Source organism: Seriola aureovittata, chromosome 4 (assembly GCF_021018895.1).
Source record: "Seriola aureovittata isolate HTS-2021-v1 ecotype China chromosome 4, ASM2101889v1, whole genome shotgun sequence".
NCBI lineage: Eukaryota > Metazoa > Chordata > Actinopteri > Carangiformes > Carangidae > Seriola > Seriola aureovittata.
The window spans coordinates 13,590,028-13,734,206 of NC_079367.1; the positions used below are offsets into that span (position 1 = coordinate 13,590,028).

Sequence of the window (144,179 nt, forward strand, 5' to 3'; positions counted from 1 at the left end):
TTCTCAGCTGATCCTAGATTGTTGGTTCCACCTCAGAACCACCACATGGCCTGAATTTTGATATTCCAGCTCCGAAGAACTGTCAGGATGGTGAGCCAAAAACATCTTTGCAGAAACCTGTAGGTGTCACTTCTTGTAAACTAAACTGTGCTGGTGTTTTTGGAGGCAAGTAACCTCCAGTCGTGCACTTAAAATTAAGAAAATACACATGAAAATGGCAGTAGTGTAAGTAAGCATGTATAATTTGCTATTCATGGGCTAAAACTGTTGCTATGGTCTGTAAATGTTAAAGGTGATTAAATGAAATCTTCCTCATCCTTCAGCAGACGCACTTAAAATATTTATTTCTTCATTAATCTCCACTATCAGCTAATTTATGGCTACTTTTTTTCTTAAACCGATGAGTAATAATCTCCAAGATCATTTTTCTCAGCTGTCTGACAATTTGTTTGACCCTAACTGTTTGTTTCAGAGATAACAACCAGCACATGTATGGTTACGCAATGGGAATGCTCAGTCCACAGTCCTGTTGAAATTTAGATTTGTCTATGTGTGTTTCTTGTTGCTTCCTTTGAGTCTGTTCATTGTTCTCAACATCTCTCTCTTAATACTAAATTAAACCTAAATTAATTCATGCTCATTCTTCCACTTACTGTAAACCCCTCCTCAGACAGACATCTGCCAAATTTCCAAATCCCATTTCTGCCTCTCACAATCACTTCTGTCTTCCTCTTACCTTCTCCCTAATGGCGTTAGAAGTTCCTGTTTTCCAGCTTTCAAATAAAGACAAAGGTGACCTTGAAAAACAGAAAGCCTCTCACTCTTTCACACACAGAAGCACATAGACTGTAGTGAAACGAGAACACACACAAACTTCCTCAGGCGTCAAAGCAGCTCCCAGGACACCACACAACCTGTCCGTTGCGTGCTGAGTTAATATTGGGTCAAGGTGACTGCGTCATCTCTCCATCCATAACTCTCACTTTACAGTAACTGGTTGTTTATCAGGTGTGTGAGGACACACATCCACATGGTCACATGTACTCTCTCTGTCTCTCTGTCTCTCTCACTCACTCACTCACTCACTCACTCACTCACTCACTCACTCACTCTCACACACACACACACACACACACACACACACACACACACACATACACACACACACACACACACAAAAACAGCAGTAATATAACAACAGTAATATCCTTCTCTTTCACTGACCCCAAACTATAACACAGTTCAGTGCAGAGGTGAACTTTGAAAACCCCTAAATCCCCTTCAATGCACAAAGACACACAACAGGTGGTGTGTCCCGTTTCTAATTAGCTGGATGATTGCAGTAATAATGGATTTCTCTCATAATTTATGCGGCATGATTACATTACAGCTCAATCTCATTGGTCTAAATGAGTATCTAATGAGAGCATGGTAATGAAGTTACAGGATGTTCCAGGAAGTAGGAGGTTACTGAGAGCGTACCCTTAAATCACACTCAAGAAAACACACACACACACACACACACGCACACACACACACACACACACACCACACAGAGAGAGAGAGAGAGAGTTATGTACAGTTTGTTTCATCAGCTGTGTGTCTGTGTCCAGCTAGATCCTTTGAACAGCTCTGGACTGTCTTCAAAGCTTTCTCTCTCTCTCTGTCTCTCTCTCTCTCTGTCTCTCTCTCTCTCTCACACACACACAATTAGATACAGTTAGTCTCCAGAGTGTAAGAGAGTTAGTTGAGGACAGTGTGTATTAGCCTATCTCCTGTTTCAGCTTTATCAAAACAGCATTTCTTGAAAGGTCAAGCATCCAGACTAACAAGCAGAAATGTACATTGTAAAGGAATAGTTCAATATGTTTGAGAAATAAGATTATTCACTTTGTAGCAGAGTATTAGATGAAAAGATTGATACCAGTCTCATGGCATCACTTTGCTAATGTGAAATTGGAGCCAAGAGCCAGTTAGCTTAGCGTAGTAGCTATAAAGACTGGGGACAGGGGGAAACAGCTAGCCTCGCTCTGTACAAAGGTATCAAAATCCACCCACTAGCTACTCAAAAGCTCAATGTTACATTTCCTTTGTGAAATCAATACAAAAAAAAAATTTGAGAACAATTTGATATGTATGGAGGCTGAGATATGCTAAAAAAAAAGAGGGGGTTTTCATTATTTTGCTGCCTACAAATTGGAAGTATCCCCACAATGTTCTGTTGAGTTCTAAAGACAGGAGGGGCGAGTCAAGACAGCGAGTGCACCTATTTGAAAAGCTGATGATGATGCTGACGTGCAATAGTTCTGGCCTTCAGGCTTCAAAAAGGCCAAGAGCAATACTACTCACTAGCTAATCTTTTTTTCTGCCAAGTGACAAAAACCAGAGAAAAGTCTGTTTGGATAACTCTACATTCATTTTTTAGGATATTAACCCTCTAATCTCTGAAGCAAATTGAGTAGAAAATGAGGCTAAAATTAGAATTAGAAGATAAAAATTATTAAATGAAAAAGATTAAATATAACATTTAAATGCTGATGCTGATATGTTAGAAGGCCCTGACGGTTCCCCTCTGCTGCTGAGTCAATCACAGAGAAGTGAAGTAAGTCATGAACTCCCACAGGAAAAGCTGGCTTGTGTTGTATCATTCAGTTACTAGAAAAACTAATGCAAACCTCTGACAAATTGTGTCTGATTTCAGTCTGTTAGGTCAGATTATTACAGACAATCCAGGCTTTCTAGGGCAGTGGACATTATGTTTGCTGCAATACTGATGCAAATGGTGTGTATTCTAGTAATCCTGTAGGTATAAATGCTCTCCCAGCAATATTATACACTGATCTCTGAGATTAACAGGGATTTCACATATGAGAGACTGCAGATACATCTAGGAAAAAATATAAATTAATGTTCTAGTCAACAAAAATATGCACCACTTTGCTTATCCCATGAAGATTAAAATGTCCACACAAATGCATAGAGCACAGTAAAAATGACGCACATGCAGGGAGTGAAAGTGCCGGGAGTGCAGGGAGGTTACAAGCTCTAACAGACAGGCTTGTAAATACACACACAAAAACACAAGCAGATTCACACAAAGGGCAGCCTACTCACACGGCCTTGTGAGGTTGCCTCTATGATCTTTTAATTTGCATGGATCAACACTAATCCCCAATCCTGTTCATCTCTTTTCCACTCTAGTGACCCTGGTGGAAAATATCAGAGCAAAGCAGGATGTGTGGATTATTGCATGTTTGGGATAAAGTCGTCTGAGGTTTCAGTCATCCCTATCTCCCACTGCCCAATGAAAACTGTTTAACAATACTGTGTATCTTTTAGGCTTGTTTATAAATATTCAAAATATATATAATTTCTTCATGTCATTTAATGTGCAAATGTACTTAGTCTTTTATGTTGTTTTATGTTGTAGAAAATATTTTAGACATTGTGTGCATCATTTTAAAAATATTTCTCCCAAAATTAAGTAGTTATGTGTGGTATGTTCAGAAACTTTATTAAAAATAATGTTCAGTTCTTTATATTTCAAACCCTGATCCAAGCCAAACATTAAAATAAAATCTGTTCTAGAACAGCATTGCTTAAACACAAGCTTTGAGGAAGAATATAAACAGATACTAATCAGTAAATGGGACGTTGTATGAATGTCTAATGGGCATTCAAATGAAGGGGTGAAAAACAATATGGAAAGATGGCAATAACAGAGAGATTTACAGGCCTGTTGATGAGGGAGGAACATGGCTTGGGAGGAAATGGAAGGACAGGGTGTTGTGGAAGAGAGACAGATAAGAGGGTAGCAGTGATTCATTATTGAGACCCACACCCCTTGGATGAACTGCAGCTACAAAATACAAACACAGATATAAACAAAGTTAAAGATACACACACTTGCTGCCTGGCAGGGTTTAGTGGGTGTGTGGATACGCCCCGTCAGCCAGAGTGTCTGACAGTATATTACCAAACAAATAGCACAGGGAAGATGAAGGTCAATCCTTTCTTCATATATCTTCATCTACTAGTTCACAGGCAGATGCAATTAATCTAATGAAGGTCGCAAGACTGAGACGTCATGCCTTCTGTCGGTGAACACATTTTTCTCTTTGCTCTTGAAAGAGTGTGACACATTTTTATTTGATTGGCTCTTTGCTGTGTTTACTCTGTGCTGCACCTCTCACGGATGTTATTTCTTGTTTAATTTATTTTTGCCCCTGTTATGTCCTCATTTGGGAAGGAGGGATGTAAATAGTCAACCTGTTTCCCACACTGATGAGATCCCTCACTGGCCTCCATGCTGTAAAAGTGGCCAAGTGTATTCACTTGAAAACATTGGCAAGCCATAGGTACTGCTACTGCAAATTATGAAGACAACTTAGAGCTTTTCATTGCTGATTAGTCTGCCCGTTATTTGCTTGCTTAATCAATTTGTTTATAAAATGTTATAAAATTGTAGGAGGAAAAATTACATCACATTAGACACTAGACATTAGAAACTCTGCAAATATTCACATTTGAGAAGCTGGAACTCATATTTTTTCCTGTCATTGAACTAATTGAATAATCACCTGATTGTTTCAGCTCTACTTTACTCCTGTGCTAACAGTGTCAACTGCCAAATGCTGTTGGGAGCAGGGTTTTGTTTGTTTATGATCTTAACAGCCCTGTACAGTAAATTTAAAGGAATAGTTTGACATTTTAGGATAAAGCTATACCAGAAAAACTCTCGGAAAGAGGGTGATTAAGGACATGTCCCAAAATGTTCACTATTTCTTTTAAGTTGCAAGAGAAACTCAGTAAAAAGAAATTAATATTGTTGAAATAGAACATCAAAATCCAGAAACATGAATAACATTCTCCTACAATAGCACAGGAAAACACAACCTTAACCACAACCCAACATGTTGGATTTGTGGTTAGTCGACCACAACCCAATTTTGTGTATCATTCTCACAGCAGAAATTCTCCTAGCAAGAGGTCAAACTAAAAGATGAACTTATATAACCTCACCCCGTGATCTTCAGTGTGGTTTACACACATCGAAATCAGAGATCATCTCCTCTACAGAAGCATCCATGAATAATGACTGCATAATTCATGTTCATGTGGAGTGGTCTGACACGCACAACCTAACCCCACAGCACCCTCATAACTTCCTATCGAACTGTTAATACTGTCAGTACCCCCCATAACTCAGCCCTGCTTCATTTGGCTAATATGGCAGGCACAGTGTGTAAATTACATGACCTTTGTTCATTCATTCATACCTAACACCTGTGTGTGTGTGTGTTTGTGTGTGATTTCCATTAGTGCATTAGTTGTGTGTGATGTTATGCCACAGCCCATATTCACCCGCTTGAGCAGTGAAAACAGCCCATGTGAAATATTCAAACCACCCAGAGCCAATTAGTGTAATGGAAGCCTATTTGCATATGGAGGGTGAGAGGGGGGGTAAAAGATAAAGGGAGGAAAGATGGATGGAGGGCTGGAGGGTGAGAGGAATGAGGAGAGAAGATAAAACTGAACAGAGAAGACGGGTGAACTATGAGAATACATGGGAGGGAAATTAATGACATCATTGAAATTGCCATTGAACATTTTGCAGGATTCTGTCTTAAGTGTTATTTAGTGGTTACAGGCAAAAAAAACCCTGCTTGTTACCATAGTTAACATGGCAACCAGATTTATTTTGTATCTTGCATGCAGGCTGGATATTATCAACACAGTTTGAAAGCATCCATGGACAGTCGGATTGGTTCACTGAAATTACCCAGTACCCACTTTATTAGTTGGCCTACATCTCTTTGACACAGACTGCGCATCAGTGGTTTTCTGTCCAAACTGGTTAAGTTATGTGTTTGACTAGTGAGTTAAAAGAGATTTCAACCACCAGTTTTAGTCGTCGTTAGTGAGAGGAAGAGCACTAAGCTGAAGCTGCACCTAAAAGCTGCAACATCGCAACAATTGGAGAAGCAGAAGTGGAAAGAAAAAGAAAGGTTTACAAATTAAGATCCTTTTGTTTTTACAACAGTCCAAGCCTTCAGCAGTGAAATGATCTCCACTGCATTATCTTTGGAAATGCAAAACTGACCCTAGAAACTGATTTCATTTCAGTTGTGAATGCTGGTTCACTGTCACGGCTTACTGGGACACAAAAAAAAACATGCTAATGCTTGATGTTATCAGTTACACCCCTGATAAGTCAAAATGTCTGTTATGATTAATTGTTTGGCTGGTAGTGCTCATTCGTCTTCACTGAAATAGTCACTGACAGAATCAATCTAAAATTCAATCTGCCTGTCTCAGAAGTCAAAATGAAAAAAAAATCGTCCTGATGCAACTCTTATTTCCAGGAGATAAATTTGTTGATAAAAGATTCAAGCGTTGAGCACCTCTAGAAATCCAGGAACAGTTCCAGTGTCTATGAGCAAACACGCCTCAACTATGAAGTTCAGAAGTGATCACTGATCACAGTGAAGACCTAAAAACCAGGACCATAAGGATGAAGCTAAAGTGAGAGAATGATTACCAATCATCAAAGATCACAAACGTGTAAAAAAAAACAAAAAAAACAAAACAAAACAAAAAAAAACAATTGCCTGGTCCAAAAAACCATGATCCTGTGAATCATCCTGCCAATTGATCAAGATCCATCTGGAACAGTCTGGCACTGTGTTATGTAATTCCATGCTACGCTGTTATGGAAAGTGTAGATACACTGATGACTGTCTCATGGAGAAGCAGCCCTTGTTTTGCAGTATCGATTTGATCTACACACACTTGGGAAACATATTGAATTCTAGGGCTAACACTGAGATAAAAATCAAAAAGGGAAATTAATGCTAATATGAACATCTATGAAGTGTAACGGTGATTTTTTTTCATGTCATATCACTCATAAATGCATGTATACACAATAACAGTCACAGTCTTTCTTCCTTATTAAAGATACTTGGTGTTTTTTATTTACATCATATAAGACAGAAGATGTGCCCTTAATGTCAGTCAGAAACCAACAGCTGTCATCAAGCCTCTTCCACATACACACCTGATTCCAACAGCAGGGTGAAACAGGGTTCATGTCCAGGGTCAGCTCTATGTTTTCAACATGACATCAAAGTACAAAACACTGACCAGATTTTTGACAAATGACATGATCAGCCAGCGTTTACCAAAGAGAGGTCTGAGGGAGAGATCCCAGTGAAATGATGATTTGTTAAAATGTCTCAAATATTCTATTTGTTTTAAACTAAGCTGATGAACAAATGTTATGGAAGCTACTATTCTCATGTGGATGAAGCTGTATAGATTGAAAATCAGTGGGAGTGAGTTATGTGCATCCATTCTGGGAGCTTTTTTTTATTTGTTTTTGAAAACCCTGGACACGGATGACAAGCATCAACCATATTTGTTTCTGCTGTTAAAACCAGGCTAATGTTAAACCAATAGGGACCAGTTCCCATCAGCTTAGACCCACTGTACTGTAAGCCAGTGGGGATGAAGTTGATCTTGGCAGCAAGACAGTTTATAACAATGTCCTGCAAAAAACATATGTTAAGTAACTTTATTTATTAAAAAAAAAAAAAAAAAAAAAAACTGACAGTGTCATGCTCATTCAGTTGAGGAAAATGTTTCATAAATACATTGTTAATGAAAATCATTCAAAATGTGATGTAGAATGAAAAAATTACAATAGTGTCAATGAAAAATCTATCATTTTTTTCCCCTTGATTATTGAAAAAAAGAAAAAAGGATTTTACTTGAGGGTATGAAGGTTTTGTGGGACACTGGCATGTTGGGAAAACCAGCCTGGCTTTAGATGGCACACATACTGACATAATGTATCTGGCTGAAATAGAAAAAGGACAATAAAGCAGTGGAAAATGTGAAAATGTCAAATCATTTTGTGAATTATTAAAAAAAAAAAATTTGCTTTAATTTTATTACAATTTCCATGTTTCAGTTTGAATATATTAAATATATCTAAATTGTACAGATTTGTTACAGGTACAGTGGGCCTTCATTAACAAATAATTACGTTTATACATTACCAAACTCAATACGTTCTCATATTGTTTGACACACACACACTGACAAACTCACACAGTTGCTGGAGTTATGGATGTATTTGGCTTTGTCTCACTGGACACTGGACCCGCCCACACTTAATCTCAGGCTCATGAGGCTCATTGTTTGACACAGCCCCTGCAGTACAGCTCAGTTGTATTGCCACTGTAACTGTGATGTTTGCCTCTGTGTGAGTAAGTCACCTACAGTACGCACTGCAGTGCAACGGTCCAAGACTGACGACGGCACCATAGAGAACCAGTACCTGCAGCACCTCCGCATCACAACAGCAAGACTTGCAAGATCTGACCAAATGTCTAATATTATTCCAGGAATTTACACAATTGGAGACATGAGCATTGGACACAAGTTGCGTGGGTGTAACGCTGGTGTAACGTCCTTTATTTAGCCTAGATGCAGAATTCAGGCACTACTGAAGTTGAGTGTAAACGACACCTGCACTACATTTATGCTACAATAGATTTATGAAGTACACATTAATGCATGTATGCAGTACAGAATAGTGCCAGGATGACAGGCAGAGAGCACTTGTATGTCTCTGTATGTGAAAGCCTTGGAAAAAAACCTACCCCAGGCTTAAGAGTGGTTCACCTGCCTTGCAAGGACCCAAAGGAAATTCAGTCATTTATGTACTGCTGGATTGAAAGTAGTGTTCTTGCACATTTCAGTGCAAGAACACCACTACAGTGGATTTGGCATGATTCGCACTTGCTTATTTAATTTTATAGTCAAATTTTGTAATCAAATAGGTTTGCAATGGCAGCTAAAATAGCAACCATGCATTGTCAACATAGTAGTCAGAATTGACCATCATTAATTAGCACTTCCTCATCAATCAGTTATCTGTATCTAATCTTGTCTATCGGTTCCTGGACTGGAGTTTATTGTGTATATTGAATCCTGCAGTAATGACATCAAACTGCTACTTGCCCCATGTTTCTGGTTTAACCCAGTATAACAAGCTTATGCACAGGGGACTACTTATGGGTACTTTTGTCCATATCAGATAAAACTAAAATAGAGCTGAATACACTGTGTGAAAACTGATGTTTTCATAAAATGGCCCATGTGGCCTCTCAAACATTTGTGAAATTGTACTTTTCTTTGTAATCAGCTGCAAGATTAAGACTAACCAGCACCCATTTTCCCAGGCCTTAGAGACATGGGAAACTTCCCTCAGGCTCTTGGAAAACCAGGTGAACCACTCTCTAGTGTACTTGGCAATTTATACTGAGCCAGAATTTAGTTTTGCTGGGCAGGCTTGTCGGTGTTACTAAAAACCAGACAAGTCAAAGTGCTACTCCTCTGAACCACTGATTTATACATATACAAGATGTAGGTTTCACTGATGTCCCAGGTGCGTGTTGCAGATTCTGGTTCTCCATAACGACACAAAAAATATGAATGTTGCAGACCTTTTGGTCTCATGAACTGTTTTGGCTTTGTGGACAACATAATGCTGCTTTCTAAGAGGTGTGGCAAGCCTCCACTAAAAATAATCTACTGACTTAAATTTTGAATGGCCATTTGCTGACCCACTGGAAAATGGCACCTAGTTCAGAGCTAATACACATACTTTCTTTGTGTTACAATTCCTGATATTTTTAGGCTAAAAACTAACCTCCCACATGTTCGACTGATTGGATTTATCTTCAGGTGTTATTATGTCTAGTCCATTGTTAGTTCTATACTGCATAGTATACTTTAAGCGACAGGAAACAATTAAAAATAGGATATAGTTATTTTTTTTGTTTACAGTGAATATGGATAAGAGTGTGGGGTATGTGGAAAAAATATTGTCAAAAATATATTTGCATTTTCTTTTTTAGCAAAATTGTCTATTTTCATTGCCATAAGGATCTTCACAGAACATGTTGGACATGTGCAAGTGTTTCTGATGCTACTGCTGTCAGAGAATCTAATGGCAATGATGGCAAAAATGAACAAGGACCAAAGTTTTGTGGTACTTCTAACCCATCTCTGGTTCGCTTTTCTACTTTCCCCTTCTGCCATCTTTTCCTCTAATATGGCACATTACTTTGTTGTGCTGGTGTCAATCTCTGCCCTTTAGTGGGTGAAATTTTCAGCCAGATGGGCATCATTTTTTGCGTCCTACATTATCCTTCTGATGTTTTCCTACGTGCTGTGTTTTAAACACACACTGTAGCATAGCCAGCACACGCTCCTGTTCCTGCCAAGGCCAGTGGTTTGACAAAGTGTTTGGCTATTGAAATGTTTCACCCTTTAACAAATGAATCTACACAATAGACAGAAGGAACCAATCCTTGCCTTTTTTTTTTTTTTTTTTTTTTTAAACACCTTGAAGGTAAACACCACCTTTGATTTAAACAACCTTGATTAACTGAAGAACAGTTTGTTTTTTTTTAGTCATCAACAATAAGTTTGAATTATTGTGATCTTGAAAAATCTCAGTGTACTTCTAATGACAATATAAACATTTCTATCACATGAAAAATTTAATATTTCAGGTAAAACAATGCCTCCTACAATATTTTTTTTTCTCTGTGGGCCTGTAACAGCCAGTTATTCACACTCTTGTATAAACCTGATATTTCATTTGTACTTCACTGATGAAGAACAATGGCAGCGATGTAATATAAGTTAGATTAAGTGAATACCCAAATGTGCCAAGTCTGTAAAATATTAAGACTATCCAGGTTCAACCCTTCACTTCTCACATTCTGATCACAGTTTATGAAGAAAACTCCTGACATTTACTTTGCCATGTCTGGGTTACTGAGCTACGCTGAAGTATTTGAAAGGCCTGAGATTTCCATTGAGTGAATCATCCTCTGTCTACCAACAAACTAGTAGACTTGAATTGAAATCCTGTTAGTTATGTTTTCGAGGGGCTAGTGTATCTTTTATATCCATGTGGTAAAAAACAACGCAATTAAAAAAGATTATATATGAAAATGTGAACCGTGTCAAGCGTGCATACTGTGACTATGTGTACAAGTTACTATAGTACTATATTATCAGTACTGTATTGTGTGAATTATTGGTTGATCTGGACAAAACAGATGTATTGAATTTCAAATATTTGAAGAGCACTTGATTTATTTTTTGCTAGCCACTTATGACTGTCTCAAAATGAAGTACACAACTAGTCGGTGCTGCGGGCAGCTCGCTGGGATAAGGTTCCCCTGACTTGCAGGATCCTGGGTTCAAATGTGGCTTATAAACTTTGGCACATGTCATTTCCTCATTCAAATCCTTCCCTCTCTAGTGTAGATAATGGCACAGAAATGTCTTCAAACAAGTGGAGACATAAGATAAATGAAGTGCTCCTTTTCTTTTTCTTTTTTTTTTTCAAATATTTAAAATGAATCCATCTTGTATTTGTCCTGATTTGAGCAGTAAAAAGGCACTGAGCTGGGAATAATTTTCAGTCCTAAACATATTACCTGCAATGAAATGGCTGGATTGTTGTTGGTTATAGTTTGCTGTGGGTTAGAAGCAGGAAAGGCTCTAAGATCAGCTTAGCATTTTTGGCATTTGTCCTAAAATGACCCCTTTTCAAACCTTATTTGTGCCTCTCATTTATCTCTCCCCATCCCAACTGGTCCTAGACTTGATGTATGAATGTAACAAGCATCAGATGTTTAGTAAAGCATGATGTGATTTTGGGACAGTTGGAAGGGGAGGAAGGGGGAGTTGTATTGTTCTTCAGTAGTGGTCTTCCGTGTACAAGAGGCCATGATGCACAGCAAACATTTGCGTCAATGTTGCCATCTTTCAAAAGTTCATACAACTTCATTCCTCAGCATCCACTTTGTTAATGGAAAGTGGAGTTGTTCTATTTGCGCAATTCCATTGCTAATGAGTGCAACACTGGTCGTGTAAATGGTCTCTCTCCAGGTTTGCTCCAAGCATTGTTGCCTCTAAACCCAGGTCAGGGTGCCATTTGGGAGAGAGGACCACTGGAGAGAGCTGGACACCAGGTACGGAGCTGAGGAATCCAGCTAGATATTAAGTTTTATATTAAGATTTCTCGACTAATTGCCCCAACAGTACACTTCCTTGGGGAAGGGTCCGTGTGAGCCTAGGACAGTTGCTGTTCCTCAGGTCTTTTGAACCATATCCTCCTTGCACAGGGGAGATGAGGGCATGTTGTTCTTTTACACCTGTGATGAAAGCATTTTTGTTTTTCAAATTTGATTGATACAGGCCATCCCACAGGCCTGAATCCAAGTTTTCACATAATGCATTTGCATATCCAAAGATCCGAGTGATCGTTTCCCTGCATGTTCCCCAGGTTCAAATCCAGCCTCTCACTTAATGAATATGTACCTGTGCATCCTAGTCTTTGTATGGGACCTACAAACTTGTTTCTCTTAGAAACATGGTCCCAATGCTGTAGGAGACTTTCCTCATAGAGGCCGGGGGAGCGGAGCGAGAGCTGGTCAGCGAGGCATGACTGTGAGACGTCCCTGCCTCCAGAAAGTAACATGTCCCTGGGATCTCTTTGGGAAAATTCTCAGGGAGCTCCAGTCGTGAACGAGGTACAAATGAAAAAGAACGGTCATCTTTCAGCAACCTGTTGAGAAGAGAAGAGAAGAGAAGAGAAGAGAAGAGAAGAGAAGAGAAGAGAAGAGAAGAGAAGAGAAGAGAAGAGAAGAGAAGAGAAGAGAAGAGAAGAGAAGAGAAGAGAAGAGAAGAGAAGAGAAGAGAAGAGAAGAGAAGAAATGTTATTAAAGAATAAGGTTGAAAAAATAAACAGAGAAAATTAGATAAAATGAGACAAGATCCATTACAGCAAACGTAAGTAGTCATGAGACGTGCAAACACACACACACACACACACACAGTTAGAGTGCTATGCAAAGCCAGGAGTGATCACAGAAATTTCTAATATCAAGTGATGTACACATAATTATAACATACTGTATGTCCCCAAGAGGATTGTATTACCCCAAAATGTACGGCTATATGGTTTAATGCAAGACCATATATATATGTGTGTGTACATGCATATCTGTATATTTGTATGCATACTGCAGTCACTTACTGGTAAGTTGTGGGACTAACATTGATACACCTCGGATGGCTCCCTGATTCAAACTTGCTGGCCAGTGTCACATTGTTCCCGAACAGGCAATAACGTGGCATTTTAACCCCGACCACTCCTGCCAGCACTGAGCCCGTGTGGATTCCTATCCTTAGCTAGGAGAGAAAGGGAGGAGGAGGAAGGTGGTGGGAGAAGATTGTGAAGAAAAAAAAGGAGTTAGAAGGGAGGAAGAGAGATTAGAGCAATAACATAATCAACAGGACTCAAAAAGGGCAAAGAGTCTAAATAGTGTTTCATGTATATTCCTTGAAAAGGCAAAGGCAACTGGCCTGACAATCGGAGCTGATGTTGTGCCTTTACTAAAATCTGTGTTTTTATTCATTTCTTTACAATGTCTGTTCATGCAGCTTGGCTGGTATGTAGCCATAGTAGTCAAAGTTTGACCTGGAGCTGAAAACATTAGCTGTGTTTTGTGCATGAGTTTAATCCATCCCGGCATGTAAGATGACTAACCTGTGCTACGACAACATACCCGACAATGTTGTGAATGTTATTGAATTAGATCTCCCTGCGGAACTAATGTCTATTCATTCACGTGCTGCCTATCCTGCGGCATTAAGGCCATCCTCTGCAGAACCAGAAGTGCATTGATCCACTAAGTGAAAAATGTACGGCAGCAATCATACTTATAAATTTGTGGAGCTGTTCTTATCTAATCTGATATCCTGTGGTAGCAGATTTTCAGTGATGAAAGTCCTAAAATAGCAAGGGTGAGAAAGGGAAATTGATCAAATAAATAATTGCTTTCATCTCCTCTTGGTAACAAATATAGGACAGCAACATGGTGCTCATATTATAGTCTGGCTGAAATATGAATCTATAAATGGCTGGAGGCAGAGTGAAAGCTATCTAGCCATCATTCCAGTTTGACCATCCCACTTCACTCGACCAACTATTGATTTCTTCCACTTGGATCATCACAAACACACACACACACACACACACACACACACACACACACACACACACACACACATACACATATAATACACACACACAAAAGCCAGTGGAACCCAATAGATTTCTAATGATCTACTTGAGCATCTCATCACCTTGGTAACCAACGCCACTATGTGCATTCCAGCACACTGCAAGGTAGTCATGGCAACAACAGGCGATGGGGTAGTGAGGTAGAAAGAGCACAGACAGACAGAAAGACAGAAAGGAAGACAATGGAGAAAGAGAGAGAGAAAGACAGACAGAGACAGAATGAGAGAGAGAGCGAGAGAAAGAGAAAGAGAGAGGCAAAAATAAATGTATAATTAGATGGCAAAATCTTGACACCACCGGAGGAGAGATAAAGAAAACGAGAGACAGAAAGCGAGAGCGAACGGGCTGATAGGTGCACTACTGTGACCTATTTTTCAGTTTTCCTTCTTACAGATGGCCATAGACTTGTCTGTCTGTCTGTCTCTACAACAGACAACCTCTCACAGACACACACAAACAAATCTGTATCCAGCGCCCACTCTCCTCTTTATTTCTTAGTCTCAAAACACAGACACAGTAACACTCATACACTCCTCCCTTCCTTTTTGCTGTGAGTCAGCATCCACAGCACATGGCCCTCAGCGAGCCAATGAGCAAGCGCCGTGGCAGCACAGACAACCAATCGCATTCTAGCCTCAGGCCAAGCTGACAAAGGTATACAGGGATGGAGATAGACTGAAACCAAGAGAGGAAGGAGTTGTTAAAGAGTCAGTGTCAGGTACCAGTTTATTAGGTATGCCGAGCTAAAACTAAGGTGGGCAATACAACAGTCTGTGTGATCATTTTGGAAGATGTAGTTGGTGCTACCGATGAACAGTATTACATTATGCAGAGAGATACAAACTCTCATCGAGCTAAATGAGGTGGACAAAACACCTGTCCATACAATGCAAACTGAATATAATAATAATAAAAATAATGATGATAATAATAATAATAATAACAACAATAATAATGATCATGATAATCATAATCATAATCATAATAACTTTATTATATAGGACTTTTCAAAACAGAGTTACACAGTGCTGTACATACAGAAAAACAAAACAAAGCAATAAAACACACAGAGAAGAGAGGCAAAGTGTCAAGTATTAAGGCAAGTATGACAGGGAGAATTATAAATATGTTATGTTAAAACAATAAAATCAATAAAACAGACAAAATAAAATAAAAACCAAAAGTAAAAATCAAAATAAAAACCAAAGATAAAAGCATTGAAATCAAGAATTAAAAGCTGCTTTATACAAGTATGTTTTGAGTAGTGATTTAAACGATTCAGCAGGCCTCAATAATATACCTTCATAACCTTCATCAAGGTAGGATTTATTGCAGTACTGTTGTATCAGACTGCATTAAGTTTGGCTAAATGTACTTAAGCTGTTGTAAACAAATTAAAACACACACAAAAGCACTGGTAGAATTTTGTCAAAGGGAAAAGTCGTTTTACGGTTTTCAATCCTGAAAAAAAAAATTGTCATAAATGCTGGTTCCCACCTCTCAAATACAAGACTCTGCAGCTAACACTGCATGCAGAGGGTCTAGAAAAGAGCATGTATACAGGATGCTATAGTTTCTACAATGGTTATTATGGTAAGTAAACCATAAAAATATTAGCACCATGTCCCTGATATCGACACCCACTCACCTACTCATACACCCACTCATACACACAAGCACACACAGATGCAAAGATCATGCTACAAGCCTCAAATTGAAGCAGTATTATAAAAATGAAAACTACTAACAGTTTTTGGTTTGTATATGTGTTTCTCTCTTGACATCTAACTCTTCTGTATATTTATCTCTGTGTCCCTGGATCACTCTGTTTCTCTCTCGCTAAACAGTTTCTCTCAGTTCTCTCTCACAGCTCTCATGCTAGTTTGCATAACAGTGCAACACTGGCTGGAGCTGAGTGCACTCACTGACCAGCATTTATCATGCTGAAGTGTTGAATCTCTATAACTCTCCTTTATACCAACATGAAGTGAAGAGAGATAAGAAAGAGGAGAGCATAACAGAGATCGCAATGTATATAAAAACAGTACAAGAATAAAGAGTGGGAGAAAAATCGAGTACGAAACTGCGGAGGAAATGAAAGGAGTGGGTTGGAGAGAGGCTGCAGAGGAAAGAGTGAGGGAGGAGAGGACAGGGGGAAGGGGGGATAGAGGGGTAGAGGAAAAAAAAAGAGAGAAAGTGGAAGAGCAAGAGAGCAGGCCAAAAACGCTTGGCAAGGCCTTTCTATTTTGAGACGAATGGACAATGTTGGGAGCACAGCAGTACACAGAACAGTGTCATGACTGTTATTCAGCAGCTATCTGTCTCAGCCTCTCGCTCACATTTTGTTCCAGTCTGTGTCATTCTCTATTCATATTTTTATACAAGTCAAAACCAAATGTGCTCAATAGCAAAAAACATAATTTGTCTCATTATCAACAAATTCCATGAAAAGACCAAAAGCAACGTCTTGAACAATGTCTTAACACTTTCTAAATCATCTTGTCTAAGACATTCAGCTCCAAGCCCATTTCATGCTTCTGTCAATATAAAAACAAGTAACAAATATACAGTTTCTTCTTCTTTCTTTAAAAAAAAATAATTTCCTTAAACAACAGACCATTGTAGTTTTTATGTAATGTTACTCAAACAGAAGTAATCAGAGAACTTACTAGAAGCTACTTCTATTTCACCAGAGTTTTCCACCGTAAGACAGAGCATGACAACAATGAAACCGTTCCAAATGTCTTTCATTGCTTCACCTGTGGGTTCTGTTTCATAAATGATCTGTGCCAAACCAGAACTAAAATGCAATTTCTTGTATGACTTTGATTCATATTTATATCATTGCAAGTAAGCACCCTGGCCTGCAAAGCTGCCAAGGTAACCTGAGAATCATGGGTGACCATGACAGAGACTGGACTGAGGATAGACATAAATAATTGATATCCTGTGTCCCCTTTTCATTTTACTGAATTAACAGGAGAGATTTAAATTCAGTTGAGTCTCTTGCCTTCTCTCCATACTTAATCATCTCTTCTCTGGCTCTCTCTCTGAAGTCATACACCATTCAGTTGGTTTTTTAACTAGATATCATATGTCATAACAACCATTACTCCATAAATACATAAATTATTGTTAAATGCAATTCCACAACTGACATTGATTTTGTGTTAATTTTGTGTCTACAATGATAGTACCTGCTGAAGGTGGACTCCACACTCACAGTACCAGCTACAATGCATGTGATGAAAAACAGACAGTTCTACTGTTAAAACTTAACATAACATAAGCGATTTAAGTGTTCCATTGCCAACACGCAAAAATAAACCATAATGGTAAAAATAAGATAAACCAAGAGGAGCTTGTTATATTGTATACTGTCCAGGTCCAGAGTAAAATACAGCAAATTTATGTGCAACACGAAACATAAACTACAGAAAAGAGTAAACCATTAGAAAATGTGTTTCCTGCAACAATGTCAAGCAACCATTGGGAGGTTGAGTAAGGTGAATACACTGTAAGCACAGCGAAACCATGTCATCATATCTCATCTTTATACAGCGCAAAATGGAGGAAGAGGAAGAAAATAAGGATAAAATTAAGAAAAAGAAATGAGTGACGCAGAGAGAGAGATGGAGAGAGAGTAGACTAGAGTAACAAAGCTTAGACAGTTGACAACCAACACACACACACACACACACACACACACACACACACACACACACACACACACACACACACACACACACACACACACACACACGCACACACACACAATCAGAAGCTTATGGTACATACAGTAAATAGCACACAACATCACATACATACACCCACTCAGCAATTATTGGCACATATAAGCATGTGTCCACTGTAAACACAAATGCATGTACATTAAGAAACATCCATGGACACAAACACGGCAGCATGCTGTGTGTAGACCTACTGTTGATTTTATAGTGTTTCTTGTTGAATGGCACATGCAGCTGGCTGGTAGAAAATGAGTATAACTCAAACACAGACACACACTATTAAGGTGCACCATGTCTCTTGCCTCATTTCATGAAAACACACTCCATGAACCATTAGCGCCCAAGACTAAAATAACTATTCTGTTACACAGCATCTCTTACTATTATATTCATCTATTCTCCTACCTTATCCCTTAACACTACAGGAAATGCAATTTACTTTATTAAAAATAAAATTAAAGATTGATTATAGTACTGAGAGTTTTTTCTGGGTTTTGTCATGCAAGTCCAAACACTGGGATGACAATTCGCAAGTCACATTTAAAGTGGAATTACATCATGTGGTTTTGTGTTGAATGCTCAGTAAAATGCGCACTGCATATAAATACCCCTGTTGTTGTTCCAAAAGGTTTTGAACATTTTAATCATTCTGTTAATAAGTTGTAATCCCTAAACACTAAGTCGCTGATGAAAAATTTGAATCACTAACTAAGCACTTAGAGAGTGCAGCTCAACACTTTTCTATTTTTATTAATATAAAACATTTCAATACTTTTTAATCTGGCTCTGAATCAGGTTTTCCCTGAGAAAACACAGAGTGGTGTTTAATAATGAGCTACACATGCCAGATATTTTTCATCAAAGAAACAGTAGGGAAACGCCGAATAATTGTTGACAATATTTGTAGGAGCATCTGAAACGGCCACCCCATAACACAAGTAAGTTTCCTACACATATAATCTAAATGTGTCACAGCAGTGTCATCATGGGATCAGGAGGGATTGGGTAAACATGTTAAATACAGGAAGGGAGAAATGCAGGAATATGAAATGGAATGTAAGCACAGATGAAGAACACTGCAAAAAAACAGGGAGACAGTATAAGCTAGTTTCTGTGTGCTGACAGCAGAGAGGTGTTACAAAAATAGCCATCAGGCTTTTTAGAGCAGATTCCCATGAAGGCTCCAAAATTGGCAGGTTCAGGGTGGCTCTAACGTCCCTGCATGTTTCTCTCAATGATCACAGCAGCTTTAAAGAATAAAGAGGAATCTCACAGACCTTTGTCACTACCCAGCCAGCCTTATGCCAGTTAGACCTGCTTCAGACACTGCATCGTGGGGAATGAATGAAAACTCACCTTGATAGGTTTTCCATCAGGTGTCAGCACTTCTTCGGAAAGTTCCATCATCTTCAAAGCCATGTGTGCAATTGGCCTCGCATGACTATCAACCTTCTTGTGAAGTCCCCCTGCCACACAGTAGGCATCACCTATTGTCTCGATCTGTATGAGAAATGGAGGAGGAGGGGTGGAAATTAAATTAATAAGTGTGGTTGTGAATATAATGCTGACGTGTGAAACTAAGTAGCAATTGAACAACTCATGCCATCTCCACTGAGTAACAGAAATTAAAAGCACTCCTTCACTCCTCTTGTAATATAAGAACTACAGTATCTGTCTGTTTCTCTCTCTTGGCCTACATCATTCACATTAGAGTTAGTGAGTGTATAGGACCTTGGTAAAGCCACTTCTGACGCCTTGTGCTGCTTCTGACCCAAGTCAAAAAAACCTAACCATAAAAAAATTACCAATTTGCAGAACATCCCCTACATCACCCATACCGAGGTTTACTGAAATGGCCCTTCACCTTTACCATATATTGTCACATATAAAATCACCAGTGAAATGCTTACACAATCTCCCAGTGGTTGCTCAGAGGGTACTGAAGTCTCAGGATATTTTAAGTGTTTAAATTATAGTATTAATCAGTCAAAATTCTTATTGGTGGTTAACAGTTTAGTGGGTCATTATGAAAAACACTAGTTCCCACCAAAAACTGTCTTTTTTGTATCTATTCCTTTCAAATATAATTGTGGAAATACAGCTGACAGCTGAGAAAAAATGTTGGAAAGTCTACCTTTGTGGTGAATAGCTGTGTTTCCATATTATTGATTGGCTACAACAGTAAGGGATGCTTTATTCTCAATACATATTCTTGTAATAACATGACAGTAAACAATAGCTGCATACATGAACTAAGATTTAAGACATGAATATAAGTCATTCTTAGTACTTGTTGGGCTTACTATCCCAGTAGGAAATCTGCCTTGTTTTAAGAAATTACTTCCCGAAGCCAAATTAGCAAATGTGAATGAAGCAAACAATGAGTACCACTTTCACTTCCAGGTGACAAGTGAGCTAGGTGACATGACAGTTGACACAGTCCTTATAAAGAAAAAAACAGAAGGCACAGGGGGAGAAAGGGAGGGAAAAAGAAAAACTAGGAGACAAACTGCTCTCATTTAGGCCTGCCTCCAGCTAAATCATTTCGACAGTAACCATGACAATGGTAACATATGGGTGCCTCAATCTTCTCGCCATGTCCTCCTGTTTCTGCTTTCTCATATACACACACACACACACACACACACACACACATATACACACACACATACATACACACACACACACACTCACTCACTCACTCACTCACTCTTCCACAGCTATACACATAAATCCTCTTACATACAGTCAATCTGTCTGCCTATCTGCATCTCTTCCTCCTTTTCTCCAGACATCTGATACATCCTTGAGAGAAAACACTGAGGAAAAGCATGTTTTTATGGGAAAGTGACAAGTATGTTGTCGTCACAGGGACTAAGGTAATGAGATAGAGAGGAAAGATGATGGCAAAGGTGACGACAGAGAGAAGCAAGTGCGGAAAGAGTGATGAGGAAAAGGTGATCTGATGGTAGAAGGTAAGGATGAAGAGGGGGAAAGACAGCAGACAACAGTGATGACTGTAACTAGGCCCAAAGCAACACTGTCAGATGGACAATATTGACACATCTTTGTTAAGCTCCCACAGACGGGCCATTAATCAGTTACTTTTTCCACAACACACACACACACACACACACACACACACACACACACACACACACACACACACACAATCTAACTGAAGTGCTAACACTTTAAAGACCCCAAGTAATGAGGGGTGGGACACTGTCACTTCCTGGAAATACAATTAATCTTTGAGGATGACCTCAGTCTGCACAGGTTTCCACATGAACCAATAAAGCCCTTACATTTTTTTGAGGCAATCCCAGCTTGTTTCACAGTCTAGAAAACCTCCCTGTGTCAACAGGTATTACTGCATCACATAAAGCAAATGTGTGCATCTTTCCGTCTACTGACCTTATAAACATCCAGAATGCCACACTGGTAGTCGAAGCGTGTGTAAAGCTCGTTCAGCATGGAGATAACCTGCATAGGTGTGCACTGGGCGCACACAGCAGTAAAGCCCACGATGTCTGAGAACAGCATGGTGACGTCATCGAATTTGCGAGCGGGCACCGGCTGACCCTGCCACAGTTTCTGTGCCACATCACCTGGAAATATGGAGTAAAGGAGATCCACGGTTCTTCTCTTTTCCTCTTCCAGTGCCTGGTGAGTCCGTTCTAATGTGGCCTGGGGGAGGAGAGAAGAGAAGGAGATTAAGAGGTTTTGTTCAGAGTGCTTTGCGTTGATGACAACGATGCTGAGATGTGGGAGTACTGCACCAAACTTAAACTGCTGGTGTGTGCAAAAGAATTTGTGTATTAGTTTGATTTTTTTTTTGATTGTGTCCATCTGCATATGCTTATTTGTGTCCGCGGGTGAGCTTCTTAATGCAAAGTCTGTCTGCTGTGGTGCTATACCATTGTTCAAGCAGGCATGTCGACTAAGATATCGCTATTTTTAACAGTGGCCTGGGGGAGTAGTTGCAGTGAGGGAGTGATGCAGCGAGCAGATGCACAGGACTGGGTCAAGACTCAGTGACTTGCTCAATGGTACTTTGAAAGACAATTATAAGACCAAGTCCCAGGAGTCACACTCTTCCAGCCAGAATGGATGGATTTACCATCGGTGAATGGTCTCGCACATGATGGAAAAATAATAAATAAATAATAATAATAATAAATAAACACCTGCAAAACATACTGACACACATTGTTGTGTATTTTCACTATTTTAGTGTCATGGTCACAGGTTCTCACCATAGATCTCAATGGACCATGACTGTTATCACTCATCCTCTAAGAATTTGGTTTGATTTCTGTCTGTGTCTGCTCTTAACCTATGAGCTGAACCACTGCAGAGCTCCAGGCATGATTGGCAACACAACAAGAGGATGCTGGTGAGCATTCGGTGTATGTTGTGGCCTGTTAGTAGCTGGTAAAGCTTAGTGGTAATAAAATCTTGTAGACCTTACAATTACACTGGTAAATAATTTTACCAGTACTACCTGTGCTGTGACACAAACTAGTGCCTATTTGTGTTGGTCAAATAGCCAGTTATTGACAAGCCTATTTTTTCACAATGAAAAACTGGTCCAATGAACTGAAATTTTCTTCTCTGTAAATATGGAAAGACACAGATTTAACAAACAACCATTCTACCTTAAGTTTGTCCATTCTCTTCTTCAGGCCATCCTGGGCCTTGGCCTGCTCCCCCACTAGGATAACATCCCGTGTAGCATCATGGATGGGGATATCTGACAGGTGGAGGCCCCTGCCCATCAGCTCCTCCAACTTATCAACACGTGGTGAGCCCAGAAACATCAGGGAGCAGGACTCGGGCACGTGGATCATCTGACCCTTCAGTTCCATGACCTGGCAGGGAGAGCGATCAAATGGGAAAGAAAAGGTAAATTAAAGGCCAGGTCTAATATATTATGCATGCTGACCTGTATGGACAGAGCCTGTAAAAACTGGGTAAACTGCTGACATAGATATTAGGGAGACAATCCATCCAAATCTCCTTGAACAAGTATTTGAGTGGGTATAAAACAAATGAAGAAGCAAACCTGTCAGCTGAAGTACAGCTATTTTTGTCAGAAGGCGTGCTATTTTTGAATGAACACCAACAAGCAGGTCAACAAACAATTGTAGCATTATTGCCAATAGTATCTGCAAAATATGAATAAGAATTTGTTTCACTAGCTTCTTGATATTTTGCTCACAAGCACTTACACATGATAACAAATATGTGCAGGGCCCGCTCAACACAGGTGTGAGAAGCACAAACAAAACAAGACTACCTCTTATTCCTGGCAGATATAGAAGAGAGAGATTGAAACAGGCATGGCTGGCATTTTACCCAAGGAGATGTTGAGGAAAGACATTACTGCCTGTTCGAATATGACTCTTGGCTGTTTCACAGTGCTAACTACCTCTGCTTGAGGCCCTGTGGATAAGCCACTGCTCTCCTTTTCCCTCAGCACAATTTCTCTCTCTCTCTCTCTCTCTTGCTAGGTCCTTGTCGCTGTTCCTTTCTTTTCTTTAGTTTCTCTTTTCCCTTCTCTCTCCATCTTCACCTGTCTTACATTCCTGCCCCTCTCTCTCTCCAAGCTCCTCTTCTTCCTGTCTCCCCATTCCTGCTCTCTCTCTTTTTCTCCATAGTGTCAGATAGATTATTCTGCCAGTGAGCACACTGCAGCCCTGTTTTATTTATAGCACAAGGCTCTCCTAGGTCTGCATAATGCATACAGTCTACATCTACACACACACACACACACACACACACACACACACACACACACACACACACACACACACACACACACAGACACACACACACACACACACACAATTTCCTTACACACAAAACACAGAATACATCCAGCAGGGAGACACACACACACTGCCTCTGACTGTCTGTTTCTCAGAAACACTGACATACATATATATAAACACACATGCAAACATATACACATATGCAGCCTACAATCCAGAGGGGTCCAAGTTCAAAACACACCCATCCCCTGAAACACAACTTGGTGTGATTTATTATATATACTGTGTATATATATAAATATATATATATTATATATATTATCTATACGGAAGAACGTGAGCTTACTATCAACCATCTCCATGGAGACTGTAAAAGGGAAGCCAGATGCAAAATGAATAAAAGACTCCAATGCTGCTTGTACAAATGTACTACTCTCTCTGTCGCCTCTACTCTGTTTCTCATGTCTATGAACTCAATAAACAAAATATTAGAAGTTTACTCTTTAAACAATAAGGTGGTTTCAGGTAAAGCTGAAATTACAAATTGATCTCCCACATTAAAGAAAAATTGCGATTTAATACAACCTTGATGTAATTTTTGTCATTTTGGCCATCATTTATGACAAAAGTGTACTCACAGTAATTACTAAGATCTGGAAACATGTAAATATGCTTCAAGTTAAGTCTGACTGTTCATCATAGGGCTATACTAGTTTCACTGTATGACTTTGTTTCACCATTTCCATCTCAGCTATTACCTTAGTGTATAATGATATTAATAATGGTAAGAATGATGAAAATAAGATCTGTAAAGTTGTTACAGGAGCGAGGGCCAAATAATCCTACATATGTCTGTCAGATCTAGGTTATTATCTGGATCTGCTCCACATTGTACAAAATCATAGATGTCAACACCATAAATATGTCTTTTTTTTTTACATCAAGATCCGTACATTATTTCCTAAGAAATAGACGGCAGAACTAAATTTTACGGGTTCTTCCTTGGATCATGTCCCTTCTATCCACCAAGTTTGGTTCAAATCGGTTCAGTACTTTCTGAACAAATAACAAACAGACATGGTTGAAAACACAACCTCCTTGGCAGAGGTAACAATGGAGAGTGGTTTGTTTTATTCTTCGAAAGTACTGATGCATAGATTGTAGAAAATGGGTTGCAGCTCGCTATCAGGAGGACTATCTCATTTGCACATTCAGCGTGTTTATCTGATGGCAACATAAATGTGACATGTTGTGGAATGAGATTGCTACAGTTACAGGTTAGGTACTTTTAATTATTTGTTACAAGTCATTTTTTTTACAGTAGTAGCAGTATGACCAATAATAAAGATTGTGCAGCTAGTGCAACTTGCAATTCTCATGAAAAATCACAACTGTAGGTGCACTCTTACTTAATATACACTTACTTATAATGCCTCATGAGGTCAAGCTTAAAGCAAAGGTCATTACACTATGAAGTCCAGACTTAGTCAGTGTCCTGTGTGAACTGTAATGCCTCCAATGTGGATTGCCCTGCATCGCAGCATCGGGAGACGGATCCTGCCAGAGGCCAGCGACTTCATTAAACCATCCTGTGTCTCCTCTTGAATGTTGTGCTGTTTTGTTTTCCTGTAAGTGTTTTACTGCTTTACTGCTACAAAATGAAGGTTTTGAATTTTCATCCAACAGCTGTTGTTGTGGCTTTTTTGATCATGTACAGTAGGTGTAATTATACCAGTGTCTCACTACCTTACTCTCTGTGTCTGTCTCTGTTTCTCTATCACTCACATTTTCTGTCTTTCTCTGCCACACACACACACACACACACACACACACACACAAACACACACACACACACACACACACACACGGATACAAACATGGGCACACACATTCGCACATCCCTGGAGGCAGTTGTGTTGGCCTAGTTGTGCGTCTCTGTTTAACTCAGCACTCTCCTCTCCTTCTGCCTGCATCTCTGTCATCACAGCGCTGAGAAGGAGGAGGTGAGTGAAGGAAGGGCAAAAGGATAGTGGCTAGGAAAAAGAAAGCTACACAGACAGACGGGAGACAGAGAAAGTGAGTTGAGGAAGGCTGGATGAAAGGAATAGAATTCTCTGGAAGAGAATGGGAAAAACTATTTAGAGATAGTAGCACTGTAGACGTGATGAAATCCCGATGAGATGGTAAAAACATGATAAAAACATTCAGAAAGAAACAAAAATACAACAAGCAGGTTTGACTGATCTTGGCCATAAAGAAGTCATGTACATTTTTTTTTATAAAACACAGCAAACTGTGAGAAGAGGCTAGTTGCTGTGTCCCAGTCCAGTATGTAGTGGTGATTATCATTGTTATAGCAGGTTATTACACATTTACACTGCACACTTGTTCAAGGTCACTGCATTGTCACCACAAGGAGATAACATGTTTTCAGGGCAGTTCTGCACCTGTAACTATGAGAAATCTTCACAGATAAGCTGCTTGTTAGAATGTTAATAATGCTACATATCAGGACATGAAAACATCTCTTATGGACAGCTTGTGCAGTAAAAAGAAAACCATTACATCCTTTATGTCCTTGGTAGCCTAGTTAAAAAAAAACAACAGTTTCATCAATATTTTTTCTGCACAAAACTACTAGATGCACATAGTATCGAGCATTTAAACCCTATATTGATACTGTTTGTAATGAAATTAACAAGTAAAAATTAAGATTAGAACTTTGTTCACACAAATACTGTATCCACTTAAACAACACCAAAAAAAAAAGGCATCTAATTCAGCATCAACTAGTTTTCCAAAGCTTGACAGGTCAGCAGGGAACTGACCTAACAGTTCTTTTCTTTCTTTCTTTATCAAATTACACTAGAGACTTATTATGATCAAACCTACTGTAAGTATTATTGATCGCTGTCCTGAAGCATTGTGAATTTCTTTTCTCCCATATGATTCCTAGTTTGTGTATTTTGTGTTTATGCATGCTTGAGGTTTGCGCTGTAATGCACAAGTCTGTGTAAATGTTTTTGTGCTTTGTAATCGTAAGAAGTGAGCAGCAGCACACACTGTGATGTGCACATTTCACAGATTACAGATTATCCAAATGTACAGATTCAGGTTACTGTCGCCACAGGCAACAGGGAGCTGAAGGTAGATGAAAGGGGGAGAGGAGGGAGGGGAAAGAGACGCACACAAGGAGAAGGAGACGCACTGGACTTGAAAAATAGAAGAAAGGTACGAGAGAGAGAGAGAGAGAAAGAGAGAGAGAGAGAGAGAGAGATGAGGATATCGAGAGGTGGAACAGACAGCTAATGGATTGTCTTTTGTGAGCAGACTCTGCATGTCAACAGACTCTCATTTGCATGAACAAGCACTGAGCAGCAAAGAGTCAATGAGTCAGCCTCTCTCATCCCTCTCTCTCTCTCACACTCACACACACACACACACACACACACACACACACACACACAAAATGCTGCAATGCTCTTATCTTGTCAAACCCTGGCTATATTGTGCAGTACAGTACTTGTTACAGTACATCCCACTCTCAAAATAAAACATATACGCAACCACAAACGCACAAACACACACAAAGCATGTAACCTAGATAAATACCATGAACAAAAAAAAAAAAAGGAAACACACACACACACACACACAAGGTGCAAGGTACAAGGACATGAGGTGTCTTTGGACTTTGCTGTTTCGGATGAAAAAGTCAGCAGAAGCTCAAAAATGCTGATTCCATATTACAAAGAAAATCACACCTGTATGGTAAACTCGCTTTTTACACTTGATTCAGAGGTTGATGTGAGTCTTCGTGAAATAAGCGCAGAAGTGTCAAATTATGACCTAAAGGTATCCTCCAGAAATGTATGATTTTGGCCTCTGTGTGGACCAAAAGCAAAGTCAAGCGGCTGGCATCTTAAATAAATGCTAAACACTGTAGCATGACCAAGGGGCTTTTTTCATGATCACTTTTTCTACCAACTGAAGTGGTATGCCTGAGAGAGTGAAGTAAAAAAGTAAAAGTATGAAGTCACCAAACATTGTCATGTTCATTACTTGTGGTTTCGTCTTTTTGCCTCATTTTTGTCCTCCCTTGTATTTTCATTTACCCTGTTTTATAAATTCATCAAGAGTAGACAGGGGCAGGGAGGGCAATGATTTTCAAAGCACCCTCCACTGAACAAACAAACCATCATGGCAGTGATTTATCTCGAAACAGATCAAAGGTGGTGCTAATGTCAAGATTCTCTTTGTTCTCAGACACGCAGGTGCACACATGCACACAAAAACAAACCTGATTCAGACACCCCTACAAATACAATACAATAGCATTTGTTAAATATCAAGTATGACATTGCATATTTGATGGTTTCTTAAGCAAGTACTTGTTGGCCTTCACAGACTTCCTTGTTGTCAATCTCCATTTTTAACTAGCCTGTTACATGGGTTATACAAACATCATAGAAAGGGGCAGGATTTGTATTTGAATACTCAAAGCATGTCAACAACCGCTCAAAATCAGCTGAAGCCACAGCAGCTGCAGGTTTAGGCTCCAGCTCCTGCTACATGTTTGCGCTAACATCTAACACTCCACACATACTGTTCACTTAGATTTAGACTTTCAGGACCATAATAATGCACTGACTCATCCTAACCAGAATTATGACTCTTTGACCCAAAGAGTCTGGGAACTTTTGGGTATTTACAGAAACAGCATCACTACTGTGGAGGCAGGTGTTGTGATTCATGGATTCTCTGACTTATTCACCCTTTTACTTTTAAGAGACAGAAAATATCAGCATCCAAGTAAATCTACATCCACACCTTGGCTCAAACACATGGTATCAACGTTTATGTTTTCCCTGTTATACATCGAGCGGGCTAAATTCTTCATACTTCATGTATTATGGCTGACAATCAATAAAACACAGAAAAGCTGAGTCAATGTTGATATCTGAACTCAGCTCTGTGCCATGCTTCAAACTCATAAGAAAATTATTAACTTGCACCACCAAGTAAGTGGGTGAAGATTGTAAATCACTGATTCTGGGTTTGTTCAAACAACTCAGCACTTGATCATGTGATGATGAACTACTTTTGCAGGCATTTACTCTTAAGTCCCATGTATCTTTTAAACTCTGATCTACTAAAACTTGACTACGGTATGCCAAAGCCAAGTCAGCAAGAGATATATAAAGATATCAGAAAGTGCAGTGCGAAGGAAACATGATGAATAAGAAGATGTGGTGGTTGGTGGAGAGTTTTTGACAGTGCACCCTGTGTACACTCCCCCATGTGCTGACCACAGCGCTCACACCAAGCAGAGACACAGAGAGAGAAGCGATTTGACCTTTTCAGTAGGTCTTTGGATGTCTCTTGCACAGCCCATGGCCCTGGGCGAAGTCAAACTGAAAATCCACTACAGGCCACTCAAACACACACACACACACACACAGTGCAGCACAGCGGAGAGTGGCCTCTTTACCTTGGCCTGTCGCCTTCTCTCGCTGCCCTTTCTAGTGAAAATGTCAGCCCGTCCTTCTCCTTCTCTCTTTCCTTTTTCTGCTTCTCTGCCCAGGTGACACAAAATTCATACAGCAAAAATGAAGAAAAACAATGTCCGCCCACCCTGCTCCACAAACACACACTGTACCACAAATGTTTCAAGCGTCTAGTTGATGGTGTTTGGAGCTTGCAGGCAGTGTCTAACTTAAACTTCAGCAGTACAAGGCATGATCACTGCTGATACACAAAATGGAATAAAAAAGGCAGCTACACTGACTCAGTGAAACCAGCATGAATGTGCTGAAGTACCTTTCTGACCAGTGGGCAGTAGATGAGACAGACATGATTATGAGACCACTGTACAGAACCAGAAAACAGATAACCCTCAGCAGAAACACACACACTAAGTTACACACATTGCCAATGCCACTCATCTGGCATCTACAAAGGCTAGAAATCAAATCTTATAAATGTTTTTAGTTTTTTTTAAACAGTGTTACAGCCACTAATGCATATTGTTTTCATTCACAAGTCCTTGCAAAACAAAAGTAAACTCTTCAAATAAAAAACCATTAGCTTCACTAATGCATTCATCTTCCTGAAATATGAAGGATTACACAAAATGTACAACAGCACTTCATCTGATCCTCAAAACACAGAACAGATATAATTGAAAACACTGTCATTTTAAAATAAGAGATACTGTTCCATCGTAACCTGAAAATGCTTAGCAACAGCTACAGTATATTTGTTAGTGATCTGATCTGTTGCAACTACCCCAAAATGTAACAAGGCGAAACAGAAAACAGACTAAAGTCTGTCTTATCATGGAACTCTAATAGAGAAGTGGAAACAGGAAAAAGGAGAAGACTCATTAAAGAGAAAGCATTTTTGAGCAGCTCTCATTGCTTTTCCATTTATTGAGCAGCTGTAAACTCTTTTAAAATTAATTTACAGCCTGAACACATAAGAGGGAGAAAATTAAAAACCAGGAAATATGTAAGAAGAGAAACAGGAAGGCTTTGTGAGGAAAGAAAAATTTAAATTGGTAAACAGCAGAGAGGTAGAGAGAATATAGGGAATTTATAAGAGACAGTGGCAGAGACAAGATGAAAGCTAGAGAGGAGGTATACTGTGGTGTTAGTCAAGGTCTGTGAAGAGGGGAATCCTACTGCTACTCCTGAGGGCATGTGGACCGTGGACATTGTGGGGTGTTATTATGTGCATCTGCATGCATGTAAGGAGGATCTGTGAAACTACTTTTTGTTGTCATCTATTCAGATAAATGCGCGAAACTCTGGGATTGATTTTTTGGCCAAAGCAAGACCTAAATTATCCAATTAGAGCTCTGTGTACACAAAGCTGAAACACACTATATTTCAAACATCTTTCATGAGAGGGGCCCATTGTGGTGTTCACTCAAACATACATTTTGTCATAGCTCCAAGTTAAAATGTTGTGTCACACTGACTACTACTCCTAATTATGATTACAAACAACCATGGGCAATGTATGTTGTACAATAAAATGTTTCTAAATTATAATCATAGCATAGCTGCAACATTGATTGATATTAAATCAATTAGTCATTGGACAGAAAGTAAATTGGCAACTATTTTATAGCTGAATCATAATGTCATTTTTCAAGCAAAAATAACCAAACATTTGTTTCTCAAATGTGAGAATAAGATGCTTTTCTTTGCTTTTCCATGCATGATAATACACTGAATATCTTTGGATTTAGGTGAAGACATTTAAATACATCATCTTAGGGTGTGAGAAATTTTAACAGATATTATTCATTAGTACTAATAATCGTTAGTTGCCATCCTAGAAAATAGATAAGGGCAGTAGTCCTTTACAGCACGTGCTCAAATATAATATACAAGATGTATTGACCCCTGTAATCCTTTGAACATAAAACAATCTCTACAGCGTTGACATGACATGAATTAAAATGGAGCCGCAGCACACGCCAATCTTCTTGCATCTTGCAGCAAACTGAAACAAATTACTTGACATAATCTGCAAATACTAACCGACCATGAGTGCAGTGTGAGGATGCTAGCTGTCTGCGGGTTCTATTTTCATGCCAGGGTAAAAGCTAGAGCAAACAGCACTATGACAAGGAAGCAGAAAAAATGTCTTTGTCTTTGACTCCAGATCTGCGGTGTAGTTTATTCACACTTTGCCGCTATGTATGAAAATAATAACATTTTCCTATTTAAAGAAGCCATCTCTATGTCGTTTTTGTCACGCTCCACTGTGAGTGGCATAGCTGTTTAAAGAGTATGAGACAAGTGAAATAACTTGCTTTACTAGCATACCCTGCAATTCTTATGCCATTTGTATTAACCCATCCCCACTTTTTGCTCATAGTTTGCCTGCATGAGCAAAAATAGCAGGTGTGCATAGAAACAGTCAAACAGTTCTCGTATGTAAGACCTAGCTCTGCACACTGTTCATTCTCATAGAACTCCTTATCTCATCTTGCTCACGCATAAAACTAGCCTCGAGCTAGACAAGGTACCTCTAAGACGATGCATGGTATAAGAACAGAAGAAATAAAGTCTTTGAATGCTTCAGTTGAGGAATTCTGTTAAACAATGGCTGAGAACTGCCTCAAAATCCGTGGCACGTACACTATACAAAATTGCAGATACTAAATATTATTGAGAAACCTACCTCATTTTTATTTGCTTGTTTCTTTTTTTTAGAGCAGTCACACAACTGGGGAGGGGGTATAGGAGTTGCTAGGGGCGGGGACATGGTCCCTCCAGCTTCCCACCCACCAACAGCATCACTACAGTCTTTGCAGAAGTAGAAAAATACCTTATCCCCTGTCAGTGTGCTTCCTCAATAACTCTATAGTTCAGGATTGTGTGTGCAAATTTGTAACCAAAACCAGAGACTCCTTTGTGATGGATAAAAGAGTACACATCTACTCTCATGGGGCCCCATTATGTGCCTACAAATACAACACTTTTTTTTTTTTTTAGTTCAAACATACTCCACACTATTTTTGAGTGAGACTTAAGCTCAAGACCTTGCTCACTCACACAAACACAAAGACACACAGCAGAGCACTGCGGCTGGGCTGATCAATCTCCTCTCTGTCAGTCCTGTTTAGCATCAGGATGTTTGGTGCTGTCACTGACAGCCTGCGGAGACCATCCAATCAATAAAGAACTGGATATAGCATACAACTCCAATTGATTAATTGTTTCTGGCAAATTTGAACCAATTTAACCTCACTCCTGCAAAAACATCACTGGCCTGCGGTCATGATGCAACAAGTATGACGTATACACAACTGTCAGACTTTTATTGAAGATGGTACAGTCAAACTTTACAAACAGGCAACAACACTGATACCCTCCCTACAAGACTGAGAGCTTCAGCAAATAACTGATATATTCAACTACAGCAAATTACGACACTACACTCTGTCTTGACATTCTTCATCCTGGGGATAACATTCTGGAAACCAGTACATTAGCATCCAGTAGCGATATTTGTTACAAACTGGAAATTGAATCAAACTGTGTCCTTCTAGTGCTCCAGTTATTTCAAATGAAACACTGCAGACTCTCATTTGGTAACGTAACAGCACACAGATGATGAGATGCTTCAGGTCGCTATTTTTATGTTTTTTTTCCAGCACAGAGCGTTCTGTGCTTGACTGTGACACAGTGAATAAATCCTACATGAAAAAAAGGGCAGTTATAATAAAAATTACCAATTAATTAAAGCTGCAATAAAATTGGTGTATTTCACCATTAATTTATCATATTTTACATTTATATTATCAATAATCCAATAAAATGACATAAACCAACAAAGAATTATCCTGCTTGTCAGGATCATGTATGTAGCCAAAGTCTGATACCGACCTAAACTAGCTAGCAAGTCTAGAACTTCATTGCTGTCCACAAACAATGAAAAACACACAGAGAAGCGCCATACCACATCATTGGGTGGTATATTTCTCTATTACAATAAACACAGAACAGTCCTTTCAACATTGATCTACTCTGCAGTTATCTAAAAAATTCTTTGGCCATGATCATTTTAATCATGATAAATGATCAGTGTGTCACCCACCGCAATAATTTTAATTTTTTGATTTTGTTTTACCAACCCGTTAAAGGGCCAGTACACAGTTGGATTGATTGGATTGCTTTGGAACCCCCCACCCCCCCACTGTTCTGATGTCAGGTGATGGGGGTGTGTGTCCAGCCATTTCTGTGACTTTTCAAAACCCACACTGCATCATTCACACTAACTTCACATAAATGAAACACTACAATCTAGTGCAGCACTATGAAAGCCTTCCTAGAGTGACTGTCTGAATATGTGCAACGTTATCACCATTTCTAAACAATATCATGACCACTCTCTACAAAAGCCGGCTTTTCACCCTGCATTTGAGTGTAGCCATTTGGATCAAGTATAAATACTTTTGATTTCCAAAGTGGTTGGACAACCCATCATACAAACCACCTCTCTTAGTATAACATGACCCTTACTATTCCTGCATAATTCCCTATAATATGTGGTAAAAAGTAGGGTCTGAATGACCTGTAATGCATGATATCGTTACCTTCTCCTTGGTGCCAGCCTGTGTGGTATCGGGCCTGGTACGAATGGTAAATGGGGATGCAAGCCTCAGCAGGATTCCCTGGAACGAAGGCTCCATCTTGGGTGAGACAATCTCAAAACAGTCCCTGAATGAGAGGCTCCGGTGAGGCTCAATGCGAGCCTGCCTCCTCAGTCCTTCTCCGAGCTGCAGTAGCTCCATGCGAGGCCCCAGGACAAGGTGGAATGGAAAGGCACGGCAAAACGTGGCCAGACCAATGCGCAGATCACTGGGGTTGGTGGAGAGTGAGGTGGGGGGCCGTTTGGTGCTCGCTGAGGCAGCATTTGGGAGGGAGGAGAGGGAAGGAGGGCACGTCTCCTGGATTTGGAAGGACAGGCAAACTGTGGGAACAGAGGTTGGAAAAGGAGAGGGAGGGGACGGGGACGAAGAAGGTGAGGCGGTGGGGGACGCAGTTGGAGTTGGGGTTGCAGAGTCACCATCTGTGTGTTCTGCATCTTCATTGGGCAATAAAGGAGTTAGAGGTGGCACCTCTTCCACCTCAACCTCTGAATGAAAGATACGCCTGGCAACAGCTCTGATCAAACCTGGCATGACCAATCCAACAACAGGAGCAGGGTTGAAACAATGAAGAAGCAACACTTTCCCTCTTCCACCTCGTTCTCCAATCTTGTCCAATTTTCTTCGCCCTTTCTCCTCCTCGTGGGGATCCTTGCACTGGAAGGAGGGGCTCTCAGATGATGCACGGCGCCCCGTGGAGGTGCGAATGTGTTCCAAAATGGCGTCAAAGCCATTGAAGAAGTCCTGGAGGTTCCCACCTACGGCCCGAAGCACTCGTTCATTTTCTTCAAAGCAGAGGCCAAAGAACTCCTCTCCGAAATGTTCTCGCAGCTCACAGAATGGTACTCCTGGGAGAGAAGGGATGCAAAACACCAATTCAGCAATGCAGAATTATACTCTACTGAGGATACACACAAATTATCAACATGACAGACAGAGATACACAACAAACCCAACAAAAACCAAGACTTGCATCTTGGTTCACTGTCTCTCAGTATATTTCTAAATGCAGAAATCTGCACTTGAACCCATAAGTATGTATAATAATGTCTTGTTGCAGTTGCCTTCTAAATTAAACCTAATGTTACCTCAGCTCCAAGATTTAAATTCAGCAAAAAAAATTGAGCATATCAACCACAGAAAATCAAAGTAATCAAAGATCAAAGCCTTGCTAAAATAATGAATATTGATAAGATAAAATAATCATGTCACATGCCTACTGACTGAATAATACATAAGAAAAAATGGGATTAAAGGATTACAGCAACATTTAAAATGACATTAAATATAAATAAAAATTCCAAAAATGTGCTTGAATATAAACAAAATTTGGGACGCGCTCATGTAGACATCACAGGACAGGACTACACAAACTGCCTGTTCCCTCGTCAAAACCGGAACTCATAAACTCATAAACACATAAACTAAAATGATTTTAACATGGCACACAGTATTTACAACAGCACATACATGGGCGATAGATGTATGATATTGACAGCCAGATCGTTGTGGCATTAGCAGTGACGTTGGGTAGTGACTGAAAAAAATGAAATCGCAAATACAAGGGGCCAAACAGTTTGTTTTTTTTACATGACGACTGACTTCAACTTTGGAGACAAATTGGAGAAGAACTGCTGCTTTTCGAATTGAAAGCAGCCAGCTGAGGAGGTAGGGGAGGGACAGATGCCTTCTTTGGCACTAAGATCTCCTGGACGCCTCCCGCTGGATGTATTTCAGGCATATCCAACTGGGAGGAGATCCCGGGGCAGATACAGAACATGCTGCAGGGACTGTATATCCCATCTGGCCAGGGAACACTTCGGGACCCTGAGAGCTGGAGGATGTGGCTGGGGAGAAAGATGTCTGCTACCACAACTTGAACCCAGATCAGCGGCATAAAATGGATGGATAAATGGATACAATGCACCAAGTCAGATCCGTTTTACTCATGGAAGGCTGTCCCAGTTGCTGATTGTGTAACAAGACACTATAATTATACATAGACTGCACGAACAAATTGAATGGACAGCATACCACAAATTTGCTCTACGCTTGTATTTATTTAAATGTAGCCTTTTTTTTATTTTTGTCACAACCCAGAGAGATTGAGAGGAGAAAAATTAGATTTAAAAGAACAAGGTAGAAAGAAATGGAGAGAGGAGAGGATGATCTGTAGGCAAAGGCAGATGGAGACTAAGAAAGGAGAGGAAAAGCATGGCAGAAAGCTGAGAAGGCAAGAGATGGAGATGGATAAGAAGTTGACTGAGGGACAGAGGAGTTAACAAATACTGTGGCAGCTTACAGTTAATGCAGTGGCGGTATCTCAGCACAACAAAAAGACATGACAGAGGAGGAGGACTGGGCAGATAGAGGCAGGAAGAGATCTTAGATGGTACAGAGGGAGGACGAAGCTGTACCGGGTGACTCACCGGGACAGTGTGTGTGTGAATTGTTTTTTCATATTAGGCCACGAAGACAGTAGAAGCCTCCAGAGTGAGTCATCCAATGTGTGTGTGTTTTTGCATGTCTAAATAGTTGTATAGTTGTGTCTATTTGCACACTACCTAGGCCATGATACTGTATCTCTATTCTTTTTGACTACAATGTGTTTTAGAACCCTGGGGGTTGTTTTGTGTGTGTGTGTGTGTGTGTGTGTGTGTGTGTGTGTGTACAATTGTCCACACACACATAAACAAACAATATTAATACTGAGGACATGCATAGGGGGAAAAAGAGAGAAGCATAGCTATTTGTGTCTTGGCATGCAATTAAAAAAAATCTGAGTACAGTACAATTGATCCGAAGCAATAACATAAAAACAATACAGCCTGAATCAATGGGATGGGAAGTATATACAAAATATATACATAAACACATACTCACCCAGTATGGTGGCCATGTATTGTAGGATTTGCAGGACATCTTCCTCTGAACCAGAATTTTCTAGAAATGGACACTTGTCCTCTCTCTTCTCTCGTCGCCTCTCCTCACTGCCAACTTCCTGACACCTGTGAAAAACACAAAGCCAACACATACATACATACATACATACACATACACACACAGGATACGCCATGAGATCAGCAAATAGGAAAAGCTAATAAGGTGTTCTTTAGATAATATGAACATGAACGTCCAATCTTATCACATCAAGATGTACGGGCTTTTTGGTTTTAGTTGTTTTATGCCAACAGCCATCAGGCTGTATCACCTCACTACAAACTGTACTGTCACTTATTAGATTTGTTGTGGTGGTGGCAAAAATCTCAAAGATACTATCTGTGTGGATAAATACCACTAAGGTTAAGTGAGAATTTGTACATTTTTTTGTGATCTGACACTTTGATTAGCCTGTGTAGGTTCATATTTGTTGGTCACTAAGCAGATCCAGCAATGCAGTGGGATGACAGAAAGACAGGGAAATGTGCTTAAATGTCATCTCAACAATGGTAATCAAGGAGGAGCAAGCAATGCTCTTTCACTTCCACCGACAGATTTATTAAACACACATTTGTCCAACAGAAGGAATATTATTTGTTTTCAGGTTTATAGAGATACTGTATCTCACAATAACATTGGCCACGATAATCATGCCATTAAATGTTTCTATTAGCTTAAAACACAAAGACCCATTATGAAGTATCACTTCATTCAATCACATCCCCAATAAGACAAACAGAAACCAGTGTAACAAAGTTATAATTCTGAAGGCCAGCTCAGACCAGTGTTTTTCAAACAAGGGCTCAGTTGCATTGTACATGAATCAAGCAGAGAAAAAAAATGAGTGACAGGAAAATCATCAAAGAAAAACAAAAAATCAGAAAGGTCCCGATCCAATGTTTATATTTGTATGCAGTATGTGCTTCACGGACAGTGTTACAACGTGTTGTGCCTGGTGGAGGGTTTTACTGTTTTGACAGGGAGGGATAGTAAAAAGAGAGAGCGAGAGACAAGAGGTGAAGGATTGTTGTCCATACAGTATGTCTGTCTGTCTCTCTGACTGGCTGAAAAAGACAGGGACACAGGGAGAACGAGGGGTAGCAGAGACAGTGACAGGCTCACGGAGCCTGAACAGGTGTGTGCATGTGCATGTGTGACAGACAGACTGACTGAGAAGTGAGAAAAATATTGGAAAAAGCGGAGAAAATGGGTGATGTGAGACACCAAGACAAGACAGCAGGTAGACAGCAAGACACAGAGAGAGAAGCTGAGTATGGAGAGTGATGAAAGAGGACAAGAGTCAGAGAGGCAGACGGCAAGCGAGGAAGACAGTCTTACCTGATCTCTTGTTGTCTGTAGAATTGTAGAGTTCGCTGTAGGGCTTCCTGAACAGTCTGTGTCTGTGGGAAGAAGTGAATACATTAGACAAGTATATGTGTATTTGAATGTATGTACATTTATAGCACTTCAAAGCTTCAATATTGCATATATTCAGCAAATCCCTACTAATAAAATTACACTGAAATTGGTTGCCTCCTTTATTTGTGTTGCGAATGGCTCCCATCACATCAGTGTTCATGAGGACACATTCTAAATCCATAACACAGTAAACACACGGTATTTATTTGGTTATGGATTCCATAATTATTGCAATTCAGACTTAGGCTTAAAATATCTACTGTGAAAAAAGCTTATCTGTAAGACCACAGACTTCTAATGAAAAGTAAACATGGAAAACATACAGTACATTATATATAAATATATTTTCTACTTTGCTTGAGTATAGGTTGGTTCCAGAGTGTAATTACTGGGAAAAAAAAACACTATTGCTCTTGTTAATTAATTTTTTTAAATTTTTGTATTTAATATTTACATCTTTCAAAGGTCTGGAAAAAGTTTTCAAAATTGCCAGTAATAATAATAATTTATAAATGACTAAAATAAATATACTCCTGGATTGTCTGTGCGTCTGTTTGCATCTGTGTGTGTGTGTGTGTGTGTGTGTGTATATGTGTGTGTGTGTGTGTGTATATGTGTGTGTCAGTAGGTGTGTGCAGCTGGCGTATTTTGTGTTACTGACAGTCTAAGCTTGAGAGGGCGGGTCCAATGTGATTATCTGTGATGCGGCTCGAATGCTGGGCTGTAGTGACAATACTAGAACACAGTGTGCCAGCTGGAGAGGTCATTCTAGGGCCTCCGCCCATTCCGGACAGATACAGGAGCGATTTGGTGTGTGTGTGTGTGTGTGTGTGTGTGAGAAGGGACAGCGAGGGAGTGAGACAGATTGTAGAGCAAAAACATGGGAGGAAAGAAAGACAGTATGTACAGTCAGGGAACAAATATTCATGTTTTAAAGGTTAATACAGTTCATAATACAGGTGTCATATTGTCGCTAACCAACTGGACAAATACAAATGTTTTTTCTTTATGCTGCATTTACTGTACATATGTTCAACAACATCTGAAACAACAACTGCTGATAGAAAAATATTGTCTCTACAGTGAGCCACATGTCAACTTAGCAACAACAGGGACAAGATGGGCATTTTATACAAGCAACTGTGTAGACCCATAAATACATAGAAGGCCATATCTTTACAGCCTCTTTATGAGAAAAAAACTTTTACTCCCTGTTAGCACTCTGTTCCCCAGTTACACATTTGTGTTAATGTCTACAGTATATGTGTGCGTGCATGTGTAACAATAGAAATGGTGTTTTCTCATGACTGTCCCCTCTAACTGCATCCTTGATTCAGCTACTCATTTACCACTGAACACGCACATTGTAGTGTGTGCACACAAGATTCTAAAACATGACCAAACACACTGGCACAAATTGTTATCAGCCACACACGAACACACACACACACGCGCACACACACACATGCACACGTACACATGTGCAAACATACTATACACATACATCATCATTAGTCTGCATTGTTACAATCACTGGCATGTTTACTGTACACACAACTCCATACCCCGTCACACATTAATCTCACTCAGTCGTGCACACAATCATGCTTAGATGGTAGGATATGGTTAGCAGCTAGTAGACCAATCAAGATCGCCCGGTCGTTGGGATAAGTTTTTCACACAATATCTATTCAGAAACAGAATCATGCTGATAAAGTGAATGTATCTGAACTGAATTAAAATCTTAAAAAGATAAATTATTGCAATGATGACAGTGTGTAGGCTGGTGAAAATTGTGTTCAGCAAATATTGGGGTATAAACTCTCAAAAGCTCCCTTCTTTCCCCTTATACTTTATGTTTATCCTTTCTTTCTCTAGTTCCCATCATCTTTATCCAAACCATTCTGTCTTTCTTGTTTACTCTGTTTCTTTACTTTGGGAGGGGAGCAGAACCTGACCGATGTTCTCCATTCCTCTTGCTCTGTTGCTCTGCATTGCTTTCTTTTCATGTGAGGCTCAGTTATACTTCTGTCGACTGTAGGTGAATCTGCCTTCCCTGTCTGTCTGTGTGACTGATTCCCTCCAGCACAAATACACAATCACACACACACGGTGCAGTGGACCAGCTCTTTGTTTCCTCCTCTTATTGTATCTTCCTCCTCCAAATTTCTATTAGCATGAACTGCCGTGGTCTATGGTCACAGAGCAGTAGATACTGGTGCTTCAGCACAGTTGGAAAGCTTCCACCAGTACTAAAGAAAATAGAAACTCATACACCAGATGAGACCTCGCAAGATAAATCCCAGCATGAGACGCATCAGGCCTCTCTGTCAGAGAGCAGGCAAGTAATAAAGCTGGTACAAAGAAAACAGTTGCTGTCGCAATCTGCTTTAAATGGTTAGAATGCAGCCAGTGCATCGGACATGGCAGTGGTAAATATTTTGCCCTGGCTGGGATAAATGATATGATATAATATCTGGCTGTTAGTCCCTGCAAAGGTTGAATGGACTTACTCTAAATTGCTTTGGACAAACAGGAATGTGAATGAATGTAAATTCTGACAAGTTGAAGAGACAATGATGTATTTTTAAAAATCAGTTTTTTTCAGTTGTTACTGAAATTTATACAGTGTACTGTGTCAGTTTTTCTGAAAGTATAGCATAGACCAACTGAATAATAAAGACTGAAAAAAAGGAGCACCGTCTTGTTCTTTTCTTCTAAGGTTTAGGGTCATTATCTTGCTGTAGGATAAAGCCCTGACCAAACAGTATGTCTTCCTTTGATAGTTGTCTTTTTGTCACCATTCTGACAGCAATATACAGTACTGCTTCCTGCAGTACAGTGTTGTCTTAATAATGCATCGTGAATGTCAAAAAACTTACATGATTCCAAAATCTGTACTGCTGTGTTGTTTTCATTATTATTATTGTGAATGAGAAATGGCCATTGGAGTTATGAATGGTTAGAGACCATCTCATGATGAGATCACACCAGCCGATCACAGCAACCAGTACTCATGGGTCAGACTACACCCATTTTCAAACTTGGCCTTCATTTTGACATCAACTACACATCTGTAAGGTTTCAAGACTGTATCTTACACGGTTGTGACGCCATCGTGTTGACAGACATGAAAAATACCTGCCAAAGTACTAAAAATCACCTCTGTGGTAGTTCCCTCTACAGTAGGTGTCTCCAGGACCACACATACACACAGACTCACAAGGTGAAAACAATACCAATCACATGCTGTTGCTGGGGGTAAATATCCTTTTCTGGTGGGAATCAAATCAGTGGAGGATGCGGAGATCAACATGTATTTTCCCCATTTTAAGAAACCAGCCCCATTTGTGGAAAGCATACAAAAAACAGAGACATGTAGATCCCACCAAACAGCCAACTTCATCTGGTAAACTCATACAATGTGGAGTAAAGACATTTCGGTGGAAACAGCCAACACGTGTACACACGATGCAATGACTTAACTCTATATCCATCTCCTTAATAAAACTGTTTCCTTATAGGGAAGATGAGACCACAAATTTACAATGTGGATTTACCAGAATACACACATCAGCACACTAACACACTTTTCATATTTGTGGCCAACACTCGGGCCCTTTTGATCAACGTCATGGGTGACTAAGCTAATGGCCACCTTCCATGTGTATACACAAAACTGAGAGAGGGAGAGAGAAAATTAATGTTTGCACATGTGTGTGTGTGTGTGTGTGTGCGCGTTGCTGCTTCTGGGTCAGTGTGGTCAGGGTGAAGACAACCACAGAGAGCATGCTCTGTTCTCTCTGTCATGGTCCATTGCAGTCAACAACAGACACTGCCACTGCACGCAGTCTGTGTGTGTGTGAGTGTGAGTGTGAAGAGAATCAAAAAGATAAGGAACTGTGAGTGAGTGAGTGAGTATATTTGTGTCTGTTGGCTACTTTGCTTCTGTATGTTCCTACTTACGGCAGCAGTTAAATGTTTTGATAGAACAGTCATTATTAATGTATTCAGACACTGTAAAAAGACCTAGGACATTTACCTTTTCCCTGTCCTTGTGACCAAAGCACATTAACATAACGGCCCTGACATATTTACATTTTAAAAAGGCTCTATTTATGCCCAGCTGATACCTGTAATTGCACTTACATGTAAACAAACAGATGTTTTCATGCAGACAGACACACACTCATACACATCCACAATTGCCCACATGTAAATGCTGGATATCATCACAACAGAGTGTGATACTAACGTGTCTTTAAGTGTTCCCTCAACCGTATTTTTTCACAGCTCTATTAAAGATCAGGGGCAGTAAGAGCTGCAGCTGAGAGCTGAAGTTGCCTCTCACTGGCAATCTCCAATATACACTAACTTCAGATTTTTAACTGTTTAATTTCATTATTCTGCAAGGTTGTGCCTGGGAAGCAAAAAGACTGACAATCACTGCTCTCTTATATTGATTTAATCTGCAACATGTATTTCTCCCCGGAAAGGGACCACAGGGTCATTTGCAGTTTGGAGAAACCTATTCCCACAACTTCCTGTAGTATAATGAAAACACAGCAGTAATCCTATTATCTGGGGAACCAACGTAAATAGACCTAGAACATATGAGAGATCACTCTTTGATCAGAAGCAAAGACTAGAGCACTAAATGTTTATTTATCCATCCATTTATCATCAATCCTTCAACCTATTCATAAACCCATCTCAAAATGTGGACTAGCCTATGTAAATTCGAACAAGATGTGACTGTGGGCTACTGGACTTTCCTCTGTGGAGTTGAGTAAGGGGCACAATCTATGCTTGGCTGCAAAAGGCTGAGAAACCTGTCAGTCAAGCAAGCAATACCCCAAAACATTCTTCTCTTTAATCCTTAATATCTCAACAATAGTGAAATCAAAACTAAAATATGCATTAGGTGTGAATCAGGCAATATTTTTATATCAACATTGAGTCGAATGGCTCACAGTAACGTATACTGATTGCTAGTACTGCGGTTACCACTGAGAATCAACACCATATTTTACACTTTCAGCTCTTGCTTTGGTTACCTGGACTGACAAAACTAAAACAGTGCCACCTCATATTGAACCGTGGCCAACTATTCACAGCTGACTCTGGTTTATAATGAGCCACATGCCCAGTATGAAATTGCAGACAGCACAAATTTACAACTGATTGGCGAAGAACATTAAGGAAGTCAGTGAGATAGATATTTTTCTCAGGGGTAAAAACCAAAACATGAAGCAGAACATCTGTAAATATTGCTCTTTAGATTCTTAGATTTAGATTTCTTTTTAGATTTACGTCCTATCTCAAATGGCAATTCTGTTTTGTCTACATCTTGAACATCTGTCTACTTCCCGGTATATTTTATTGTTGAGCACCTACATAGCTGGGGCCACATTACAGGAGATGCAATCAAATTTCAACTATGCAATAGCAAATGCCCTAATCACATGCCATCTATCACAATTGCGCTCAGTTTTAATAGCTACTTTATTACATTACAGCCTGTAATACAACTGAGACACAGATAGAACTGAGACACACAAACACAGAAACAGGCTCATTCGTCACACTCCTCACATCATTACATATACACAGACATGGCATGGGCATCTCTCTGTCTCTTTTCCTCACAACAACATACTTATTATATAATCTGCCAGATGATTCAGGCTATCAGAGGTGAAGGATGAAAAGGAGTTTTTTTTTTTTTTGCCTTTTCATAGAAGGCACAGCACACATCATATCATAATATGAGACATCGTCTGGGATTTTGAAGAATCATACTATGTGGGAATAGTTTGAATGTTGTCTTTTCCCATGGCATGGAATGCTGTGTTTCTCTGAACTCTGGAGACAGCTTTAGCCTCTGGCTGTTTGGTCATCACAGTGACTGTTTACTACTGTGTATCATCTGAAGACCAACAGTCACTGATTTGGTAATAATGCCCACTATTAACTGTACACAGCATGACAGACAAAATAGACTTTAACATTATCATTTTAACAGATTTAAGAAGAATGCTCCTCAACTTTTTGGGGAAAAAATTAATTTAGTTAGGTTATAAGGCATAGGATATTCCCATAAATGTCACTATTTAGAAGCCTAACAGCTGGCTAAGTCCCTACTACTGAAGTAGTTGAAGTAAGATGCCTAAATGAATACAGCACTACAACTTTCTATAGGAATATTTAATGACATTTCTTGAAGGCACAGTCAAGCTCTTCAAGACCTGAGCTGGAGGCCTACCGTGGGTGAGGTCAGTCGCCTCAGGCTCTCTCCCAGCGAGTCCAGGTTCACCCGTCTCCTTCTGGTGACCCTCTTGTGGGGTCCACCGGGTCCTTGCTGCTCCTCGCCCGCCGGGCACGCCGACCTCTCGGCGAGGCTGCGGCCGTTCCAGAGCACCGCTCTGTGGGAGGAGGGGAAGGAAGAGAAGGGGCAGCCTCGGCTCTCCTCCGCCGGCTCCAAACCGCCGTCCCCTCCATCTCCCCCGGGGCTTTCGAGCCCGCAGTCCGAGCCCACCGAGCTGCTGAACGACTCGGAGGAGATCTTGCGCGACGACGAGGACATGGTGATGGTGAGGAAGAGGAGGAGGAGGATGGTAATGATGGCAGTGGTAGTGTTGAGGACGCTGATGGTGATGGTGATGATGATGGTGATGATGATGATGATGCTACAGCCGGTTCCGTACCACGTCCACCTCTACGCCGGGGAGTCATCAGATTGTGAGGGGTGGTAAGAGGGTTGGTGGAGGGTTGGGTGGGTGAGGGGGGTAAGGTCCTTCTATATAATTATGTATGCATATGAGTTGTGTATATGTAAGTGCGCGTGAGATAATAGGTCTGTCTGTGTCTATGTGTGCATGAGATGCGTCTGTCTGCGTGTGAGACTCAGCAACCTATTCAGAGGGAGAAGGGGGGTCGACGAGAACTAGAGCACTAACGGCACGCAAACATTTATGTAAGGGGGAGGAGGTGGCGGGGGTATCGCCTCTTAAAAACCGTCCTCCTTTGCCCCTAAAACAAATCCAACCTGCTCCCTGGGAGGCCAAACACTGTCCAAGAGGATGCTTCAAATAAAAAAAAATATATAGGCTATCAAAACTATTTTGAAGCAGACGTTGTTTTAAGTGGCGAAATTGCAAAACAGAAAAATGACAAAGGTCGCCAAAATCGACAACATGTTGGTCCACCACGGTAATTCCGACACATGTTAATTATTCCTCTCGCACATTGTCAATGTTGGCATCCAACGAACGTGGCGTCTCCCCTTTTTCACTTCACTTGTGCCGGAGAGAAATCCCCAAAGTCACGGCAGATGTGTCAGTTTCTCTCTCTCCTCCGTCCCTTCTCCTCCTGCCTCTGTCCTCTGCGACAGCGGTTCTCCGGTCTGTCTGCCAACTAACGGTCCTCTCATCATTCGTCCATCTTTCACTTATATTCCCTCACCGCTGGCCCCTCGGCTTTTGACGTGTCGTCTCTTTTGGTAGTGGCGCGGTCGGAGCGTGCGTGCTGGGCGAAGAGGTGGCTCGAGATGGGGGAAGAGGGAAAGAAAGCGAGCGCGCGCGGTCAGCCAACAGCAGCACGCACCGCTGGTGTGAGGATGAGAACGGTCTGCCGAGCTCGCGCTGTTCCAGATAGATAGATAGATAGATAGATAGATAGATAGATAGATAGATAGATAGATAGATAGATAGATAGATAGATAGATAGATAGATAGATAGATAGATAGATAGATAGATAGATAATCCATTAAGGGGCCCCTTCGCGAAAACTATTGGGTAATACATTAAGTCCTGTGCAACCACAACTCCTGTATGAAGCAATTTACATATAATTGCTTTTGTAATGTAAATGAAGATTGTAACATAACTTCTTCCAGGAGATCCACTGCACTACATGGCCAACTGTGTGCATCACTAGCTAATGTTAGAGTTGGAGAGCTGGAGTCCGCTAACATCAACAAATTACACAATACAAACTCTTCAAACACAAATAAATGCACATGCAAGTTATATTTTCCTTTGATGGTCTAAATGCTGTTTAGTTCCTCTGCACTACTGAACCCCCCCACCCCACCGCTGGCCGCCCAAAGTCTCACATTCACTGCATGTCAGCCATGTCTTGGGGAAACATCAAGTTTGTTTCAAAAATTCGATTAAATTAAATTATAGCAGTTTGGTTATATACAGTACCAGACAGAAGTTTGGACACTTTAAAAGTGTAGGCAAGTGTAGGTTTGACATGTAGGCCTACTGGTATACAGCAGTAAATGACACTACATCCTACATATTCTCATTTAGTGACATCTTGGCAGGCAACATACAGGTGATTGTTCCTCAATTAACAAACTGGAAAAGCAACATCTGATAGTAATCAAATAACAGTCAGTTGTTGGCAATGTGCCAGATGTGTTCAACATGGGTATACAAGGACAAATATGGCTCCACAGGAAGATAATGGAGCTGGCAGCAGTGGTGCATGCTTGTTGCCTCCCATCAGAGAGCAGGATGATGCTCATGTCTGGCACTAATCACAGCCATGACCTTGACCTTGATTGGCAGAGCATGTCTGTTCATTAAGGCCCCCAAAGGGACAAGCAGAGAGACACTGAAACAGACTTGATGCATCATGCAAGTGCATGCATGTGCGCACACACACACCACAGTGCAATTTCCTGGAGGTGCCTACTAATTCATTTGACTTTCTGGAGCAGCATGACCCCAATACATTGCATAGAATTTTGTTCTCTCTCTCTCTCTCTAACACACACCCACACACTCTCTCATTCTCTCACACACAGCCTGCACTAACACACACTCTAACACAGTCTCCATCTCCCTTTCCTTATCTGGTCGCTTGCTCTTAACAATCACTCTGCCATCCATCAGTTATAATGTGGGCATTTAATAAAGCTAACCCTACAATGGAATAAATAATGTTCCAGAGAAGATAAGGCCACTAGCTGAGGGACTGCCCTGAGCTGGCAGCCTGCCAGCTATAGCTGAGTACAGACAGGGCAAAAGCTTAGCAACTGTGCTATCAGGGAATTTGAACAGATAGTGAGGGTATACCACTTGGTGTTATATTCAATACATATATCTAACATGGATGGCCTCAAATTTACATTATTATCTCAAATGAACATTATATTGGTGATGAAGTACACAATCCTACGCTTACCCTAAGCATCATGCTTTGACTGCTCTAAAACATCAATGTGAATGTACATATGCAATTACATGTGCTGAAGAGTTGAGGAATTTTCTCTTATTCTTGTTGGTTTTGAATATAGATTCACATACAGCCAACATAAGTAAGACATTGTACGACACTAGTTTACTTTAAGCCAGACACATTATTAATTTAGAATAAATTAATTAAGTATCAGGCAATGCAGTTTACAGTATTGCAGTAAATAGGCCCATAAAAAGTAAGAAAATGAGAAGAGAAAGGAGGGAATGACTAGCATATTTTCCAGACAGATTTACACTGTCATTTCAGCCTGGAACACACACAGAAACACACAGGTATTTCAAAGAGATGCATGAAAAAAAGAGGGGAAAAACCATATATAGACAAAAACATCCAGAAACTCACTCTTACACATACATATACACACACACACACACACACACACACACACACACACACACACACACACACACACACACACACACACACACACACACACACACACACACACACACACACACACACTAAGGAGAGTTTACTCTGTCAAAATCTGAAATACGTGTAGGTGTGGAATGCAGGAAGATAAGAGGTTCAGCCCCATGATACACCAGCGAGTCCAACAAAGGTGTCTTTCCCAAGATATAAGCAGACAGTTGTGCAGACACACTGAGACATAAAACACAAATCTACATTTATCCCTGTGTCTGTCACACCACACACACAGACACACAATAAGAGCATTTCCTTGCTTTGTGCACTAGTCACTAGAGTTTAGATCTTTTATTTCTCTTGTGTGTGTGTCAAGTGTTTTAGCAGGCGTGTCAGCTTCAATTTTGTCACACAGAAGACATTTTATTATTGCCTCATCTTTCTGTCAGATATATGACCCCTGCTTGCTAATCATGCAGAATGACTGTGTAAAGTGTAAAACTGGACGTGAAAGAATTAAAAAAGAGAGGAAATCAGAGAATCCGAGGCAGAGAGTGCGAATGAATGAATGAAACAAAGCTACAGAGGACGAAACAGCATGGTGTGTGTGTGTGTGTGCATGAGAAACAGAGACAGGGAAAGAGAAACGGCTGTCTCAGTCATAAATCTGCCCCCAGCCAATCTAATTGGCTATAACCATACATCACTCCACGCCACTCTGCTGCTATTAACCATGAACCCGGGCCTCTCTGTCAGTTGTGCAATATAAATAACCTACTGTCCCGTCCCAGGGGATGGTTTCTACTGAACAACAGGGTTAAAGAGTAGCTAATTGTATGTTGTGGTGTTACACTGAAAATGCATTACAGATTCAGCTGAATTTCCTGAAAATGATGACATTAGGATTCGGTCCGTTTAATACACATTGTCATTGTGGGATGTGTTTTTTGGCAATTACATTATATTCAAGTGGCGGGCAATAGAGCTGACAAACTGAATTACTGCTGATTTACGATGGAATTGGCCCATTGATACACATATGAACGATGCATAATCCACAGTGCAGAGACTGTCCAGCAGCAGAGACACTATTGTGGCTATGGCTTGCAGATCTTTGCAACAAAACAGGTCTTACCAAGTTGGTGTTATAAGAATGATAAATAACAACAATGCATACTGCTTCCTCCTCGGGGAAATTAATTTTCTCCATGTCCCTGTGTCCTTGCTGACAGGGAGTTTACTTTTAGCAAACTCTAAAAATTCTTGTCTCAGTGTGACTTGAAATAATTGCAAGCTGAGGAGTGAGGTGATTTCAGGTAAAGTGTTTTTGGCAAATCACACTTCAGACCATAACATTTTGTCCAGTCCACATAAAGCGATGGGTTTTTTTTTTCACTACAACAGTTCCTCCTCAACCTGCCTACAGTGAAATAAAATTGTGGAAATGAATTCCAAACAAGTTATATCGACATAAACTGCACTCTCTTTTGTGGGAGTGTAACTTTCTGGTTGAGTGAGACAATTACTTTAACTTTAAAACTTATCATGCATGTGAGCAAACAATGCAAAAATATTTTTTCACATATCTCTGTCTAATAATAATTTTATCCATACATATAGTGTTCAGTAGTCAAATACACTGCTACTGAAAAGCTAACCAAGACACAACATAGTAGTTTTAATGCTGGACAGTCAACTGTAAAAAGTGATTCATTTCCTTCCATTAAAAGCTGGAATATTGTCATTTGATTAAGAAATTAACAGAAAATAACTTCGAAACTTGTTTAAAAGGGTCTTGTCTTAATGATATATCTTTTTGGACATTTGATCAGTTTATCTAACACTGTTAGATGAAGTGACAGTGCTTCAAATCTGCTCTGATTATATACAGTGTTTTAGTATATTTGAAGATAATAATTGTAACTGGATTATTTTAAAATAATATTTAGAAAATTGTTTTTTAATTGCTTCAATGCCAGCCTTCATGATACCAAGAGCATTTTGTTGCAGCCTGTTCACCATTTGCTGGGTGAGGTTGTTTTAAATAGAGTGATGGATCTTTTTCCTACTATGACATTTAGAAATACTTACCCATTTATATTCAAATCACAAGAGACAGAAAGTAATTAAATTGTACTCATAGGGGGTTTAGAATGTACCACACGCGACGATTATAGACACAGATTATCCTACATTAACAACCTAGCGACTACAGAATCTACCTATGGGATCTATTCCTATGACTGTCCCACACAGTGTCTCCCTCAGGTTTCTGAAAAGAGGGATTGATTCATTAAGGAGAGAACTGTCTCTAATAACTGCAGAGCATGTAAGAGCGAGAAAATCCTCTTTTCCCCCTGTGTGACCACATATACAAACAGTGAAATAAAAACCAATTCAAATATTCTTTTTTTTTTTTATGATTCACAAAGATTCACCACATGATGTCTGAGGTGAAACCTGGAAATAAGGTGGGTGCCTGAAGTGATGAGCTAATCAAAGAGCCAATAGCATAGATGAAAAAAAAAGATGAGGTCACATGCCAGGGCAAGGTGGCTGATTACTCATGAGAGGAGTGTATGCGTGTCAGACTAGGTGTGAGGGCTGTGATGCTGCAACATGTTTGTTTGTGTATACACTCGCCTGTGTGGCCTCTGACGACACTGAAACCTCTTAGAATTAAGTGACAGCTGCAAAGGATCACGAGGCCACAGAGGAAGAAATTAAATCCCTGGGCCAGAGAGCAGGGGAGGGCCGTTTTGGCAAGAGATGCTAGAAAAATAGGGTTTATGACACATAGATACGATGGCTCCAATTCAAGTCTTGGCTGAGAGAAACTTCATAGATGTTCCACTATCAACCAGCCCAGCTGTGCATGTGGCATACAGTGATGCTGATTAATAAGTAGTGTGGTTTTTTTGTTTTTTTTGTTTTCTCTTGCTCCAAAAAAACAAAAACAAACAACAAAACACTCCTATACCAATATACACAGCAGGCAGAACAACATAATTTTGTTTGACTATACCTATATGTTGTCAATTTCATGTTTGAGTATTTATTTCATTCAGAGTATAAATAAAACCTGTTGTTTAGGGGATGTATCCAAGGGGAGATGCTATTTTTCTTGTTTGCCAATGAGTGCTGACAGAGCTACGTCTGTCTGTTACTGTAAAACTCATCTGGCAAACAATGTTGACAAATGTATGTATGTATGTATGTTTGTGTTGCACCGTGACACTGAAACTGTAATTGTCAGGTTGTCACTCAATCAGCAGATCTGTTCCATTTATGGTTGAATGGAAATACTGTTGTTACTGTTCCTTAGAGAAATATCTTTCTATCAGCACACCACTTCTATTAGACTACCGTTTGTGTTTGATATTTAAAACACAGATATTATGTGTTCATTTACACTGTCACCCACAGTAGATTTCTGAAAAATGATGATACATTTTGATGTAAACTATGAACATTTTAATACTGAAATGCCTTCAAAACAAACAAATTCCAGTGTTTATGTTTTTACTTTAAAATGTAGTATTAATACATAATGGGGGAATAAGATTTTGGTGTTGAGGCTTTTCATTGTGAAAAGTGATAAGAAACCATTTAACATACAAATAACAGCTAATACATGAATCAAATTTTTATTATTATTATTTATTTATTATTTAAGTAAAAATGTTCTCACAATAACAACTTCTAAATTTTACATAAAAACTGAATTTGTAGGCGCAACAGTGTCATCACCAGACTGACCAAACGTGACTCCTGCACAGTGTGTGCATGTAAGTGAGTGTGTTGTCTTCCCTAGTGTGTGTCCAGCTAGCCCTCAGTCTTGGTACAGTCATACGGTTTCCACCATTTCGCGAACTGCAAGACTTTTTTCCTCTGATCGTCAAAGTTCTCTCTGATCAACTTCCTCCAACGTCGCGGCTCCAAGTCCATCATGCCACCGACCACTTCCTATGAGGTAAAGGAGGGATTGATCACTTTGAAATATTGCTGTAAAATTAGCTGGAATTTATTTGTTATTGTAGAAAAACATAATCAAATAAAGAATAGCCTTAGAATTATAGCTCCTGTAGGTTGCAAGTACAACTTGGTTGTAAATTGTGACTTTTCCAATGCTGCTACAGTGGAACATATAATTTATCAATAAAAATATTCTTTAGTCTTTGTTGCACAATGTCATGTCTGCACTAAAGTGACTAAGCATGATATGGCAAACCTATGCACTGATTAAAATTAAAGTGTCGTGGAAATCAGGCTCAGTGTCCAGTTGTAGCAGCAACCCAAACATGCACAGTAAAGTTTCATGATTCTTGGAACCAAACGACAGTGACTTAAACAAGCTAAAAAAAAATAAAAACAGTATAATGATGAATGAGGTGCAACAGCCTTAATACACAAACTGACCTTGCCAAAGTAATGGGGGAACTTCTGTTCATTCTCAATGACATGGGCAAACCCTCCCTGGAGTCCAAAGTCTACAGCAAAGTATGGCAGACCTCGAGGAACCTAGAAGGGCGACAGCAAAAAATTAAAAACAATTAACAAGGACAAGAGAATACAAGAACAGAAAGGTGAGGAAAGACAGAAGAAAGGAAAGTCAAGACAGAGGGCAAGAAATAAAGAAAAAGTAAGAAAAACCAAAGAAAATTATAGAAAAGACTGGAGTTCAAGATAGAGTGATAAAAAGATAGACAAAGACAATGAGAACATACAGCTCGGCGGATGTCTTTTGAAGAGAGGTCAACAATCTTCTTGTTCATGGCCCATTCCTCATCACACTCCATGATAGCTTTCTGGAGACACACAGAAAACAGCTGTAGTACTACACTTGACATGATAAACTCAACTTATGCCTACAATACTCCTTCCCAGTGTATGACAGGACAAACTGTGCTTAATCAGAATGATGCGACAATACACGCACAGACCTTAAAGTATATGGGTGCCATATCGCCCAGCTCTCGGGGCAATGGGATACACTCTAGGACCATGTGTTGTCTTCTGCGTGGGTTCATATGTGTTTCCATGAACACACAATCCAGCTCCTGGGATTCAAACATGCGCACCAAAGCACGCCGGAACAGCTGAGGACAGCAAAACAGCACAGAAGTGAACTCAGTTACATTTGAATCATTCTCGTTTGAAGGAAACACTGAAAATGAAAGCAGTATTTAGTTCGGATTTTATGTACCACCGCTGTAAAACAACAGTCAAAGGAGTTGTCACTTTAGCCTGGAGTGAAAGGACTTGGAGCACTGATTAGGCTAACCTGCATTTCTGACCAGACATCCTCGTCCAGTCCGGTGGCAGAGCAGTGATGCTGGAGAGGACAAATGAGACAGTGGCCCTCTGTCATCGACACTCCCGCAGGCAGGCTCAGGTACACCTGGACACAAGCACAAACACATATCACAGACAAAATTTAGAAATGCATATATTGGTCTTTTTATTGCTTGTTTCACTAATCAACAGTCCAAGAAAGTTTTTCAATATAGACCTACAACGATATGTCAATTAATTTATCTACTGATTGACAGAAAATTAATAATAAAAAATTTTAATAACAAATTGATGGTTTTGAATCATCTTTCAAGAAAAAAAAAAGAAATCAAAATTATGTTTTGGTTTCCTTATTCTTTTATAATAGTAAACTGAATGTATTTGGGATTTGGACTGCTGGTCTGACACTGAAACACAGGACCTTTGGGAAATCATGGATCAGTTAAGCAACTAATCATTTCAGCACAAATTCCTTCTTACTGTCTCAAAACAGCCCACATTCATGATCCCTTACCTTGCTCCCTAATGCCACTACAAGGTGCTTCTGGAGCTCTTGGCTGCTGAAGCAGTGCTGGCATTTCTCCATAGAGGCAGCCAGCCTCCTACTCTCCCCGATGGCTCTGTTCCTCATCCTCTCCTCCTCCCTCCCCTCACCCTCCCGCTGCGCTGCACTCGACACAAACATGTCATCCAGCGTGTAGTTGTCGCCGTCTGTCTTCCCCATCATCTGGAGAATCGAGTGGAGTAAAAGTGGTGGTGGTGAAGACGACGGGCACGACAGATGAGATGGAGAAGAGATGTGGAAGAGGAGATGTAGTGGAGAAGAGAGAGATTGTGAACAGTCTTGAACATGAGTGTGGTCATTATTGGCCAAATCATTAAAGGACAAATCTATTCAACAAAAAATGATGTGAAGTATAAATGCTCACACTCTTTGCTAAAGTAAATTCTTTTTGTGAAGTATTTATGTAAAATATAGATATGTTAAATGATAACATCATTTCTTAAAAGAGGAAACTAAGTAATGGTAATCTTTCAGAACTACTGTACAGACACTGACTGTCCTTAGAAAGTGGCTGGTGGCCTCACTAATTAATGTATGTAGGTGCTAACGCAATATTACCCTCAGTGCCGTTTCCACAGTATATTCTGTGTGTGTGTGTGTGTGTGTGTGTGTGTGTGTGTGTGTGTGTGTTGTGTGTGTGTGTGTGTGTGTGATGTGTCTGAACTGCCTTGTATGTAAGTTGGTTGCGGCAGGATACCGAGTATCGACTCTGGTGTTTCTACGTCTGAGTCTTGTCACCATGGTGACTGGGCAACAGGTTGGAATCTGTGTGTATGTAAGAGAGCGAGAGGCAAGCATGGCTGAAGTGTGTGTGCATGACTCGCTGTGTAGGAGAGTGTGTGAGTGAGAGTGAAAATTGGATTAGTTTAGTGACAGTGTGGGAGGGAGTGTGTGTGTGTGTGTGTGTGTGTGTGTGTGTGCACACACACCCCATAACAGGTACTCTCACACACTTACATGTAGACTAATTAGACATAATACAGTAGTAATAAATTAACATCCATTCTGTCAGCTTTCAGGTTCACTGCTCATGTTTGTTTTTTTTACGTAGGTCTCAGCTAATGATAAATGGACACATTCCTGATGCAATTTAAATTATAGATTGTGAATACATCATGTAGCAGTTGAGTGGAAGAGATTAACATATGTCTGGCACACTAGTCATGTATTATTGAAAATGCAATGCATCAAATCTCCAGACAATGCTAGTCTGCTAATGTAACACACTTTCTATCTGACCAATGGATAAAAGGATTTGCTGTGTTCCCTGAAAACAAGGTGTAATCCTTCACTTAATTACGACAGTACAGAAACCTGCTGGTTCTTCACTCTGAGGGGAAACACTAAGATAAAGAGATGGTAAAGAAAAATCTATTTATAAAAATTCTCTATTTTGTGTCTACACAATCAGCAGCCATTAGAGGCACACAGAGCTGCACGTTTCTGTTTCTGGATACACATTCATTATTGATAAATGTCAGTGGTTTTAGCTGCCAGAATAAAAGCAGAGAGCAACAAACTGGCAAAAGTACATGAACTTGTAAACCTGATTGTGTCAACCGGTGATGGTGTGTTTAGGTGATTAATTTCTGTAATATAAAATGAAACATTTGTTCTTCTTACTTCAGTGTCGGCTTTGTCTGAACATACCAACGTCAAATTGAAACTGCAGCCTTACACAGTGCACAGAGGAAAAACCATTACAACCAATCTGGCTACTGTTGTCATGAGATATGTACAGAAGAAAAAATAATGACGAGAGGCCGGTCGCTGGACCAAGAAACTGTAGAGGAGAGGGTTGAAAGAAATTGAGAAAGGCACAATAGCAAAGTAAGAGGAGATGAGAAGTAAATGCGATATCATTAAGGATGAAAGAAGAAACAGAAGAAGGGAAAGCAATGGAATAGAAACACAACAAATCTCAAGGCGATGTCAAAAGCAAGTGTGGAAGAAAGGACATAGTTCTGGATGTTTAAGTGGTTAGTGAAAGGGAGTAGGGATGTCGAGAGAACTGATACTTTGGTACCAAGTCGGTGCCAAAGTTCTGAAAATGTGACATGGTCATTTTTCTATAATACCATAGGTACTGTAGATGTCATAGGTACTGGAAATGAGATTCTCCTGGGACTGACGAGGGCAGTATAATAACCCTACAAGCCTGACAGTCTGACATCAAACTCGAAGAGAAGAAAAAAGCAGACACAGTGAATAATAACAACACATGAAATGACAGCAGCAAGTGCAAGTGCAGCAACAGGTTCACCGCGACTCAAGGAAATGTTATAGAAAACCAAAAGCCAGTAAACAAAAGGTGCCACAGAGCTTTTCAAATGAAAGGAGGAAGCACCTCCAGTTTATCAAAGCACCTCAAAGATAGACTCCTGGATCCGTACAGAGAATTCAAAGTGAGTGAGTTTTAGTTGTTAACTTCATATTAACATCATGTCATCAACATGTTCATGTCCTGAGATGTTATCATTATCGTTTGAGAATTGCGATAGCTGGCATCTGTTGTAGCACAACATTCACAAAGGCTGACGTTAGCTTGTTTAGGCTAGCATAGTTAGCGACAGCTCATAATATGAGCTGGATTCTCACATCATTAGTAGGCTACCGTCATTACTGATCAGTCTGTCAAAATGTAACGCTGACGTTTTAAATGAATATTTTCACACCATGGGTCTATCACCATCTTAGTCCATTTAAACTACTGCTTGCACACTGACTATATGGAGATGTGTGTATGTGTGTGGGCATGCACGTACATGTCCACATGTGTTAGCACACTGTGTGTGATGGTATTGTGACATCCTCAAAAAGGGAGTGAGTTTAGATGCTGGAGAATTTAAAAAAAGAGAAAGAGAAAGACAGCAGGTGAAAGATCGATGAATGACATGGAAGAGAGGATAAAGAGGAAGAAGGGAAAATGAACAGCCAGTGGCTTGTGACATCACAAGTCCATGATGATTACTGACAAAAAATATAAGAAAACCAAAAAGTGAACTAACATTTGATGTCATGAGTGCAAGACATCCAGCATTTATCTTGTTAAAATAAACTTCAACAAGACACTGAGTTGAGCATAAAGAATGGTAAATGTGTATTTAAGAAAACATGCAAAATGTCTAAATTAAAGATAAATTCCCACCAGACCGGGACCTGAACTGTTGTCATTAAAATAAAAAATAAAAAATATCCCCCAGAGAGCATGAACATGTTTGGCAACTCTAACAGCAATCAGGATATTAATGTAAGAGATAGGTTGTACGCTCATGTAGTGTCATCCTTTGAGGAGTATTAATCTGTTCAGTGAGGATCCTGACCATCTGCTCTATAAACAGTATATATATATTTATATATCTTTCTTCTATTTCAAGCTTAATTTCATGGTACTCTGGTCAGCAGCTGGTCAGTAGCTGTGGAGATATCTTGCTCAGGACCAAAAACATGGTCGGACAGTTACACTGACATCTGGGCAGCTTGACATCACCATATTTTAGTCCTATTGCTTGCATTACAAAAACCCAAATTTACAAATCAAGCACTTCCAAAAATGGTCAAAATTGTAATCACATTATTCCTTTTCAAATGTCTGATCAATAATTGTTAGCCATTTTATTTTGTTACATGATACAGAACAGATGGAAGAAGAGAAAAGAAGTAAAGAAGAAAGATTAATAAAAGAAAGAGAATAAAATGGACATACACATAAAAGTATTAAAGAGATAATTATAGAAGGAGCAAAAGAAATAGGGAGGAACGGCCACATAGTGTAGTGTGATGCAGAGATGAGAGGGAGCTGCTGGGACAAAATACAGTTTTCTCTCTCTCTCTCGCAGATTATAAATCTATAGCTGTGATTAGAAGGGATATTTATAGACGCCCTGCCATGGTAACTGTAGATGTATTTTTAGTGTCACTCTTTGCAGGTGCAGAACGTGTGTGTGTGTGTGTGCGTGTTTTTATATACACATGCAATTGTAATGAATATATGATTGTTTGTGTGTGTGTGTGTGGGAAAGTGAGTGAGTGAAAGTCAGAGAAGGAAAAAAACATGGACTGAGCTAAAGCATTTGTCTTTTTTTAATCGTCATGGAAAACGTCTCTATCCTTTTGTTGTTCATTAATGCTTCCTTTTCATATTTACACACACACACACACACACACACACACACACACACACACACACACACACACACACACACACACACACACACACACACACACACACACACACACACACACACACACACACACACACACACACACACACACACACACACACACACACACACACACACACGTCAACAAGTGGAAAAGAGAAGACGAAGAAGGAAAATGTCTCTCAGCTCATGGAAATGTGCAGTCACATGAACCACAACCTGCCAGTACATCTGCTGCTGTATGTCTGTTTCAAGCCCACAATGGAGGAGAGAGTCACAGAGACAGACGAGTACATGCAAAAGTAGTGGTGGAGAGAAATGGACAACAGCACAGAGCCAAATGCCTACCTAACATCTGTCCTTTCCCTCTACCTAAGGGTAAGTATGACAGTGATCCTTGTCATCAACATACATCCATATTGCTCCTTTGCCATGCCATACGTTTATGTCAACCTTCATTTACTCACTCATATTACTATGAGTATTGGTGAAGCAATATAATTTGGATATCTGCTGGGCGTCAGTCCCACCATCCAGCTATCAGAACCCATCCCTATCTACAGGCAGTAATTATTAGAGACGTTTATGCGGCTATTTTTGTTTTTTTTTACTGTTAATTTGGTTGTTTTATAAATTAACCTTATTATCATCAATATTAACTGCCAATAAAAAAACACAGATATATGAATGGCTGTGTATATGTGGAACAAGGAGAAAGTTCTCAAATGACTCAGACCTACTGCTCTTATTCTTAAAAAAGAACCAGTAAGTCTTCAATCTATTGTCTACCATCAATAAAATGCTCTCGTTGCTCTCTCAAGAAGTGTTAACATATCTGTATACAGATGTGTATAGACAAACAAGTGAAATAAAAAATTTCTGCACATAGTCAAGGTACCTTAAGTTTTGACGGTGTTCTGCAACTTGTTTTGTTTATTTAGGCTTTTGAAATCAGTTATAGAAACTGTTTAAAATTTGCATGTTCATACTAGAGCTGAAATCAGCAGCAGCTCTAAAATCTGCTGAATTCATAATGTACAGTATGTTACAGACAGATTACAATCTCTCCACTAATTATTCTAAATAAACTGGTATCCGCTGCAGAGGAGTTGCTTTACTTTATCTGTTAAATTTTGTGTTAAAACAAATCAAAACCACAAGTCTAAGATCTACTTCCCTTTTCTGCACTTTCCACTACCTTAAGTACTACATCATGAAAACATGTATGAGTTGACAGTTCATAACAGAGATTAGCAATGACGGAAAAATATATCCATCAACTATCCATATTAGCTATGAGCAACTGCAACAATTTGACAAAAGCCAGAGTGAACTTCATCTGCCTTACTTGAGTTTGCCAACCACAGGTACAAACAGTTCTGTCCTGCACTGATTCATTAGTTTTCAACCCAATGAAACGGCTGTGTCCACAACAGATACACTTCTTTTCTTTTGGCTTCATAAGATGAGGAAGCTGCCACAATGCTGAGTACACACCAACTCTGAGATAGTGTCCAATATGTTGCGCTTTGAGGCTCAATGACAAAAAAAAAAAGTAAAAATTCAAAAAAATATTTAAAATAATCAAACCATTCTGCAAATAAATGCAATCTGACTGCTTTGATTATGTTTCACTAGTTATTGAACTAGTTAAACTATAATTGCACTTTCAGTTGTAATCTTGTGATAACACTGGCTCTTAGGTTGTCAGATTGTGAAAAACTTCACCCTTGTGTTACAGGTTGGGGAATAACTGATATAAGACCTAAGATGTCAAGTTGGTATTTCTCATGGTCTACGCTCTATAACTTTATTATGGGTCACACTCTTTATTCTGGTAATAATTATCGGTATCCTAAGTTGTTGTCCATGTTGCCAAGTTGTGCTCAGCACTGCCAACTGGTAAAACTATAGCTCTCTTACCTTGGCAGCCATGCGAGAATAGAGGGCATTCTGATCCTGGGCAGAGCTCATCTTCTCCCTCCTCACCATTTCCTGCAGACCAACATTGTCATCATCTTGGAAATAGCGCACACGCTGCCCCTCAACATGGGTCTCAATCTGAAAAGAGAGGCAGAGAGGCATGGAGAGGTAAGGTGAAGAAAACACTCTGGAAATTGGGAGTGAAAAAAGGATACTATTAAAATCAATTGAAAAGGAGGGATGAGAAAATGTGAGACAAAGGACAGAGGAGAGTTGAGAGGGAGAAGAGGATGAGTGTATGAAGGGTGGAAACAGACTGGGAAGATAAACTCAGACAGAAACAGACAGATCATAGAGAGAGAGAGAGAGAGAGAGAGAGAGAGATTGACCATGATGGAGACAGGGGGCGAGACAGACAGTGAAGGAGACGAGGCCACTCACTGCATTTATAATAACCACAAACAGAGAATGGACTGGAGAGCTTTGTTTACATTACAAACGTTTCAACTCAGAGTCAGGTAGAGTCCCTGCTCTCATTACACACTCTGATGAATACCAAATGACAAGGAACAAATAGCAGGACACAAACATCTCATTTGCTCATTTGCTCCTCAATATCTCCATCTGGTAATTGCAGTAGTGTGCAGGATCCTCTCTGTCTCCCTAAGTGGTGGCTTTCTGATGCAGTTCAGGATTTATTTTTTTCCATGCGCGCAGCAGTAGATTTTAATATTTTATTGCTCTGAAGAAAACTTCCCTCCCTGCTTTCCTGTAATTTTATTCCTCCTGCTTTCATACCAACCCCCATCCCTTTCTCTTTACCCGTTTCTTTTTCCGTCGTCCTCCATGGGGCTCCTGAGGTCCAGAGGAGGCCTTGACTGGCCAGGCCCGACCTGAGTGATCTGTTCTAAATAGCAGGACCTCCCTGTCTTCAGTGGAGCGACCCGGGACCTGGCAAACCAAAACACAGCCAGGTCATTATCATTTTTATTTGTTTTTGTATGTCATTCCCAGAAGTTTGAAACATTCTTTTGAGTCTCTGATGCATCAAACCTCAGGATGAAACCACAAAATGAATGCCAGAAATAGTCGACTGCCTGAAACAAATGTCACGTCAGACATGCAGCATTTTACTACCAAGCACAGAATTCCATCATGAAGGTTCAATCAAAACAAACATTTCACCTGCAATTAATTTACAAAGTCTAAAATACATAAAGCAGAGCTTTTAATTAGTCTTGTAACATACTATCAATTGAACTATCTTATCAGTCGCAGGATGGACTGCATCCATGATTGTGAATTAAACAATAAGCATTTGCCAAGGCTTTAGATCACACCTGCTCCCAGATGTGTGTCAGGGAGCGGGAGGGGAAAACACAGGCTGCCGTCTATCTTGATGCAGTCCAGCTTCGATATACAATATTATTGTATATCTTATATTCGATATTATTGAATATCAGCTCTAGCTCATTCCAAAGAATGTAATTAGTTTTGAGAAGGCTGGGTTTGTTCTGTCATTATCAAACTACTCAATTTTCTAAATAAATGTATACTTCCTGTGTATGATCACCTAGTTGGATTATAAATAACAGAGTAGTGCGTTTTTTGTTTTTTTTTTGTTTTTTTAAGGGAACCTTTGAATAAAGGATTATACTGGGATTAAGGTAGAAAAAACAGGAGACCTGCCTTCTGTTCCAAACCTCCAGCAGCACAATATTCTGATAAAACTGCTCCTTTAGTGACAATTTAGTGCTCAACACAAGTCTGTGTTTTTCAAAGATCAAAAAGTTTCCTTGCTACGAGGAGCTTGAATCTGAGTCACAAATGTAAAAAAGGACACTTTATATCATGATTTTATGTAACACTCAATTAAATACTTTGTTGGGAGATTGACCACATTTAGGAAAAAATAGTCTTATGTAACCACAGCCAGTGTCTTATTAGAGAGCCTATAAAAGACTGGACATCGACAGTAGAGACAGACAAACAAGAAACAAGAATGAGGTGGGAGTAGCAGTCAAAGGAAATTGAAACAGACAGTAAGACAGGTTGTCAGAAAAACTATGATAGAAGAGAATATTTCCTTTGCTCCAGACAGTACAGTTAGGCTTCTCAAGGCTCCACATGCAGTGGAAACACAAAATATGAGCTAGAGAGGCAACAAGAGTCAAAACACTGAGTGGTGAAGATAAGCCAAAAGTCTTCCATAACAAGATAGACTGGAAGGATCTCGAATGAGTACAAATCAACGGCACTCCATCTTTAATAGGGCTGAAGTACCTCTCAGTTGATAAGTGCACTAAAACGTAAGAATTATGACATTTTCTCTGAAACCTTACAGAGGATTTCTCTTTTAATTTGAACAGGGCAGCCTTACTGGGTATGAATCTGACCTAACTTACAAATTATAATATACAGGTTTTAAAAATAATCACTGCTGTGTACAATGCCAGTTAGAGGGGATAAAGCAGGACTGAGGTGTCAGGGCACAGCCATTGCTCTCTGTTGATTGCCTATACTACAAACGCTTACAGGATGGTACATATACGCTCTCTGCCTCCTTCTCCCTCTGTTGCGTGCTTTTACAAATACACACACATTAACACAGGGCACACTCCGAACGACCTCTGGTAGGAGAGTGTCGTCAGCACTAAAAGACATTTGTTCCCATTAGGGTCTGCTAAAATGCAGAACAGGAGCCGTTTCCACATAGAGAGCAAGACGTAAGAGCCAAGCAGCAAGGAGACTTCAAACAAACAAATTCCTCTTAAAAGCAGTCAGATGTGACAGCAGAGAGTTTGTTTTCATCTGAAGACAAGTGTGTGTGAGGCGCTTTTCTTGCCTGCTGTATGGTGAGAGATGGTGAGTGTTCGCATATCTTTCTACGGTTGTGTGGACAAATTTTGGTTTGAAACCATCGTTGTGAGGACATTTTGTCCAGTCTTCAAAACTTCAAAGGGTTGTCTGAGGGTTAAGATTTGGTTTTATATAGCCTCGAGTGTTTGGATTTGCATTTAGACTATGGGAGAGGAAAAAGAAAGAGCCAGCAGATAAATCTGACACAGGAAGATTCAGAGAGTGTGTGCGAGTGTGTGTCAAGGAAAAGGTAGATACACATATCAATCTATTCCTGTGTGTGCATGTGTTTATATCTGTGTATGTTTTGAGAGTTTATTCATATATCCAATTCAGGATGTCGTGTCTGTGTCTGTGAATTTATGAGATTATACATCTGAAAATTTGCAGTGTGCCTGATACACACTGAGAGAAGTGTCTCTAATATTTGGTCTCTCCTCCTGGACACAAGTCAGATTAGTTAGACAACGACAATATATAGATAGTATCTACAGACCTGGTTTGAATTAGCTGCTTCTTGTAGCTTTTTTCTGGCAGCGAAGTTCTCTTTGGCTTTCCGTGCTGCGTCCAGCTGTGATCTCAGCCTCTCAACCAAGGCCTGCAACACGCACCCACACATTTATTATATATATTGCACATATTTGCCTTCAAAAAAGTCTGCAAAGTCAGTACAGTTTTTTCGTTGACACCCAGTGTGTTTACACAGTGTTAAAGGAAATATAAAAAGTGAAGATTTTTGGCATATTTAAGCATATACAAGCAGATTAAAGTGAATTAACAATTTTACGGGTATAAATATTGGCAGATACTGTATGTAAACAGTAATTACAGTATGTAGATTATATATAGGCTGCATTTTAATATACAGCTGACTATTTTTCCTAATTAAAGTTTAGAATATTTTTTCTGTGTGTTGTGTTTTTCGTCAGATGGCTTGAGGCTGCACACTGTAAAACAGAAAAAGTACAGAAGTCAGAGAAAAAAAAACATCTGTCTCTAGCACACATACACACACAGAACCTCTTACGCCATACTGCCATGAGAAATACTGATACCTTTATGTACAGGGCATAAAAGTGCACGACAGTTAAAGGCACTTAACGCGCACTAATACATACTAACTAACACACACACACACACACACACATACACACACACACACACACACACACAAGAGGTTTGGGAATATTGGTTTGATTGCTTTATCGTGTAGGGAGATGCTGGCTGTCAGGCTGATAACACTTAGGATTATAGGTGTGACCGTGTGTCTATCTGTGTGTGCGTCAGTGTGTGCGCAAGTGTGTCTGAGTTTTGACAGACAGCCTTTTAACATTGTCTATAAGAGTTCCCAATACCACTCTTAGCATTGACACAAGAAGAAAGAGGGGGGAGTTAAGTGCACAGATCAATGAATGCTTTAAATTAATGGATCCCCTGATGTGCTCTTAAATCTATCCAAAGGAGGAAGGATGTGTGTTGAGAAAAATCAAATCAGGTGCCAGTTCACCCATAAAGCTAAAGCTAGTTTAATGCAGGTCCATCCTTAGAATTACATATAAAAAGTGATTGAAAGACATTTATTTTATTGCCTATATATATATATATATATATATCACAGTCTGTAAAAGCTCAATAAACACTTGTAATTGTCACACTTGTCTTATTATGTTTTATTTATGAACTGTAAATTTCCTCTGTGTTTACTTTAGTATCTTTGCAGCTTGTATCCAACCAACCACTCAAAACTATCACACTCTAAAAGTAAATAAAATTGATCAGTAAATGAAATATGAAAACACCATATTGGCACAATACAAAACACTGTTTTTAAGGTTTTATGTTTAGGGTTTTATGTTTTATGTCCATGCCAGGGTACTGGAAAAGAGGGTCCGGTCGGTAGTCGAACCTCAGATCGAGGAGGAGCAATGTGGTTTTCGTCCTGGACGTGGAACTGTGGACCAGCTCTTTACCCTCGCTAGGGTGCTGGAGGGGGCATGGGAGTTTGCCAATCCAGTCCACATGTGTTTTGTAGATTTGGAGAAGGCTTACGACCGTGTCCCCAGGGGCTCCCTGTGGGGGGTGCTCCGGGAGTATGGGGTGGATGGCCCCTTGTTAGCGGCCATCAAGTCCCTGTACCAAAGGAGTGTGAGTCTGGTTCGCGTAGCCGGCAGTAAGTCGGACTCCGTCAGGGCTGCCCTTTGTCACCAGTTCTGTTCATAACTTTTATGGACAGAATTTCTAGGCGCAGCCGGGTGGTGGAGGGGTTTGGGTTCCGTGGCGGGAGGATCTCGTCTCTGCTTTTTGCGGATGATGTGGTCCTCTTAGCTTCATCGAGCACCGACCTTCAGCTCCCCTTGGGCGGTTCGCTGCCAAGTGTGAAGCGGCTGGGATGAAGATCAGCACCTCAAAGTCTGAGGCCATGGTTCTCAGCCGGAAACAGGTGGATTGCCTGCTCCGGGGTCGGGGGGGAGGTCCTACCTCAGGTGGAGGAGTTTAAGTATCTCAGGATCCTGTTCACGAGTGAGGGTAGGATGGAGCAGGAGATCGACAGGCGGATTGGGGCAGCGTCAGCAGTGATGCGGGCGCTGAATCGGTCCGTTGTGGGGAAGAGGGAGCTAAGCTGGAAGGCGAAGCTCTCGATTTTCCGGTCGATCTACGTTCCAACCCTCACCTATGGTCATGAGCTTTGGGTAATGACCGAAAGAACGAGGTCGCGAATACAAGCGGCCGAAATGAGTTTCCTCCGCAGGGTGGCCGGGCTCAGCCTTAGAGATAGGGTGAGGAGCTCGGTCATCTGGGAGGGACTCGGAGTAGAGCCGCTGCTCCTCCATGTCGAGAGGAGCCAGTTGAGGTGGTTCGGGCATCTGGTGAGGATGCCTCGCGGACGCCTCCCTGGGGAGGTGTTTCGGGCATGTCCCACCGGGAGGAGGCCTCGGGGCCGACCAAGGACACGCTGGAGGGATTATGTCTCTCGGCTGGCCTCGGAACGCCTCGGGATTCTCCCGGAAGAGCTGGTGGAAGTGGCTGGGGAGAGGGCTGTCTGGACCTGCGACCCGGATCTGGATGAGCGGGAGACGACGAGTACGAGTACGAGTACGAGTACGAGTATGTTTGAAAAAGTTGTGGTGATATAAAACTTTTTCTTCCAAAAACAGGTGCTGGGAAACTTATAATCGGCCAGAGTAATTTCAATTGGAAGTCAAGTGGACTGAAAGTAACATAATGATAGCCTACTCACTGTTTTGCCTCTGATCTCTGCCTTCACCAACTCGCTTCCCAGTCTGTTCATCTCCTCCTCTGACAGCAGAGGGACCTCCTCTTCCTCCTCCTCCTCTTCTTCACTTTCACTCTCACTCCTAAGAAGAGAGTTTGAAGAGCAGACCAAGGAACCAAGCAAAACCAAGAAGGGAGAAAAGGAAATATAAAAATTAAAGGAGGAGAACATTTCCTCAATTTCAATCACAATATGCAACCAATTTTTGATATAAAAAATTCAATATCTTAACAAGAAAACCTTTAAACCTTTAAAACACATCTGTCCAGTTGGTTCGGACATTTCACACCCACATTATAATACCAGTGATACACCGATCCTGTTCTTCAGAACTTTCCCATAACTCACCTTCTGAACAACAGAATTCAATGACTTAATTAGTTGTAGTCATAAATCTTTTAAAAAGGAAACTTATTTGGGAAGTTTTTTTTATTCTAACCATCTAGTTGTTTTCTTCTGATCTCTCGCAGTGTTTATCTGTTATGATTCATTTGAGTCTCTGTGCCTCCCAGAGATCATTACAGCTTTGCCTGGGAGGATCTGAACTGCAGCCTGGGAAGCATCGTTCTAGGCTATTACACTTCCCATAGCCTCATTTCCTTCTGCTGCCACACTGCAGACTCATTTCATGCTGCAGGGGTTCCGGGTGCTGGTTTACCCAAACAACTTAGCCTAATGAGGCAAACCACAGAACTAAGAAGGCTTTACAAAGCAGTGATACTCCAACATCTGGCCTACAATGCTGCTATATGCTGGACTGCCATGAAAACATGTAAGCTTATGATGTAATCACTTGGCTCAGTTTGACTTTCACAGACTTTTTGTGGCACTAAGTGTTGTTAATAAATAAATGAGACAGCATATTCATGTGTGTTCCAGATATAGCACGGAGAAATGCATAATAATGGTAGCAATGGAAGAGATTAACATAAAAGAGGAATGATGAGAGAAATAGAAATACAATTATAATAAAGGAAGACTAGGGGAGTATGGTGAAATCAGCAATAAGCTATGTTAACGGTACAGCTATTAAGTCAGAAATATGACAGATAATATCTGAGTTACAGGATCAGAGCTCAGATACTGAGGGGATTTCCTGGGACTATAAAGACGAATGTTCAAAAGCAGATAAGGACTTTAAGAGTTCTTGCAGGTCCTTTGAAAATAATGAAGTACATATGTGAAGACAGAGCCAGGTTTAATGGAAGGGATTACTGTGGGAACATCTCTGGTAAGGCTGTAATTTGAAAACATTAACATGATATCACATGCATGGATACTTTTATCCACTGTCTCTTAAAAGTCTCATGAGTGCCTGTAGTTTATGTTGGTGTGTGTGTGGGCCCCGATTACAAATAAAACTTGCAACCCAACATCTACACAGGCTGCATTAAGCCAACAGGTCATAAGCAGAATGTCCATGTCCACACTGTTTTCAAGGCCCCAGACTTGAAATGCAAAAGAAGTAAGAGAAAATACACAACTGAATTATTAAAAACTTTACACTTCTTATTCAAATGATGTAATGAGATATGTACTCCCATTCGGTTAGCTGTGTATCAGACATACTGCAGAAATCCCACTGTAACAGAGATGTACCAAAGTATATTGGGTTATGTGTAAATATAAATAGGAATGTTCACTTGTCAGTCCATTAATTCTATCTTGTACTGAACTAAATGGAAAAACAAATATTTTTGCCAGATGACACTGTGGCATGATTCTACCCTTTTAAATTACTCTTGTTGGAACAGAAAAAAAGTAGATGTATGTTTTAAACAAGCTATACTAGTGGTTATAACACAAATAACAGCAATCATTAAACTGAATAAATTGTAATGTCCACTCAACACCACCAATACACAAACAAAACTGGAATATTCAGACTATACAGCAATATTAAAGGTCACATACAGTAGCCAACCTTTTGAAGCTAAGAAAATAAAAACTTTAAAAAACCTTGATGTCGTCACAGCAGCTTTGTCTCCACGTGGAGCATCTTGAGCAGCAGTTACAGTTTTCCCAAGATCCCTCTCTTTCTCCTGCTGTGGTTTTTCCAAGCTGTCAGATTCCTGGGCAGGATTGCTGCTCTTCATCCTGGTTGGAACACTGGTGTTATGTGGACCAGAGTCTTCATCATCAGAGCTGGGTTTCAGAAATCTTGTGGAGGGCCGAGGTGGAGGGCGCTCTGCAGCTGCATAGCAAAAGCATTACATATCATGTTCCGGTTTCCAAAACTCGTGGGAATGTTAGACTATGTGTAACATATCGACACCCTCTTAAAATAATGGCCTAAGTCATTTTTTCAGGTTTTTCAGGAAACACAAAAAACTCAACAAAAGAGTCACACTTTTGACATAGGCCATTATACAACCGGGGGTAGAATTGCATGTTCCCCTCAACTGAGGATTCAGGCGATTTTACCAGAGGTGGCCAGCATCATGAGGGGGTGATTTAGGCAAAAAAAACATTTTTGTCAAAACATGACTTAGGCCATTATTTTAGGAAGGTGACGATATGGAAAAATAAGCTTTGTTTCCTGATTTAAGATAGAAATTGAGCAGATGTGACCTATGTGTGATCTAAGTAAAGGAAAAAGAGCACAATGTTTAACACACATGATCAAAATATGTGACTTAACGCAGCCTTTACTACTCAAATAAGATTTAAATGCTGTTCATTTCACTTGTGCAAAATTTGACTCAGACATCTATTAGAAAAGGCTTTGACATCAACCCACCTTCACCACTGTCATCATCTTCTGAGGGTTTGAGGAAGCGGCCTTTTAGTGACCCAAGAGAGAGGGAATGTTGACTCCAACTTTCCCCAGATGATGATGATGATGATAATGATGATGATGCAGCGCTGGGCCGATCTCTTTCTCTATTTCTTTCTCTATCTCTGTCCCTCTCTCTGTCTCTTCTTCCATCCCTTTCCCTGTCTCCATCTCTTCCCCTGTTTCTTTCTCTGTCTCGATCCCTGTCCTTCTCTCTATACCTGTCTCCATCTCGACCTCTCTCCCCCTTTCCCCCTCGATGCCCTCCCCTCTCCTCTCCTCTTTCAGCATGGTATCTCTCTCTGTCTCGGGGTGATGAGTCTCTTTCTCTTTCATTTTTTCTCCACCGACCTCCATCTTCACCATCTCCCTCTTTTCTCCTCCATCTCTCACTGGTGTCATTCTCTCCTTTCCTCCAACCGCCTCTTGATGGGCCGCCTCCTTCTCTGTCTCCTCTCCCCTGTCCATACACAGCTTTCTCTGCTTCGGCAAGTCTCTGCTGAAATTCTTCCATCGACTATAAAAAAAGAAACAGAACATGTATTAAAATACTTAAATCTTTTCTCAGGTTCTGCAGCTCAGATCTCAGATGTCCAAACAATGAACCGATAGCACTTCACTTGCGGTCCAGGGGAAAATGTACCATCAATATGTGTAAAAACCAAGGCTAAAAACAGTAACTGATGCAGTGGTCTGTAGACTGGATGTAGATTTTTTTCATAATTTCCATCCAATTACTGGAAATTACCATTATGCCATCTGAATGCTCCTACCACAAGTGATGCACCCAAAAAAAAAAAAAAAAAAACACCAGAGGGTCTCAAAAGCATACAACTACATATATGTCCTACAGATTATACAGTGCTAAACAAATACCAAAAGACTCAAGAATATATTGTTAATGATAACGTACAATGACTTTATAAGGGGTGTCTCTGCTTTACTAGAAGAAACACAAATGAGGTGCACCGCTGCGATGGGCTGAGTGAAGGCACAAATGCTGACACTGTTGAAATTGACTTGACAAAGAAAATGCGCACTGTTTGTGTGTGTGTATGACTTATAACAAAACAAGGTATCAAGATGAACATTCTTCGCTCAGTAGTGCGAGTGTGGGTACGTGCATTTGTGTAAATCCTGTACCTTGAATTGTAAGTCAGAGTAAGTGGGAATCAATAGTATTATATACAAATCTCATTTACAATAAACTGCATATTATGCAATGCACTCATCTCCACTGTGGCTTTTTTGTGTAACCATATGTGCCTGCTAAATCATGCGTGTGAATGTGTGAGCCGCTGCCAGAGTTGCATCAGTTCTCACTCCGTATCTCTCAGAGACCACATCATTGAGGCTGCGCTGCTCCCTCTCTGCCTGCTCCTTCATCCTCTGGTAGCTCTTCCTCAGCCAGCTCAGACCTCCATCATTAACTACTGGGCCTGCAGGAACAGGGGGAGGAAAATGAATTAGAAAAACATGAATAAGAAAGAGGAAAGGCAGGAAGGTTGTGATAACAGAGAATTAAAGTTTTTAAATCCAAGGGAAATAAATATTTGAGCAGAGTTTGAACAAGTGTGAATAAATGCATTCAGTGAGTGTGACTGAACTGCTGATGAGCAAAGAGGGTAACGATGACGTAAAAGTTTGACTGCTGGAGGAATTCAAAAACAAAAAATAAGATACTCCTGACATTTTTGCCTCTTCTATTCAATTTAGAAAAGCTATTCAATGTATAAAATATGAGTCTATTTAGTTAAATAAAAAAATAATTTGTTGTAATGTCAAACACAGATGGCTTTTGAATTGCTTTGCTCTTGTTACACCACTTCAAGCTGCATATCACCTTTTTAAAAATTATCCTGGGGGCGACCACATGTCACCGGATCATTTATCAGCAAGTGTTTCCTTGACTTTTTTCCTGAACAAAAAAAAAGGTGTATCCAATTTTAAAAATGAATACACAACAGGGCTGTACCTCCTGCGAGCCCATTATTATAACCCAAGATGAAGTAAATAACATTCCCATCTGGCTCATAGTTTGAAGGCGAGCGTAAGCAAGTGTGTGTGTGTGTGTGTGTGTGTGTGTGTGCTTATTCTGCCTTGCTGTTAAAATAAATCTTACAGCAGAGAGAGAGCATGCCAACTCTAGAGGGAACTGTACTGACTGAGTCGAGATAAGAAACACATGTGCATATACTTGCATTTGCATGTCAGCTTAACACAGCTTATTCTCTGTCTGTCTGTCTCTTTCTGTCTCCCTCTAGCTCTCTCTTTCTCTAAATTTCTAACATAGAAGCCCTTTGTGCTCTCTGTCCTCTCACTCTTCCGTCGAATGTCCATGACTACTTTTCTGCAAATATAATTGTTATCAAATCATTAACTTGACCTTAACCTAACGTTTTAAACATCTGCAATTCCATGACAGGTGAGTGACCTGAGGAAAACTGTGTGATACAGACAGTATGGCAACTAAATTAACCCTTTTTTAATATATTTATTATACATGTACATTTTAAGCTTCTTTCTCTACAGCCACTATTTCAATCACCATTTCATTTACTTTATAGAAAAAAAATGAAGCCAGCATAAGCGAAGGAGAGGAGAGAATGAGGAGGACAAGGCCTGGAGGTGGGGGAAGCCCAGGAAGTGAGAAAAAATTAGGAATGAGGTAATGATGAGGTATGAAGTGCTGTAAGTAAATCTGGGAGTGTAGCAGGAGGACCCTTTTCAATTCCACACTGTTTTTAACAAGATTTTCCTTTGATAGAGGTAGTAAGACAATGGTTAGGTAACTAAATGTGCAGTATTGCAGCTGCATTGTGGTCCACTGAGGCAACTTTCACTGGAGAAACATTTCTCTGCTTCTTCTACAATGGATTTCTGCTTGTGCTTGAATGTTGGTGAAAATAACATTAATAAAAAAAAATTTGGAGTGCAACAACCATGCCATGTTGAAACCAAACCTGTTTATGGTATATTTTACATAGCTGGAAAATGTCTTGATAGAGACTAGTGATCTCAAATGAGTATTACCTTTCTTTGCTGCAGTACTAGTCCTCTCCTCTGGGGGCAGACCACTTCCTCCATCCTTCCAGTACGGGTTTAGCTCCAGTTTGTGTAAACCAGCCTGATGGAGCCACAAACAAACATACAATAACAAAACAGGGAACAAATGCTAAAAGAACCAAAGCAGAGGGGAACTGAACTTTAAAAAGTGGATAAAACAGACACACACCTGTTCAATGGCCTGAGCCTTTGCCCTCTCCTCCTCTTTCTGTCGTTCTTTCTCAGCCCTCCTCTCTGTCGTGGACGAGGTCTTCATTGCCAGGAAGTCAAAGTTCATCCATTCATCTCTCTATAGGATAGACATATACAGTGAGGGGAGTTAAACAAAGAAAAAGCAAGGCGTATAGATTAAGAAAAGATAAATGACCATGGAACAGCAACTTAACAAGTAACAACTTTGCTCTCACACACACACGCACGCACGCACGCACGCAAAGGAAAAACAAATTTGCAAATTCATATTGATGAAGAATGGCCCCACAAGTGAGGCCTCGTATACACCATTATTTCTTGACACATACGCTCTATATTCAGATTGCTTTTTCTTCTCCATTGTGGAAAAGAGACATTACCATTGTCTTGAAGTTACTATTAAGAGGAAAAGAGAGGACTCTGTCAAAGATGGCAACTTTTACCTGGACATTCTGGGCTGGGCTGAGGTTGCTCTCTGAAGGCTTGGACTCATCAGAAACCTGCCAGGGTTTAGCAGCTTGTGTCTTAGGCTGAGCCTGAGCCTCAATCCATTCATCCTCTGAGCCCTGACACACAGAGAGAGAGAGACGGAAAAGTGTAGAAAAGAGAAAAACAGCACGAGATTATTATATTAAGACAAAAGGGTGGAAAATGAGTAAATGAATGAATGATTTAACTTTACAACTCACTGACAATGGCAGACTACTACCTACCTCTGAGCTGTCACTAGAGCCATCTCCGGCTTCAGCTGTCTTCTTCTCCTTCTTGGCCTTCTTCTTCTTCTCCTTTTTCTTTTTAGATTTCTTCTCTTTCTTCTTCTTCGTCTTCAAAGATCCCTCCTGCAGTGGGTTCAGATTCCATTAATTACATTTTTTTTCAATAATTGTGTCATTGTTTGTTACTAAGATATCTAGAACGTATTCACAATATATCCCGGAATAATCATTTGTCTCCTTTATTCTGGCTAATGTGTCTCCATCATGGCAGACCATGTTGTGTTAAGTATAACTGACTACATCAGAAGACATCATAGTTTTTGATCAGCATTATCATCAAGGTCGTCCCCTTTCTCCTTTGGATAATTGTTTTAATATAAATCATAATAGCAGTGAATGTGTAAATAAACGTTTAATACAATTACACAATACGGTAATGAACATCAGTGATCGCACTTTAAAAGTGTGGAACTACTGTATCAGTAGCACTGTCAACACAGTTTTGAGGTATAGTACAGTCATCGTTGTTATTAGCTGCTAAATGCGCTCACTCTTGGTTTCTCTTTATGCACAACTTTAAGTGAACAAAACTTTGCATCTTACGTCCTCTATCTGCTGCAGCCTCTGGTTGATCTCAGGGAGCATCCAGGTGTCCTCTCCTCTCTGCCTCTTCAGCTCCTTCCTCTTCTCTTCTCTGTCATACTGTTGCTTTGCCTGAATGACAGGACAGAAATAAAAGAGATAATTAGAATTTAAAAAAAAAAAAATCAAAGTAAGGGTATAACAGATTCTGTGGTTTGAAATAAAAATCTTGATATAAAATTCAGATAAGAGTGTCTTCTGTTCAATGTATTTATTTCACATTTGTCTTTTTATTAAAAAACATTTAGGTACATTATGAGCAATTTACAACTAAAAGGGGAAAGGGAAAAATAATCAACAAAAATGTCCTCATTCATCTTTCATTTTTCCACTCATCTAAAGAAACCTCCTTCCCACTCTGAGCAAACAAAACCGTCAGACCACACACGTTAACACCCATTTATACATTTATACCTGAGACAGGTTACATACCAACTACAATCTCCAATCAATACATTTGTTAATTAGAGCAAATACTTACAATCACATTATGGACAAGTATGGAAAGGGAACAACAATTATAAAAGGTAAAGAGGAAAGTAAAGAAATAAAATTGTGTTTTTAAAAAGAGCGGGGGGCTTAACTAAAAGACACAAAGCATATATACATTTTAGGTGGATGGCAGAATTTGTTTTTTTCTTTTAAAAGAGGTTAAGAAAGGCTATCATTTAGAAAAAATAGCCATCCAATGAGCCATCCAAAGAAATTAAATTTTTAACAATTTAATGAAAACGAAAATGAAAACAGCTGTTAAGGTTTGTTTACCTTTTTAAATGGAGATTTGAACAAATGTAGAATACTGAAAATAACAACGAACAAAAAAGCGCTTCCAATATTTTTCAGTTATGCACAGGTTGAAAATACAATACAGTCAAAAAATGACTATTATGACATTCATGGGCATGGCAGAAAGTCCACAGAGAGATTTTCTCCTCATAAAGAAAGTAATGACAGTCTTCACATTGCCATGATACTGCTGAGGAGAGTTATGACTTCCAAATATTTGCGGATTAATGTGCCTTTAGCTTCACATTTATGTGTTTTGGATGCAACTAGTGACACTAAAATCATTATGAGCCAATTGCTCTTCAAACACATGTAGAATAAATCAGACCCTGCTACACTCTTTGCTTTGGCCAGTTCAAGCACAGGTGAGCCTGACAGATAATGTCTTTATAGCCTTTATTGCTCATCTACGGGAGACATCGTGTGCTAGTCTGTGTACCTGGCAACAGTACAAACAAAGCTGCACAGCAAAGGGATAACGCACAATTGGAAAACTGTGTGCATATGTGATAACAACAACGAAGCCTGTCCTAATCTTCATGGTGGGCACAGTGTATCGCTGTGACCATGACATAAAAGCTGTATAAACACTGGTGCAGGTCTCCTATCTGCCTCACTCAGTGTTTGTCCTATAACTCACTAGCTCCAGTTTAACCGTGGTCCGCCTGTCCAGACACATATTGTCAGTCTAATGTGAACACGCACGGGTACTCTGAGCTTTCCGAGTCACATGAAGAGATGGAAAGCGACAAGAAGATAACAATTTATATGACTGATATCCGCGAAAATTTGCTCGGCTCATCCGCACTTAAAGATAGCGTTCCCTGTTGTTAGCCTTCGTAGCTTGTTAGCTTTCATTCCGTCCGAGCAGTATTCACTTACACCATTACACCAAAGCAATTTTTTTTTAAAAAGCCAATATTATATAGAATTGTTGTTTCCCTTCCCCACAGTTCATACCTTTTCTAGCACCTCTTGTCGGGCCTGTCGTTTACTTTCCTTTCTTTTATCGATGCTGCTTGAACTCTCAAAACTCACTCCGTGCGCCGCCATGATACTGTCGTCAATGGTTTTGTCAAATGTCGCAAAGCACTGCCATTCACGCCAACCGTTGATTTGTGGTTTTTGTAGTCCAGAAAACGTATATTCGCTATCCCCGACTAATATAATACAATACAATTTGTGCAGGCTAGTCAAGTTCTGCTACGCCAAACCCAACATTTTTTCATTTGTTTTTGTGCACAGGGGCACTGACATATTGAAACATTAAACAACAAAGAAAATAATAAATAAATAAATAAAATAAAATAATTTATATATATATATATATATAATATATATATATATATCCCATCTCTTGAAAAATAGCCCCAGACAAAAAGTAGAAAAAGCATGAGGACAAGGTTATTCACATACTTTTGGTTGTATATAAACCCACACTTACTTCTCTGCAGTATTACATCTCACACTGGAATTATTTCCTTTCCTTACACAGCACATCACTAATCCATAAATAAATGTCTTGTAGCCTGTCAAATCAATGGGCTATACCTGGGGGAGGTACACCTTTAAATTGTAATTATCTGTCCAAATGTGAGGCACAAGTCTGCTGACAGACTCAACACCAACACATGCACATTAACACTACTCTCACACACACGTTATTGTGCATGATACTACTGAAGAAATCTCTCGCTTTCTCTCTCACACATACACAAAGTCTGCCTCACCTTAATCAATAAACCACTGTCAATAAAAGCCACCAAACCATCTCCCGCCTCAGCACCACAATGTGTTTGTTTATATGTGTGTGCAGGTCACAGAGGATTGAGGAGCCACAGGGGTAATTTACAAGGAGCCGGTGACCCATTACCAACCTGCCACAGAGGGATCACAACAAATTACTGTGCTCTGCTCCGCTGCCATCAATACTCCATTATCCCACATTTCATTCTGTCTCTACAGCCGTCTAGTAAAACTTGCAAATAGGATATAGTGTAGACATATGTGTGAGTGCAAGAGAGAGAGAGTGATGAAGTCATAGTTCAGTAATACTACATTATATAAACTAACAAGCTAATACTGATTCTAAATTTCAATGCAGTATTCATTACTCATCAGTTGATCCAATTAAGTTCTTTTCATTTTTATTTGATCCTAATTTAATATCAAAGAATCAATTCTGCCTCCACATTTTAAGTTGTGCGCAACATTTTCAGTAAATTGTACTTAGATTAGCAACTGTATGGTTCAAGGGCACTGAGCTGGCTAAAAATGATGTAAGTTGCAACAATGTTCAACTCTTTCTACTAAACAGCCCAAACAAATGACACTTTCGTGACCAGGACAGAGTGAAAAAAATGTTTTAAATGTGCTGCCGAATTGGCAGATTGCTAGTACTTGAGGGGACACTTCAGGTGCTCCAAAAGAGGACGTGTTTTGTCATTATCAATGGACATTATCAATCTGAACTCCTTATTCAGCAACAGCACTCACTACATGTCTGGCTAAAGGTAAAGTTATCTGCTTTTCGGCTGTTATACGCAAATTTTGGACGTTTATGCCTCATCTATTCATATAGAAACAACTTTAACACTATCTATGATGCAGTTCATTGATTTTATTAATCAATGTTCAAATACATGGTTTGAAAAATGACTCATGACCATGAAGTGCTACCTCTGTCACACACATTTTTAAGAAAAAGAAATGTATATTCTGCGTTTTGAATACAAGCAAATCCCCCACAGCCTGAAATGCCGTGTTACACCTTGGCCCTTTAACTTGAAAAGGTCAAGCACACACTGCTACCAGCTTAATCACATCTCAGTGAATCCAGAGCAGACACTGAGGTCAAAGACGGTGCAAAAAGCAAAGCAGTGAAATAAAGATTATTACTGGTAGTCTTCTGTATAGTACATGGACACTGGCCTTTCATATACTATTGCATTACACAGGAGTAGTCAGCGTATACTTATTAATTCTTTGTCTTCACCCCGAACACTACCTCTTGGTTTGATTTAGCCACATGAAATGGATTTTCTGCTTCAGGATTGAGGCAAAATCCTCCTCCCTGACATGTCCGACACATCTCTTTCCAAAGTAATATATAGTAATAGTTCAAAGAAATGCTACGATTTCCCAATGGTCTCATATTTGCTTTCTTTTAAACCTAAATATAAGAATATGTTGGTGGCCTTATACAGTTCCAACTTCACCCATTGTCAAAAAATGATGCAAGAAGTACACAACAATGGCAGAAATTTTAGAAACTCATTACATTTATTTTTGCAGCACTTCTCTGTTCATTCTTCTCTTCAGCATTTAAACAAATGAAAGACTTTTCAATTTACATTGCATCAATTGTCATGGTTCATTGCAGAATGTGTATCGTCTCTCAATATATTTTGTAGCAAAATGATCATAAATTATGTGCGTGTCAGTCAGTTCATCTCCCTCATGCTTTCTCTAATACAGCGCACCAGTTTCCCTGGTCGTGGTAGCTGCTCTGCACTTTGACTCCAGGCACCTGAACACACAGCTGCTCCAGCTCCCCCTGCTGGAACACATGGTAATAACGGTGGAAGACAGGCACTGGACCGCTCTCAGACTCAGACTTTAGAATAGAGCTGGACATCTTTATAGTGTCACCACTTGACCTGGGTTTAAAATCTGGCCCTTGAGTGGCATCACTGGTGTCAAGACCCGATCCAGAGGACATGCTGGAGTCAAAAACTGGGCTGGGGTCACGGTTACAGTCTAATCTGGTTTTGGAACTCACACTAGAGGGTGAAGAGGAGTTACCTGAAGTCTTTTTGGACTTCTCTTTCCTTTTGTCCTTCTTCCCACTCTCTCCTGATTCTTCACCCCCCTGTCTTTTTCCCTCCTTCAGATGCCAGGGAACCAAAAGGTCCTGGGTGTTGAAGGCTGTGCGGTTAGTGTGCACACTAAGTTTGCCATCAATCACTTTGCTAACATCTTGCATGCTGTCACCAGGCCTGTAGTTGTCTTCTAAATGTCTACTGGTATGCATCCTGGCTTTCCCGTGAGGCTCTTGTATGCCGTCTGATGTGTCGTTGATGGGGCTGAGGTTCCCAGGATGCTCTTTGTTCTGTTCTTTGAGGTATTTCGACCTCTGCTTGTTGTACTCTTGTTCAAAAGCCCAAACGTAGATGAGCGCTCGACCTCCAGGCCTCAAAAGTCTCACCAGCTCCCTCACTGCTGCCAGCCGACGTTCCTACAACACACACACACACAAACACATACACACACACACACACACACACACACACACACACACACACACAACAAAACTTGTTCAAATGTGTGTTCTACTGTATTTCAAGACAAATCTGACTGATTAAGGGGTAAAAGTGATGGTGGCTTTGAAGCATATGTTTTCAAACAATGAGACTCTTCTGTGACTGTGGTGTAATATTGGAAAGGAGGCTGCAGAGATGGAAAAGGAGTCTCTGTTAGTTTTAATTTCTCTCAGTCTCTCTCTTTTAGACTATCAGGGAAGTTGGTCTCATATGTGTTTAAATATCCATCACAATGCTTAATATCAGCATTAAAAAAAGTCCTTATTGGTGCACTACAACTAATGTTTCAGTGTCACCAACCACCAATGAGTAACGTTTAGTCTCTGGCTAGAGTAGATCCTTGAGAGCAAAAGCTTTTTAGTTAACACAAACCAAAAGTTGAAATGAAATGAAAAATTCCTAAAATGATTCCACTGATGCATTGCGGTCATGTGTTGTGTGTTTATATGTGGGTCGGTCGATCTAGATGAAAGTGATACAATGCTGATGGAGATATCACCTGATGTTCTTTGTGTGTGCATGTACTGTACTGTACCTGTGTGGAAAAGTGGTGTATGACAGCTATGGAGATACAGGCATCGCAGGAGGCTGTTCGCAGAGGGACGCTGAGAGCATCAGATACAAATGCCTGGAAACCTCTCTCTGCACAGATTTGGACAAGAGCACTGCTACGATCACAGCCAACCTGAAGAGAGGAAAACACACACACACACACACACACACACACACACACACACACACACACACACACACACATAAAAAATAAAATAAATAAATAATTCACAAAAAGGAACAGTATTAACATGTACAACGTCTGAACAAAACCACTGATCAAAGTCTTGTTCTCAGCTGAATTTACACATTCACTCCTCATTTATGATCTCAACCAATTAACAATGTATGACAAAATCACACAGAGCAGCAGAAAAGTATAGAGAAAGAATGGGAAAAGAATAAACAAGGAATGAAATATGAGCAAAAAACATAAATAAAAGGAAGAGAAGAAAAGACTGAGGGTATTGGATGGCAGTTATAATAATTTTCAACACATTTTGTGTAAAGGAGAGATTCAATCAGGCTTCACGAGTCATATGGTCCATTCCCAAAAGAGACAGAGGTGATAAGTGAAAGTGAGAAATACTACACACATTCACAAATAGACACACAGGCTAAATCTGTTACTGACTTGCAAACACAAAAAAGGTCAAGTCTCTTTCATTTCAATTAACACGGGGAAGGTTAACAGCGTTAATCTACAACGAGAAGGGAAGATGGAGAGGGTAAATATAGAGAAGACAAAAATAAAGTGCAGAGGGAATGAAATAAATTCAGGAGAGAAAAACAGATGGAGAAAACCCAGAAGACTCAGTTCTGAAAGTTTATGTGCGACCTGATCACAGTGTTCTCAGTAATGATTTATCACGGTTACGGTCTGAGTCAGGATAAGCTGCTTACATGCACATCCAAATCCCAAACATCCCGCACATCCCATGTGCATACGTAAACAGAAAATTTAGGATATTACCATGGAAACTGAGCTAATGCAAACAAGCAAAACCAGCAGAAATCAGAGTGAGAGGAGCTCAGGGCTCAGCAGCAAGGATTATCATTCCTGGGTATATTATTTAGCTCATTAAAATGTTGAGACAGCTTTGCCCTGTCTTTTTCACTGCAAACTAACTACTAACTGATTAAAGATATTTCCCTTCATGTGAACAATATGTCTTGCTGTAGCACTAAAGCAGTACCCACATTACCATCCTGACTCACATGTGGGGAGTAAATAAGTAAACAGCAGCATAATGATGCAAACCTTTGTCTTCTCCCTCACTTCACTCTGGGGCAAACAGAGGTCTGGCTTATGCAACACCCGTAACAGGGCACTGAGGATTTCAAACAGCTACTCCTTTTCATTTTACATCTAGGGCAGTGCTGAGCACCGAAGGCTGTGACCTTTGCGGTGGCTTTTTCACTGCAACCGACTGTTGTTTGCTGGGAAATTGTTCCAGCAGGTAACCAACCCCTAAAACCATAAAATGTAATTTTTTCCCTTTGGATAGAATCAGACTAGCTGTTTTCCCCTGTTTCCAGTCTTTACGCTAAGCTAGGCTAAACAAGTCCATCTCAGTATTTAATCCACTGACCGCCTTTTCCAAGTAAAATTAAGAGGCTCATCACCATCAAACTGGTCTAAACCCTGAGAAGCCCCTACTTGTATCTGTGAAGTAGCAGCAGAGTTGTTTGACCTCAGACGATTCATTGTTTGCCATCTTTGCTTCAACTGATTTGCTGACTGTGTATGTGACATCTGATGAGACACTTCTGCACATAAATGACTGTTATGAAAATGTGTGGTATTTCACAGCGATGATAATCTAAGACACAGTGGCAATAAAAATGTAATGAAAAAGGAAACTTCCCTACAGGGATCACTAAAGTATTGCAAAATTACAGACATTAATATAATATATAATGACACTCACTGCAATCAGCTCTGGGTTGACACCCAGGTATTTCCCATTTCCACAGCCCACATCAGCCAGCACGCTGCCAGGAGAGAGCGAGGACAGGAAGTGGCAGACACGAGGCCAGGGCGAGTGGCGTGTACTGCTGAAGTGGGAGGCGATGGCGTCGTACACCCGGTGCACATACTCCTCCTCCAGACGGGTTGCGCCGGCATGGCAACTGGGAATTGAAGGGGGAGATGGCGGAGAGGGCGAGGGCGCTGAGGCAGCTCCCTGACTGTCACAGGTAGAGGGAAAGGCTGGAGTGAGAGACAGAAAGAGAGAGAGAGAGAGAGAGAGATGAAAGAAGAGGGTGGAATGGTGAGACAAAGGGTAGCACATACACACCCCAACACCCATTACATTCAACTGAAGCATGGCCACCTCAATTTTGACAAGCAGAAAATTGCTTTAAAATCGTATCACTTTTTTTTGCAGGAATCGGCAACTGGAATTGTCTTTCTGCTTAACTTTTATAATGTTAGTCAAACAAAAGAAGCAAATTGAAGACAATGCTGTGGCTTCTGAGAAAATGTGAAAAGAACTGTTTGGTTGTCTAGCATCACTCAAATAATAGTAGTAATGCAGTTTTCCGTTATCAAACGCACAGTGTGTTTTACTTTGCACTCACCACAGCAGCAAAGTTCATGTCTGATCTTTCGGAAAGTGAAAGAGGTGCGGGTGCCCCTCTTGCTCAAGGTGAGATTTCTGTTAGGCTCAAGGTCAGAAGTTGTATGAGCAGGGGATTCTGGGTCGCAGGCTGGCACCACGTCGAACTTCCGGGGAGTTATCCTGAGAAAAGATAAGAGACGGTTATAGTAGTAGTTGACAATCAGACATAAACTGACAATAACTAATCTAAACAGCTGTTGTGTGTAATGTGAACACCAGCAGATGTGAATGAGACCAAACCCCGAACCTGACATTGGTTTTATCTTCACGTGAAGGGATTAAAATAAGGATCCACACACAGACTGACACAGAGAGGAAAGAAACTGTCACTGAATCAACTTTAAGTTCAAATCAAGATAAATGGACCCATCTGACACAGTCCAGCTCACCCATGGGTCCAGAGGTATCTGCTCTCTCCCTTCATCACCAGGAGGCTGCGTCCAGGCAACACCACGGGAACAAGACGACCATCGGGATGCCGGAATTCCATCACCGTCTGTAATTAAACACAAAAAGTGTGTACAAGCATTCAATAAGATTTTCAGACCATTCATATGAATACTGAGGAAGGTACTCTCTCTCTCACACACACACACACACACACACACACACACACACACACACACACACACACACACACAGGATACAATTATCAATTTAAAACACAGCAGAAAAAACTGGAAAAACCATGGAGAGGCAAAGAATTTGTCATTTGTCTGACGCAGCAGTGGGGTTGCGCAGATTATCACAGATGCACCGATATGACTTTTCCTCTGCTAATACCAATTCTGTGATCTCAGTGCGGGGGCCTGATCCAAAACACCTCACTGTGTATAACTCTTTTGAATTTTTCTGTGAGGTAACATGAGGTCAGGGATTGCTGTAGCACTAAAACCGAGTCAGCAGCCTGCCGAGACTAAATGAATGCACTGTAACTGATAGAGAAAACACAGAATCTTAAAATAAGGTTGACAAAGAAACTGTGGATTGGTCACATCTCAGCCAACTCCGCTTGGTAAGATATCAGCACTGATACCGACTCAGCAGATTGGATCTCTGCATCCATACTTAGTATTCTGTAGCTGCTTCAGCCATGTAACTGTTGGTAATGAGTGTCAAAACTTTGATTCTTTAGTACCAATCAAATTGTGTCCATATTTCAAATACTGAAAACAGTTAAGCATCGAATGCTTCATCAAATTCTCAGTCTTTTCTTCTCTATTTCATTTGAGCCATGTTGTTGTGCAGCTGTTGGACTTATGACAACATCGAAAAAGATTTTTCAATGAAAAAAAAAAAATTATTTGGCAAGTTATGATCTTTTAGTACTGATAGTAAAACTCAGGCATCCAATTTACTTACTCTGACTTTCAATAATCCAGTAATAATGTGCCAAATATAGTATTCATAGATAGTGGTCAGACAGAATTATTGTATGTTTGTGCTAAATTACTTATTGAACAAATACTGGTTCAACAGAAGCAAATGTTTTTTTTTTTTAATGAAAACCAACCACTATTATATTCTAACACCACGAATGAATGAAATACAAAAAAACATTTTCCAATGCTAAAACCTTCTTTCCTTTTACTTTACTCAACAGTTGAGTTGAATGATGTCACCCGGAGAAAACTCTCTACTTGCTCTCTGACTAACAACCAGCAGAGGCATCTCGGTGTTTGATCCTAATGTTTCCTTACAATGCATAACAGCATGAGCTCTGCTGGGAAATTACATCTACACAATTTTAAATTGCATCTCTCCAACTTCTGACAGCAGGAAAATTGGATTTTGTGAAGTAGAGGTCCGTGCGTCAGTGTGTGTGTGTGTGTGTGTGGTAGAGAGTGAGAGAGACAGATATGTGTTTGTGTATTATTGTGAGAGAGCGATGCCCCAGCAACACCAGCAAGTGATCAGATTTTCCCTCAAACCACAACTGAAATCTCTCCCCGTCTCTCTCACACACACACACACGCACACGCACGCACGCGCACGCACACACACACACACGACTGTGCTTTTCTTAGGAGTATTAGCCAATCAATGACACCAGTGGAAAGTGACTAAATCAATGATGACGCTGGCAGCTGCACTTAACTACAAGACTATCCATCAAACTCACACACACACGCATGCAAGTGCACACACAGTATAGACAGCCAAATTACGTATTTTCTCTCTCCGTCTTTCAAATGCAAACACGAACTGGCTCAATAAACCTGGTAAGTGCAGATATATGTTTCACATAACAGAAGGAAACCAGTTTGCATGACGTTTACTTGTGTTTAATCAATGATGACTGAATGCGTAAACCAAGTTAAATCAGGTGACGGGCTGAAAGTGAGATTTTATGATGTCTGCAAGAATCAAAACTGAATCAAATCGCAGTTGGATTGACTTGTTATACACACAGATTACCAAAAAAAAAATATTTTTAACTTCTTTGAGTAATGCTAAGTCCTGTCTTTTGCCTGCTTTATATAATTTTCCAATAAGTCTATTAAATATCATTTATCATATTCTCACCATATTCAGAGAAAATTTCTTTTAGAGGCTGAAATATTTAATTCCTATCAATCGATATGTACTTGATCTCTCTGGGTTTTGGCTTGTAAACTCCTTTCTTCGCAATATTGATTTCACCTTTTTCCCTCAGCACCTGACACAACATGCCTGCTGTGCACTTTTTGTGTCACAGAAGTTGTAGAACAAAGACTACACCTCAATCACTCACACTGTCTGTCAACCTGGGTGCGTGGCAGATGTTGTGACAGATGATAGTTGATTGCTAATAGAGCCTCTGAATCTCAGACAAGCAGGGACAGATGGGTTTTCATCTCCAGCAGCCACCCTGCAGAGACTGAACCAGCGTCCCAGCGCCAGGTCACATCATTTTGTCCCACCTGGAACAGTCGAGGACTTAATGACACCTACTGTTTAAAAGGAAAATCTGTCTCTCTTTTGTTCATTCATTGTTTGCAAAAAGTATTTCAAGCAGGGAGACTGTGACACCACTAAAAAAAGAGAAGGGCACAGTGAGTGAGCAAGAGAGTGTGACAGTATATAAGTGTGTTAGAGAGAAATAATGTAGCAAGGAAGGTGACAAAATGTTCTCACTAAAATCACAAGGACACACACACAAACACGCGCACTCATTTGTGACAGTTACCCCCCTGAGATGGATGAATCACACTGGTCAGTGAAGTGACGATTAACTTGATTGATCAAAGCAGGAAACAGAAATGCATACAAACGGAGAGGAGTGTCTGAAAACACTATCTTTACATTTAAATCTGTCTTTCAACTGCAATATTGTTGTTTTATGCTAAAATGTGAAAACTGATTTCTTTAGACCAACTTTTTTTTTATCTTTAAATGAGTAACTTTCATCTTAATTATGGATAAATGCACCTTGAGCACCACTGATCAATACTGGTGACCCAAGCTGATTGATGAGTTGTAGGGTTGGGTAAATTAACCAACTCAACGGTCTGTGGAGCTCGTGCTGCTTCAATCATTAAATGACTGGACTGAGTTCTTACCTTTGCCCCCAGGCTCAGTGAGAGGATGGTGTCCTCAAAGGCAGAGTGGGTGTCCACATGAGGAGGAATGCCTGAAAACATTATAAAAACACATGTAGAATGAAAATCACTTAACAAAAGCTCATCAGGTTTCTCTGAAAAATAAAAGTGTTCAGGGTTCAGTGTTTTTGAAGGATGCCTCTGGACATCTTTGACCCTTTTGTGATGTGTGTAACTCAACTCATTCTCACATTTAATAATAAATTTAAGTGAATGTGCTTGAGTTTAAAAAACAAGCATTATTAATAATAATTCCTTCCTTCCAAAACCTTATTCGAGCCTTTAAAGGCCAAGGCTGTAATTCTGTTATCAAACAACAAACAGGAGGCGAGGGCTTTGAAATTCCTGTTTGATGCATGTTGCAAAAGTTTCTGCTGCCATCTTGTGGTAGAAATCATTGAACTCTACTTGTGTGCTCCTTCTAATTATGTTAGAAAAATCAACAGAGTTATCACAGCTTAGTAATTACGTCTGAAAGACTAATTACTACACTTTTAGTTTCACTAGCATCTGGAATAAATAAACTATCCTTCTATTAATATGTGAGTTGTTAGGTTTGAATTATTCAAGGGTGTATGTAATTACATTTTTAATGTAAAATTGGATCTTTTTGTGTTTTGCTGTCATTTTCTCAACATGTGGTCAGTCATTTTCACATAGTCTTACTGATAGCATGAGATCTAAATGTATCTAAATCATCTTCTGAGCTTGTATGTGTAAGGTCAATAGAAACATGACGGGAATCACTCACCCTGTCCAGACTCATACTGGTTGACAGTCAGTTGGTCGGGCATGATATTGATGTGACCGTTCCTTACACACCGCTCCAGAACAGGCAGACAGTCCTCAGGAAGACCTGGATATACACACGCAAACACAAACACAAACACAAACACAAACACAAACACAAACACAAACACAAACACAAACACACATCAGGTCCTCCCTTACTTCTTCCTAACTTTCTTCTGTAACATTTTCTCTGTTATTACAATGAGAAGCAGTCATAACGTGTTGTCTAATGACACACTGCCTAGTAAGAGTTATAAGTGAAAAAAGAAATGCAATCATGCATTTTCTATGTAAAAAAAAAAAAAAGAAAGAAGAGAAAGGAAAGCATGTAGTGTCCCAAAATCTCAGCAATGCAATCAACTAGTAAAATGTTATTGTTACTGATAGAAATAATGGCCAAACATATGAAAATATGACTCATAAAACTCAGAAGGTTAGAAAAAATATCTTGATTAAAAGAAGAGCAAGATTACCTGCAGGTAATGGCTTGTCCTTATCCACATTGTTGTTGTCGTAGCGAAATTCAAAGCCAAAATGTTTGACTCTTCTATGCTTCAGAGCTTTTTGAGCTAAAATACATTAGAATGAAGTTAGCAAACCAGTAGAATCATTTTGTACATTAAAATGATGCAGACGTAAAGATGGTTATTCATAATCTATTCTATCTTGCAAACAAAAAAAAAAGTATTTTCCGATTCAGTTTTTCCCATTAGTGCTGCTCTATTCTGCCTGTTGTTTACACAGATGTTAAGTTCAGTGCTAAAGATTAAGACTGACACAGGTCCTCACCAGTGACATCATCATTAGTCGACGACCAGTCTATAGCGGCAAGCAACAGAGCCTCTTCCTCTGGAGACACAAAATCTTCCACCAAGAGTAATCCCTCCGGCAAAGGAACCGAGTTCTTCTCCTCACAGGTTACTGTACACGACACACACACAGCACATACAGTAAGAATCAGACGACTGGCTGCAAAAATATGCTTCTTGTAGGACACACAAGCACACAAACAGATAAAAGGGCTGTCTTTGATCATCTTCCAACTTTCTGCTAAAATGTGAATTTAACATTAATGGGGTTTTTCTTCAAGTATCATAGTAATGTGTGCACGGCTTAGTGTTTAAGGTAAGCACCTGAGTCAACATAACTGAGGTAAAGTGTGACACTGTTCTCTCCACATTGCAGCTTTTGTCCATTAAGGTGGGCATGGGCTCTCTGAGCACTCTCCTCAGATCTGGAAAGAGAATGACAATAAAAACAAAACAAGGTTTAAACTACAATTTTCCAGAGATGATAAACAAAAAAGTACTAAAGTTCTAAAAAAAAAGGTTCTCTGTGTGAATAAGTGCTGTCCATGCACCAACTGTACCTGTATGTGACAAAGGCATAAGGCTTCTGAGGGGGCATTAACAGGGTCTCCACCTCCCCCATCTCTTTCAGCACTGTAGAAAGCTCCTCTCGACCAACACCGTTCCCCAAGCCGCCATTAGCCACCACTAAACTCTGCAGAAGGCACAGAGGTAGACTGGCTGATTTTATACAGGCAAAAAGACGACGTCCAAAACAGTCTGAACATGTGAAAACATCACTGTTTAAGATATTGATAATCAATACACATCTTAATGAACAGATAGTGTTTTACAACTGCAACTATTACTCAATTTATCGACTGGTTGATCGACAGAAATGTGTTTGGCAGCTATTTTGATAAACAATCATTTTCTGTTTAGAAAAAATGCAAAACACTGGCTTATGCTTTTCTTTGTTATACATGACAGTGAAATGATTATTTTTGGGTTCTGGACTGTGAGTCAGACAAAGCAAGACATGTAACTGGCGGATTAATCGATAATGAAAATAATCGTTAGTTTTAGCCCTGTGTTTTATGTTTTTGTTGTGATGCTTCAAAGTTTTGCTGGTTTCATTCCATGATCCCAAGGAACTTTTATTTAATTATTAGTTAATTAGTTATTAGTATATTCATTATTTATCAGCTTTATTTTTCACAGATGAAGAGAAATAACATTAACTTGTAACTAAGTAATTATTCTTATTATTCTGACTCCCTACAGTCCAAGATACATGTGCAAACATTTTTCATTTATTTTTCAATTCGATACAGATTTCACTTGCTATCTTCTTATATCATCTATTTCCTGACTTCACATTTTTGAATATGTTCTTATACCTTTTAAGATCGGCATTGTCATTATATTTAACGTGTGCATGAATACAACACACCAAAGTAACTTCCTTGTTATGAGATGCCCCTGTTTCAACACTGCAGGTTGGAAAAATGACCTCAAGACTGATATTATTTTTCTTTCACATGACTAATATCTGCAGATACAAGCTAATGTTAAAAAAATGCCTGGAAATAAGGCGGGTAAGGCAACGCACCTTCAATATTAAAACTCGCATTAAAGTCACATGCACTGATGATCGCCTTGGAATTTGCGTCTAAAAAGTGTATATTTAAAGAAGAAGAAGGTACGTGTAGCTAGCTCTCTTCCCTGTCTGACAGCTGATATACTTCCTGTTTATAAAGATGTTTTTTGGTTTACCTTGGTCGGCTGCGGTGCCGTGCTGATACCTTCATGTTTCAGTAAAGTGTGACTCGCTTTTAATTGTTTTCGGAGAACTTTCTTCTCCTCTTTACTCCTTCTGACGGCCTTCACGTTGTTTTCCACACTAGGATCCATAGTTCGTCATTTTATTTTGTCCGGGTGCAACAAACGTTTAAGACCGGCGAGTTCCTGCCCGGCCTTGCATTTGGTTTCACAGCATTCTGGTTACATTCACTATATACAATTTGCATATAACTAAGCAATCTTTTAAATTATTTTAATAACTTTTCTTTTGTTTATTTATAGAAAAATTTCAGTATCATAGTGAAAATAGTGAATTGTTCTTTTTCAGTGGATCCATGGGAGATGATTATCACTTGTGAAACTCAGATGGGTCCATAACATTGCTCTGTATCTGCTGTAGATGAGTGAATATGCAGAAACCATAGGGGACAAAAATTGATTAAATACAGCTGTAACAGAATGGGAGCTGAAACAGCCACTTCTGAGGCATTTCTATATGAAACAGAGTGGCCGGCTTGTACAACATGAAACATAACAAATGTTTAGCACGAATAAAAGGACAAACATCAGGATCAGGATTTCATGATAAAATTTAAATATAGGTAATCAAACGTGCATTATTAACATCACAAATCAAAAACCTAAGAAAAATGAATTTTCAAGAAAAATACAGAAAATTTATAGTTACAATGAGAGCTTTCATGACTGAATCTGTTCATCTTGCACTTTACCTGCATGTCATTTTGCTTTTCTGACTAAATCCAACTGACCTATAGATAGTCTTGCTAATGTTTCTTCATCACTCTCACATTAATATGATTCATGACATTTTCCAGAGCAGATATTTTTTCTGGTCGTAGCAGGAAAAGCACACGTGGAACTAATAACATTAACAATGGATGTGATCTAACAATTAGTCCAGTGCAATGCAGCAGTTACTGTGTTTGGAAGTGTCAAATGTCCAGTGTGAAGAAGGTCTCTTCAACTCTTGTACACTCCTTGGTCATGTGTTTCTCCTATAATGTGTTTGAGGACTAATACACTAATACAGGGAAATAAATCTTTGTCACTCAGCAGTGTGTCTCCGGTGACACGGGTAATCCAACTAGTTCCTACTGTATAATATTCCTGCTAGGACATATTTTTCTTTTATGGTATGTATATATAATATCACTCTTGCTCTTTTTATCTAAGTGCTTCCCCTCTCTTCTGTTCTCATATCCAAGCCATACTGACGACTGGTGTTTTGCCCTGTGGCTCAATTATATAGGACCTAAACCTTGGTGGTAGATCTATGCTGCATGCCTCCCTAATCTCCCAACAACAGACAGACAAAAATGCTCCAGGGAGCATTCTTAGGCCCCGTTAACTTGATGCTACAGGGTAAAATTTAAGTCTATAGTGAAACTATTTGTCATTCCGTTTCCATCCATTTCATTCATCAGATTCAACTCAAATTTTGACAACTGAACATAATCTGTATTGAAAAAGTATTATCACAATGGGCTAGTTAGCTTACTTCTTTTATATCCTGTTCAACAAAACACACTAGGTCAGATGGAAATCAGATACAAGCACTCAGTCACATTCATGGCATGAGTGCTAAATTGTAATTGATGAATTATGTGTATTGTGTTGTTCTTGGTGCAGTGTCTGCCCTGGACGCTGTTCTCTGTCTGCTTCCGCCCTCAAAGGAGCCAATTAGCTCAGATCCTGTGTATGAATTCCTCTACAGCCAGATTAATGACTCTACAGCCCCTCTGGGTGTGAGCGTATGTTCCAGCATGCATTTGCACATCTTTTTAGGGGTTTGTGAGAATGAAGCATTTGTGCGTGTGGATCAGTGTGTGCCTGTGTGTGTGTGTGTGTGTGTGTGTGTGTGTGTGTGTGTGTGTGTGTGTGTGTGTGTGTGTGTGTGTGTGTGTGTGTGTGTGTGTGTGTGCGTGCGTGCATTTATGCATGGGTGTGTTGTGTAATGAAGCCCTCACCTGTCCTCAGCCATCTCAGGCCGAGCTGCTGGCCAGTGGGAACCCTTCGTCGTCTTAACAGCACGCTCAGTTTAGTCTACAACAAACAACAGCTGGTCAGGCAGGAGAGCACACGGCTGCCCTCTCCGACATGAAAACAACACTCTGCTCCATCTTGTTTTTAAATACAGTCTAATTAAATCTTCACTCTTTTTATGAGCTTTGGGTGACACACCAAAATGCCAGTCAGGTTCATTTGAGGGGGGATTAATCAGGGCCAGTATCAGAAAGAATAACATTCACAACATTTAATAGAACATTTTTATCAAGTGTACTTGCAAAAACTGTGTTAAAACTGAGTACAGGGGCAAAATGGAACGATCCAATAGGCTAGATTCAGTTCTACTCATATTTACTTGTATTTTCTATCATCGTAAACCAGTGACTGATATCACACAGTCTTCCTCAGCACATGGAGCAGTTTCTTGTGCTTAAACATTATTCAAAATTTGTATTTTTCCTGAGTGCTCTAAGCACTTCTGTGTCCATGTTGTCTGAAAAGATGAGATTTAAAGTTCATTTTTGACAATGGTGAGCAAACTATGTCACTACAAAGTCGATTTAGTGGATGATGAGTGATCCATCTACTAATCGAGATCATGTGACGTGATCAACAGCTGGACCTTGTAGTGAGATTTTTTACCAAATGCTGTTTCCAGGGGGTAAGACAAACTTTGAACTTCATCTGAGTAGCCTATAATTTTAACAATCCAATTCAAAGTTGGTCAGCCATTCATGAACACATGAAGGATGAATGCAAATGACTGAATCAATGTTGTACCAAGTGGAAATGTCACCTCAAGGCTATGAACAGTAGATTAGGAAGATATTTCCCTTGCCAGTGCTCAAGGACAGCTTCACCTCACACATCAGCCAAGCTCTGAAAAAGCAGCGTAATGGTGAGAACTTGAGTGGAACCACTTGTGTACCCTGCGGCATGCCATCACCCTTTGAAATGCTGGGCCAGTAGCCAGAGGCCAAACTCCTGTTGCTGGCATCTTTGTATTCTAATTACTGGAGACTACAGGACAGAGATGCACGGATACAGAAACCAGATCCTGCTTTTTAAAATAGTGGTTCTGATCACTACTGCTCTCTGGGGAGTCTGTGCAATCAGATATCCATCTGTTCTTGGAGAAAGATGAGAGTCATAAAAAGGTGAGATTATAAAACAGGCAGGTAAAAGTGCAGAAATCTGTCTGTGTTCTTTTGTCCATAGAGATGATGAAGCATGAGACAGGAGGAGTTGAAATGAAATGAAATGGTAAAATAAATAACAAAGACACTTATGTATTTCTGAAATCTACTTGGAATTTTAAAAAAGTGTGACTACACGCATATATATGCACCAATTATCAGTTTACAGTCCATGGCCTCTTTCCAGAGACCGAAATGTATGAAATATTTTTGCTACATGATCTTTTCTAGGGCCAATTTAATTCAAAATGAAATATAGCTGATATGCAACCAGGTTATTTTAAAAACATTTGTGGCGGAAAAATGTAAACAGCCAAAGTTTTGTTTTTCATTTACACAGCCATCAAAAAGAGAAGACTGCATTATACTGTAGCACTGAAGAAAATAAAAGTTTATTCATTGACTAGTAGGCGGCTATTAATGAATATAAGATGAAGAACAGAGAAGTTACTTGTAGAAGTCTTGGCAACACATCTGACGCTCAAATATATCAACTGGCCAAAATATTAACAGAGCTGAGTATTGTGTTTGGTGGTGTGTGTGTATCATCACTCAGTCAGCTGAGATGAATTCCTCTTTGCCAATCACTGCTGCCAGTGGAAAAGGTTTTGTCACTTTAAGTGAGCAAAGCTGTGGGCTAAATAATTTTTCAGTGCCAGCCATTTGTAGACTAATGTGCAGGCTAAAGCGCAGGACATTGGTGTTTATTGCAGGAGGAAATAATTTCCTCACAAGGGCATTTTGACCCTTAAATGATGGATTTCAATATAAGCTTCATGTCTGTATGCTAAACATGAGGCTACAACCAGCCCCTTAGTTGAGCATGAAGACTAAAAATTACTGAATGTTAGAGTTGACATTGATGTTTTGACAGAGCCAGGCAAGCTTCTTGTCTTTATAGTAAGCTAAGCTGCCTCCTGACTCAAGCCAAGTGTTCCAACATAAGAGTCACTGTCTATTTAAATAACTTTTATTCTCCCTTGAATGACTAAATTGAAAAAATCTTATGTTTTTGATGTACAATTTGCATCAAAAACATACAATTAATCAACGTATAATACGTGTGTTGTCAACATATGGTTGCAAAGTTTTGCAGAGAACTATTATTGATGATCTCTTTTTTTTCTGGCAAGTATCTTGGCAATAAACAGTATGCACATATGCACGTACACACGTGCATGCACACACACACACACACACACACACACACACAGAATGTTAGGAATGGTGTCTCTGAGGCCTTGTTGACACCCTCTCTGTCTCTCCACTGATTTAGAGGGTAACCCTGCCAGCACTGTTCTATCCTGAACATACACACACACACACACACACACACACACACACACACACACACACACAGCTGTCTGAGTGGGCCGTGGTCCACCCTGGACATAGATGCCTGTACCCCTCACCCTGCTTTATTCAATCACCACAGCATTAGATCTCTGTGACAATGGGAATCCCTGGGTGAAATAATTTTTGGTCTGACACTGGCAGAGCAGCAGGGTGATAAAATGGCAGCCTTTTTGATCTGTTAAATCCTCTGGGAATGACCTTGGAATCTGGTGATGGAAAGCTTCAAGGGAGTTTTTCTTATACACAATTTGTCCTGCAGTGACCCTTCTGTCTGTACAAGAGAAGGTGTGTGTCAAGGGGGTTTAACACTAGTTCAGAGATAACACTGTTCTAAGCAGCTGTCAAGTGAGAGATGAGCTGAGAGGGTCACTGTCACTGTTTTCTTAGCGTCAGCAGATCATAGAGGAAAGCAAAGGTAAAGATACAATGGGTGTACACAACCATAAAAATTCACCACGTAAGTATTTTTTATTTGTTTTTGGATATTCTTTTGCTTTCTTGCTGATAGTTAGATGAGAAAATCAATACCCCACCACTTTCATGTCTGCTAAATATGAAGCAAGCTACAGCAAGCAGCTGGTTAGTTTAGTCTAGCATAAAGAGTGGAAACAGTGGGAAATTTGAAAGGCAGTTGACAACAGATATGCCTTAAAGCACCTCTAAAGCTAACTAATTCATATGTTATATATTGTTGTTATGAATTGTTTCGTTAATCCATACAAAAACCTAAGTGTGACTGTTTAGCAAGCAGTCCAGAGAGTGGTAACTCTTAGCAAGAAAGCAGACAAGTATATTTTGCAAAATGTTGAACTACACAATATATTGAACAGTATGGAGATTGATTGAAGTGTAATATGAACTTTGAACAGGAAACATTGTTACATTTTCAGCTTTTCCAACATCAGACCTATGAAAAAAAGACATAATCTACACTTACCCAATGGTGCTTGTACTGTACAGTATATCTGCCCTTCTTTGCCCATCAGCCTGTCTGCACTCCACTAAATGGAATTAGATTCATCCTGGCTGCCTGTGTATGTTCATCCATCAGTCGAGTCAAACCCAGTCCTCTCTGACTTCTCTGTAACCTATGTATCCTTTTATTGTCATTAATGACTAGCAGATGTCGTCCAACAGCTAGAAAAAACATTCAAAGTGAGTGTCGCACAATGGCAAAAAGTATTGCATTGTATATGTCATCATACTTTTGTTTGGACCCTACAAGTCCCTCTGCTTGCATATAAGGCATGACCTGACAGAGCAGACAGCATGATGAATTGTGGCATCAGCTGGTTTAAACCCTACTCGCCTACTATTTTGTATTTTTTTGGAAAGGTTGCTCTGTTATTCATCCTCGTCTCTGTGCATATTTGTTCCACAGATACTGAGTGATACTATTACATTTTGCTATATTCATGAGATGATGTGAATATTGTGTTTGGAATAATTGTAATCCACCTAGTATCTGTAATAATGTTTTATAAATAACCCTTAGTCCCTCCTCTTTTGTGCGTGTGTGTGTGTGTGCGTGCGCGCGTGCGAGACTGAGAGAGGGAGAGAAAGAGAGAGACTCTGTATGGTTTTGGAACACTCCAGTGGACAAGATTGTGGAAAATAACACAGTCTATTGGTCAGTTAGTTGGTGTGTGACATCAGTCTGTGTGTATGTGAACCGTGGGCGGTCCACTGAGGGATGGCTACTTTAGGAGTCGGTCCTGCCCCTGATGACCAGAGAAAGCTGGACAACAGCAGGATCAGCTGCTACTGGATGCTTCAGAGAAGAAGAGCCACAACAGGGAAGTTTCCCGTGAGAAGACAAGCTGCTGTATCAAAGGTCAAGATAAAGAAAGGAGCAGACAAAAACATCTGATTTTTCCTCATCCAGTTCGTTCTCAGATCACAGCCAAAAGAGGAAAGGTAACAGCTCGCTGACGGGATCTGGTTTGGGTTATCATTCTGAGTAACGGTGTCATTATTTCAGTAATAATGGAGGCTACCAAGCCAGTCCAAATATCTGCAACTGACAACTAAGAAATGAAAAAAAAAATCTATGTGTTTAAAAGGACTTGCTCAATGTATGTCAAATTATGTAAGAAAAAAAAAAAAAAGTATCTTTTTGATTATCAACTACTTTTCCTTACAGTCATTTCTATCCTGATTGTATTTATGTTAGTGTATTATTGTTATTGGTGTGTGTGTGTGTGTGTGTGTGTGTGTGTTGTGTGTGTGTGTGTGTGTGTGTGTGTGTGTGTGTGTGTGTGCGTGAGTGTGCGTGTGTGTGTAAGGGGATATATTGGCCCTGTTCCCTGTTGAGTGATGGTAACTGTGAACAGATGTAGCAACCCAACTGAGAAGTGACTGATCCCTTTAATCTATGATAAGAGAGGCGACATACATGCACACACGAATACAGGACACATACATACACGCTTATATTCAAATACCTATAGGCTTTGCTCACCCTCTAACTAAAATATTGTGTTATTTCTGCTTTTTTTCCACCTCTTCACCACCACTAACCCAAACCCTCTCAAGCTGTGGATCAGTGTCCAGAAAGGAGCCACACCCATCTGCAACCTTCCACAAATCTCCTTTTCTCCCTCCCCCTCTTCTCAGCAGCAGGACCCTCTGCTCCTCGCCAGTCTCGCCCAACCTCTCAACCTGTGATACGACCATGGATCGCTCAACACAGGAGCTGTTCCTCAACTTCATGATTGTCTTAATCACTGTGCTGCTGATGTGGCTGCTGGTGAAAGCTTACCAGGACTGAACCACGGTGCAAGAAGTGAGGAGATCAATGGGAGGGAGAGGGGATGGAGATATAGGTGTGGAGGGATGCCAGCATGGTTACTGTAGGACTTTGCGCACAGTGTTTACATCTTTTCATTCTTTTAGGCTACGCTCACTGGTCCGATCCAGCCCTCTAGTATTCATATGAGGTTAAAAACCATGTGATCACTAAAGCCAGGGCAGGCTGTCAAAGACAAACTAGCCTTGGATCCAAACTTGTATTCTGAGATGTTGATGAATGCAGCCTTGAAATTCTGGCAAGAGACAGAAGGTTAAATCATAGTACAAATGGAAGGTGAATAAAAATAACTGAACTGATTTGAAACCTTTAAAGTGACTGCTAGAAAACAATCCAACGTTACTATAGATAGTAGTATATACAGTAACCCATGTCACTGTCATTCATGTGACCTTCCATACATCGAACTATGCTATTATATCTATTGTTCTGTTTCTACTAAAGTGATGAATATGTAAAATGCAGACACTGTATTTAGACATCGACACAAATAATGAAGCATTGTGTTTATGCTCACTTCTTGCCATAAAGCAGTCTTTCATTTGTTGGATTCTTTTTCTTTTTCACAACACAAACTTATTATGCATTCATGTATCATTCAGTATGAGGCCCATATTTTTCTCCTTGCATTTCCTGAAACTTTAAGTTATTGCATGCTTTGAAGCTACAGTGTTTCTCTATGATAGGCAGGTACAGATAAAGCTGCACATTTGCATCAAACAAGCATTTACTGAAGAAGCTCAGGTGATTTAGCTATTGGTCAGATGCAGAATTGCCATATGTAGTCTAGCATGTGAGAGTAAACAGGGCATGCATGTATACATGACAGTCTGAAAGAGAACAAAGGCAAGTGGAAATCCATCTAGATAATTTACACAGTATTGCCATGAAACCATTTTAGCTGAATTGTAAATTGTGTAATATACATGAGCAGCTCTCTATCAGGTAGAAAAACAGAATTAAGAGAGGGCAATCAGGAAAATAATATGGAAAAGCCCAGATATAGGGCCAATTTCTGAAAATATTAAAAAATAAAGTGTCTTTTCTAATCTTTGCTATCAAATAAAATCAGATATAGCACATTTAGTTGAAAGGCCTTCCAAATAGTCCACTATACATTCATATCATGAGTTTTTCTTATATGGCAAAGTGCCTACAGGGACCCTTGTGTCTGATACCATATTATGTGCACTGGTGCCATAACAAAAATAATCTAATCCATTCAGGCTACAAAATCACCAAATTTGGAAAAAAGTCAAGGAGGCTGAATTCTTTGGGCTGTAAATGGGGCCTCAAAGGTATTACATAATAAAGTCTTCTTTTCTGTCTTCTATCTGTAAGAGAGCTGATAAATTTACAGATACTGTGAGTTCTTCTTTGAGTGGATTCTCCATTTGAAACATATTAAACAGACAAGAAAAATATTCATGTACTAAAATAGGATTTCTAAAATAGTCTTCTGCTCAATAGGGTTCCTCCATGGGAGGGACCATATTTAGATTGACACAACAAAGAGCCTATGACGGCAGGTGTTTCACAAATACAATTTTAAGGATCAATTCTTCAAATAAAAAAATAAATAAATCATTTGGCTCAGGTGCTCTCATGTTATGATGATCTGTAAGAGGAGATGTGGTTGTTAGTTGAAGACAAACTCTTGATTGTCATTCTCTCTTGAGGTGTTAGCTTTGTCCATCATGCGCACAGGTTTGAAAGGCAAGGGAGACTCATCATGGGTAATTGCTTACATCATGTAACACACATGTACATCCACTCCCATGTTTGGTGCGTGGTTGTGCATGGTTGTGTGTCTGCTGCGTATCATGCTGTGTCACCCCACGGGTCTCTGTATCTGTTGAAGCTGATGAGTTGGCAGTGGAACTCAGTGAGCGCTCTGGGCATGGGCGCCACTTCCTCCCATTGACTTCTCCCGCTGTAGTACACCTGCACAGGTAACAAGAAAAACTCACCGATTGTACAAATAATATACGAGTACGAATCACCTGTCAAGCCTACTCATACCTGGTTAACCCATTAACCCAATGGGTCCCCAGTGCTTAGTCTCCTCTTTCCTGGTCTCCATTACATCTGTCCCAGACCAGACTAATACAATGACTTCCCCATCTTATTCACTTTCTCACATCCATCCATACTCAACCTTAAATCACATACTGTTGTGGTGTGGTAGAATGGATTAATATCTTGTGTCAATTTTAATGTCAGATGTTGTAAGTTGCAATTTTTGTCTTTTTCAGTGGGATAATTTGCATGCCAGTGTTTCTCTGATCACTTCCTCCAGCAAATTTTGCCATTTTGCCATTAGAAAACCTGTCAATGCATCAGATAGGTTCCACCATTAGCTCATGAAATAATGACTTAGAACACTAGCTTAAATAAAAAAAATATCTTTCCTACCTGAACTTCATCAGTGATCTCGTCAGGGGAATAATCTCCACCCAGGATGTAGATTCTGTCTCTCATACCAACTGCTCCAGCATTGAACCCTGCACACTCAAATGACCCTTGACCCTTCCACACGCAGGTCTCTGGACAAAAACTATAGACCTGGATGGGAAAAAAGAGACACTTTTAAACTTTTCTGTGCAAGGGGCTCTTAAACTAAACAATCCTTTTTAATGCTTTTAGACTGCAAAGCAATGACTGATCGACTCATTCACTCATCCGTGCCGGATGATAGCCAACCTTATAAGTGGACAGGTCACAGAGGTGGAGTGTATGATGAATTGACACTGCCTTGACCAGTGTCGCGTGGAAGAACTGGCCAAACTCTGCCACCAGACGGCTCCACTGGTCCTGCTGGGCGTCATAGCTGAAGAAGCAGTCCAGTGAGGGGTTGAAGGAGTCTGTGATTTCCACCTCTGATCCAAGAGTATAGATAACGCTGCCACAAGCACTGGCCTCAGGGTAGAAGATGGCTGTGGGCAGAGGGCTGACTGAAGACCAGGTCTGGTTCAGAGGGTTATAATATTCCACCTAGATTAGGATAGAAAAGAACAGAATTTGTCCTGCGTATTTCAAACAACAATTTGGTCTCGATCATATGTAGAGGACACACCATTACCTCCAGCAGACTGGGAGCCCCCCCTCTGGATCCCTTGGTCCGTCCCCCGATGACATACACTCGGTCCAGGCAGGTCACAGCTGTATGCATGGTGCGGGGCTTCAGCATGACTGGTGCAGGTGTGCAGGTTAAGGTCACAGGACAGAAGCACCAAACCTCATCGGTGGCATCGTGAAACGGTTCTGCCACATGGAGACGTATTGCCCGGCAACAGTTTCCACGACAGCCACCTGTTACAAACATCTTATATCCAGTGGAAAGAGGATAAGATGGTGAACATTTTCAAACTCTAATTGAGACCATGATGACAACACATTTAGTTAGAAATTTTGTTCCAAAACACTGTAAATTCCTTGATCTTATTCAGTACTGTATGTTGATTCCCTGAGTTTGGGAAAATACAGTCATGTGAAAAAATAAGTACCTCCCATGGAATTTTGACAGACAGGTTCCACCTTCCACTCCCTAAGGATGTTCTAATCATTGCAAACTAATCTGGAACACCTGACTCTAATTTTAAGGGTTTGAAAGTGTGATGTATGATTGATAATCACTTTTTTCCACGTGAGTGATTTTTTTTTTTGTTAAATTATGAAAATGAGTACAAATGGACAATTTTTATGTATTATTTCTTTGAGTATATCACCTTTATTAATAGACACTGTTTCAAAGGGCTTCAGATTGTTTAATTTTAAAGCATCACAAGCCCAAACTGTACCTTTTCAGCATAGCCGGTCAGGTATGATCCCGGTGGGTCTGGCAATGTGGTTGTCCCCTCCCCATTCCCCGTTTCTAACTCTTTCCACTGGTCTGTTTCTAGACAGTAGCAGAAGGTGTGGCGGATCTCTCCGTTCTCCTCCGTCTTGTGGATGTAGATGTAGCTCTGCGCAGTTGCTGGCCTGGCATCAGTGAGGAGGCCGTTGTACTGAGTCTGTCTGCTCTGGGCCTCTGACAGAAGGACGAGACAGGACTCATCGTCACAGATCAGAGTGTCTGAATCTTGAAGACTCTGAAAGAGAAGGTAAGGGGTGAGTTGCACATGGAAGGATGAGACAATCACAAGACTGCTGACTACATGAAATCCTAAATCCAAGACATGCAGTGTGATTATACCTTTAGCGCAGATGCAGGTAGATGGTGCAGTCTGGTTAGAGACAACAATCCTGGCAACAACTTCTGCCTTCCTGGGAGATCGTGCCGTATCCATCTAAGAAGTGACATAACCACCGCCTCCTCACTGGGCATGTTTAAAACGTCACACTTTAGGCATGCCTCCAACACATTTACCTATAAGAAACAATTGAAATAGTAAATACTGAGTGAGTCCTTTTAACCATTTTGTCACACTTTTCCAAGTGAGCAGGATGATAATAATGTCACTTGTCAAATCAAAATCACTTTTTATACTATTATTGCTAATTTTACACAACAAAAGCCTTTTGGAAGAAAGGACACACCCTACACTGTCAGAGCTAGATTTTTATGATTTTCTTTAATGTAATTAAAGGAACAATGTTATGTCCTGTATCTAGAAATTAGATGATTTCGGCACATAATGCTGTTTAGTGCTGCATACTCTGCATACATAATACATAATTAAGGTGTGAAGTAATTAAAGGAACATATGGATTTATTAACAAATATTCTATATCCATCAATGTATAAACCTAAGCATCTCTTATAAAAGGGTTTTGTTCTTAAGCAGCACCTGCATATCCAGAAAGTCCTGGGTTTTGGAAAGTTCAGAGAAGTTCTGAAACACAAACTCATTGGCACTTTTGAGGAGGGAGGCCGAGCCGTAGCCCTCAGCGATGGACAAGAGGGACAGACAGTTACAAAGATCCATGGTTCCTATCAGGAAGTCACTGCATGCTTTCGACAGGACTGATACCTGGAGAAACAACAACAATGGGGAAAACATACACATGACATCTTGTACAGAGATTTTTTTAAAAACTGCTTAGAGATAATTAGAGATAATTTAATTTAACAACTTAAAGATGAAAACCACTGACACATACAGTGCAAACACAAGTACTGCATTAAGCACCTTAAAATTGTTTACACTTTTGTTTTCAGTACATATTGTTATCATTGGCTTAGCAGAGTTTTATTTAAGTAAAGTTACTAAATTCACAGAAGCCTCATAATAACCATTCTGAATTGACATTTTATTTCCCCTTCAATTATCAATATTTGAACTGATGACAAAATGGCAGATGTGTGCCAGTTTAAAGATATGCTACTTATGATACAAACTCAAATAATATGAAACAAATGACAAACACAATATAACTGCACAATCTGGTCCAAAATTTATTGAGATGTTGTGACGAATCCTTACCAGATGCAGCATTTGTCTAGATGACATCCTGAAATGTTAAAATACATTTTTGGACCAGAGTATGTAGTTTTGTGTCTTTTTTTTTTTTTGATGTTGAAGTACTTCTCTTTAAACCATTTACTCAGCAACTGCAGTGCCCCCGCCGGTTACATGAGGCTGAAATCAATTCACACACAGCATTTTGTCTTGCAGACATGATGCGCGTTTCAGAGAAAGAAAAGGGAAAGAATGCAGAAATGTTTAGTGGGCGCTAATGGTTGTATTTCTACCTGCAGAAAGGAGGCAAGCTGGTACAGCATGTCTACATTGCTCTCAGTGATGAGTGCCTCTCCAGAGTAGGCAAAGTCCAAGAAAGAACTCACTGCCACCGGACACAGGTTACCCAGAGTCACGGAACCATCACCACGCTCTCGCATGTCCACCTCGAACATAGCCCTAAACACAGAGCAGTTACATATGAAACTGATGTAATAGATAGATAGATAGATAGATAGATAGATAGATAGATAGATAGATAGATAGATAGATAGATAGATAGATAGATAGATAGATAGATACCTGAAGAAATCACTGCATGCGGCAAGAACACAACGATGACAAAGAAAACTGCGTTCCTGGACCTTAATGGTGAAGTCAAACAGCAAACCTCGCTCCCTCAAGGATCTGAGCACGCCCAGAAGCTGCAGTCCATGGGACTCAGACACCCGCAGCAGGGTCCGGTGCTCTGGGACCCCGTTGCATTGTGGAGCGCTGCCAGGTTCACTACTGGGAGGGCTGTTGCTGGAGTTGTGGGCGTTGGTGATACAAGAGGATGACTCTTGATTTTCATCCATTTTCCCAAATTCTGACAATATGAGACAAATATAATAAAATCCATTAATAAATCCAAAGGTCATAATGTATTTTCAAAGAATGTGGTGAGTCTGAGCCTGTCCTCTTCTGTGAATTTATGTGTCTGTGAGAGAGTTGAGTAGCATAAAATGAATGAATGCATTCACTTCAACACAGTACCACAGTCCCACTCTACAGTACAAGCATATTACTGAGAACAGTTTAAGAAAAGAGCTTGGCTTGTATAAAGCACATTCAGCATTATATCACAATTGCTCAGATCTAAATGAAAAGATTTAGCACACTCACTTAAATGATGCATCGCTGTTAAAAGTCAATCATATACATATATAGGAATACATTAAAAATATAACCTACCGGTATGGTCTGAGGCAGAGTAAGCACTACTCACAGTGTCAGCACCTCGGACAGCTCTCTTTCTCATGCCATTCCCACTTCCGGAGAGCTGAAATCACGCGAGGATTCGGACAGCTTTTTGTTTTTTGCGGTTATCCTTGTCGCTAACATCATCTTTGCTAAAAGTGCGCTGTTTTACCAATAACAATTCGATAATTTTCTCGTTTATATACCCCCTCGAACTATATACGTGTATACAGTTCTTTGTTTGCGGTAGAGATAGGCGCAATGACAGCTGGGAACTGTAGTTTTCTCTTATTGGTTAGCTTAAAGCTCAAAACTCGGTGCCCAATTCATATCTACGGTCTAGTTGTCAGTGGTTACAAATATTAACAATTTTCAGTTGCAAATAGATATAAATGAGGGTTCACAAATACTATAGGCTGGAATAGGCTGTTACCTATGTTTACTAGTAAACCCTCTGGTTTTGCTGGCTGTAACTGTTAATGTTTACATTTGTTCTGCAGATAACCATAGTGTTGTTATTTATTTATTTTGACCCTAAATGCAGCAATCATGACACAGCACTTGATACGTAATTGAAAAAGTAATTACTATTAATGGGTAAATTCACACGTAATAGCACAAGAGACAGGCTAAGTAAGGAAACATAAATAATTTTGAAAATAAAAATAATATAACTAAATTCATATGCACTCAGTTGGCAGTTTTTTAGACACACAGACACGCACGCACGCACAAGCGCGCACACACACACACACGAAAAGAAAATCCTTTGTGGACACTGAAAGGTTGCCTGGTTTGGATATCACAGGCATTGATCTCTGCTTTGTGTATATCCAGATAATTGAGGCAATGTGGTGCAATGCATATATTCGCCACTGGATGGCGCTGCCTTGCTGTGAAGCAAGATTTGTGGTTGTGCTTTTGCATCAGGCACAAACACTGAATCTGAATCAGTGAAAGTAAGCGTCCAGTTATGCTGCAGTACCGTTTCACCACCACAATGCTGCTGCTGACCAAATAACACTCTCCTGCCTGGAAATGTTGATTACAAAAGAAGATGCATAACAGCAGGCTTTTGTAGACATGGACTAAAACTACTACAACGTGTTACCTCAAGTACTAACGATAATAATACGCATGCAACGACAAGCTGACATAACGACATATTACTACTCATCTCTCAACAACACAAAAACCATGGAGTCAATCATGGATAAAGTGCACAAAACACATACAAAATAGAACAAAGAACTAACAACGTGATTACACGATACAATGTAAATTAGACTTCTTTCTTCATTTCCATCGTAGACCAACCTACAGTAGTCGATTTACACTGACCAGCTGGCGCTTCATTATTGAATGAATAAGAAGTCCTGCAATATTAGTGAAAACAAAAACTAAGGCCATTCCTTCAATCATTAACTGTTTTCAGTTGGTTATACTGCGGCGTCTCTTATTATTATTATTATTATTATTATTATTATTATTATTATTATTAAAGCCTCTACAATGTATGTTATCGGTGGGCCGGGCCCCCTCCTCTCTTCTTGCATCCCTGCATCCCTCCCTCCCCCTCTCCCTCCCTCCCGGCAGTGCATCCCCATCCCCCACACAGTGGCCGTCTCTTTGGGTGAAAGCTGTCTTCCCAACGCCACTGGCCCAACAAAACGCTGCTGTAGCAGAGCCAGTCCGCACCGACCTGAGCAGAGCAGATACACGGGAGAGAGCACGTACACACACGGGGAATCTTTTTTGTTCGACCGAGTGGCTTTGGTGAGTCTTATCCGCTGTTTATTATGAAGGGCAGGAATGTCCATGTGTCGACTTGCTAGTTGTTCGTTTTTTTTGTGTCTTTTTTTTCTCCTCCGTATCCCTTCAATTGTCCTCCGTGGTTGTGGCTACAGTGGGGAACTAGCGAGCTAAGCTAAACGAGCTAGCTCAAATAGCGGAATCAAACTGAAACTAGTTGTCCTGTTGGTAAATCTTTTAACGTTCGTGGTTTGCGGCCAGATGCTAACAAATACCCGCAGTTGTGACGGTGCAGTCTGCTCTGACCTCCTGTGAGTATTTTTCATTATTTGCTAATCTTGCTCCAGCTAGCTCGCTAATTAGCAATTTGGGCAGCGTGTGTAGAGGGATGCGGGGATGCTACGGCGGGTTAGCGGTTGTCTTTTCAGGCTAGCAAGCGAGCTAAGCTAACGTTAGTATTATGTGACCCACACGGATTCCTACACGGGGTGCTTCGGAATGGTTGAACGGCCATGCTAACGGTAGCTAATCTGGTGATAATTGGCAAGATGGCATCTTGGAGTTGTTATCTAGATTTCGGTGGATTTTCAAAATGGTGTCTTAAGCTTGTTTGAGTGTGACCATTTTTGTCCAACCATGGCTGTTTTGGCGTTGCTGGCTATCTGTGGAATGCAGTGCACCACCAGTGCATGCCATACTCTGATGGACATAACTACATATTAACCACTGATGCGGTGGTAAATACAAATGCTTCCATACTATGCTGAGTCCTCCAGGCTACAGTCCATGTTATAAACAAAGTGGAACTAATTTGTTTTTAACTGAGTTTTGTAATGCATCTGTGTCGTACTAGATAAATGTCACAAATGCTGCCTGCTCAAAATGAGGGATAACGTCTATTCTGCGTATGTAAATATTTGCAAATGGAATTTAGGTGGTCAATTACATCAATGCCCATCACTTATTCCTAAATTCAGAACAAACATGGAGTTTTTCACCAAAGGTTCAGTTTCAGTTACATGAAGATCCCAGCTACTGCAAGAGGAAGTATTATCAATGCAAAAGTGCACAAAGATTTACCATGGTGTGATGGTCTGCTAATGGTGATTGTCATAATTGATTAATCTGTATAATATTCTATGTTTAATATAGTAATCTTTCAGTCCGTAATATGTCAGAAAATAGTGAACATGCCCACCTCATGTTCATAAAGCCCATGGTGTTACTTTCAAATAGTATGTTTTGCTCAACCAGCTGTCCCAAAACATATTTATAGTGAAATAAAACTGAGAAAAGCGGCAATGGTTGGTAAAGAAATTGGTTTTCAAATTTCTTAGTTATTTTCTGTCAACTTATTTTAGCATTAGAGGAGATGCAGCAGTCTGACAGGGTATCGCTCTACTATCTAACTGTCATAATACGGGTGCTAAATGCAGCCTCACATAGTGCCAAAGAGACAGGATTAAACACTATGCTAAAGGCATATTTTCTTCTTTTCTCCTATGACTAGTCTTATCAATGAAATGAATCCTCTTTGCGATCATCTCTTTTTTCGGGTTGGGGGATTACCTGCTTTAGTCATTGACTACAAATCCCATTTAATTCAAGAAGCCTTATCAGTCTAAAGGGATTTTAGATACTACTGTTCTTGGCCCTCAGCAGAGCAACACAGGATAAGTAAACTGTATACAGTTCAGAAATTATTCTGCAGAGACTAGAAGTAGCCACTACTCCATATATGGTAAACATTCGCAGATGTGGTATTTTGATTTAAGTTATGCTAAAATAAGTTACCTTTTGTTGTTTATTATAACATCTAATAGGAACCCCTCCTGTCACAGGGCTGAACAACACAAGAGTCATATGGATTCTACCCAATGAAATAACAACACTCAATCTTAATTATAATGACTGTGCATCTTTGTCAGACTACTGTGAAATCAAGATGCATCTGGCAGAATTGCATCCCCTAGATGAAGGCATATTAAATGCAAGGACAATGCTCAACCTTGAAATCCACTCAAATTAGAGTATTCTGGTTGCATTTTAAGTAAATCTGTATTTTTGCAGAGAAAAAACAGTTATTTAAAAATAAAAAAAAATAAAATGATGCTGAACTGAGCTAAATATCTGTTTGCTAGTTTAATTTAATCTTCAGTCTAAGGTGACCCCTGTTTGCCATGCTACAGGAAAGGGGGTGGCCATTTGGGTTTTGGCATACGTTGGGTGCAGACTCATGTGTATGAATGGTGGGCTGCACAATGCAACCATAAAGCTGTCATGCTATTGAAAGCTAGAGTCACTTAATGTTACGAGACTCAGTGGTTCTATAACAGACTGTTGTCTTTCGAGCACTTCATTCTCGTGTGGCTCGAACTTCTTAATGAGTTGCTCATCACAGTTCAATGAACGAACCACGTACAGACAACCGCTTCCAGATTTACCCTCCCCTTTTGTACCTTGTCCGTCAATTAATCCCTCAACTTGATGACCAACATGTTTTTTTGTGGAGGCTAGCAGATGCAAACATCTGTGTGGTTTCACTAGCTGGAAAGTCTGATCAACAATGAGGTTGCTACATTTGAAGGTTAATAGTGCTGTAACTGTTAATTATTGTAGTTCATTGCTATTTCTATGGCTGTAACTAATTAGTTTAATTTTCCAGTTATCAATCTAATAATTATCTTTTTAATTAAGAAGTTAATTGTTTTAACTATCAAATGTCAGAATAGTAAAAAAAAAGTTTCCTAGAGCACAAGGTGAATTGCTCATATTGTGCATTTTGTCCAACCAACAGTCTAAATCCCAAAGATATTTAATTTACAATAATCAAACACAGGGGTTTTCCTGTCTGAAAATTTGGCGGGGGTGGTACTAAGCCGTATGACGGGGGGGTAGGCCTACTAGGCGTACTAGGCCTGAGAACTACTTCTACTTTCAGTCCTGACAAATTAACTGTATCTCGTCAATAACACGAATTACCATTTTTTCCCCATATTAGAATAACTAATGATGTCTGCACTGTTTCACCTGCCCTCGTGATTCTCCTCTTCTTGAACTTTCTTTTTAAAATAATCTGTGATCTGAGACATTTCTGCTAAAAAAAACCCAAACACATACGACGGGATGTCAAGTTAATTTAGGGAAACTTTTCAAGAAGCTAAGTGTGCTTGGATGTAAAAGAGACAATATTTATCTGTAGAGTTGCTACCTTTTATATGTAAAGGGATGGCAACTGGTTTGGTGTTACTTGACATTACATTATTCACAGCACTTTGAGGACATAAACATAAATGAAAAATCAGGTCACCGCCTCCTTTCGCAGGCAGAAAATCCAGCGCGTTCGTATTCATCTTTGGCAATTTCGAATGGCTCTGCCTGATTCACGGATTACGATACAGCGCCACTACTTTGCTGTAGTGGAATACAGCCGCAATTGCAGTTAGAAACATCAGATCCAGCGGGTACCGAGAAAACAAGTACTAAGATTTTGTCGGGAGGCGGAGGCGGCACGAAATTTGATGGAGGCGGCCACCTCCCAATTCTCTATGCAGGAAAAACCCTGCAAACATATAAGCAGGAAATGCAGATATCGAAGATGAAACCAGTGAGTGTTTTGCATTTTTGCTTGCTAAATGATGTTAAAGATTAACAGATTATCAGAATTGTTGCAGGTCCATTTTCTGCTGATTAACTAGTTGATTAATTGACAATGTTGCTGTTTATGGCTAGTCTTAAACAAATCCACAAGAAAATATGAATAACATCATAACTGATGGATAGGGATATCACAACACCAGAAATTTGGTGGTTGGTACCAATGAAATTCTGATTCTTGATACAAAATTTGATACCACAGTAAAACACAGGCTGCTCTGCACACACCCATGTGGTCATTGTGCAAGCAGTAGTTTAAATTGACTAACAAGATGACAGACCCATGGTGTGAAAATATTCATTTAAAAAGTGGCTGTTGCTATGCTAGCCTAAACAAGCTAATTTTAGCCGTTGAACGTTGTGTGTGTGGAGTGTTTCCACAACAGCTGTTGCAATTCAAAAACAATAGTGGTAACATTTCAGGATATGAACATTTTTGGAAATATGTTGTTGATAAAAAGCTAAAAACTTTCTTTGAGGTTCTTAACTAAGTTTGAGGTGTTTCTTCCTTCTTTTTCTTTTTGAAATGCTGTGTGGCAATGTTTGCTTTAGGTTGTATATAACTTGTCCCTGAAGACCCATGTCAAACACAAAATATCTCCATACACCAGTCTTGTCGCTTTGTAAAAAAGTTTTAAAAAAAATTTCCCAAAAGTCACCACAGACCTTTGTACTCACAGGTGTCACTGCCATTCTCTGTGTTGTTATTTCGTACTGTGCCTGCCTTGTTCTCTTCAAGTTTGATGTCAGACTAGCACTTGTAGGGTTATTATACTGCCAGTAGTCAGTCCCAAAAGAATCACAGCTCAAGTACCCACACCTTTTACAGTGCCAATAGCAGCACCAATAGTGTTAAATTTTCATCAGATCAATAAATGATATACTCATGTTTATATTTTCTGGTTGTGACCTTTTCACTGCATACCAATAACCAAGTTTCTAATCAGCTTTTTCTTTTTGCTGAACATTTGAGTATTTGTCATATCTGGAGAAATTTGGATACTGACATGCTGCATGTATACATGGATTTACACAAACCAGGTTATTACCTGAGGAACCTGGTTACCTATGAGCATGTGAACAAATTGATTGTAAAATAATACTTAATTATTCTTTTAGTAAATGAAATAATGGAATTATCCTGTAGTAGCATTATACTCTTATTTGCGCTGTACCACTCTAGTAACCTACAATCAGTTTGTAGCGTAAGTCTATCACATTTGTGTTGAGATGGAACAAGATGAGCTCATTGTTGGGAAAGATTGATTCTCTAACATGTACCCAAACAGATTCCTGATTGGTGTTGCCTGTATACATAATTACTGGGTGGTGTGTGCATGCGTGCGGTGTCTAGGCATGTGTATGAGCATGTGTACAGGTGAGAGATGTCACTGGGAATAAAGGACCAGGATAAAAGGTTGAACTGATTCCTGAAGGCAGTGTTGTAATGCATTCAGCTGTCAGTCATGTTAGGAGGTCTGCGACTGTGTACAGTGTGATCCAAAAGTCTGAGACCACTTTCCCATTCAAGTGACTATACACATGGACACAAATGTCTGTGCTGCAAGCTCTTGTTTCATTAGTGATACCTACGGTTATGATCAATGACGAAAAGTGTAAAATATGGGACCTTTAAGTTTTTATAGTGGTGTTAATGGGCATCATTGCACCACAACACAGTGCTTTAATGATAACACAAAAAACAAAGGAAAGTTGCACCATGACATCTGTCAGCACACATCTTGGATCAAATGCCGTCACTACAAAAAGATACTACACATTAGTCTCTCGTATACTAATATGGAATTGGGACACTTTTTTGTTTTGATTCTCCACACCCAGAACCCTGCTGTATCTAATCAAAAGCTAGTTTACACCTGGGACTCTATTTGAATAGGCTCTTTTTATGGTTGACATTTTGACGTGTGACGGTATAAAAAACATCTGAAAATAATTAAATTAATGATTGCTATATTTCTTTTAGCTTTTTCAGTTTCAGGGTTGTGTTATGGTGCATACCAGCTCACTGTCAAACTGTTTTGGCTTACTGGGACTAAAGTTAATGTCACCGGTAACACCTGTGCTTTTCCTACTATGACTATTTGTTGAACCACAGCAATAGTGTAATATTTATTTATCATTTAAGCTGTCGTTGCTATTTTGACCACCAGAGGAAAGAACGGCTCCAAAACAAAACAGAACAAAAAACAAACCTGCTATACAGTTGGCTTATGAAGTTGGTTTGGCTGTTAGCAAATAGTTGGCTACTTGTGCATCCAGCAGACATGGAGCAACAAGAGCTCTGAGTTCTGTATGTTTAGAAAGCTTGGAATATCTGCAGCCACTAGGTGGGTTTCCTTTTTTTTAATAACCATTTTTAACATCAAAACAATCTTGACATTTTGCAAAGAAAAATGCTCAGGTGTAAAAGTTGATGTTGGCTTAAAAGCAAAATGCGACCAAGTGAAATGGACAAAGATTCGGCAAATGAATCATGATGTACATGAAGCATGTGACTTAAATGCCCAGTGAAGAGACAAAAAATTGCAGAAGACAAAAACAGATCTGTGTAAAAGGACGAGGAGTTTTTAACATTCTATAATGAATGTACAAAACAAACAGAACCCTCATTGTTGGAGGTTTGACTGGCACTCCTTTAAATTATGTCATCTTGTTTCCCCATTTACTTCTGCAATGGTTAAATGCTACCCGACTGGAGAATTTCCACCAAGGGCTGATTATCTTGATAAACCAAGTCTTTATAGTCACATAATGGAAAGGGGAGAACGGATTAGTTCACACTTTCTTTTGCTGTTTTTCCCCAAAATTTGGTTGACTGGCATTGATCAGTAATACTTAAAAGCCTCTGCTTATTAATTATGTTGATTTGTGTAAAGACAGGAAAATCTTTTCTCCTGTATTTGCCATGTCCTACCTCTACTGTGGGCAATAATGCCTGTCTGCTGTTAATATCGCCTAGTGGTATTGATTGTTTATCATGGGTTTAACTGCCCAGACCTAGGTCATAAAGCTGTCTGCTCTCTTTGTCTGTGTGTGTCTGTGTGTGCGCGTGATAGAGTCCAAGAGCAGATGTGTTTACTTATGCATTTATGTCTGTACATGTTTTTTTCTGTTATTCTTTTAGAGCTGGCTAATTACAGGAGCTAATTTTCAGTATATTTCCTTTAAAGCAAAAGCTTAATTAAGTGTTAAATTGTTATCCCAAATTTTCTGCAAGTTTATGGCCTACACTAATGATATGGGTAACTATTAATTATAAATTTTCCAAAGCTATATTAAAAATGTTTAAATGACTGTTAAAATTCAAAATCCAGCTCAGTACCAGCTTTGGCCTTGCCCTATAGCTCATTATTTCCTTTCCTAACTTTGTCATTTTTAAGTAGTAAGTGGTAGCCAGTGATTTGGAGCACCTTTTTAAGCTTTATGCTTTCAGTCAGTGTTCTTTGTATTCAAGCATACTGAAAGTTACTGCAACAGTCTAGGGATGCACAAGTGTTTTATTATATTGTGTATATATATATATTAGCAATTACACAGTGTTGTGGATACATTTGTACCATGTATGAACATGGTGGGGTCAGATTTTTCTTTAGTAATTGTTTATGGGTTTATTGGCTTGCAATCGCACTAAACTGAGAGAGAACAAGTTTTAAGCATTTTGCTAGCATTTGTATCTAGACAAGCAACCAGTTATGGACTATGGTGTTTTCCCTATATGCAGCCGCGCAACTGCTGAAATTTTACTTGGTTCATTAATATTCATGACAAAACGACCACCGCAACTTGTGTTTTCTAAACTGTGCACAGCCCTCTGAGTGAAACAAAGAGGATCCTACCACACACCCAAAAACAAATACACAAAGGTACAGTAACAGAAAAACATTGATTGTTAGCAGCTGGCCATTTCAGTCGAGAGAAGCAGAATATGGTGACATGGTAGACCTACCTACCTGCCCTAAAGGAAAGTCATTTACTTCATCTAGGCAAAGGCTGTAGAAGTATAAGAGAATATGAGAGTACCAGAATTTAGTTAATAAAAGTGACTTTTTCCAAATATCCATGGCAAATTAACTGTTACAAGCCAAGGTCAATGGTTACTAATTGATCCTGTTAGGCTGCACATTAGCACCATTACACAGCCTTTTCTGAACTCTGTAATACCTGTACATTTCATGTTAATTACTCAGGTAGGGCATCTAATTAACCGGATACTATGACTGAATTACTGACATTTGTAGGGAATACAGCTGACCCTGTACAAGCATTGCACCTCTGAGGGTGGAACCCCATGTTATTAGGATATGAATAAAACAGTTGCAATTTGTTTGTGCAAACAAAATAAACATTTGTGCTTGAACCATTTTCTATAACTTAAATCTTAAAATTTTAAGCATTGTCCTATTCTGTCAGCACCATTAATGCCCAAGTGATCCCGAGGTGCTCTCATTTGTTCTACATTCATGGGTACGAACAGGCTCATTAAATTGGTTATCTTTTTATATTTGTGTTAAATAAAAATTTTAATTTTCTGTGTTGAGGCATTTCATTCTTAGATATTTATTATTAGAGCTATATGGGCTTGTCAAAAGCTCCAGGAAAATTAACACACGACAGGACAAACTGTATCTATGATGATTCTAGGGTCACTCTAATTCCTCCACCTGCATGTGTAAATATGACTCCGGCATTGTGCACCTGTGGCCCCCACACAACAGCACCGCTGCTGAAAAAACTAGGGAAAATACTACACTACCATACGTTAGTCTGTAAAATATCCCTTTGATAATCTTGTACATCTTTTCAGCTAATTAAGTACAACAGTAGAATTATACAATCAACATAGACTGCTGTAGAATATGAACACCATGTTTTCGAGGGCTTTTAAAAATTCTCTTGGTTGGCAATGATGGACTTTTATATAATGTTCCACCAGAGTTCTTTCATGATGGCTCTTCTGAGTAAATATTAGCATGGTATCTATAGCTATCTCTAGGCAAACTTTCCTCTCCGTTTGTCATCCATGCAACAGTTTCCTTGTCTGGCGTGTAATGACTGTCAGAACCTCGCTTAAGACCAATATGGCTGTAGACTTCTAGGCTCGTTTCCAGTATCGTTCAGTCCTACTATCAGTGTTGTAATTCCCTAGTTGCAGTAAGAACTCATTAAAAGCCACATTACTTGATGCTCCCCTTTAAGAAACTTAGACACAACCCTCTAATTAACTCTTTTTAAAAAGACTCTTTTTGTTGAGGACAACTTTTTCACCATCACATCTATTCCTTTTTACCTCAGTGAAGGTAATGCAATTAACTTTATACACCTATGGGTACTTTTGGATTTCTTAATGCATCAAATCATACATTTTAATTCAAAGCTGTATCGACAGAAATATTGCAGGGTAAGTATTAGGTGCTAAGACTAAATAATCACCGATCTTAAATCGTCCGATTTCTTATATTCTCATTTGGACCTACAAAAGGTAGAGCTTTGTTGTCCAAAATGTGCAACAGAGACTTTCATCATTCTGACCTCCGTGGCAAAACTTAAGAAAACTTTCCATTTTATTTACCATAATGTAGCGCCTCTAAATGTGTGTTACTAACCAAGGACGACAGCATGGGTAGAAATCTCCATAAACGGATAATGTTGAAGGGTATTTCTTTCACGGTATAGGCACTCTGTGTATGAAAAACATTTCCATTTTCAGTGGGCCGGCACAATATTGTCACATAATCCAAGGATGCAGACCCATGAGGTGTGTGACTGATGAGATGATTTTGGAAAGGAGAATAGAGGAGGAGGAGGAAGTCAGCTCAGAGAAAAGGGGAGATGCTGTCCCAAAGTGTATAGTGCTGTCCTAGATCTAAAATAGCCCAGAGCTGTTTGAAGCTCATTGCTATGGGGCAGAACTGATTGTGTGGAGGATGGTGGTGGTGGTGGTGGGGGGGGGGGGGGGGTTCTGATTCCATCACAGTGGCTTTCAATATTGTTGTAGGATAGATGTGGTCCTGGACTTATTATAATTGTGGATGTCAGCTCTGTTTGTGAGAAAGGGCACTATTAGTCTGTCACTTAGGCCTGTCCTTCGTTAGATATGATTCTATAAACTTTTTTTTTTTTCTTTTTTAAATCTGCTTCGAAATGTGAGTAATTGGGACCTACATAGGCCAAATTATAAAACATTTTTGGTTAGTTCACAGGAGAGATTACTGTTTTTCTGTAATTTTGTCTGTGCTTTCATCACTGATTTGGGCATGAAGTGGGCATGTTTTGATTGGAAGGTGATGTTACAAACATCTGACAACCAATCAAATTTTAGCTAAAAATTTGAATCTAATGACAGTTGTTGGTTACTTACTGCCAGGTAGCTGTCAACCACACACAGTCCTAATGAAAGAAATTAGCTGAGTTGTTGTGTGTGAAATCTTTAATAATAATATCTAAATTAAATTATATGTATTGGTCATGAATATTTAGTGTTATAGAGAAATACTTAAAGTGCCCATATCATGCTTTTTGGATTTTCCCTTTTCCTTTAGTATGTTATTGCGTTGTCCATTTAAATTCCAGTTACAAAGCCCAAAGTCCATGGCAAATGGAGCTATTCTCTCCCTCAGAAAACACTGCTCCTGAAGTGTCTGAAACACCTCAGTTGTTGGCAGTATTTTAACACATTTCCCATGTACAATTCTTAAAAGACAGCATATATAGAAAGAAAATGAAGAGTAGCCGAATCCTGCTTTGGCAGGATCGTTTACACAGGACAACAGGAAGTAAACACAGACTTGTGAATGTGTTTGAGGTTTTAGTTGGGTAGGGAAACATAATGGCAGAAGTGGAGTTTAGTGGTGGAGGACATTTTTGAACCACGTGTTTTGAGGTTGGTGAATAATGTCATGGAAAGTCTTGGGCAAATGTCTGCGCTGATAACGCAGACATTGATGAGGTTTCAGGGGCTTTAATGCAGATTTATTGTTGGTGGTCAGTATTACAGTACAGTACGGCTCCAGCTAACCTATTGTCAGGAAGCTGCCAATTATTTTCTCAATTAACGGATTATCTACAAAATGTCAGAAAATAATGAATCATTAATGATTTCATCTTTACAGTACAATCAGTCAATCCAACAATAATATGCAATAGAATAAAATCAATAAATATGAAAAGATCCTCCTAATATATTAACTGTGACTCATTGTCTAAGTAGGTATTTTAAATATTAATTGGTCTGTAAGAGAAAAAAATACTATTGACGCACCACTTTACACTCAGCAGTTTATTGTCTTATGGTTTTTCTTACCCTTTCCTTCTCATATGACCCAAGTGAAATGCTTTCCTCCTGGAGGATTTAAAAAAAAGCTGTTCAGTTCTATTCTCTCCTGTGCTGAAGTGTGATAACGCCCACCGGTTTTGATTTGTAGCTTAAAGAGTAGATGCCTGGTGAGGTATTATGTGGGAGGATAGAGTCGGTGTGGGGGTTGTGTTGTATTGTACATGTTCTCCAGGAATGGTAGCTCTTTGTGTGTGTGTGTGTGTGTGTGTGTGTGTGTGTGTGTGTGTGTGTGTGTGTGTGTGTGTGTGTGATTTATTCTTTCACAATCCTTCCCTCCTCCCTCATTATTACCTCTTCTGCTCCCCCTAGGCAACAAGAATCTTCCATTTATGGGAGATTGGAATGGAATCAACATCATTATTGTATTGAAACACACATATTTATATTAACATGAACTTTGAAGATCTTAAACAATGCAAGACTTTGTCACATTACTACAATTACACAAAACATTAAAAGACATGCACTCCCACAACAATGCCCCATCTCTGTTAGCATGCAGGATAGCAGGCTGTATTTTTTTGTACCATGGCCTTGAGGCTATAGCTTATTAGTTCAGCTCAAAACGAAGTCCCACTAATAGAGTTTAAGCTTAACGAAGTTCTGAAAAATAGCTCAGGTTAAGCCAGAGAGCAGTAAGGTTTCCTTAATAATGTCAGTCAGTGGTGAATGAATCCCTGCTCTGTGTGTTCATGTGTGAAACGGAGAGTGACCTCCCAATACAAATACTGACAGTATTTGGGGTAGCAGTAATGGCTGAAATGATTTGTTGATTGCCAGAAAAATAACCAGCAACTGATTATTTTGTTAATAATTTAATCATTTCAGACATCTACCAAACAAGAAAAGCCATATTTTCTGGTTGCAACGTCTCAAATGTGAGGTTTTGATGCTTGTTTTTGGTATTTATGAAGGTAAACTTGATATCTTTAGATGTAGGACTATTTGATGTTAAAACAAGGAATAAATCATTATTTGGATTTTTCACAATTTCTTTGACATTTTTGACACAATAGATGGCAGATTAATCTATAATGAAAATACTTGCTAGTTGCAACCCTAGGTGTGATGTACTTCATACAGCATCATGCAATATCTTCAGGCAATTTATACAATGTTTTTTTTTAATGTCTGTTTGGACTAGAGATCAAATTGATACAAAATAGTTTTTCATCTTCATCTTTCATTATCATCTGAGAATGGGGTGGGGGAGCCTTGTCTTTTTCTGGTGAGGAGAATTTTGAATGAAAACTGTAACTTAGTATTTGATCAGTGATGCAGTGATAAGGTTGCTACCAAAGGTACTACACTATGCAAATCAGAATTTCACACATCATCCACTAGACAGTGCACAGCACTTTTTGGTTGTTATGTAGCAGCATCAGTTTTCAGAGCAAATCCAATTTTCTGATAAATGTTTTTCATCATCGCAGTGTCAGACAGGTAGCAGAAAAAAATGAAGCGAGACTCAGTTCCATGTTGAGGATGGCAGGCTGTTATAGAGCCAAACATGGTCACTGCTTTGATTGTCATAACCTACAGAGAGGTGTAATAGCTGTCAGCAGATAAGTGAAAACGTTTCCAATCACATGCGGTTTTATCATCGCTGCCAGAGTCCCTGTAAGCAGCTGTCCTTTGACTGATGGAGGGGTGCTGCACTGCTGCTAGCCTTGCTGTCTTTGAAGTCAGGTGTGTTTGTCTCAAGGGTTGAAAAGACAGATAAATCAATTTTTACAAAAAGGAGAGAGACTGTGACAAAGTGTGTGCTATGGCTTTGGCATGAACTGTAATGTAGGTGATTTTAAAAAAAGAGCCAATTAATCAATTAATTATTCAAATCATTTTTCTTGAAAAAATGCCAAACACTCCCTAGTTTCAATTTGGAGGATTTGCTCTTTTTCTTTACTGTGTTATAATAATCAGTGTCTTTTTTTGTTTTCTCGAGTGAAGTTGGGTTGAAACGAGACATTTGAGGAATCTGGGAAATAAGGATTTTGAAAAATTGTGTGTTTTATAGATGGTCTAACTCCAGAGTGAATGGTGTGTAAGTGTATTTCCCAAAATGGCAGATCGTTCCTTTTTATGGGTTTGTTTTTGATTCCAGACAACCAACAGTATACTGTGTCATTTTAAGTTCTTTTCTCTTTGAAGTGTGCTTTATAAATGCTTCCAGACCCTGAAGGAGATGTGTGGACTCCTTTACACTCTGTCCTACAAATAAATGTACAATCTCTCTCTGTCTCTGTATGGTGAATATCCTCTAGAGAATGGGCTTTTACTATCAGAGTGGTCTGTTGAACAGAAGGTCTTCTGGTTAGAAACAAGCTTTTTTTTTTTCTTTTCTTTTTTTTTTTAAGCAATAGAGAGCCTGAAGCACCACATCACCACTAACCACACACCAACTCCCCCTGAAAACAAAGGGAGTTGTGGTTAGACACTCCTACTCATCACATGCGTTTCTGTCATCCTCTGTTTCTCGCACACACCTTCATTACACACATTGTGGTGCCCGTCTTTTTTCTCACCCATTTACTTTTCATCTCCTTTGTGTGTGTGTGGACACACACACACACACACACACACACACACACACACACACACACACACACACACACTCTTGCTCAGACAAACAGATGAACATGCGTCTCTCTACTCTATTCATTCACAGCTGTAATTGGATATTTGTGTGTTTGCAGCACAAGACCTCAAGGTTAGCTTAGCCACCTGTCTGTGTTTTAATGGGCATTATTGTCTCATTCTACACATTTACAATTTATGACATTCATGGTCCCCATGTGATGAACCCTGATGATTTTGATTATCTTTTGATTTTTCCTCTGACTGCCATTGTGGTTTTGAATGAACTGTCTTAACGACTATTGGATGGATTGTGTGAGATTTTGTGCTGACATTCATGTTCCCCTCATGATGAAGTGTAATAACTAAAGTCACTAAGTCATTTAACTTGCACCATTATTGTTATTTAAACCGGCTGGCTAACGGCACACAAAATTAAAATAGTGGACATGGTATATAGGTTAATGACCATGAAAACATTGTCATTGTGAGCATTTTAGCATGCTAAAGTTAGCTTTTATGCCCCACAGAGTCGTTTGCATGGAAGTATACTACTGTTGCCATTTACACCTTGAATTAAAATGCGACATGTATCTGGATACATTTTCTGGATAAGGAAAAAAACGCACATTTATGTCACATGCACACGGTGGCCACATTTTTAAGAGAAAAAAATGCTCAGCAAGTTAAAAGTTCAGTTCTGACTCCAAAAGCTACAAGTAGTAGCAATAGCTAACAGGTCTTCCCCAAAAAATGAACAATGCTCTTCCATGGCATTGGTTCCCTCGACCTTGAACGCACCATGTTTGAGATCCACTCACAATGCTGGCAGAATGGAGATAACGAGAATGCATATTAATACCAGTTGTAAATGCGAAGGCCCATGGATTGGATGTCATTATCCAGCAGTGGCGGCTGCTGGCCTTATAAGGAGGGGAAGCTCATTTTCGGCCTACATCATAAAATGTGTCCGTTTATTTATATGTAAATTCGCAGTGACAGAAGAGAGTCGCCAAACACAACGCTAGTTGTTTTTAACAAAGACAAAGTCGCTGATGATCAGTAACGTCTCCAGATCAACTCCAAACAACGGAATGAAAATGAATGATGAAAAACTTGCTCCGGTGGATGATTATACTTCAAGATCGCTGATTCGCTCATTTCGCTGTCAATCAAAAAGGGACTCAGCCTCCGACAGATCATCCAATCATCATGCAGAAGCCGAGCGTCCGGGCCAGCCCACTGTCCCATAGACCCCCAGAGACGCTGAGCGTCCGATGGGCGGGACAAAGCCCAGCATTTATCCAATGACCGTCTAGTTTCGCTGCAGTGGAACAACCCACTCTATGCTTCCCCGTTGAAGTCAGTAGACGCTTGGCGTCTACACTGTGTAAAGCACTGTGGCGCTGCGGGGATGAATGAGAAGGAAGTCGTGTCGGTTACCTGTGATAAGTAGCTGATTCTGAACAAAAGATGAACGTGTTCTAGCGCATGAAATGAAATGTACACACAACAGTACATATTTGACCACTTATTTTGTTGACATTTTAGGGGAAGCTGAGCTTCCGTTGCAGTCTTAGAGCAATCGCCATTGTTATCCAGATAATGTAACCTGATACACATGTTAATACCAGTTATAGTATTATGGTCCTTGCACAGATGCAGATAAACTGTGGTGAAATTTAAAAACTTGCCCCATGAGCTTGCAAAATCAGGGATTATATTGTTAAAATGTTCTTTTATGTGGCATTTGCCATAATCTTTGAGTTTGCTTTAATCTGGGTATAATCAAACTGTTAGTTTGCATGTAGAGATGCCGATTAACTGAGGTGGAGAAAGCTAATGCTAAATTAATTGAAGAAGAGCGGCAGAGAGAAATTAAAGGTGGGAGGCAGAGAAGCTAGAGGGAGGTATTAAAGCAGAGCAGTTGCGGTAGATTAATGAAGAATGTACTGTGAGGTGTGTTCAGCAATAGGTTAATCAATTCCCTTGGGACATTCTTTTGTTATGAGATGAATTTTAGCAATGAACCAGGGTTGACATATCACCACTCTTGTTGTGTTACACACACACAGGTCCATCTTTTTATTCATGTTTTAGGGCATGCATATGTGTGTTAGGAATTCATGCACAAAATGACTCAAAAGCAACTGCACCCACGTGTTGGTGCTTGCATTCAGCTGTCAAGTGTCTCTGGGCGTCTGACGTCAGTGTTCCTGGACGGCGCATTGAAATGCTTCCTTGCTTAATTTGAAGTGTCACTTGGTGCCGTTTGGCATCACCACGGTACAGTGTATGCCCAGGCATTATGACAGTGAGGCTGTAATCTTGTAAAGAATTTAACTGGCTGTGAAGTACAAGCCAAGGATGGATCAGTTCAGATTTAAGCTGGAAATTCATCCTTTCCTAACAATCCAGTTCACAAATGTACATTTGTATAATAAGCAGAATTGGACAAATGAGTTTGGATATTCTGTACATGGTGAATGACTGGGTGATGTGCTTTGTACAGAGAGCTTGCCACAACATATTTCACACAGACTTACACATTAACACAAAGAGCTCCACTTAAAACCAGACAGATCACTGCCACACCAAGTCCCATCTCTTCCAAAAGCTGAAGTAAAAAGCAACCCACAAATGAACTCAAATAACACAAAGCGCTCTCTCTCACACACATACACACACACACACACACACACACACACACACACACACACACACTTTTCAACTTTATTTCTCAGCCGTTCCGCTCTGTGTTTGTGCAACGCTCCTGTGGTTCTGGCTCATGTATGTACTGGATCATGCTTACTCACGGCTCAGCGCAAGACTCGGCCTATTTTTACTATATTTTGTTCTCCGTCCTTTTTGTTTTGCTCTCTTGTCACTTTCCCGCTCACTGGGTGTGTTCTGCTTTTTCATTGGCTGTCTTGATTTTTGCTTTGCTGCTTGTATTCAATATTTTGTACAGCACATTTATATAGACACACACTCATGAATGCTTCACTCTCCCTTGGACGCACCCGCAATAGATGAATAAAATACTATCGCAATCCTTTTTGATCAGCAAGTACTACTAGAATACAGCTTGTCACATACACTGTAGATGGTATAATTTAACTTAAATAACTAGTTTTATCCATGCACTGTTTTGTATTTAGCACGGTTATTAAATGTATTTATTGATGGGTAAAGACACAGCAGTTACCACAACCACTCACTCAGACATGCTGTCCTAATCACTGTCTGCCTGCTGCTATCACTAACCATTTGCTGTTGCACTGGTGCTTGCTTTTTTGCTGTTTTTTGTTTTTTTTTTCTTCTTTTAATTTTCAATTTATTTTTTTCCTTTTTCCTGTGTTCGTTTTAATCATGACCTCTCGCTGTTTTAATTTCAGATTTGCATATCCACTTCCACTTCTTCCTCATTTGCATACAGCAAGAATGGCGAGCGGGCATCCCACAGACAAATTCAGTTTCATGTATCAACCAGACACGCACAAGAGGTACGGGGCACGCATGCACACACACTCACACACAAATATACAGTTTCCCATGCCCATATTCTCACTGATCAGGTAAGTTGAGAAAAGAGGAGCACTTGATGTCCTTTCATCCACATTGTGAGGCCGGTGGTGAAAGATGCCTTATGGGAGATGTAGTGTAATGGCTCTGTTATTAGGCATCTTCAATCCAACCATTTCTACCACCTTACATTTATAGTGGCCACTCCTCTGTTCAGTCCTGCAGTGGAAACCAGGCCGATAGAGCTCGCCCTGCCTTTTTTTGGTGCAGTAGTAAAAATAAGACAGATGTGCAACATTTGGCTAGCTGTATTTAATGCCACACAGGAAAGCAAACCATTATTTTCAGTGGATCCATGCGTTCTTGTGCTTTTCTGTCAGTACTTGTGCCTTTTTTATTCCAACAGTGTCTGTTTTTAAATACATGCTTATGTTGAGCCTACTTGAGGGTGAGGATTCACGAGGCTGGATTTTTGTTGCATGCTGGCAAAATCCTTCAGCTGGATGTCGCCTTAAGAATCTGAGTTTGGGATTAATGTGTGTGATGAGTGTGTGCATATGCTTGATAATCGTAACAATTTTCTTTCCAATTTACATGGCTTACGTCTTTCTCCCCTCTATTTTTCTTCTGTCTCCTCTTACACCCCTCCCCTCTCTGTCACACTTTCTATTTTTCTTTCAGTAAGAACAGGTTATCTTCAGCTATGAATCCAGTCTACAGCCCTGTGCAGCCTGGCACCCCATATGGAAACCCCAAGAACATGGCTTTTACAGGTAAAACTAATGGGCACATACACATTTATTATCCTCTATGCAACTCTTAAATTTTTTTTTTATGCTGGCTGCTGTTGCGAAACATTACTGAGTTTTGAGCCAATGAAGAAATGCCTAAAAGATGGTTCTGCTAATGGCCTCTCGTTGCTCTTACAAGAATGAAAATTGTTAAGAATTGTGTTGAAGTCAGTGAGAAACCACATTCTCACACTTAAGGAGAAAATTGTTGTTCCAGTAGGAAAATATCAAGGTCAAAAGAGTTAAGAGCATGTGTTAGCTTTGACTGACAGGTCTCTCATGCTGTAGATTCTCCTCATTTGTTCCCTCTCAGTTTCTACATGTTGAATGGGTGAGTGATTTGTTGCTCAGCTCTGCTGATCTTTTTTTTCTTGATCTAATAACTCGAGGTGAAGTTAAACCTAACTCAAGCTTCACAGTGTACCTTTTCAAAAACCAGTTACAATGCTAACACTAACAGAAGAACAGGTTAGCTGTGTTGCACCAACATACTCATCATCACTACTGGTGAAATAGGTGTTTGATACATTATTACTTTCAAGACTTACTACCAAGACATTTTGTATCTCGTTTGCTAAATTTGGACAAGAATGATGCAAGTCTACCCAGAATTATGCTGAGAACCTAGACCTATACATGATTTTCCACAGTCAACAGAGTCTGTTTCAGATTCTGGTTTCACATTCTTGACTAAAACAATATGGGTTTGCTGCAAGAGTGGAGACGGTTTATAAAAATAGGTCACAAAAATCTCAATATATGATAGAAATGTATGATAGAAAAGTGATACAATAGAAACTAGTGAATAAATGTTTTAGCAATGCAGGAAAAAATTAGCCTTTCTGGCATTTTCAGTAAAAGTGGCAGTTGTTGCAGAATAGAGGGTTTTGGATAAAGAGAAAGGAAGGTACGAGATATTAGTCACAAAGTGTTCACTGAGGTTACAAGTTGAAGAAGCGGGAACAACACAGGGTACAAGATGTTGTACAAGGAGCTGGTCAAGCTCTAGTGAGGAATGGTTTCACATAGCAGATTGCAGAACTCTACTCTGGGTCATTTTGGGCCTTGAACATCAGCTGCCTGCAGAGGACAAGATTTGACAGGGAGGAACAACAGCTTGGTTATTAGGGTTATGATCATCGTGATGTGCTGACATCTAAGTAAAAACATCATCTACAAAGCTAGAGAAACAAACCCTCTTGTGTGCATTTTTTGCAGCTGCTTGACATTTTGACATCCAAATAAGTTGGTTAGATTGTTACGCAATACTGTAATATGCCACAAAAGATGGTTTATTTTATCTCCTCTGGCATCTTTTTAACCTGATGCAGAACCATGAGGCTGGGATAATTGGACTGCTCCATGATATCATTTAAGCAGCTACTCTGTGCTTTTGTTAATATGTTCTTCACTCTTCACACTCAGTGCCCCCCTCTCTCTTTCTTTGAATATGTTGTTTTTGGTTCTTTATTTTTACAAAAGAGAGTGCAGAATTTGAACTGTAGGCCAAAGGTGACTCCAACAATGATGAATATTTAGATTAAAAAGTTGGCACATGAATTTAAAAAAGGAGACTTGGTGCAGTAAAATGTTCTTTCGTTTCTGTTTAGTTTATGTCTGCATGTAAGATAGCAGACCGACGTGACAAAGTCTGAGGAGCAGCAAGTTTTTGAGGAATGAATGTCAGTAAAAAGTCCTCATATGTGTCATTGATGTGAAATACTCAACACACATACATTTAAACAATGAAAAAGCTCCATAAATGTTGATTTGCATCAATGCAAAACTAACTGTTGAATATAGGAAAATGAGTCCCGGTACCTCTAAACTGCAGACTGTGAGCCGGCATCACCAGGAATAGTGTAACGGGGCAATAATGAAACATAATGGTTGGTCATTTTAACATGGATCTTAAAAAATTTGGTGATAGTTTCATTAACAAAATCACCTTCAGAATAACCAATCAATACCTAAGTTGTTCTGGGAGTGATAGACTCTCTCCACTCTTATGCTCATTCTTTTTATACTTTTGAATGGCTCTGGCGGCCTACGGTTCAACCATTCAAGCAGAAAAGTGAAAACAATAGAACTATATAAAATATAACACACTGTTTTCCATCAGATTATTTCCAAATCCTTGAGTTGGCAGGCAGGAATTACACATGGTCAACTGTCACCCCGAGTTCATGTATTAAATGCTGCCAAAGACTCACCAACCATGCAACACTGTGGGTCAAGTTCAGAGATGTTAAATGTTACTCAGGTCAGCTGATGAGATAATTGTAAAAAAAAATAATGTTGGATGTTAAAAGATATTTGAAACATACACAACTTGGCCTTGTGTTGAAGTGTGTAAATGAGTTAACAATGACAACTAACAACAGTTTATTTGTGAGGTAAAGAAAAAAAAATTGGTGATTTGCTTATTATGACTATTATAGTTTATAGTGTTTTATAGAGGTGTAATTACAAGAGTGTGTTACTGTATCATGTAATGCAAGCATCTGGATTATTGCATGTGATGAATTCAACAAATAACCAGACATTTGTTCAAAGCCACTGCCTACATTAAAATGACATTAAATTGAGTCCTAAACGTGTAGAAAAACCTTAACTCTGCAGCAGCATAGATTGATGCAGATATTTATTAGCCCTGTTACATCTGACTGTAGCTCCAGACAGCAGCCAAAGCTAGATATAGCAAAGGCTCAAGGCTACAGAACAGATAGTCTGAGAAACTCACTGCCAATAATAGCGAGCGGTGAACAGCACTTCGCTCATGTACATTCGTTGTCTTAACCCTCTTGCCTCTCTCCTCCCTTCCTCCCTCTTTATCTCGGTCTGTCGAACTCGCACCTCTTTATCAGTGAAAGCTTTTTTTCAGGTCAAAATCTGCTTTGTTTGCTTGACATCTAATTGATGACGCACAACAGTATATGTGGTGCGTGCATGCAGCCCCTTTGCACGTGTCTGTGTGCGTTGCTAATGTTTCTGAATTTATCTCCACCCTCACCATATTGGCAGGTGTGCCCCGTCTGCCAGATTGGTGTATGTAAGAGGCATTCAACCGACTATGTTATTGGTGCAGACATGTTTTTTAATGAGTGCCATCTGTGCACATCCTGCTCTGAACCAAATATTGCTCTACCTGTGAGTGTGTATGGGGGTATCTTTCTTGTCTGTATCTGTGGGGCTTTGTTAAGCTAGTTTCTAATATTTTATTCCCCCCTCTGTGATGTCAGGCTATCCAGGAGGGTATCCTGCCACCGCCCCCACCTATACACCCAACCTCTATCAAACAGGCAGTCCTGGGTATCCACCAGGTGAGCTGTAAAATGCAAACACAGACACACACAGACCATTTGATGACTTTGTTTATATTTTAAAAGGTAATATCTAGGGAGACATGCTGTCATTCCAGCCCAACTTGTTTGGAGTTAATTAGTGGGATGTTTCTTTTTTTTCCTAAGGAATGAAAATCAGAAATAAACAAACCATCAAGTGTAAAAAGAGTGTTGTGGATCCTTTTGAAGTGTGATGTAAAGGATGTTTTATTATGTACAGGCTATTAAACTACAAAGATATGTGTTGCCCATTGTTTGTTTGTTTATTTGCAGAGCACAAAAATAAAAAAAAATGTAAAAATATAGCTCTTAATTATGGGGTAATTATATATGGAAAGAATCATACAGAGAAAGAAAATGCAAACAGAGACAAAAAACCAAGAACATTATTGTGTGGCTCCCACTGAGAAGTAAACTTCACATTTCAGGGGCAAAATAACTATAGACAACAATAATGGAACCATCATCTGTGAAAACCTGACTCTGCAATATTGTAAAATAAATTCAAAACATTGTCACGCATTGAGCAGTTTATTTACAGTTTTTTCTTTCTAATTGGATTTCAGATTCAGGGACCTTAATAAGAAATTTGAAGTTTGGCATTTGAAGTTCTAGAAAATGATGACTGTTCTAGTTTTGCAAATTTGAATGTTAAGTCTGCTGAAATAATATTAATAAAAAACAGTAGGCAGAATGTTTTTAAGTAACTATAAACTAAACAACCTCACAACCAACCTGTAACTGTGCCACCAATTTCTCTTGAGTAATTTTCAGAAATATTTTAATCCCACTGATGAGTAACCAGTGAATACCAGTTCTCACTCTGAAAAGCAGCTGAGTAATGTGTTGGTGTGAAATGAAAGTTAGTCACTGTTTAGGTTAAGGTTGGAGCAACGCACGATGTGCTGAATAAATTGCACACTGATGGAAATTTTATTTCAAGTCAGAGGATCCTTTACTGCTGCTGCTCTATGTTGCTGTATTGAATGTATGTTTACTATGCATACTTAAACTAAAGCAAATATTGTTTTCCTACATATTGGATAATTTTTTGAGTCATGTCTAGTTAACATTTTGTTGTATATCAAATGATGTTGGTAAAATTTAAGTAATAATCACTAATGCAATCTGCTTAGTGCATAGGTTGCACTAATGTGAAGGCAGTATGGATTAAGAGGTGATCTCAGCCTAAAGGGCGCTGATGGTGAATTAATGGGAAGCTAGCCAGTAACAGCTGCCGGCGGCCATATAGCAGCAGATACATACTCTGCTGGGGTCCAGTGCTTTGTCCCCACAGCAGATGGGGAATAACAGTTCTCTCTGTGCTTTCCAGATATGGTGTTTCTGTATAGATATAGTTTAGTGTGACGGGGTCTTAAACTTTTCAGCCTGGAAACCCAGACTGAGTCCAGTACGGTTTCACTCAGGCTCAGTGTCTTGTGACATGAACGCTGTTATTTGGGGATATTCAGACACATTAGAATGAGATGGTTTGATTATTTTGATTTAATTTTTCTCTACAGATATGCTTGAGACAGGTATACAAAATAATTGTTTTCCAGTACATTGCAAATATCAGTGGAGAATCTTGTAATCATTTGCAGTACAGTAAAAATTTACAGAAAATGTATGTGAGGGAGGATGGAACGTATGCAAGTCACAAAACAACAAACACACAATAAAGAATAAGTTAATATGAGGAGCTTGAAACTAAGCAATCAATATTAACGTAGTAATTTTATTTTGTTCTGTCAACAAGATGATTTTATTAAATTGGGTTGAGGCCATGTATTGAAAATCATGGCTTTTTAACAATGATTTTAGAGAGTGGGGACTTTACGTTTCAATAACAAGAATAAAGAAAACAAAGTCCTTTGAAGCTCTGGTAGAGTCTGAGTGGATGTCTCAATGTATTAAGAATGTTTTTCTTGGAAAGCATTAAGTAGACTATCACCTAAATAACAACACACTTGGAAAGTATCAGTTACTATAAATAGATAAAAGATTACATTTTCTGAAGAGAAGGGCAAGTCCTTACTTGAATTGTTCGCTATTCTCCTGAATTTTAAGTATCTTAACAAGGCAGGATGGGTTTGTAGATTTCATCTGTGCTGCTTTTGAAGCCCCTCTCCTCTCGTCCCCTCCCCCAGTTTGGTTTTATCTTTTGGAAATCTAACAAAATATCAGGTATGCTCTGGCAAAGCTCGCACAGCTTTGTTCCAGCAGAAGACCAGAACCTCATTATTGAGGCTGTTGTTGTTTGACTGCAAATTTCATTCTGTGCATTCTGCAGTGCTTAATATATGGTGAAATTAAAATGTTTAGGTTTTCCAGACAAGCCGGCTATGGTCTGATTAGAAATGTGTCTTGGTCAATGTCATTATGTCTCAAGACCATTGAATAGACAAACTGTTTTCTATCAGCAGGGCTTTTGTGTAATTGTCACACTCCATTGTCCTCTAATGCCATGCATGCATGTTAGAGCAAAGAATGTGTGTGAGAGTATGCACACTCACACACACACACACACTTTTAGACACACACAGAGCAGCTCCAGCATCTCTTTGTTCCCTTGTCCTTGTGTGAGAGAAGCGCTTTCATAAGCTCTGCAGCAGCTAGCTAGTAGCATGTTTGACCTTCAGGCTCCTCCAGGTGGCCGTTCAGAGGTACTGCACTCCAGAGAGCAGAGAGCCCAGTTAACAGCAGACATGAATGCAGTGAGTGTGAGCCAGATGCTTTCCCTGTATGACAGTAGACCACATACTTTCAACCTTTTTGATGTAGTGGCAGTTAAATGATGACTACACTTTAATCATGTTTGACAGGTATCTTTCTGTGCCTCATAGGTTGGTTGGCTTCTTTATTGTATACAGTCTATAAAAACATATGTACTCTGTTTACACTGACTACTTGTACAAATCAAATATGCTTTTTTTTCCAAAGCTCCTTTTCCAGACCAGCTAAATGAGGCATTTTAAGACTCACAAACCCCTTAGCTGTATTGTTTTGAGACTTCCATCTAAAGGCAGCACCAGTCCCCCATCTGGTGGATTGTGTAGGAAATGCAAATGATAAAATAGATGGTTGAAAGTTGAAATAATCTGTTTACATGTGGATATTTTAACCCAACCTTTAGGATGTTTACAGTTCATTGATAGAAGAGTGGAAAGATTTGTAAAACACACAGTATTGTAGGCTCACATCTTCCATTCACCTAGCTGTATCTAAAGACAGTAGTGTTTCATTGTCTTAAAGTTCACTGTTTTGGTTCTGCTTCAACATTTTAGTTCCCTCTCACCACTGTGATAACACATTAGGAAGTTGTTTTCAGTGGGAAAAAAACCTCAACAAACCTTGTGCAATACCTGGAGCATTTAGCAACTAAAGAGGTAAATATTTTGTTGGATGTGTCATTAAAATAATTTAATATATCTAATACAAATATTATGTCAGCAATGTCTTTACAGCTTGTCTCACTGTCCCCATGTGGCCAAAAAAGTCAGTCATTGCAGATTTAAGAAACTAACAAAATCCCAATCAATTAATAGTAGTTTTCTCTGGTCTAATTTTTTTCTTGCCCCTCTTTCCTTTGTCCCCTTTTATTTTCTCTTGACTCTGTTTAGGATATACTCAAGCAGGCACCCCATACAAAGTGCCACCCACTCAGTCAAATGGAGCACCCCCTCCCTACACCCCAACCCCCACCCCATACCCGACAGCTATGTACCCCATCCGCAGTGCCTACCCTCAGCAGAACATATACGCACAGGTAAGGATACTGAGACTGGTGTTACTCTGCTACTGAAAAAGTTGATCGGGTTCATCATGTTGCACCTGTTCCGTAGTTTCAACAGAAGAAGTGTTTTGATTTTCAGCTATTAACAAAAATTTAACATCAACTTTGTGTCATATCTTCTGTTCTGCAGAATTTATTGTTTAAATGATATTTCATTCCTACTTGCTGCAAGAACATAGCTTTGATACAGACCTAGCACAATGTTATATAAAGGGGGTGACTAAAAAGAGAATTCCCTCTTGAGGAATCAGAGATTAGTCAGATTCAAAAACAAAGGTACTATCAGTTTTGTCTCATGTTCAGATATTATTAAATGTTAGTGCTTTAGTTCAATCAAGAATGAAGAATTCTTAGAATATAGGGGGGTCGGTTTTATGTTGTTTGCAATGTACATATGATTTATATCAAAGAATCAGTTTGGTTAACGTTGTCAATAAGCTCCAGAAATTAAACACACAAGCTGTATCAATAGCTGAACATTAGCTTTAACATATCATGTTTACACTTCCCCCGAAGAACCCAGAAGACAAGGCAAATTTAGATTGACAACGGATTAAAATGCTGCATTTTTCTTTGAGATGCAGTTACACACAACAACAGAGCCATCATTTTGTTCTTTAATAATTTGGTGCTGTACTGCTTTGTAATGGTTAAATGGGCATTTGATAAGAAGTGGAGAGGTGAGAGGGATTGAAAATGTTAGAAAGGCAACATGCCCATCTCCAAGGTGGTGTATATGTTTTAAGTCTACTCCTCTTGTTCCTGCTGTGGACGATAACCTCAAGATTTCTTTAAATAAAATAAACATTGAAATTTCTTAATAAGCTTTATACATCATACACAAGCGCACACACACCCTCAGCTTCACCAACCCTTTCCGGTGTTCATCCTGACAGGGAGCGTACTATACCCAGCCAGTGTATGCGGCTCAGCCACATGTGATCCATCACACCACCGTGGTGCAGCCCAACAGCATCCCCTCCACAGCCCTGTACCCTGCCCCCGTCCCTGTACCTGCTCCTCGCAACAACGGCATGGCTGCCATGGGAATGGTAGCCGGGACAACCATGGCTATGAGCGCAGGTAGGGCCAGAACCAAGGACTTTAGTTATTTGCTTATTTCAGTTTTCATACATGACATGCTGGATTAAGGCGTCGACATCCTGACTTACAAGAAATTTGGGTGTAAGTAATTTATTCATGCTTAAGATGGTTTCTTGCACTTGCACAGACATGTTTACTCATTGAATGTGGGTGTAAGTGTTTTGGTGAGACTTGCATATGTCATAGACCTTGTGTGCTTGGCAGGTCCGGTCAGAAGATCATTAAACTACACAAGATAAATTAGAGCTGAAATTATTAAAAAAATCTTGGATTCCAGTTTATTCATGATGGGCAGTTTTTGCTATTTGTCAGCTAATTTAGTTACATCTCTAGTAGAAAATTATTTATTACATTTATTCAGTCATCTCATCAGCTTCCTTCAGGATTACTTTTATGTGTACAAGGTGGGTAGTTAAGTGTTTTATTTGATTTAGGGCTGAAGTAAATCACCACAGCTCCTAAATGCTTGAAACCAGGGAAAAAATAAACCATGCTGGAGTTATTAAAAAAGAAATGCTATGCATGCTGACATAGCATGCAAGTCTGTGTGTGCAATAACCCACAACTACAGTAACAAGCCTTCATAGCTGTTTAGCAGATGAAGATTCATAAATGGGTAAAGCTCATTAATGGTGTTGTGAACTTCCTGTAGGGACCCTGCTGACAACGCCCCAGCATCCCCCGATTGGAGCACACCCAGTTACTGTGCCAACCTACAGGCCCCAAGGGACACCTGGGTACAGCTATGTACCACCTCACTGGTAGAGCCCACCCATCATGTGAGTGTCTGCCCTCCTGCCCCCACTCTTTGAGATGCTCCTTGCTCCTGCAATTTTCTCTCCTCCATCTGCTTCCTCCTTCTTCCCCCCTCCTCCTCTCCTCCTTTTGTTCCTCTGTTTGTGTCTGTCTGACTGGAACAAACTGTGCTGCCTCACAGTTCTTTCTGATGGTCTGATGCAGTCTTAAATCAATCGCTAATGTATACGTCTGCTCTTTTTTTCCCCACCAGATCTGGAGTCCACCATCGTATGCAACTGCTCAAATCTTACACGGGCTCCCACTGGTAACCATGGGAACTCGGCACCTGTCTGCAAGAACAAAACTAAAGTGCAACAGCCACTTTACTATTATTGTTATTGTTATTATGCGACATTCTCTAACGTTTTTACAAAAGCTGCTTTTATTTTTTTTTTTTCTCTCTTCATTTGCCAACCAGTCATTACTTTATTTTGTATGGTTTTTATTTTATTTTCTCAATTTCTTTTGCTGTGTCTGTCATTGGAACTCCAGAAGGACTCTTGACCAATCACGGGTGTCGGTCGCTCCTGTTTCTGTGTTGTGCTGGTGTGTGTGCTCCTGCCTGCTGCTGCTCAGTTGGCTGGAAAATATTGGGCACTTATTCCTCATTATCATCTCCATCATTCACTACAAAGACTTACTGACTTATGCTGCCAAATTTTCTAACGACTAGATATCAGCACAAGGTTTTAACATAATTAGGATGGTTTTTTTTTTTTTTGTTATTTAATTTTTTAATAATCTTTATTACCACACTCAGCTGAATTACTTAACCTTTTCCAGTAGACTTTTTTTTTCCTTCCTATGTTTTTCCTTCCCCTTCATCCTTTTTATTTTTTAATCTCCTTTTGTTTCATTTTGAGTTCAATCTCAGTCGTCTTCCAGCACGTAGATGTCTGTCCGGCAGTAGTCTGTCAGTCATCCCTGTCGTTTCGTCTCCATGTAAGTTGCTGTGTCGCTATGAGCAGAGCACTTACCGACCATCACCCATCATGCTGCGTGTGCCGCCCTGTCCACATTAGCATAGCAAATAGTACACACTTAAGAAAAGATCACCTTCTTCATGCTACATACTATGCAGGCTAGTATGTTGTGACACTATTGAAATCTTAACCTAGCTAGAGAACATTTCGGGGTCATTCAGGTCCTGTCAGCTTTTTTTTTATGTGTTTAGCGTAGGTCAATACATAAAGAAAATGTAAAAATATTTATACTAACCGTTTCAACAGCATGGGTGGTCGTGCACACTTTCTCACATGTACACACAAGCGCATGCATTTGTGCGCGCGCGCGCACACACACACACACACACATGCTCCTGTGATGTGTTGGAAAACACATAATCACTTAGTGGCACTTACTGTACAGTAACTCCCAGTTCTGTTTTTAACTGATCAACACACATACACACTAGCAAACACACACATGGATTTTCTAGGGGTGTGCATGGCAGACACAGCCAGCAGAGAAGGAGTTTAAAGGGATTGTGTTGGCACTAGGCGAGGAGAGCAGGACGAGACGGGGAGAGCAGAAGGAAGGGGGAGGAGATGACATATTCGCAGACGTTCATTTCATTTCAAGGTACAAGACATTTGAGTTTGACATCTTACCTGCAAGAAACTGCACTCATACTCTGCTATTTCTGCACTATATGTATTGTACATTGATTTCTCTCTGTAATTATATCGTCTCCTCCTTGTTCCTTCTTCCAGACCAGGACTAATAACCAAACACTCCACAAAGAAAAACCCAGACTCTTGAGTATACAGTTAATAATGGACCCGTCAAATAGATGTGCTGATAGATTCAGTCCCATGGTCAATTTCTCAGTGCTGTGAGTGATGAAAAGACCAAACAAATGCTAGGACGCTTATGCACCACATTTAGGAAGGAAATGTGTCTAGTCAGAAGGTTGTAATGTGTATGCATGCGAATTTAGGTCAAAATTTTAACTTAATTGGTAATCCCTTGTGAGTGTGCAAGAGTAAAAACAGACCCAAAGTAAAAAAAAAAAATAAAATGTTTTTTTGTGCTCATGGCAGGAGTGCAGAGCTGTGATGACGGTGTCTCTCAGCTACTAGGTTTTAAACTAGTTCAGTTCTTTTGGTGGAGAGGAAACGAGCAGCACCATCTCCAAGGGCCAGTAAGAGGCTTTTAGACTTTTCAGCAGTATTATGAGAGAGGAATCATCCATTTGTTTACTGTGCTTTCTGCAAGAGTCAGAGATTTTACACATCTGCTTTTACTAACTGCATTTCGACATTCTTTATTTTCAAAAATCCAGCCTGAACTTTTATTTTGATAAAAGTCAAAAAGTAATTTGGTGGTGATAATATTTTAGCCAGTGAGCCATGGAGCATATACTGTTGCTTCTTTGCATTATGCTTCTACATGCAAAGGTATTTACATCCGCAGTATGATTCATCTTAATCACAGTCTTTGTTTATTGGTCCTTGGCTGGAAAAAAAAATGGGGGTGTGGGGTGGTGGTTGTGGTGGTGGGGTTTAATATTTAGGGTAAGGCCCGTGGCATTTTTCAGGATTTACAAAAAAAAAAAAGACTCAAATCACAACTTCATGATCTGTAGAGTACCGGTTGGGTGTAATGAAAAGCATTTACTGCACGGGTATGTAGTTGAAGTGATTTGATATTGCAATAAAACAAGAGGGAATGCCTCCAACTGTTAACATACAGTAATTATTTTATCAGCGTTTTGAATTGATTTAAAAAAAAAAAAAATTAAAAAAAAAAAATGCTTATTGTTGTAATCTCTAAATATGGATCACAGGCTCTGTAAGCAGCCTACATTCAATAATTATTACAGTTACTGCTAAGAAGAGTAGAACATATCAAAAAAAAAATTGGGGTATTGAGTAATTTTGTGAGGAAATATTGCACAACATAAGAACTTGATGACTACAATTTAATGCTAAGTAACAGGTACCTAGGCTTTGTAGTGCAAGAGGAAGGAAAAAGCAATTTATATTGTAATTAAAAATAAAACAATAAGGTCGAGTGTTTGAGGTATTCTTAGTCCAGATGTTTGTACACTAGTAGGTTAATTCTCAAGAAAATATTGCATAATGCCGCTGTCGGATGAAAACCGTATATATTTGAGCCTTATTTTTAAAATGACCCCTGTATTTTAGAAGATATCAAGTGGATGTTATTGGCATGAGGGTCATAAAATTGTTCCCACCATGTAAGGATCTGAAAAAATACAGAAACTAGATTTTCTTGCGACAGCAGTGATGTTACTCGTTATTAGGATTTATTTAACCAACCACTACTTCTGTCAGTATTTCTCAATTAAATCTTATGGGGTTTTTTTTTTGTTTTGTTTTGTTTTTCTTTCTTCTTTCCCTCTGGTCAATTAAGCATAATGGGTATGCATAATATTCAGGTGTATTTCACTATAGCATTGGATCTCTAAGTTTAAAAAAATGCAGTATATTTATACAGCAAGTGGTACAGTAATGTATTTCTAGCTAAGCATGGTTGCATCAGTGTGGCAGCTACTGTTTGTGCTTTTAATATTCTTTTTTTTGACCTCCTCTTCTGCATCTCTGTCCTCTACATCTGTTGCTGAGGGGGGAGAAGTTAACACAAGGTCTGTAAATAAAGTTAGGACTTGTGGAAATTCCCGTCACCAAATTCCCACATTTTTTTTTGTTTTGGTTTTGTTTTTATTTTTTTTTTTTTTTTTTATTGTTGCCTGAATTGACAGACCTTGAGGAAGTAGAGGATGAATGACAGAGCTCCAATGGATAGCATTATTCTGGCTGAAAGAGAGAGGTTACCACGATGCTCTTGGAGGTCATATTCGCTGTCCATTTCTGTTCTGTGGGTGCAAAGATATATCGAATGATGTCTTGAAAACCCTCAGCCTCCATGCCCTTTGTTCTGTGCCATATTTCACCAACTGTTGTTCAGTAAATATTAGTTTCTTCTCCTAAGTAAATGGTGAATTCTGAGTCTTTGTTATGTCTAGCTTCCTGTGAATCTGTGTTTTCCTACTGCTGTCCTGTTTCTCACTATGGTGTTAATGCATATTGTCTGTCTCACTTTTATCTTTCTTCCTGATTCCTCTGTTTATCCTGTTTTCACTTTGTGTCACAACTCCCTTCAAAGGCCATTTTGCATCCCTTCAAACATTCATCTAATTTTGCTACATTCAGGGATGCAAAATGATGTTAGGTCGTATGTTCTGCTTCCTCCCTTCTCCACTCTCCCTCTCCTTTTAACCTTCTGCTCTGACACCTTCATGTTTCTGGCTTTTGTGTGCTTACAATCCGACCTTTGCTACCCTCACCACCCCTGTCTGAATAGCAGTAATGCTGAATTATATGATGGCCGTTAAATTGGTGTTATTAATAGTGTGATGATCTACTCTATTTTGGCATTTGTGATATTCCACTGAGCCTTTTTAAACACTAGATGTCACTAGTGACAAACTCTAGAAGTGGCATTTGAGCCAGCATGATAAATTAATCATTTATCAGCGTCCTTTACATTTTAGAATCACAATCGGGGGTCACATTTTCAGCACTGAGATTATTTTGTGGGGGGGTTGGGGGGGTCTTTTCCAGATTAAATGTCTTTTTTTTTCTTTTTTTCTTTTTTTTTTTTTTTTTCAATTTCAGAAAAACCATTTCAGACAAGACACCAAATAAGGTTTTATTTGTTGTTCTTCTAGGTGGAGTTGATTTATTTTAGGTTAATGAGAGAAATCCTTTCTTTAATGAGCTGTGGACCAATGCTCTTTAAAAACTTTAACACTGTTTTAATGTGCTGGCTCTGTAGAGAGGCAGACCCACAGAGCATTTGGGATAGTTGAATGGAAAACGACTCCCACAGAGCAGGTTTTAGTTTTTCAGGGTGGTGAAACTGCTTCCTGATTTCACTCCATTCCTTGCCTCTCATTTATTTCAATTTGCACTTAAGTGAGAACAGTTGAACACTTCGCTGTGTTTTAGGAGGGGAAATGCAAAGTTGTCTTAATCATGGGTCTTTTATCATCATTTTACTCTGTGACATTTCCATTGAAAGGTGGTAACTTTACTGAGGATGACTCAGTGCTTCTTTTTTTTCCCAGTATATTTCATTCTTGCGCCTCTTCACCTTGATGGTGAAAATGCGTCCAGAACCATTCACCAACACCTCTACTCTCCTTCTATCTTTCCTCTCCCCTCTCTCTTCTTTTTGCCTTGCAGTTGGTAAGTCTTAGTTTTTTTTCATGAGTATAAATTAAAACACTACTATCACAGTGAATAGTAGGCTCTTAAATGTCTTTGATGTTCTGCCGCAGCTTTTTAATTTCAATTTGTCAGAGATATCTCTTAGTTTAATTTGACACTAAATGTGATGCAAAAAGTGGAAATTCCTTGTCTTCCAAAAAAAGCATACTTGTATCCCCCTGGATCAAGTATTAGGAACAACCCCATCTTTGGAAGTTTTAGTTTGGTACCCAGTTTGCACATGCTATGGTATATCTGTTACCGTAAGGTTGTGTTTGAAACTGAAGCCCAACGTCTGTTCAGCGTTGAGAGAAGTGAATTGTATGTTAGCTATTTGGTCCAGAGTGAAGGACCTGCGTCAGGCTTGTGATATGAAGTGTAAATCTGTTTTTAATTTGTTTTTTTATGTTTTTTTTTCTTTATTTTATTTTATTTTTGTTGTTGAGGGTTTTTTTTTTTTTTTGTTTTTTTTTTGTTTTTTTTAAGATCAGTTAGTGATCTTAGTACTATAACTAAGCCAAGTTTGTAATTGTATATTTACTGTAAAATGTAGAACATTGAATAACTATTAAAATTTTCCTATAAAAGGACGATTGTCTTGTGTGACCTTATTACTGAATCAAGGCTGTCATCATATTTCTTTGTGCAGTAAATCTGATAAAAACTAAATACATTTCTGCACCGTTGCCCTCAGGGGTTCATTAAAAATATTTATCTGTATGTCAGTAAAGCTCCACACGAACGCACAAATTTTCTGTTACGTACCTCTGATACCAAACTAAGTTTCTCTGGAAACTGAAAACGCTAATGGTTAAGTCAGAGCCTCACCCATTACAACACAGCTCCTTCCCTAGTCAAGGGGCATGACTTTTCATCTGAGTCACAAATCGCACCAAATTTATTATATTACCAAGGAATCCTGCCCTAAAACAGACTCCAATTTTACTGCTTACTTTATATTTTTAATTTGAATTTAACATTGAATTTAAAGTCTTATAATTTAAGCAACTCCTCAAAGTGAAAATGACAAACACTTAGACTGTAGTGACAATGTCATGCAAACTAAAATCAAAAAAGACCAAGTAGAAAGGAGTGATACCAGAAGTGCAAGTGAGTGGATGTTGGTGAGAAAAAAAATAAACGCAGTGCATGGAGGGTCTCGCAGAGGGGACTGAGCTGGCAGCTTTTATCACAGCTGGACATGTTGAGACCAGTTATCCAGTACCCACCTGTCGTTTACCTGCAATAGCACAAACAAAAGGCCAGTTACACCTAAGCGTGACGGAGTCCCATCACAATACTGGCTTCCTGCGCCAAAGTCATTTCAACAGTGCATTGTAAATTCTATTGTAGAGAGTGGATTTTTCTCCACATCAGTATTGCAGTTTTTCCTTTTTCTATGTTCCCTTTCAAGAAGCAGTAAATGTGAAAACACAAACATTGACAAAGTGTGCGGTACTTTCTCAGAAGTAAAATCTGGAAACAGACGAACCAGGATGGATTATTTCCCCTTGGCTGACGGCAAAACACTCACACTCACTCTTTCACTTCTCTCTGGTTCCATCACCAGACGGCTGACTAGGTTGAGCAACAGCAACCACCAGTCATACAGATACACGCACTACTGAACAAACACTGACACACAGCTCTTTAATGCACAATGCCCCACCAAGCACACACATAGCCTCACATCTTTATTCTTATGTGCAGTGGTAATGATGTGTCTAAATGCGACACTGCAGATTCAAATTCTAATTTATCATTAAGTCTTTGAGGATATATCAGCAGTGTTTCCTAGTTACCCGCTTGAAATCTCAGTACTGCAGTTTTTAGCATTTTAAGATTATTGTGTCTTGACTGAGCGATCCTGACTTCATCATTGTGTTGTTGCATAAGCAGTTATTATTCTGAAATGACAACATGTTTGTTTCAGATGTTTTAATCGCACGTTAAGTCCTTTCAAAAAAAAAAAATGCAACATGCAAATCTTTTCATGTTTATTCTCATCATCTTCTCCCTTTCTCTTAGGTCTGAATGAGTCAAAAGAAGGAAACAAGCACCACAAAAAGACTAATACAAATTAAAAAGAGATGTCTGGGGGGGAAAAAAAAGTAAGTTTTTATTTTCACCAATAAGAGCACAAACAGAAGGCCATGGGAAAAGGAGGCAAGTGTCAAAATGTAGTAAAGTCAATGACCGTTATTATGTTTATAATAATGACCGCAGAGCCCACAGAAGTCTATTACTGACTAACTAATTACTTAATTTGGCATCGTTTCCTTCGCCCTCCGCTGGGATCTTGCAGGCCAGATCACACAGCAACACATGGCCTCTCGGCGCGAGATCAAACCCACATCCAGCAGAAAGAGAAAGTGGAAAAAAAGTAAGTATTCTGATCACAGCACAGACTCAGCTTTAATGAATCACAGTAAATAATAGTTTTTTATGCTATATTGAAATACTTACAAATGTACTCTATAGTTATATTAATAAGTACATATTATGCTGTCGCCCCAGCCTTTTTCTACACGCTACTGCCATCTGCTCAGGGTTTTGCTTCCTATCTCTAATAATATGCAATACACATGGAGGAAAAACCGCATTCTGCAGACTCACACCTGATATTTAAAAGAACTGAAAACCAGTTTTTTTTAATAAAAAAAAAACAACACTCTTGCTAAGAATGACTCAGGCTGACACTATCTTCAAATCCTCTGTGTCCATTAAAGTAACCCCCCTTTAATGAGAACTAGTTCATAATGAGAGAGGATAGACTCCATGCTGTACAGATTATACATGTTTAATCTGTTAATGTCATTTGTTTATTCAGTTTACATGAACAAAACACAAACTACTCTTTAAGCAGTCATCAGGTAAATCATAACATCCTGCTGCAGATGACTCTCAAATATGCTTGCATTAAACACTGAGCAAACTCTACACACACACATAATCACAAGCAATTTGATTTTACATAACTCGCTTGTATCAGGGATTTTAAATTGAAGTGACAGACGCTCAATCCAGAAAAACCAGATGCAGGTTGTAAAAACATTCTCAAATTCTCGATGAACTGAACCCTGACGGTTTTTATTACCGGCAGTCACACACCACAAAGTCTGCAATGAAGAAAACTTAAAGAAAAGATTTAGCTCAAGTTGTACAGATGGACCGGACCTCTGGGTCATCATGTGGGAAACCACACATGACTGTTTGGTTTGGCTTTGGATTGCTGGAGTAAGTTTCAGTGAAACTGTCACACTGCTGCCAGGAAGACCAGTCCAATAGTGAGCACTGAAAAAAAACATGTCTGTGGTGTGATCTAATCAAAACTATGTGAGATGGCTAAAGTGTGAATGCAGAGATGCTTCTGTGACAGAATTCAGATTGAGCTGGTAGGGTTTGCCACATGGTTACACAACTGGCATTCCTGAAATGCACCACAATACTTCTGATGTAGTTTCCCACTGCAACTTCACACTTAAGATTTCACTGCCACTGAAGACGGCCCTTTAAGGTTGACTTATTGCAGCTACCCCTTCATTAGGACGTCTTTGTAAAGCTATTGCAGATGGGTGTAGGCTGTAAATGAAGTGTGTTTTTGGATCAGAGAGGCTCTTACATTCCTCCACAATCATTATGAAATATGCTGATTAAGCTTTAAGCAACTTGTTTCTGAAGGGAAATAGAATCTATACTTCCCTGTCTGCACACGTCTCTGTTTCAACATGACAAATGAGCTAATTCAGAAAAAGAGGTCTGCTGGATTTTGTTCAACTGTCAGCATGATCTCGCTGAGTATTTAGAAATGTAATCATCTAAGTGACTATACCCTCTTTCGTTTATTAATTTCCTCTATCAGTGGCAGAAATGAGATAGTGATGGATTTATTTCCCTTTATGTGCTTTCACTGTTCTTGTACTACCTGTGTTACAGTTGGGATCTTGTCTTATTTATCCTAAAAAATCATTTTCATATTTATGTTTCAAACCTGCTGACTGCTTTTCTGTTTGTTCTGAAAAATCTTTTCACTGTCTTGTGAAAGATTTTGTGTCACATCAAATTGTGTGTGGTCAGGAGCAATGGCAGCCAATTTTCTAGTCTAGTGTTTACTGAATGCAAGCATGAGCTGATAATCAAACATCTTTTTATTGTTTACTTTCTGCGAATTCCTGTGAACACTAAAGTTCACTTGAATTGAAAGTCATAAACACTGCCATTTATTATTTTTTATCTCTGTCTCCCACACACACTCTCATAAAAGGGACTTGTCAGTGATAACTGATAACTTCAATGACATCTGGAGCGTTGATAGCAACAATACAATATTTTACAGCAGTTCAACACAATATTTGAAGACTAACATGAGTAATCAGGCTGTAAATTATTTTCTTTCAAACATGCAAGACCAAAAACCGCTAGTTTCACTCCACATAAGAGTTTTGTTTTCTTTCACTTTTCCAACTGTTGAGGAAGATCCAAATTATAATGTCACAGCTTGTACTCTAATGTTTCAGGCTTAGCATTGCACAGCTGCAGGGAGAGACGTCTGTTTAAATCAATCATTTATACTCAATAAGTCATTAGTGAAATGCAGACGGGAGTGACTCAAGAACAGACAGTTCTACTTCCATCTGATATTGATACATCTATAGATATTAAATGATTATACCATGAAGGATGGGTTCATTGTGAACGACAAGGCCAACACAAATTCGTGGTCATGCAGTTAACACTCACTGGCCACAACACTGAGGACAAAAGCAAAAGTACTACTACAAGTACTACAAAACAAAACTATTACTTCTGTTGTCAGTTTCCACAAGAATAGTCTATGTTGACATGTTTTCCATATTTCTTTTTTCAAGTATCTGGACCAGGGCATTGGCCTGGATTAAAAGGCAAAAATAGCACATCAGTCAGTCAAGTATGTGAACAAAAGTTCATGTCCAGATGATGAGAGATTAGAATCTGTTAACAGAACTTTGACACTTGCTGTAAGAACATGGTTTCATTACTAATAATGTGTTTTTATAAATGCACTAACGGGCCTTCAGCTCAGTCTACCCTTTAGAATGATACTCATTAACCCAATGAGGGCAATGATGGACTGAAGGTTTGTAAGTCTACAGCACATCCTGTCCAGTTGCAAGACAGCTCTGGCTCAGGGTTGGTACAGGTGGCGGCACGACCAGGTCCTGTGGAAGCTGGCAGAAGTCCTCGAGGCATGAAGGCTGGAAGCGGCCAAAGACCATCCCTCAACAGTACGGAGGCTGATCCATTTTGTAGGACAAGGGGCAGGGGCTCAGAACATCACCCAGAGGGAGAGAAGATCACTGCTAACACCTGGATGTGAGTGGAACTTAAGAGTGGACCTTGACCGGCAGCTCAAGTTCCCGCCAGAGATAATCACGACCTCTCTGAGACCAGACATCATCCTGTGGTCCCCCTCGGCCAAAACAGTGATCCTGGCAGAGCTCACAGTCCCTTGGGAGGAAGGAATGGAGGCAGCATTCGAAAGAAAGAAGGCGAAATACACAGAGCTGGCGGCTGAGTGTCGAGAAGCAGGGTGGGCGACCGTTATCTGCCCTGTGGAAGTTGGCTGCAGGGGGTTTATTGGAACATCCATCCAGCACCTCCTGAGGAGCATCGGCGTGACCGGGCCAAAGCTGAATAAGGCATCCGAGGAATTGCCAGAGGAGGCAGAAAGAGCCAGCTTCTGGCTGTGGCTGAGAAGGAAGGATATGTCGTGGGGAAAACAAGGGTCCTAGGGGTAGCTGCAGGGGGCGGCAGGGAGACGTCCCTGCCGTTGCTCCACCACCGCAAGATGTTCCGGGAATAATGGAGCGAAACATCAATGAAGGGTGGCTCCCGGCTGATGACCCTGCAGCTAAACCACAGGCACCGTCGGAGGTGCGTCAGGCGGAAACGCCCTGCAGGCAGCCATCACCTGTGCTTGCATTTATGTAAGACAGGCAGAAACATCTACTTACTTCCATTACATAGTAGTTCAACCTGACCTCTTTATGAATGTAACTGACAGTAATTTGTAGTTGATCAATAATGCTGTGCTGTCCAACACTGTATTTATGGAATATGTGCCCAAAATAAAAGAAGCTCTGCTGTGGCCACAGCTTATCAGATGTGTTCTGATTGAAACCGGATTCTGAGCAGGAAACACAATGTTGTCAAATCAAATAAGAGTGCAATAAAAGTCTCATAAAATCCCAGTGAGCAGAGACATAGTCACACATAAGGTCGAGTTCTGTCGCTCTCTGTAATGTTTAAAAAGGTTGCCAGTGTTTTATGTCAATGAGCTGCCAACAGGTATTAATCAGACTCTAAGATGCTGGAACATGGCACGTGGTGTGCTCTGTAATTAGAGTGATAGCCACTCATGGCCTTATGTTTAGCACATGTCATCAATTTGCTGTGGAGTCTGTATTGGGACACTCTGGGCCCAGGACCACTGCTGTAAGCTTACACTCCACTCACACAGGGTAAATACATAGAAGCTTGGCAGCTCTCTACCAGTATCTTGTTGTTTCTTTTGAGACACTTCAGATATTATCATGTTTATACCACTGGCTGTAGATAACACTGAGCACACTAAGGTCATGTCTCCATTTTTTCATTCTTCTCCTGTTGAATGTGCGCATTTTACAGATTGACAGTATTTCTAAACTCATGCATTTAAAATTGGTATAAAAGTTATAAAGTAAAAGTATAAACAAGCAATTATCTGAATTGGAAAACTTTGCAGACTTCTGTGGCATCCAGTCAAAGGAGGTCTTGAACTAATAACTAATACACCTTAGTCACTTAACAAAGGGGGGAAAAAAAGCTGTTTAAGTACTGATTCACTTTTTGAAGTTTGTTTTTAACCAGTTTAACTCATAGGTTGGTTCAATTTCAACTGGTAACAGCATGAAGCACAAATGTTTAGTTTAATATTCCTTCCATTCTGATTCAGAATGAAATTGTTGACTGGAACTATGTTTGAGGGATGGAAGGGTTACTGAACAAGTCTACTGGGCACAAGCATTGGTCAAAAGGGTTATCATGCCCCTGGGCTAGAGCTTCTATCCGAACGACTGACATTTCTTGTTGGGAAGTCAATCAAACAACTATAAAGAGACAAAATGACCACTAAGAGACACCAAACGGTTACAAGAAAGATGCAACAGGACCATGAAGATTAAAAATAAACACTAAGAGACACAAAATGACCACAAAAAGATACAAAACTACAACAAAAATACACAAACTGACTACTTAGCGACTCAAGGCAACTACAAAGAGATGGAAAACAACCACAAACAGACTCAAAACAACCACAAACAGACTCAAAACAACCTCAAACAGATTCAAAACTACCACAAATGTATTGCAAAGACATGCAAAACAACCACAAAGAGATGCAAACGACCACAATAAACATAAAATGAACACGAGAGATGCAAAATTACCAAAAAGAGATGATAAGCAACCATAAAGAGATGCATAACTACAAGAAAGAGACACCACATGGCTACACAAACAGATGCAAAACAACCACAAAGATATGCTTTACTACGTCAAAGAGAAACAACAACTAAGTCTTAGACTACAAAGAGAAAC

General features: G+C 39.7%; 7 protein-coding genes across 12 annotated transcripts in view; 3 read left to right on the forward strand and 4 right to left on the reverse strand.

Annotated features, from left to right (window-relative positions):
- Positions 1–6,943: 6,943 nt before the first annotated feature.
- On the reverse strand, positions 6,944–45,836 carry gucy1a2 (guanylate cyclase 1, soluble, alpha 2). The gene is made up of 9 exons (XM_056374195.1): positions 44,501–45,836; positions 38,155–38,216; positions 36,760–36,884; positions 33,823–34,724; positions 22,593–22,805; positions 21,349–21,621; positions 19,288–19,431; positions 13,133–13,287; positions 6,944–12,661 (listed from the first exon to the last, which is right to left on the reverse strand). Exons 1-9 carry the CDS (start codon positions 44,819–44,821, stop codon positions 12,442–12,444), a joined length of 2,415 nt encoding a protein of 804 aa, XP_056230170.1. The 5' UTR covers positions 44,822–45,836; the 3' UTR covers positions 6,944–12,441.
- A 5,678-nt stretch (positions 45,837–51,514) lies between these two features.
- Positions 51,515–75,224, reverse strand: cwf19l2 (CWF19 like cell cycle control factor 2). The gene is made up of 19 exons (XM_056374812.1): positions 75,093–75,224; positions 73,308–73,418; positions 72,702–72,827; positions 72,432–72,554; positions 71,966–72,085; positions 71,764–71,857; positions 70,054–70,169; positions 68,695–69,247; positions 67,914–68,148; positions 65,919–66,036; positions 63,177–63,278; positions 60,644–60,772; positions 59,822–59,959; positions 53,685–53,897; positions 53,160–53,276; positions 52,819–52,974; positions 52,603–52,683; positions 52,295–52,396; positions 51,515–51,841 (listed from the first exon to the last, which is right to left on the reverse strand). Exons 1-19 carry the CDS (start codon positions 75,183–75,185, stop codon positions 51,701–51,703), a joined length of 2,868 nt encoding a protein of 955 aa, XP_056230787.1. The 5' UTR covers positions 75,186–75,224; the 3' UTR covers positions 51,515–51,700.
- A 2,171-nt stretch (positions 75,225–77,395) lies between these two features.
- alkbh8 (alkB homolog 8, tRNA methyltransferase) lies at positions 77,396–88,705 on the reverse strand. The gene is made up of 12 exons (XM_056373207.1): positions 88,568–88,705; positions 87,373–87,506; positions 87,137–87,237; positions 86,793–86,924; positions 86,477–86,572; positions 85,963–86,067; positions 85,173–85,243; positions 82,020–82,126; positions 81,590–81,750; positions 80,938–81,218; positions 78,990–79,139; positions 77,396–78,369 (listed from the first exon to the last, which is right to left on the reverse strand). Exons 1-12 carry the CDS (start codon positions 88,703–88,705, stop codon positions 77,590–77,592), a joined length of 2,256 nt encoding a protein of 751 aa, XP_056229182.1. The 3' UTR covers positions 77,396–77,589.
- A 6,038-nt stretch (positions 88,706–94,743) lies between these two features.
- LOC130168384 (sarcolipin) lies at positions 94,744–96,528 on the forward strand. Of its 3 annotated transcripts, none has more exons than XM_056375190.1 (2): positions 94,744–95,091; positions 95,791–96,528. In XM_056375190.1, the coding sequence occupies exon 2, from the start codon at positions 95,849–95,851 to the stop codon at positions 95,942–95,944; it is 96 nt and encodes a 31-aa protein (XP_056231165.1). In that variant the 5' UTR covers positions 94,744–95,091; positions 95,791–95,848; the 3' UTR covers positions 95,945–96,528. The 3 variants fall into 3 exon arrangements, with proteins under 3 accessions (XP_056231165.1, XP_056231164.1, XP_056231163.1); XM_056375189.1 differs by having other exon boundaries at positions 94,746–95,091; positions 95,794–96,528; XM_056375188.1 differs by having other exon boundaries at positions 94,772–95,091; positions 95,710–96,528.
- kbtbd3 (kelch repeat and BTB (POZ) domain containing 3) lies at positions 96,475–103,278 on the reverse strand. Of its 2 annotated transcripts, none has more exons than XM_056375187.1 (10): positions 102,653–103,278; positions 101,968–102,253; positions 101,679–101,844; positions 100,774–100,956; positions 100,179–100,352; positions 99,784–100,074; positions 99,066–99,308; positions 98,687–98,977; positions 98,399–98,548; positions 96,475–97,927 (listed from the first exon to the last, which is right to left on the reverse strand). In XM_056375187.1, the coding sequence occupies exons 2-10, from the start codon at positions 102,240–102,242 to the stop codon at positions 97,805–97,807; spliced, it is 1,896 nt and encodes a 631-aa protein (XP_056231162.1). In that variant the 5' UTR covers positions 102,243–102,253; positions 102,653–103,278; the 3' UTR covers positions 96,475–97,804. The 2 variants fall into 2 exon arrangements, with proteins under 2 accessions (XP_056231162.1, XP_056231160.1); XM_056375185.1 differs by having other exon boundaries at positions 102,619–103,278.
- A 972-nt stretch (positions 103,279–104,250) lies between these two features.
- On the forward strand, positions 104,251–137,149 carry fam168a (family with sequence similarity 168 member A). 2 transcript variants are annotated; one of them, XM_056374335.1, is made up of 8 exons: positions 104,251–104,400; positions 121,363–121,470; positions 122,171–122,262; positions 125,523–125,603; positions 129,248–129,393; positions 130,317–130,503; positions 131,177–131,303; positions 131,534–137,149. In XM_056374335.1, the coding sequence occupies exons 2-7, from the start codon at positions 121,409–121,411 to the stop codon at positions 131,287–131,289; spliced, it is 681 nt and encodes a 226-aa protein (XP_056230310.1). In that variant the 5' UTR covers positions 104,251–104,400; positions 121,363–121,408; the 3' UTR covers positions 131,290–131,303; positions 131,534–137,149. The 2 variants fall into 2 exon arrangements, with proteins under 2 accessions (XP_056230310.1, XP_056230311.1); XM_056374336.1 differs by lacking the exon at positions 121,363–121,470.
- A 6,869-nt stretch (positions 137,150–144,018) lies between these two features.
- The window catches only part of LOC130168237 (P2Y purinoceptor 3), a 14,970-nt gene continuing 14,809 nt past the window's right edge, over positions 144,019–144,179 (forward strand). For both annotated transcript variants that reach the window (XM_056374937.1, XM_056374936.1), the window contains exon 1: positions 144,019–144,179. This exon is cut by the window's right edge and continues 506 nt beyond it. The gene's annotated coding sequence lies outside the window, so the exon portion shown is untranslated.

Excerpts from the sequence above, each read along its gene's own strand:
- gucy1a2 (XM_056374195.1), bottom strand. The coding sequence starts at position 44,821 with ATGTCCTCGTCGTCGCGCAAGATCTCCTCCGAGTCGTTCAGCAGCTCG. Across the intron at positions 36,885-38,154 it reads TACAGACAACAAGAGATCAG|GTGTCAGGAAGTTGGCAGTG; the intron begins GTAAGACTGTCT and ends TGTTTTTCACAG. Across the intron at positions 22,806-33,822 it reads AGGCTGGCACCAAGGAGAAG|GTCATGGAACTGAAGGGTCA; the intron begins GTAACGATATCA and ends TCTCCCTGCCAG.
- cwf19l2 (XM_056374812.1), bottom strand. The coding sequence starts at position 75,185 with ATGGCGGCGCACGGAGTGAGTTTTGAGAGTTCAAGCAGCATCGATAAA. Across the intron at positions 72,828-73,307 it reads GGCTGCAGCAGATAGAGGAC|GAGGGATCTTTGAAGACGAA; the intron begins GTAAGATGCAAA and ends AACCCACTGCAG. Across the intron at positions 59,960-60,643 it reads GACGACGGAAAAAGAAACGG|ATTGAGACCCATGTTGAGGG; the intron begins GTAAAGAGAAAG and ends CTCTCTTTTCAG.
- alkbh8 (XM_056373207.1), bottom strand. The coding sequence starts at position 88,705 with ATGGATCCTAGTGTGGAAAACAACGTGAAGGCCGTCAGAAGGAGTAAA. Across the intron at positions 86,925-87,136 it reads CCTCAGTTATGTTGACTCAG|TAACCTGTGAGGAGAAGAAC; the intron begins GTGCTTACCTTA and ends TGTCGTGTACAG. Across the intron at positions 86,068-86,476 it reads GGACAAGCCATTACCTGCAG|GTCTTCCTGAGGACTGTCTG; the intron begins GTAATCTTGCTC and ends GTGTATATCCAG.
- LOC130168384 (XM_056375190.1), top strand. The coding sequence starts at position 95,849 with ATGGATCGCTCAACACAGGAGCTGTTCCTCAACTTCATGATTGTCTTA.
- kbtbd3 (XM_056375185.1), bottom strand. The coding sequence starts at position 102,685 with ATGAGAAAGAGAGCTGTCCGAGGTGCTGACACTGTGAGTAGTGCTTAC. Across the intron at positions 100,075-100,178 it reads TACCTGCATCTGCGCTAAAG|AGTCTTCAAGATTCAGACAC; the intron begins GTATAATCACAC and ends CTTCTCTTTCAG. Across the intron at positions 97,928-98,398 it reads AGATCACTGATGAAGTTCAG|GTGTACTACAGCGGGAGAAG; the intron begins GTAGGAAAGATA and ends TTACCTGTGCAG.
- fam168a (XM_056374335.1), top strand. The coding sequence starts at position 121,409 with ATGGCGAGCGGGCATCCCACAGACAAATTCAGTTTCATGTATCAACCA. Across the intron at positions 121,471-122,170 it reads CAACCAGACACGCACAAGAG|TAAGAACAGGTTATCTTCAG; the intron begins GTACGGGGCACG and ends TTTTTCTTTCAG. Across the intron at positions 125,604-129,247 it reads CAGTCCTGGGTATCCACCAG|GATATACTCAAGCAGGCACC; the intron begins GTGAGCTGTAAA and ends GACTCTGTTTAG.